The sequence below is a fragment of the Ursus arctos genome, unplaced genomic scaffold (assembly GCF_023065955.2).
Source record: "Ursus arctos isolate Adak ecotype North America unplaced genomic scaffold, UrsArc2.0 scaffold_19, whole genome shotgun sequence".
Classification (NCBI taxonomy): Eukaryota; Metazoa; Chordata; class Mammalia; order Carnivora; family Ursidae; genus Ursus; species Ursus arctos.
The window spans coordinates 57,039,159-57,176,010 of NW_026622863.1; the positions used below are offsets into that span (position 1 = coordinate 57,039,159).

At 50.6% G+C, this 136,852-nt stretch overlaps 12 protein-coding genes across 12 annotated transcripts in view; all 12 read left to right on the forward strand.

The window, feature by feature from the left end:
- Positions 1-815: 815 nt before the first annotated feature.
- On the forward strand, positions 816-5,922 carry KLK14 (kallikrein related peptidase 14). The gene is made up of 5 exons (XM_026488331.4): positions 816-855; positions 1,687-1,858; positions 3,731-3,984; positions 4,561-4,697; positions 5,298-5,922. The coding sequence occupies exons 1-5, from the start codon at positions 816-818 to the stop codon at positions 5,448-5,450; spliced, it is 756 nt and encodes a 251-aa protein (XP_026344116.2). The 3' UTR covers positions 5,451-5,922.
- An 8,875-nt stretch (positions 5,923-14,797) lies between these two features.
- KLK13 (kallikrein related peptidase 13) lies at positions 14,798-22,263 on the forward strand. The gene is made up of 6 exons (XM_057314575.1): positions 14,798-14,866; positions 15,366-15,452; positions 18,858-19,047; positions 19,252-19,520; positions 20,616-20,752; positions 22,075-22,263. Exons 2-6 carry the CDS (start codon positions 15,401-15,403, stop codon positions 22,261-22,263), a joined length of 837 nt encoding a protein of 278 aa, XP_057170558.1. The 5' UTR covers positions 14,798-14,866; positions 15,366-15,400.
- A 10,623-nt stretch (positions 22,264-32,886) lies between these two features.
- On the forward strand, positions 32,887-37,224 carry KLK12 (kallikrein related peptidase 12). Its single transcript, XM_026488316.4, has 6 exons — positions 32,887-33,044; positions 33,204-33,259; positions 33,724-33,883; positions 34,657-34,916; positions 35,835-35,968; positions 36,867-37,224. The coding sequence occupies exons 1-6, from the start codon at positions 33,016-33,018 to the stop codon at positions 37,020-37,022; spliced, it is 795 nt and encodes a 264-aa protein (XP_026344101.2). The 5' UTR covers positions 32,887-33,015; the 3' UTR covers positions 37,023-37,224.
- Positions 37,225-39,772: 2,548 nt separating this feature from the next.
- Positions 39,773-42,614, forward strand: KLK11 (kallikrein related peptidase 11). Its single transcript, XM_026488326.4, has 5 exons — positions 39,773-39,839; positions 40,300-40,456; positions 40,838-41,103; positions 41,648-41,784; positions 42,166-42,614. The coding sequence occupies exons 1-5, from the start codon at positions 39,800-39,802 to the stop codon at positions 42,316-42,318; spliced, it is 753 nt and encodes a 250-aa protein (XP_026344111.1). The 5' UTR covers positions 39,773-39,799; the 3' UTR covers positions 42,319-42,614.
- Positions 42,615-44,225: 1,611 nt separating this feature from the next.
- KLK10 (kallikrein related peptidase 10) lies at positions 44,226-48,001 on the forward strand. The gene is made up of 6 exons (XM_026488325.4): positions 44,226-44,324; positions 44,775-44,879; positions 45,552-45,735; positions 46,354-46,628; positions 46,769-46,902; positions 47,406-48,001. The coding sequence occupies exons 2-6, from the start codon at positions 44,789-44,791 to the stop codon at positions 47,556-47,558; spliced, it is 837 nt and encodes a 278-aa protein (XP_026344110.1). The 5' UTR covers positions 44,226-44,324; positions 44,775-44,788; the 3' UTR covers positions 47,559-48,001.
- A 3,672-nt stretch (positions 48,002-51,673) lies between these two features.
- KLK9 (kallikrein related peptidase 9) lies at positions 51,674-57,321 on the forward strand. Its single transcript, XM_026488292.2, has 5 exons — positions 51,674-51,716; positions 51,888-52,044; positions 55,178-55,443; positions 56,583-56,719; positions 57,169-57,321. The coding sequence occupies exons 1-5, from the start codon at positions 51,674-51,676 to the stop codon at positions 57,319-57,321; spliced, it is 756 nt and encodes a 251-aa protein (XP_026344077.2).
- Positions 57,322-59,409: 2,088 nt separating this feature from the next.
- Positions 59,410-65,495, forward strand: KLK8 (kallikrein related peptidase 8). The gene is made up of 5 exons (XM_026488330.3): positions 59,410-59,489; positions 59,990-60,149; positions 60,305-60,564; positions 63,939-64,072; positions 65,309-65,495. The coding sequence occupies exons 1-5, from the start codon at positions 59,420-59,422 to the stop codon at positions 65,462-65,464; spliced, it is 780 nt and encodes a 259-aa protein (XP_026344115.1). The 5' UTR covers positions 59,410-59,419; the 3' UTR covers positions 65,465-65,495.
- An 8,461-nt stretch (positions 65,496-73,956) lies between these two features.
- On the forward strand, positions 73,957-78,129 carry KLK7 (kallikrein related peptidase 7). Its single transcript, XM_044380053.2, has 6 exons — positions 73,957-74,001; positions 74,375-74,508; positions 74,984-75,137; positions 75,231-75,478; positions 75,684-75,820; positions 77,342-78,129. Exons 2-6 carry the CDS (start codon positions 74,436-74,438, stop codon positions 77,495-77,497), a joined length of 768 nt encoding a protein of 255 aa, XP_044235988.1. The 5' UTR covers positions 73,957-74,001; positions 74,375-74,435; the 3' UTR covers positions 77,498-78,129.
- A 5,581-nt stretch (positions 78,130-83,710) lies between these two features.
- KLK6 (kallikrein related peptidase 6) lies at positions 83,711-91,699 on the forward strand. The gene is made up of 6 exons (XM_026488293.3): positions 83,711-83,954; positions 84,340-84,387; positions 84,712-84,868; positions 87,826-88,073; positions 89,201-89,337; positions 91,040-91,699. Exons 2-6 carry the CDS (start codon positions 84,342-84,344, stop codon positions 91,190-91,192), a joined length of 741 nt encoding a protein of 246 aa, XP_026344078.1. The 5' UTR covers positions 83,711-83,954; positions 84,340-84,341; the 3' UTR covers positions 91,193-91,699.
- Positions 91,700-96,636: 4,937 nt separating this feature from the next.
- Positions 96,637-104,257, forward strand: KLK5 (kallikrein related peptidase 5). The gene is made up of 6 exons (XM_026488274.4): positions 96,637-96,732; positions 96,998-97,082; positions 98,900-99,164; positions 99,957-100,213; positions 100,340-100,473; positions 103,644-104,257. Exons 2-6 carry the CDS (start codon positions 97,010-97,012, stop codon positions 103,797-103,799), a joined length of 885 nt encoding a protein of 294 aa, XP_026344059.1. The 5' UTR covers positions 96,637-96,732; positions 96,998-97,009; the 3' UTR covers positions 103,800-104,257.
- A 26,424-nt stretch (positions 104,258-130,681) lies between these two features.
- On the forward strand, positions 130,682-131,176 carry LOC113247306 (40S ribosomal protein S27-like). Its single transcript, XM_026488314.4, has one exon. It carries the CDS (start codon positions 130,745-130,747, stop codon positions 130,997-130,999), a length of 255 nt encoding a protein of 84 aa, XP_026344099.1. The 5' UTR covers positions 130,682-130,744; the 3' UTR covers positions 131,000-131,176.
- Positions 131,177-136,125: 4,949 nt separating this feature from the next.
- The window catches only part of KLK4 (kallikrein related peptidase 4), a 2,991-nt gene continuing 2,264 nt past the window's right edge, over positions 136,126-136,852 (forward strand). Inside the window, exon 1 of the mRNA XM_026488291.2 lies at positions 136,126-136,186. Coding sequence (XP_026344076.1) covers positions 136,126-136,186 — 61 coding nt within the window. The remainder of the gene's footprint in view (positions 136,187-136,852) is intronic.

Here is a 136,852-nt window from a genome sequence, read left to right on the forward strand (position 1 = left end):
TGTCTCCCCCTCCTCTGCCTTGTCCTGCCTCTTCCTCCTCTCCAGTGTATCAGCGCTTCCTCTGTACCTTCCCTGTCCGCCCCCCCACCCCTGCCTCTTCCCTCCGTTCCCCCCACACGCTTGGCTTTCCTACTCTGCCCTCTCCAGAAATCTCTGTCTCTGGGCTTCCCCAGTTCCCTGGTCTTTCCCCATCTGCCTCCTCTGTCCCTGTGTCCACATTCGTCTTCCTTCCCCTTCCCCATCTTTCCCTGGTCTCTCTGTCTCTGACTCTTGTCTCTCTGGCCTGTGTTTCTCTGACCCTATCTCCAGCTTCCACCTTCATAGTGACTTCTCTTTCATTTCCCAGCCTTCTCTGTGTCTCTGCCCCCCCACCCCTCCCAGCACCTTCCCCTGAGCCCCCCACCCTGTCCACCCTGCCCTGGGGTCCCCCCTCCCTGGGTTCCTCCCAAATTAAACACCTTCACTGGGCGGGTTCTCATTAATGTGGCGCTGCTTCTCTGGCCAGAGAGGGGAGGGAGGAGATAGGACCAGGGAGCCCTGGAATGGGACCTGGGCTATAAAAAAAAAAGGCAGGAGAAGGGCGGGGGGCAGGGCCAGTTGCCCAGAACAGGGATAAAAGGCCTCCATGGAATGACAGGGAGGCAAGACACGAGCCCCACATCCTCCACACCCAGAGGCACATCCATGTCTCTAAGGGCCTTGGTCTCTGTGTAAGGCCCTCTCTGTCTCTGTCCCTCAAATTCTGGGTCTCTTGCAGCCTGCTTCTCTCTCACTTTCTCTCTGCATTTGCCAGAACCTGACCCCCAGCCCCCAGAATGTTCCTCCTGCTGATAGCACTCAAGATCATGGCTCTAGGTAAGACAGCAGTGGGGTCCGGGGTATGGACAGTCCCCTGGAGATGCTGAGAAGAGATGGGGAGGGTTTCCAGGGACCCAGTGTGCTCATGGGTGACCTGGTGAGAAGGATGGGTGTGGTTTTGGGGGTCGTGGCTGAGGAGCCCTTAGGAGGGGGCCTGGGTCCTGAGTTGTGGAGGTATCAGGAGATATCAGGGTACAGGAGTTGAAGGAGATGGGGAGGACTGAATGAGGAATTGTGGAGAAGTGTCCAGTCCTGTCTGGGTTTTATTTAAAAGGAGGGCTGCAGAAGTAACGGAAAGACAGCATGTTGTTGGCGATGATGGGGGGCAGGGGTGATGGTAGGGGGGTAGGGGTGGGCTCACGGGGAGGGGTGTGGATTGGCAGATGGAGTGGGTGTGGGGTGAGATAGTGGGTCCTGGGGGGCTGTATGAGTGGGAAGGTTGGAAAAAGGACAGGGAGCTCCTTGAATGTGTTGGAGAAGGATTAATGGGGGGAACTGTGGTGTGTTGTGAGAAGTGATGATAGAAACTATTCATGGGAGAGTAAAGTCCAGGGTAGTAGCTATGTCAGAGCCCCGGATGAAGTGGCCGTGGGATCAAGTGATACACTATGGAGGTGATGGAGAGGTTGTCAGAAAACTCCCTGTTGTGTTGGGGCAATAATAGGGGCAACACTGGGCATGTCTCATACTATGTGGGGCAGATAGAGGTGGGTGGTTTAGGGGTTAGGTAAAGAAAGGGGATTTGTGGGTCCCAGACGTCCTAGAGAGTTGAGGGGTGGAGGGCATTTGTTCATCTGCTTTCCCCACCCCACCTCTGCCTGTTCCTAGCCATGGCACAGAGCCAAGGGGATGAGAACAAGATAATTGGTGGTTACACATGCATCCAGAACTCCCAGCCATGGCAGGCGGCCCTACTGGCAGGTCCCTTTCGTCGTTTCCTCTGCGGAGGGGCCCTGCTGTCAGGCCGGTGGGCCATCACTGCCGCTCACTGCGCACGCCCGTGAGTAACCTCTTCCCCGACTCTTGCGCCAAGCGAATTCCAGAGTCTAGAGCTCCAGAGCTCAGCTAAGAACCTGAAGCCTTGTGTTGAACCTAATGTGGTAGCTGGTCCTGGTTTGGGGTCTAGATAAGAGCCTAGAATCACCGACGCAGCTTGGAATATGGAATCCAGCCATAAACCTTGAACTCAGTTTAGATTCTTTTTTTTTTTAAGATTTTATTTATTTATTTAGAAAGCAAGCTTGAGCAGGGGGAGGGGCCGAGGGAGAGACCATCTACAGCAGACTCCGAGCTGAGAGCAGAGCCCAACGCGGGGCTCGATCCCACGACCCTGAGATCACAACCCCAGGCAAAATCAAGAGTCTGACGCGCAACCAAAAGAGCCACCCAGGCGCCCCTCAGTTTAGATTCTGAAAGCAGATTGACAGCTTAGAACCCATATGCCAGCTTAGAGTCCCACACAAAACCTAGAACCTAACACAATCTGGAGATCTATCTAGAGGCCAAGCTCTACAAAGAGACTAAGATTAGGAGCCCATTCCAGATTGGTGATTCAGTTTAGGCCATAGTCTACATTCAGAAATTCAGGACTCCTTTCAGAACTTAAATTCAAAGTCTAGTTCAGACCTGCAGTCCAGCCATAAATCCAGAACCCTACTTACAGCCAGAACGTACAGCTCAGAGCATAGGATAGACAGAACCAGAACCTATTCTCGATGCAATGTTTAATTCAGAGTCTAGTCTATAGCTCCTTTTTTAGCAGCCTGGAACCCAGTGTCTAAATCCCAGAATGCAGACCATAATCTGAAACCCCATACAGAACTCAGAGCCCCTCCAAGAGTCTAGACCTCAACCTAGAACCCAGATCCAAGACCAGAGCCCACCCAGTGCTTATAAACCAGATCTAATCTCATAAACTAAAGTTCGATATAGAACCGAGAGCCCAAAACTCAGCCCAGGGTCTAGAATGCAAAGCTCAGAATGCAAAACATCTAGAAACTTGGATCCAAGCCAGAACCTGAAGCTCCATCTAGAACTCAGAGCTCAACCTAAGGTCAAGGGCTTGGACCAGAGTCCAGCAACAAGAGCCCAGACCATAACTGCAATTCAATTTGAAACAGAGCCTAGCCAAGAATCAAGAACTCAGACCGACATTTAGGACCCTAAGCTCAAACACAGAGCTCAAACCATTGTCTAAAACCCGGGTCATAAACCAGAACTTAAGCAAGAACCCAGAACTCAGTGTAGAAACTGAAGCTCGTATCAATGTCCAGAATCCATTGCGCCACATAGAATTGCGACTACCCGAAGACTAAAAGCTCAAATCAACATCTAGAGCCCAGACTCAAACCCTAATGCAGAGCCTAGAACCCCCAGCCTATCCTAACACAGAAGCTCGCACCCATATCTAGAAAGTATGCCACGATCCAGACTCATCTAGAGAGCCCGGATCCTAGCTTAGACTCAAAAGTTCAAAATATCTAGAACCCAGGGGCCAGGCTGGAACCAGAATGGAGCCTCCCTGGAGCCTACTCTGGGATATCAATTCTTATTTAGAGCCTAGAACCATAGCCCAAATTCCCGCTTGGAATGCAGAGCCTAGAACCCAGCACTGAGCCAAGAGCTCCCAACTATCATCTTACACCCAAGCCAGAGACCAGAGCACAGCTCAAGAGAGGAAGGGTGGATGGTGGGATTGGCCTAAGAGAGAATGCCCAGGCCGTGGGAAGGAGCGCAGGGGTCCATCGAATACTCCATAAGCAGTTCAGGCTTGTGGACAATTCAGCACCAGGGAAGGCAACAGGGCCAGAGGGTGCGGAGGGGTCTCCAGGGCAGACCCTGAGCAGTGCTACTTTTGGGGGTCATGGGCCAGGGTCCTTCACGTAGCCCTGGGCAAGCACAACCTGAGGAACTGGGAGGCCACCCAGCAGGTGCTGCGCGTGGTTCGCCAGGTGCCACACCCCCAGTACAGCCCCCGGACCCACGATAATGACCTGATGCTGCTGCAGCTGGAGCGGCCCGCTCGCCTGGGGGGGGCAGTGAGGCCCATCGCCATAGCCAGTTCCTGTGCCAGCCCAGGGACTCCCTGCCGCGTGTCGGGCTGGGGCACCACATCGAGCCCCATTGGTGAGTACTGGGAAGGAAGGGCTGAGGGTCTAGACTCCTGGGTCTGAGGGAGGAGGGGCTGGGGGCCTGGACTCCTGGGTGTGAGGGAGGAGAGACTGGGGGCCTGGACTCCTGGGTCTGAGGGAGGAGGGGCTGGGGGCCTGGACTCCTGGGTGTGAGGGAGGAGGGGCTGGGGGCCTGGACTCCTGGGTCTGAGGGAGGAGGGGGCTGGGGGCTGGGACTCCTGGGTCTGAGGGAGGAGGGGCTGGGGGCCTGGACTCCTGGGTCTGAGGGAGGAGGGGGCTGGGGGCTGGGACTCCTGGGTCTGAGGGAGGAGGGGGCTGGGGGCTGGGACTCCTAGGTCTGAGGGAGGAGGGGGCTGGGGGCTGGGACTCCTGGGTCTGAGGGAGGAGGGGGCTGGGGGCTGGGACTCCTGGGTCTGAGGGAGGAGGGGGCTGGGGGCTGGGACTCCTGGGTCTGAGGGAGGAGGGGCTGGGGGCCTGGACTCCTGGGTCTAAGGGAGGAGGAGGTGGGTCCCCAGACTCCTGATCCTGCTGGAAGGTAGACCCCCGCTTGTACCCCTTCTGTGCCCCCCAGTCAGGTACCCCAACTCCCTGCAATGTGTGAACATCAACATCTCCTCGGATCAGGAGTGTCGGCAGGCTTATTCCCAAGCCATCACCGCTGGCATGGTCTGTGCCGGTGTCCCCCAAGGTGGGAAGGACTCCTGTCAGGTGAGGCCCAGGGACAGCCAGAGGAGGGGGGCTGTTTGCGGCTGGGACTGGGGTATCAAAGAATCTCAGGAGCAGGAAAATCTGCAGAGACTGAGAGAGATTGTAACAGCGGGGCTGCCTTCTAGCTGTCCACCCTCGGATAACGGACCTAATCCCTCTGTGGCTAAGTGGACTCACGTGTCAGGTGGGGCAGCCCCTCTTAGGGCAGGTGGTGGAACGAGACAGTAGTCCACGGAAAGAGTGCAGAGCGGTGCCTGCACTTAGCTCTCATCGCTGCTCTAGCTGCTGTTACCACATATGGGCGCTGGGAAATCTGTGCTCAGGGGCTCCAGAGACCTCACTCCATCCCTGAGAGGTGACTCCAGAGACGGGGAGATAAAGAGGCATACGCAGGGGGGGCGCAGTGAGCCGCAAGAGGCAGAGACAGCAGGAACCAGGGAAGAGGGAAGTCACTGACCCCAACTCTTCGGGCTGATATCTTCGGAGCCCTGCCGGGGGTCTCAGCCCACCTCCTTCCCCATTTCTGCCTCTTGGGTTTTCCACACCCATGACTCTGACCATCTGTTCATGGGTATCTCTATCTCGGCCTCTCCCCTTCAGGGTGACTCCGGGGGACCCTTGGTGTGCAAAGGACAGCTCCAGGGACTTGTGTCCTGGGGGATGGAGCGCTGTGCCCTGCCCGGCTATCCCGGAGTCTACACCAACCTGTGCAAGTACCAAACATGGATCCAGAAAACCATACAGAGCAAGTGATTGCTGGTTTAACTGAACACCAGCTGCCCCCTTGCTTGCCCAGACCTTGCTCTCTGCGCTCAAGACCCAGGAGTCCCAGCCCCCAGCCCCCTCCTCCCTCAGACCCAGGAGTCCTGGGCCCCAGCCTCTTGATCCAGACCCCTGGCCCAGGACTCTTCCTTTCCCAGAGACGTTCTTTCAGGATTTCTCTCCACAACCCCACAACATCATTATTCAGGGCCCCTTAGGTACAGGAACAGGAGCAAGAAAGCACAAAACTGGCACCAAACCCCAAAGAAGACATTTTTCGAAACTCTTAGTGTCTCTAAAAACCAGATAAATGGGGGGGGCCTGGGTGGCTCAGTCAGTTAAGCGTCTGCCTTTGGCTCAGGTCATGATCCCAGGGTCCTGGGTTGGAGCCCCACATGGGGCTCCCTGCTCAGCAGGGAGTCTGCTTCTCCCTCCCTCTGCCGCTCCCCCTGCTTGTGCTCTCTCTCCCTGTCAAAGAACTAAAATCTTTAAAAATAAATAAATCAAATAAAAATAAAAACCAGATAAATAGTAATAAAAATCGAAGAATCCTAAATTTCATTCGTCTGTCATTGAATTCATCGCAGGGATATGCCAAGAGCGGCTTCATCGTGCCCGTTCAGGAACCGCACTCTTGACAAGTGGCAGAACGAGGTGCCTGTTGCTCCCCGGGGGCACTCCCCAGCCACGGGCGTGCGGTGTGGTGGAAGGAAACACCCAGCCTTGGAGCCTGACCCCGAGCAAGACTGCCCTCCCTGAGCCTCGGCTCCGGCTCCGGTCCTGTGAGCAGGGACTGCCGAGGTCCGGGCAGGGAGGGCAAAGACTCCCTTTGTTTCCTGGAAAACTCTATGCAAATGAAAAGGTCCTCTTTTTCCTAATCTGATCTCAGGTGAGGAGAGTTGAGTTAATCACCCTCTGGCGTTCAAGTCCTGGCAGAGACCTGCTCTCATTTTATTTCTTTATTCCATCTGTCATCCCTGGCTCCAGTCCCCTCCCTCCCCACAGGCACCAACCCAAGCGGCCTTGAATACGGTGCATCCTTGCAAAACATGCCTCGTCATAAGCTGTTGCTTCTCATTTACATGAAGCCATTGTGTTCCGAATCTCGAATCTCGAATCTCGTTCTCTTTCTTACTTTCATTCCTCAAAGACTGTTTACTGGGCACTTAAAGTGCAGTGGGCACTGTTCTAGGTGATGCAAGTTGAGCTGTGAACAAGCCAGATAAATCTAAATGCTTCCCCTCACAGAGCTTAGACTCCAGCAAGAGGTGACAGACAAGAAACAACAAACATAATTTAAGAGTAAAGTAGAGGGGCGCCTGGCTGGCTCGGTGGGTGGAGCGTGCAACTCTTGATCTGGGGGTGTAGGTTCAAGTCCCATACTGGGTGTAGAGACTACTTAAAAATAAAACTTTATGGGGGCGCCTGGGTGGCTCAGTCGTTAAGCGTCTGCCTTCAGCTCAGGGTGTGATCCCAGCGTCGTGGGATCGAGTCCTGCATCGGGCTCCCTGCTCCGCTGGGAGCCTGCTTTTTCCTCTCCCACTCCCCCTACTTGTGTTCCGTCTCTCGCTGGCTGTCTCTCTCTCTGTCAAATAAATAAATAAAATCTTTAAAAAATAAATAAATAAAAATAAAAATAAAACTTTAAAAAAAATAAAAAGTAAAGTAGAGACCCCCTAAGAGTAAAAGGTCAATAAACTTGAGTCAGGTCACAAGACCAGTGTGTGTTAGAACCAGCTCGTACCAGCCCGTAAGAGCCAGCTGGCCAATTTTTAGGAATTTGGAAAGCCAGGTGGCAGACACAACCATTATTAAAAATTAAATTACATAAACTTATAATTAAATAATGAATATTAAAAAGAAGGTCAATATATACTCGACATTCCTTAATTCCTAATTATTTTCACTAATAGTTATGCTTCGAAGTTATGTTTGTTTGTTGCATTATGTCTATAACTGTGAGCTTTTTTTTTTTTAAAGATTTTTATTTATTTGGCAGAGAGAGACACAGTGAGAGGGAACACAAGCAGGGGGAGTGGGAGAGGGAGAAGCAGGCTTCCTGCTGAGCAGGGAGCCCGATGCATGGCTCGATGCGGGGCTCGATCCCAAGACCCTGAGATCATGACTTGAGCCTAAGGCAGATGCTTAATGACTGAGCCACCCAGGCGCCCCTATAACTGTGAGCTCTTCCAACCCTGTGCCCACTGACATCGCACTGGGAGGTTGATATCAGCCCAAGCAGGAGTATTTCCACACAGAAATTGGCAAAAGTTTTTTTTTGTTAAATCCTTACCAGCACGGCACAGGACTGGCCTGCCTAGGAATGACCCGATGATCCTAGCATCTGTCTCCCCGTGGTTCTGTGCCGCGATCCTACAGAGCTCAGCTGGAGGAGAAGGCAGTGTGGTCTCACCAGGGTTCACTTGCTCTCTTGCGGGGGGCAGCACGGGACCCGAGAGTTCTCAGATGGTGGGTCTGGGATCCTCGTGGTTACGGCAGTTCCAAAGAGCTGTTGAGACATGGAGTCTGCCCCTTCCGTCCAGGTGATGCAGACACACCTTGGCTCTCCCACGTAGCAGCCATACAAGCTCTGTGGAGGAAAGGGGACAAGAGTAGCTATGTCCTGGGGTAGATTCGGGCCCCCAGTGAGATGGAGATACAGCCCATGCTGTGATTCTTAGCCTGTGTCCTATAAAGCGAAATAAATATAAAGCAAAATAAAAGCCGTTTCGATCAAAGATTACTTTAACCTGATTTCCCAACTATACTCCCCACTGTGATGGTTGAGCACCCCTTTTATTGCTTCTCAGATGCACATTCCTTCGCACTTTTCACAATTCTGAAATCAGGACACATCTTACAACCAACGGTGTCTTAGCATTATATCATCATTTAATGGACAGCTTCTTTCTCTGTCTCTGAGATATGCAACTTAATAGTGCAAATACAATCACCAGCATCTTAAGTGTGATGACACAAGGTACGTAGAAGGTGGGTGTCGGTGAGCAGTCAGGTTGAGGTATTTTTTTTAAGTTGGCTCAACACCCACCATGGGGCTTGAACTCACAACCCCAAGATCAAGAGTCACATGCTTGGGGCGCCTGGGGGGCTCAGTCGGTTAAGCGTCTACCTTCGGCTCAGGTCATGATCCCAGGGTCCTGGGATCGAGCCCCACATCGGGCTCCCTGCTCTGCAGGGAGCCTACTTCTCCCTCTGTCTCTGTCTGCCACTCTGCCTACTTGTGCTCTCTGTCAAATAAATAAATAAAATCTTAAAAAAAAGAGTCACATGCTCGACCGACTGAGTCAGCCAGGAGCCGCAAGGTCGTGGTATAAAATAAATGATCTTATTCCACCAAACACTGTGTTAGCAATCTCTCCATGTTGCTGTTTGCTCATTTAGTTTATTGCTTCTCCCTGCTACAGAGTGTTGTCCATCTGTGCTGTCCAATATGGTAGCCACTAGCCACACGTGGTCCTTTAATTTTTAAATTAAAATTAGATAATTAAAGACATGTTGAGATTCCATTCCTTAGCTGCTCTCGCCACATTCCCAGAGCTCAATAACTGTATGTGGCTAGTGGCTGCCATTTTGGACAGTGTAGATGAATGGAATATTTCCACCATCGTCCAAAGTTCAATTGGCAAGCACTACTCTGGTCTACACCCTTGGTTCTCAAAGTGTGGTCTAGGGAACAGCGGCATTGGAAGTACCTGGAACTTAGTAGACGTCAGAGTCTTGGGCCCCACCCCCCCAGGCCAAACCAACCAGAATCTGCATTTTAATAGGATCCTCAGGGACACAATGCATATCAAAGTTTGAGAAGCACCACCTCACCTCACCTCACATCCACCACATTTAACGACCCAGTTCTTTTTTTTTAAAGATTTTTTTTTTAATTTATTTAGTTGACAGAGAGAAAGCACAAGCAGGGGGAGCAGCAGGCAGAGGGAGAGGGAGAAACAGGCTCCCCGCTGAGCAGGAAGCCAGACGCGGGGCTCGATCCCAGGACGCGGGGCTCGATCCCAGGACCCTGGGATCATGACCTGAGCTGAAGGCAGACGCTTAACCGATTGAGCCACCCAGGTGCCCCTAACGACCCAGTTCTTTAATGATGGACAACTAGGTTCCCTCCACTACCCAAGCCATAGTGTAATGATTATTTGGTGGCATGCCCCTTACGTGCCTATAGGAGACTTCTCTGGAATATTCACAGAAGTGGGACCATTGGACCAAAAGGCCTACTCTTAATCAATTGCACCAAGAACTGGCAGGTTTTTGTCTAGATAAGGATTCCTATCTTCCCACACCCTCAGCAACGCTTACCGTTCATTCTGGAAATGTAAGTCAGATCTGCATGTGACAAATGTGAATATTCACTGAATTTTATTGACTATTCATCTTTATTCAATATTTTTTGAATATTCATCCAGTCACTGGATTTTATTGTACACTGAGTACTGTTATAGAACAAAACAGACAAGCATCTCTGCCCCCAGGGAACTCACCGTGAAACGAGAGGCAGACACGCAGAGAAGCTTCTCTGGGTTCTGTGAGTCCTTCTAGCGATCCGCTGAACCTGTCCTGGGAATTCCCAACTCTAGTGGTCAAGGAAATCTCCAGAGAGAGGAGGACAAGTAGAGAAGAAATGACGCAGACATCTGGCTTGGACGAGGCTCTGAGAGTGAGCCTGGCATGAGAAGGGGGGCAAGAGGACACGGTCGATGATGTCCAGAGCCTTGTAGGCCACCATCGGGAAATGGGACATTCATTCCGAGTGATATGGGAGGCACTGTGGGGTTTTGAGAGGAGGACTGACCTGCCCTGACTCACATTCTCTTAAAAGGTCACTCTGACTGCTGTGTCAAAAGTAGGGTATAGGTGGACAGGCCAGAAACGGGAAGGCCAGATAGGAAATTTGCAAGAATCCAGGTGGGAGATGACGGTGGCTGGGAGGGGCCAGGTGGCAAAGATGGAGGGTGTTGAGAAATGGTCAGATTTGGGATCTATTTTGCAGGCAGAGCTGATAGGGTTTGGTAATAAGACGGAGGAGTGATGTGAGAGAAGGAATCCAAAGGAGAGACGAAGGTTTTCACTTCTGAGGACTGCAAGGATGGAGAGACCGCCGATGGAGAAGGTCAAGATTGCAAGAGGAGCCCGCTTGGCTTTGGACGTGCAGATGGGAAGCAAGCAGTTGTACGTCAGGCTGAGAGTTCCGGAGCAAGGTCTGGCTGGAGACTTAAATTTGGGAGTCATCGGAATGTAGATGGTATTTAAAACCATGAGATCACCGAGGGAGTGAGTGTAGACGGAGGAGAGGACCAAGTGTCGAGCCCTGCGGTGCTCCGCCATGTAGAGACAGGACAGGAGAAAGCAGCACCCGACGTGGGTGAGGAACAGCCACTGAGCTATGAGGAAGACCAGGAGGGTGAAGAGTCCCAGAAGCCGAGGAAAAACCTCTCTGAAGGAACAGGGAGTGATCCACTTGTTAAACGCTCCTGATAACTCAAGTAAGATGGATTCAGCAACATGGATGTTACTGGTCCCCTCGACAGGGGTCCGGCTGGTAGTGGGGGAGAAAGCATGGAGAGGGCTCAAAAGAGAACAGGACAGGAGCTGCAGACAGTGAGTGTTGCCAACTTTTTAGAGAAGAATTGTAGTCATGGGGAAAAAGAATGGAGCCAAAAAAAAAAAAAAAGGGCTGAAGGAGAGCCTGAAGGTTGAGAGGTTTCATTTTTTGTTTTTGCTTTTTTTTAAGATTTTATTTGACAGAGAGAGAGACTAAGCATGAGTTGGGAGCAGAGGGAGAGGGAGAAGCAGACGCCCCGCTGAGCAGGGAGCCCGATGCGGGACTCGATCCCAGGACCTTGGGATCATGACCTGAGCCAAAGGCAGACAGACGCCTAACCGACTGAGCCCCCCAGGTGCCCCTTGTTTTTGTTTTAATTCCTTTAATGGAACATGGGAGTCGTTGCAGCACATTCGTATTGTAATGGGACTGTTCACTGGGGAAGAACAAAAATGGATGCAGACAAGCGAGCGCAGAGTGCTGGCTGGAACAGTGTCCCCAAGGAGGTGACAGGGGACGGGAGAGCAGGCACAAGTGGAGGGGTCTGTCTTAGACAGAGGCACAGACTGTTCATCTATAGAAATAGGAGAGGAGGCAAAGGATGTGGGCATAGACGCAGGTAGGTGGCAAGACTGACCTTTCTAGTCCTTGCTATTCTGATGGGTGAAATGTGGTTTGCTGTTGCTGCACGGGAAAGATGGTGACTGGGGTGACATCCTTCCCAACATGGACCCAGCTCTAGAGAAGAATTCATGGGTCTCCACTCCGTGTGCCTCTTTCTCTCCAAGAGCACAAGCCGGTTTCTCCCCAGGCTTCTCCATCTCTCCATCTCCATGTCTTCGTGCCTCGCTCTCCCTCTGCCTTCCTTCTGCCCTCTCCCACCCACCCTGTCTTTCTATCTCTGTGTATTTATCCCTTCGTATCTTTCTGTCTCCCCCTCCCTTCACGTTTGCATCGGGGCCTCTCCTCTGAGCCTGGGTGTGGGGCCAACTTTCTCATCCCAGCCAGCACTTCCAACCAGAACTTCCAGTCCTTGCTTGACAAAGAACCCCATTTTGAAGCCAAGCTAGGGTGGGGCCTCCGGAAACCTCAGGCTACCTCCATCTCCTGCTTTACTTATTTAACAAGCACATTTGTGGCCCTTGGTGTGTGTCAGGCTGTCATCCAAGCACCTTGAAAATTAACTCATTTAACCATCCTGGATCAGACAGAGAGATCCTATGCTATTGATAGCACCATTTTGCAAATGGGGACACTGAGGCACAGAGTGGCCATGTCACTTGAATAGTCTAGCTCCACAGTCTCAGCTCTGAACCACTAGGGGCACTGCCTCTTTTTCTAGTCCTTTCTCCAGCTCTGCCCTCCGTGGGGGGAAAGACCCCGATCTATGAGACAGTACACCTGGATCTGGTCTAGCTGCGTGATTTTGGGGGCTCACCGCCCTTCCTGAGCTCCAGTTGCCTTACTGATCAGGTGAGGGGTTGGAATGCACCCAGCTCTCGGTGGGCCCATGACCTCACTTCAACGTGAGTCAGCCAACCTAAGTCCAGGCCAGTCATAAACGCTAATATCAGCACTGACCTGGTACTCCTCTGGAAGCAAACACCAAAGCCAGCCACCCCCACTCCAGGTTCCAGCCCTTCCCAAGCAAGAAAGGTTTTTCCGGAAGTGTGGACCCGGGCCACAAGAGGGCACAGGTACCCTGACTTCCCACACAAGCTTGTCAGTCACCTCACTTAACCTGCATCCTCCCTCCTCCTGCATCTTCCCTCCACCCAACCTGAACCCAACACTTCTCAAAAAGAGCGAATTCAGTGCCCACCCTGGGGCCACCAGCCTTGTGGGGTGGGGGGAATTTCAAGGTGGGGAAAGACAATGCTCTGTCACCTTGAGAGGAGCCCACAGCTATGAACCAGCCCACTTCCACCAAAACCCTACCCCAACACAGACACTCAACCTCACATCTCGTCCTCGTTATTACCATCAACCCCCAACACCAGCTCAGCTATATTTCAATCCCTCCCATCCAAATCCTCATTCTTGGCTCCCTCTCCAACCCCAACCCAATAGGACTCCATCAACATTCTTATCCTCAGATCCTTCCCATCCGGAACGCAATCCTATCCTCAAAACCAACTCCTCACCCCATCCTCACCCGTGTCTCTTCTCCTCCCCGAGCTCACTTGCATTCCAAATGCTATCATCAGACCCATCCTAAACCTCTCCACAAACTTTTGTTTCTAATGTAGGGAAAAGATGTGAAAGACTTTCAGATGGACCCAACAGATGTCTCTGATGGAAAATTAAACGGGCTATCTGATTTTATGGGGTCTCTGCTTCTAGTATTGTCTTTGAGCTACTTTACAACTCTGTAAATCATAGACAGCTGATAGCAACGCAAATCTGTCTTGCCCATAACTGTGCAAATGAGTTTTGTCAGGTGGAAGTACAATCAAGGCCCCTCCCCCCCCATGTAGAATAAACCCGTTTTGTATCTATTTATAAATTCATTTCAGCATTCCTTATTGCCTCTACCTGTGTGGTTCTTTGTAATGTCTTACTAGCTCCACCATTTATTAATAAATCAAAATAAAATCTTTGACATATATATATATATATGAGAGTCATGGTTAGATCCTTTTTAAAAACTTACCTTAAAAAAAAAAAACAACCTTTTGACACTAGATTTGATCCCTGTATCCAAACTTAAACTCCTCCAATATGGACTACGCCAATTTTGATGTGAACCCTCACTCTGCCCATCTTAAGCCCCGTCCTTATTATGATACCATTTCTCTCTCTCCAAACTTCATCTGATCTCCATCCCTGGCTTTCTTCCAAATTCTGACCCCACCTCTGTCCTCCTTAATCCTTAATCCTACCCCCTCCACCCCCTAGGATTAATTCACGGCCCCACCCAGTCACAGTTCCAGGAGGCACCTACCCATTCCCAAACACCACCTCTTCCTCCTTCCTCTTCCCCATCGTCCTGGCCCCCCAGAGCTTTCCGAGTCCTGCTTCTCCCTAGCCACCTACATCCGCATGGACTCCCTCACCCCAGCTTGGCCCTGTTCCTAAAAGACCATTTATCCAAAATATTGCTTTCCGCGGGCCACGTCCAAGTCCAAGTCCAGTTGACTTTCTATCCGCCTATCTGAAGATTCCCTTCTCGCACCTGAGGGCTGTGGCGGTGGGGTAGGGGAAGGGGAATGGTGGGAGTGAATTTAGGCATGCCTGTGTTTTTCAGAAGGGCTGGAGATGGGGTTGGTGCTGGAGATGAAGCTGGGAACTGGAATTTGAATGTGTTGGGTTTGATGTTTGGATAAATTTGAGATAAGGCTGTTGATGGGATTGGGTTTGCGGAATAAACCGACCGTAAGGAGAGAAGGAAGAAGGTAGAAAATGGCCATCTGGGGGCTGATGGATATAAGGACGCGCACAGGGCTGGAGAGATTACAAAGTGGGATGAAAAATGGGCTGACGTTAGGGAGAGTCATGGGAATTTCGGGTGGGTTTGCGGAAGGAAACAGCTTTCCCCTTTCCTCTAGGTGGGTTCTGCTGCCCCAAACCTTGCAGTGGGTTCAACTGGGGCCTGGGCGGGGCCAGATCTGGGTCCCAGCTTGTCCTGGAAGCTCCGCCCCAAGCGGAAGGGCCAAGCCCAGGCTTGGGGGGTGCCTGGCAGCAGCCTGCTGAGCTATTGGGGGTGGAGAGGGGGAGGCCAGCAACAGGGAAATGCTGAGGGCGCTGGGGGAGGGAATTCAGGGGTTAAAAGCCATGGGTCCGGGCTGAAGTTGGAGGCAGCCGGCTGCGAAGCTCTGCACCCGGGCCTCTCACCAAGGTAGGGTCCGCCTGGCGCAGGGGCGGGAGCGTCAGAGGGGAGGAGTGGGGAGAGGAAGGAGAGGTGAGGAAGGAAAGGAAAAGAGGGAGAAGAGCTGAGTCAGGGAGATGGAGAGGGAAGCCAGAGGTTCAGTTATAGAGAGAGAAATCTGCAGAGCTGGAGAGGGGTCAAGCGCGCTAAGAGATGAGCTGCTTGAGGCCAGGTGCGCGGAACGACCCTGAGAGGGTAGGAGGGGGCGGAGCGCGCGGGAGAGGGTACTGAGGCGCCCGCTCGCTGGAGGGCACGGGTGGACGCAGGTGCACGCTGCCCCAGCCCCTCCTACCTCCTTACTTGGGCTCCCCACTGAGGATGGAAATTAGGGAGGGGGTGCAGATTCCAGGGTCAAGGTTCTTAGTGAAGGAGAGGACATTCAAGATTGGGAAGTGCAGAGATGGGGAGGAGGGGCGGCCAGAGATGGGGATTCAGCCAGCCCTTAACAACCCCCCCCCCAACTTCTCAGGCCCCGCCCGCCTTGCTCCCCACCCCGGAGCCGCCATGTGGCCCCTGGCCGCTGTGATCGCCTTCCTGACGGTGGCCTTGTCAGGCGGTAAGAATGCGCGGGGGTGGGGGCGGAGTGGCCACCGGAACAATGGTAGGAGGGGTCAGGCCAGGAGGAGGGGGCGTGGGAGCCCGGAGCTCCGCCCACCGCCCACTCGGGACCGGCTCCCGCAGGGACAGCCCTGAGCTTCCTGCTTGTCCCTGCATGACCTGGTTTCTCCGATGGGGTGAGCCCACTCTCCCCGCCGACCCCAGGCTCCTCCCTGGGGCGTCCCAGTTCTGCGGAGGCCCGCTCTATTTTTAAGGCTTCTGGATCTTCCGCGCCAGCCCCTTCCCTGATTGCCTGCTTTTCGCACTGGGAAGCCCACTCCCACCCGCATCCCCTGCCCCCGCAGCAGCCCCTCTCACATTCAAGGCCTTCTGAGAGAGAGAGAGAGAGAGAGAGAGAGAGAGAGAGAGGAGTGAGACTCGGGTTCAAATCTTGATGCCGCCACTTTGAGCAAGTAACTTAGCTTCTCTTGAGTTTTTTGCATCTGTGAAATGAGAACATAGAAGTCCCTACTACAAAAGGTTGTTGTGAATATGAAAATAAGCTAGTGCACAGCAGATAGAAGGGGCTGGCAAGTTCGTCGTTACTACTTTATTAGAAGTATTTGCTCTTCATTCTCAGCCCCTTCCAGAAACTTCTAGTTTGTTCTTCCTTTAATCCGGGGGGTGACCCCACACCTGATTCCACCCTGAGTCAGTCCCAAAGATTTCTCCTCACGTTTAAGCGCCTTTTCACAGGCAAATTCTCTGGAAACCCCATTCAGGCATCATCATCCATCCATCCATCCATCCATCCATCCGTCCATCCGTCCATCCATCCGTCTGTCCATCCAACCGACCAGCCATTTCACCAACAGCTGTTGAGCACCAGGCACTGTGCTGGGTGCTGTACAAGCGTAGACAGTTCCTGCTTTTGACACCCAGAGCCTAGCGGGGAAGGACACACATGATTCAAACAATTACCCAAATAATTAGTTAATAATTAGTTACAACTGTGACAGGAGGTGATGGCTTCAAGGAGCCAAGCCAGCAGCCTAGAGATGTAATGGAAGCTCCTGGTCTGGAAGCCCCCCACACCCCACCCCAAAGGACTAGACCCCTGAGCTGAGACCTGAAGGAGGGAGGAGTCCTCAGGCATCTGGTACGGGACACAGGCACCACCCTTGGCCCGAAGGTGGGGTGGTTTCTCTCCTTTGGCACCACTCCCAGGACTCGTGCAGTGTCCCAAGCCCCTCCTGGGTACCACGCCCTGGGCTAGGAGCTTCGCATGCGTCTTGTGGAGCCCTCAACAGCCTTAGGAGGTAGGAGTACTGTAATGACTCCAGTTTCACAGCTAGAAACCTGGGACTCGGAGACAGCAGGTTCGGCCCCAAAGACACTGGTGGCACTTGAGTCAGGATGCTGATCCATGTTGCCCGCCCCGTCTCCAGCATCCTAGACTTTACATCCTGGCAACCGTCTTCATTATTTTAGATCTAATGGTCTGCTTAGAATCAACTCTTTATATTTTTTAAACTTATAGTATATTAAAGATTTTATTTATTTGAGAGAGCGAGAACGAGCAGTGGGGAGGGGCAGAGGGAGAGAGAGAGAGAGAAGCAGACTCCCTGCTGAGCAGAGAGCCTGATGTGGGACTCAATCCCAGGACCCTGGGATCTTGACCTGAGCCGAAGGCTGACGCTTAACTGACGGAGCCACCTAGGCGCCCCGAGAGACGTTGTCCTACTTTACAGCTGAGGAAGCTAAAGCTGGCGATTGGTACAGGATCACCCAGACAGAAAATGGTACCTTTACGATTGGACTTTCTCTCTGGTTGTCGACGGCTGCGTCTCCAGTGCCAGCCACAGTGCCTGGCACACACAGCACTTACTGACTGAACACCTACTGTGTGCCAGATGCTGTGCTTGGTCCTGGGGATATAGCTCTGAGTAAAGCAGTGAAGGCACCTGTTGTTGATGGAGCCCACAGTCAAGTTGGGGAGATTTAAAAAAAAAAATAGCCACACAAATGTAAATGAATAGTGATCCTGGCTCTGATGCAAATCAACTGGGGGGATGTAATAGGACGTTACTAGGGGGCTGGGAGGGGCAATGTTAGACCAAGTGGCAAGGAATCTGGGATGGCTTCTGAGGAGGTGATATTTGAGCTGAACTGAGCTCTCAGAGTCAAGAAGGACACAGACACGTAACCTACCTGTAGATTCTGAGTGCCCTCAAGGGGAGTATTTCCTGTATATGATGTCCTATGTCTGCCCTGTCCAATATGGTAGCTGCTGGCCAAGTGGGACTCTTGAGCATGTCAGACGTAACTGGTGTGGTTGAAGAACTGAATTTATTTCATTTTAATTTAAATTTAAGTATCCACATGTAGCTAGTGGCTACCATATTGAACAACACAGAACTAGAGAAAGAACTGTCCAGAAAGAGGTGCAGCAAGTACGAAGGGTCTGGTGTGTCTGGAGAATGGGTCCATGAGTCTGGAACAGAGTGTGTGAAGAAGAAAGGTGGGAGATGGGGCCAAAGGGGCTTGCAAGAGTCAGATGATACAGAGTGCTACAAACTTTGAACTTGAGAGTGGTTAGGTTATGGGTTGTATTTAAAGCTCTAGAGGCACCCAGTAAACTTGTGTTGAAAGGATGGATGGATGGATGGATGGATGGATGGATGGATGGATGGATAGATGGATGGATAGGTGGATGGATGGGTGGATGGATGGATGGATGGATGGATGGATGGATGGATGGATAGATGGATGGATAGATGGATGGATAGATGGGTGGATGGGTGGGTGGATGGATGGATGGATGGATGGATGGATGGATGGGTAGATGGATAGATGGATGGGTGGATGGATGGGTAGATGGATGGATAGGTGGGTGGATGGGTAGATGGATGGATGGATGGGTGGATGGATGGGTAGATGGATGGATAGATGGATGGATAGATGGATAGATGGATAGATGGGTGGATGGATGGGTAGATGGGTGGATGGGTGGATGGATGGGTAGATGGATGGATGGATGGGTGGATGGATGGATGGATGGGTGGATGGATGGATGGATGGATACACACTGCCTAGGTCGATGTGTAGGTCAGTCTCATTCCTATCTCCTGAAATCCGTCCCCATGGTGGGATGAGGAAATGCAGGTGGGGAGAAAGTCAGGCTTCTGCTTACCCATCAGAAGCTTCCTTGTTCCATGAACTCTGAACCCCCAATGGAGTAAAGGACATCATCACCTCTTTGCCCTGACTCATCTCTACTATATGGAAGATGGCAACTCCCAGAGGCCCACAAATGAATCACCAGTTCCTGGTCTTCCAGAGCAAAATTCTGACCCTCTTCCCAAGCCCAGCACCCCTTCCCCCGCTGGGCCCCAATTCCCTAACATTTTCTCTTCTTCACCAGGCATCTCTCAGGAATATCCCAAGATTCTCAACGGCACCAATGGAACCAGCGGGTTTCTCCCGGGTGGCTACACCTGCCGCCCCCACTCTCAGCCCTGGCAGGCAGCCCTGCTAGTGCAAGGGCGGCTACTCTGTGGGGGAGTCCTGGTCCACCCCAAATGGGTCCTCACTGCAGCACACTGTCTGAAGGAGTATGTGGGGGTCAGGGCAGCATGAGGGTAGGGACGAGAACAGGATTGGGGTGGTGGGGGAGTGGAGCGGGATTGGGGATGAGGTCAGAGTTAGGGTTGGGGTTGGGAATGGGACCGGAGTCGAGGTGTGGAAGATGTTTGGAGAGGAGGAAGGTGGTGGAGACGGGCTTATGCTCTCTAATCATCCCCTTCCTGCACCCACAGCGAGTACAGAGTTTACCTGGGCAAGCATGCCCTGGGGCGCGCGGAGGCCGGAGAGCAGGTGAGGGAGGTAGTGCGCTCTGTCCCCCACCCTCAATACCAGATCAGCCCCACCCACCTGAACCATGACCACGACATCATGCTTCTGGAGCTGCAGTCCCCCGTCCAGCCCACGAACCACATCCGTGTCCTGCCTCTCTCCCACAACGACGGTCTCCCTGCTGGCACCTGCTGTCGGGTGTCTGGCTGGGGCACCACCACCAGCCCCCAGGGTAGGCACCCTCACAGGTGGCCTGATGTCTGTGACTGGGAAAACTGGGGCAGAAACGGGAGGGAAGGTGGGAGGAGGATTCCTTTATATATATAAATAACATATGTATAGTTATATATTATATATCGCATAAATGTGTTATATCCTTCATATATATATATAAATTTATAAATATATAAAATTATATGTTACATAGGTCCTTTATACAAATGTTTATTTATAAGTATAGTTATATGTCATAGATTATGTAGTTATATAACCTTTATAAATATATATGAATTTTTAAATATGTAAAGTTGTTATCTATCCCTTATATAAATGTACATAGAGTTGTAAATTTATATATTATATATAATGTTATAGGCCAAATACCATAGAAACTTATATATCCTTTATATAAATATATAAAAAAACAAATATTATAATATATGCTATATATCACATGTATATTTATATAAATATACATCACTATAATTTGTATATGCAGATTATATAGATTGATTTTTCTAAATCCTAAGTTTTATGTTTATGTATTTATTTAAATATGTTTGTATATAAATTATGTATTATATAAATTATACATAAATATATTTAAATAAATATGTAACTTATAAATGTGATATATTGGCAGGTATGTGTTTGTTAAACACATCGAAAATGTAGGTGTATCCTTCGTGTATAAATTACACATACAAGAATAGAAAGTTGATCCTCGAGGGTCCTTTGGATCTCCTTACTGGTGCCCGGGCTTCCTCCCATCTCATTCCTGCTTCCTCCCTGACTTGCCGTCTCTCTCCCTTGTTTTCCCCACGCCCAGTCCTCTGTCTCTCACAATCTCCCACCATCCCTCCCCTGGGCTCCCTCCCTTTTACGGCTCTTCCTTCCCAATCTCCTGCATTCTTTTCTTCTTCCCCCCCACTCCCCTCCTCTTGTCTCTCTCCACACCTGCCTCCTCCATCACTTTCCCCAGATACATGTCCCATCTCTTCCCCATCTTCCCCTTTCCATCCATTTCCTACCGAATGTCCCGTTTCACTCCCACCCCATAGCCTGTCCTAGACAGACGTCCTTAGACCCTCCTCTCTCTCCTCCCCAGTGAGTTACCCCCAAACCTTACAATGTGCCAACATCCAGCTACGCTCAGACGAGGAGTGTCGTCAAGTCTACCCGGGGAAGATCACACCCAACATGCTTTGCGCCGGCACAAAGGAGGGCGGCAAGGACTCCTGCGAGGTGAGAACAAGGGGGTGATGGGTTGTCATGGGTCAGGATGGGAAGCCAGGATGGAGGTGGGGCCAAATGCTGTGGGGAAAGGACTTGCTTCTAGCCTTGGGGGAAGCAATCCTTTAAAATGACCTGTCCCCTAGCATAGAGGGTCAAGACAAAAAGAGAGCACCCGTGGACGGAGAATATAATTCAGCTTTGACGGACAGTGGCTGCAGATCTCCGAGTTGAGATTCATAAAGGTTGGCGTTCTTTCAGTTACAAGTGACAGAATCCCAACTCCAGCCAGCTTAAGCAAGACACACTGGCTTCTGTAACTGAAAAGTCCGGGGGTGTCTTGCTTCAGGCACAGTTGGATCCGGGTGCACACGTAATGTGGTTAGGACTCTGTCTCCTTTCAACTCTGTTCTTCCCTCTTCTGTTTTTGTCTTCATTCTCAGTGAAGCTTTTCCCATTCAACAGCAAGATGGCCCCAGCAGCCTTGGGCTTACATCTCACCCTCCTAAGCAACTCGACTAGAAAGAATTTTCCAGTTGTTTACATGAACATCCTGAGTGTGCGTCTCACTGGGCTGACTTCGGTCATGTGTCCTGGACCGTCACTCTGGCCCAAGCTGTGGGCTCCTCTGAGGGACCAAGTCTGACACGGCAAGGACTCTGTGGCCCAGGAAGGGGCAGGGACAAGCAAGGATTGAGGGAGAGGGAGGGGCCTTTCCCCAAAACAGCAAATGAGGAGGGCAGTTCCCAGAAGAAGGAGAAATGATCCTACACGGGCAAAACACTCCCCCAAAAAAGAAACAAAACCTATGTCCAAAAAAAGGCTTCTGAGATTTCAGAAGGGAATGAGCGGGAATGGGAAATTCAGTGGGAAAGAGCGAGGAATGAATTCGGGATGTGTGCCTCGACTAGCCAGTGACGTCTGTCTTGGGTCCCAGGGGAGACGTGGAAGCACACGTGTTCCGCACCAGATGTGGATGAGTTTACTCAATAGCGAGGTGGCCCCAGGGGACCCTAAAGCCACAGCAGGGGGGGAGGGGTGCCAGAGAACCAGGAGTGGGTGTTGAGGTAAGATGTCACCACTCTAAGGCGACCGAGGAGCCGAGAATCCCATGGAGATGTCTCTTACGCTCGGTCTCTGTGTGCGTCCAGCTCCCATCTTTCTGTGTCTCTTTTGTCTTCGTCTGTTCCTCTCTCATGCTCTCTGTGCACCTGTCTTTCTTTTCTCTGCCTCTGAGTGTGTCTCTCTCCGTCTTTCACTCTCTCCACCATGTCCCCCGCCTGTGCCTTTTTGGCTTCACCAAGGACCCCACCTCTGTCTCTTCCCCCACTCAGGGCGACTCCGGGGGCCCCCTGATCTGTAACGGAACACTCCATGGCATCATCTCCTGGGGAGACTTCCCATGCGGGCAGCCCAACCGGCCTGGCGTCTACACTCGAGTCTCTCGATATGTTCTATGGATCCGAGACACAATTCGAAAACACAAAACCCAGGAGCAGAAATGGACAAAGGGCCCACAATAAAAGCCGGGTTGGCTCACGTGCCTCCTTCCTCCCTCCACGCCCTCCTCAGTCCGTTTGCCTGGTCAGCCCAGCCCTTCTCGGGCCCTCCCAAAGCTCCCCTCAACCAGTGATCCATGTTCTCAGTATGTCTGATCCCAGCTGACATTTTGTGTTTCAAAAGCATTCAGTCACTTCGAACATCATGGTCTCCCAGGTACTGCGTCCTGAAACACCTCGGTAGCCTCAACAATCCAACCCGGACGACGTTCCAGGACTCCCACTGTTGCAACATAATCCCAGATAGCCATCTGAATGTTCTGTGGGACACCCTTAATACATCAACAATATTCTAGGTCCCGTGAATGCAACTTCCTCTACCCCTTCAAATACTTATTTATTGCCAACATTCTCGACACTTCTGTGTTTGGTGCTCAAGAAGGTTCTAGACTTCTGTGATATTTCACCCTGAAAATATTCTCTTGTACCCGGAATCGGCCCCCACAATATTCTAGGCACATCTGAATGATTAATCACATCACAGCTAATACTGAATCCTCATAAGAGTTCATTCTCACATAGTCTGGGGTCCCCCAAGGGTCCCATCTCTACCTACATCCCACATTTTGCCAGTATTCCCTGTCTCTGAATCCCCATGCCCACTAAAGGTCAAGAGCACACAAGATTAGCATTTTGGGGTTCAGTACCCGGAGGGGTCTCCATGCCTAGACCCTGTTATCGGCCAAGTATTCTGTCCTTTTAACTCCCCCACAAGCATCTTTGTTCAGTGACCCCACATGCGGTGGTTAAATGCTCAAGCCACTGAGTCCCTGCTTTGAACAAAACATACAACTCACTGCCCCTCTGTTTTCATCTGTAAATGGGGCTTATCATGTCTCCTCATAGCACCGTTATGATTAATGTCAAGCACTTCCACGAGTGGTATTATTTGCACAGGTCTCTATAGACTGTCACCTTAGGGTGTTAACAACCTCTCAAATTTGCAGTGTCCAAAAAGTGTTGCATTTGGGGCGCCTGGCTGGCTCAGTCGGTAGAGCATGCGACTCTTGATCTCAGGGTGCTGAGTTCACACTTCACGCTGGGTGTAGAGCTGACTTCAAACCAAACCAAACCAAACCAAACAAAAAAAGAAGTTCCTTTTTTCAGCATTTATTCAATGCTGGCCACCTGCCTGCACCCTCCTGGGTGTTGGTAAATACAATTTTATTTAGCAAATACTGGCACTCATCACAAGCCAGGCACTGTTGCAGGCACAGCTGATAAACAGTGAATTAGATACAACTTTGCCCTGGGAGAGCTTGCGTTCTTTGAAGAGAGACACAATTAAAATAAGGAGATGGGCTGAAGTGGCAATGTGAACCATGGCAAAAAAAAAAGCAGAGATAAAGGATAAGGAATGTTGGGTTGGGGGAGTGAGTGGAGTTTCTATTGTATTTTATTTTTTATGTAAGTTCTATGCCCATCGTGATGCTTGCACTCATGACCCTGAGATCAAGTCCATGCTCTCCCGACTGAATCAGCCAGGTGGCCCAGTGCTGCTATTTTAATTAGGACGGTCTGGGGAAGAGACCTGAGGTGGTGACATTAAAAACAAACAAACAGGGTGCCTGGGTGACTCAGGTGGTTAAGCATCTGCCTTCGGCTCAGGTCATAATTCCAGGGTCCTGGGATGGAATCCCATGTGGGCTCCCTGCTCTGCAGGGGAGTCTGCTTCTCCCTCTCCCTCTGCCTGGCGCTCCCCCTGCTTGTGCTCTCTCAAATAAATAAAAATCTTTAAAACAAATAAACACTGAAAGGATGGAGGGAGAGAACCAAGTGCACATCTGGGAAGCAGCACCCGATGCAGAGAATACAAGTGCAAAGGCCCTGAGGCAGGAGCCAGCAGGGTGCATCTGAAGATTGGGAAGATGGTGAAGAGGTTGGTGTGGAGTTTCTGAGGCCAGGCTGCCTGGGTATGAATTCCAGCTCTGCCACTTATTTAACCCCATGACTTAACCTTCTTTATGCCTCAGTTTTCCTATCACTCAAATGGGTATAACCCTGGTACTTAACGCCAAATTGCATAAAGACCTAAAAGCTAAGGGTCAAACCATAAAGCTAATGGGAGATAATGGCAGAGAAAATTTTTGTGACTCAGGGGTGAGGAAAGACTTTAAAACTTCAGATGGACTACCATAAGGCAAAAACTGGTTAATTTGAGTAAAGATTGTCTGTTCAACAAAAGACAAGAACAAAATTAATCAATGCATGGAGATACTGACAAAGTGTAATATTGACCCGAGGTTGGTATCTAAAATGTGCAAGGAGGGGTGCCTGGGTGGCTCAGTCGTTAAGCGTCTGCCTTCAGCTCAGGGCGTGATCCCGGCATTCCGGGATCGAGCCCCACATCAGGCTCCTCCGCTGGGAGCCTGCTTCTTCCTCTCCCACTCCCCTGCTTGTGATTCCTCTCTCTCTGGCTGTCTCTGTCTGTCAAATAAATAAATAAAATCTTTAAAATAAATAAATAAAATAAAATGTGCAAGGAAATCCTGCACGTAAACAAGAATAATACTCGAGGCTGTGAATGGATTTGCAGAGGAGGAAACAAACAGGAAGGTAAGATGAAAGGTGTAGAGGCTCATTAGTCATCTAAGAAACACAAATACAAACAACAATCCCATTATGTTTATTAGATGGATTAGAAATCTTTAAAGTGCGGGACGCCTGGGTGGCACAGCGGTTAAGCGTCTGCCTTCGGCTCAGGGCGTGATCCCAGCGTTATGGGATCGAGCCCCACATCAGGCTCCTCCACTATGAGCCTGCTTCTTCCTCTCCTACTCCCCTGCTTGTGTTCCCTCTCTCGCTAGCTGTCTCTATCTCTGTCAAATAAATAAATAAAATCTTTAAAAAAAAAAAGAAGTCTTTAAAGTGAAATAACGCATGTATTGGCAGGGATGCAGAGACAGTACTCTGGGGCACAGCTGGTACGAATGGACACTGTCCAGTTATTTTGGCAAGGAATTTGGCACTCCTTGGCTGAATTAAGTATAGACACTGCCTAGGACCCAGGAGTTCCACTCCTGAGGGCAATAATCATGCAAATCACAAAGAGGCAAGAATGAAGTGTCAGTCACTCACTCATCTCTTTGCTGTGCTGGGAATCAGAGGAAAACTGAGCACCCACTAATGAGGGTGGGGGTGGATGTCAGGACAAGGTGGCGAGTGCCGTGGAGGGCTACGCGGCACTTACCAGCCACAGACTAGATGCACACGTGATCGGAGTCTTAAAGGTAGAGTGCTACCGACTTCCATGGTGAAAGTTAAAAAGATGGACAATATTAAGTGTTGGCAAAGATACGGGGCACTGGAATGCTTATGTGCTGCTGGTGGCAATGCCAAGTGGGACAACCACTCTAGAAAACATTGGGCAATTTCTTATAGAGTTAAACATACACATCATATGATCCCGCCAGGCCACTCCTAGGTGTCTGGCTAAGAGAAATGAAAACATAGGCCCACACAGTGATGTGTACATGAATGTTTACAGCAAGAATAACCTGGAAACCGGAAGCAACCCAGATAGTCAACAACTGGTGAACTGTGGACAAAGGCTGTTGTATATCCATACTGGGCGATACTGCACGGAGGTCGAAAGGAATGGACTATTGACAGAAAAATGCAAAAACATGGGTGATTCTGAAATGCATTATGTCAGTGAGAGAAGCCAAACATTTATACGATCTAAAAAAGACAAAATGATAGTGGCAGAACGGGGATCAGTGGTAGCATGGGCCAGAGGAGGGAGGGAAAGCTTTTGCAGGAGTACAGGGCAGCTTAAGGATGGGGAGGAAGGTGAGAGGTACCCATTCTGTGTTTTGATTATAGTGGAGGTTGCCCGATAGTATCGTTTCCAAAATTCATCAACTCGAACACCTAAAATAAATGGATTTTAATTTATGTAAATAATACCTTCTTTAAAAATGAAAAAAACCCCACATAGTTCTGAGCTTAAAAAAGAAAAGCTGTTGGGACACCTGGGCGGCACAGCGGTTAAGCGTCTGCCTTCGGCTCAGGGCGTGATCCCGGCGTTCTGGGATCGAGCCCCACATCGGGCTCCTCTGCTGGGAGCCTGCTTCTTCCTCTCCCACTCCCCCTGCTGTGTTCCCTCTCTCGCTGGCTGTCTCTATCTCTGTCAAATAAATAAATAAACTCTTTAAAAAAAAAAAAAGAAAAGCTGTATACCATAATACTGTTGACATAAATTCAAACTGCACAGCGCTTTGCACATAAAACAATATACAGTTTGTAAGAACATATGCTAATAAAAAAATACGCAACACTGTGAATTTACAAATACAATAGCAGAGGATACACATTAATAAACAGAGGATACCTAGTGACAAAGATAACAGCAAGGATACACGGTATAACAAAGATAAGAGCAAAGATCCACAATGGTGAGGACGATAGCAGAAGGGGAGGGAGACAAAGGGTGTAAATAAGGGAATAAGGAAAACAAAAGAGGGACTTGTACATTTCACTCACAATAATTTGCCACCAGCGAATTCCTCTCTCCACACCTGAGGCTTTAGAACTGTCTAAATAATCAAAAACTAATGACGTACTCTACGTTGGCTAACTGAACATAATAAAAAGAAAGAAAAAAAAAGATCTAAATATATTAATACATTAAAAAAGAAAAAGCCTATGTGGTGAGAGGGGTTTGGGAGGATTCATTGCATTCATATTTGCAAAGCATTCGGGAGAACACCTGGCACTGGGTGAATGCTTACTGAGGCGCTCTCGTTAGTAGGGTCATTGTTCTTCTTGACAAAATTGTTATGACGATTTGTCTCCAAGGCCCCAGAGCCAGAGCAGCCAGCTGGGGATTTGGGAGAATGGGAGGCGGCCGCCCAAATCCTTCCTGTGGAACAAAAAATAATGACATATCTGAGTTGGAGATTCTTCCTGCCAACAACACCTTAATTCAGGAAGGCTGGCCAGGTGGCCAGGCTTCTCAGGCAGCCCTCTGCCCGCCCTCCCTCTCCTGGGATTTTGCAGCCACTTGCCCTCCTCTTCCTGTTTTTGGCTCAGGGGAATTTTAATAACAATGGGATCCTGTGCTGGAGGGATTTGGAAAGCTGGCGGTTGTGAGGGAGGGGCTGGAAAAGCCTTCTGGAAAAGACTGGAGGACAGACGGAAAGCCTTCAGAAGGGGAGTGTGTCAGGGGGGTAACCATGCTTCCCAGCATTGGCCTGGCACGTCAAGCCCTTGCTTTTTATTCTCCCAAGGCCCCGGGTGGGGAGATGTCAGCTTCTAGACTAGACTTAGGCTAAGGAGATCTCCCCTCTAGTCTGAAGGCTCCAGGCCAACCTCAGCCACTTCCCCTCCTGGGAGGCCTTGTACGAGGGACTGGGCTGGACTTCCCAGCCTCACAGGGGTCTTGGTCTCGTACCTGATCCCAGTGTGTGGGGGTGGGGTTCTCCAACACCATCAAGCAATCGTCCAGAAGGTAGTGTCAGATGGCATAGGTCAAGGGCTCAGACCAGAGAGACTGCCCGCCCCCCTTGCCTTCAGATGCCCATCTCAAATCCAAGTTCTTTACCTGTACTTCTGGCCAAGTGCTATCCAGACTGGAGGGTTCCATGACCTCCTCCTTGGCTTTGATTAACTTGCCAGAGCGGCTCCCAGGACTCAGAGAAGCATTTTACTTACTTGATTACCGGTTTACTGTAAAAGAATAAAACTCAGAACAGCCGGGTGGAAGAGACGCCTAGGGCAAGATTTGCGGGAAGGGGTACGGAGCTTCCTTGCCCTGTCTGGGTGCGCCGTTCTCTCCGCACACGTTCACCAACCTGAAAACTCTCCGAGCCCCGTCCTTTCCGCTGTTTGCGGAGGCCTCGCTGCGTAGACGCAATTGATTAACTCATTGTCCCTTGGTGATTGATTCCACCCGCAGCCCCAGTCCCCTCCCATTCTTTGGTGCTTTCCTAAAGTCGCACATTCACATAACAAAAGACCCCCTTTTTCTTTTTTCTTTCTTTCTTTCTTTCTTTTTTTTTTTTTGCTTTCTTAGGAAATTCCAAGAGTTTTAGGAGCTCTGTGCTAGGAATGGGGACTAAGACCATAAAACGTACTTTTTATCCTAAATCCCAATATCACGGAGGCAATGGGCATATAAGCCCAAGCTTCCATTCTAATGAGTTCAATAGCAAGACAAAAGAAGCAGACAGGTTGTGGGAGGGTAGAGGGGGTGGGAGGCCCAGGTCAGGATTTTTGGAGTAGAGATAATGAAGGATAATGTCATAGCCACCCCCACAGAAACGGGATGGAGCCCTCCATCTGAAAGTTGGCCCACGCGTCAAGACTGTCACACGCACGCCACAGGGTCCCTCCTGCCTCGGTGGGGTGACCACAATTGGCGCTGTGAACAGGAGTCTAGATCACCACCACCACGGTCTTTCTCACAGCGCGGTCCCGCTTGCTGGCCTTGCTGTCTGCTGGTGAACATTTGGGGCTCTGCTGCTTGGCACTCATTGCTGAGATCTGTGTCTGCTGTTGTAGACTTTAACCGACCCAAGTCAGAAGCTTCCATAGTTGGTCTTCTGGAACAGAGGTCTGGGGCTGGGGGCTTCCATCAAGTGGCCCTGGGTAGCATGTCTGCGCTGAGACGTATCTGTGTGCCTTCGCAAGCCCAGGAGTTCTGGGCCTGGGCCGGGCCCAGGGGGTGGGGGTTGGGGGGGACAGGACCTGAAAGTTCCAACCCTCTAATCATGCGTCGGTTCTCCTGGGAATCAGACTGTGTTTTCCTCCAAGAGTCACCTCAGCAGCATAAATGTCTGGTAGGGTTACAAGCAGATTTCGGCTCAGGTCATGAACTCAGGGTCTTGCGATTGAGCCTGGGACAGGCTCCGGGCTCAGTGCGGGGTCTGCTTGTCTCTCTCCCTCCCTTAGCTGCGCAAGACAGCAATGGCTGCAGAGGGCCAGGCTCTGGAGCAGATTTTGGGGCCAGGAGTCAGGGAGCAGTCTTGGGACGGGATGTCTCAGAAGAAGGAAGGGACACTGGGTCCTAGGGAGAATCAGTGTTCCAAGGGTCCGGACCAGAGGACCGGTTGGATGGTGGGGACAGGAGATGGAGCAAGTAGGGTCTGAGAACAGGTTGGTGGGACAGTAAGGGTTTGGGTGATCCAGGAAGCTGTGGGATGCACAGACCTGAAGCCAGGGAGAGACTAAGAGCCATCCTAACCCAGGTGACAGGTGAAACTGTCCCGTATATGCAGTCAGTACAGAGAACAAGGCTTAGGACCGGCCCTGGGAACGCCCTTGTTTGTAAAGGCACCGGGGGAGGAAAAAAGGCCTATTCATAACTGAGAGGCAGAAAGTGGGAGGGAACCCAGAAATGCATGAAGGAGGAAGGGGCAGGCCACGTGGAAGGCTGCCTGAAGGCTGAGTAAGGTGAGGACCAGGAGACCACGGGATTGCTCAACATGGAAGTCTCTGGAGACCCAAAAAGACCACGGCTGTGGAGGGCAAGCTGTGAGTAGATCCCCATGGATAAGTTTAGCTAGGAAGGATGAAAGGGGAACAAGGTAGGCTCTGAGAGCAGTGGGGGCCACTGGTTCTGACGCAACTCTGTGGTCCCAGTGTCACCCGGCAGAAGGTCAGGCACACAGGGCATCTTGAAAGTTTGTTGAATGAATGCATGAGTGAATGAAGGGGACAGAGAAATAGAAGGGGAGGGAGAGAGAGAGAGAGACAGAAGACAAAGAACAGCACCATAACTGATAGTCCTTTGCAGCTGAGAAAAAAAGATTCTGTCATCTAAGTCAGCTTTGGAAATTCCTTCTTCAGAAGGAAACTGGGAAGGGCAATTTTGAGAGTGTCTGCACTTAATGTACCTGATATCCTCACCCATCTTTTTTTTTTTTTTAAAGATTTTATTTATTTATTCGACAGAGATAGAGACAGCCAGCGAGAGAGGGAACACAAGCAGGGGGAGTGGGAGAGGAAGAAGCAGGCTCATAGCAGAGGAGCCTGATGTGGGGCTCGATCCCAGATCGCCGGGATCACGCCCTGAGCCGAAGGCAGACGCTTAACCGCTGTGCCACCCAGGCGCCTCCCTCACCCATCTTTTGTTGCCTTATTTGATGATCCCTAGAGGAAGTGGTGTGTGGACAGGGAGCTGCCTCCCAGCCCCATCTTTCAGATGAGCAAACTGAGGTCGAGCCAAAGCCTGATGACCCCCCGTGAGTCATGGCATGAACTGAGGTTTAAGCCCAGTCTGTAGGATTCCAGAAGCTATCCCACTTTGAAACCTGTGGGAACATTCATGTTCCTCTGTTCACCCCTGTGCTCATTCAGTTAGCCATTCATCTGTTCATCTGTATCTTTGGACAATGATTAATGAGACAGGCTCTGGAGCCAGCCTGCTTGGGTTCAAACTGTGGTCCTGGCACTTGCCAGCTGCGTGCTGTGGGTGTGCGACTTTGTCTCGTCCTGCCTCAGTTTCCACATCTGTGATGGTCTCCATGCTGTGGGCCCTCGCCCCAGGTGTCGGCATAGCTGAGTTCTCTCTAGGGAACAGGTGGCATGTTGAGCTTACAATGGAGCTCGGGACTTGTGAGCTCGTGGGGGGGGTGGGGGGTCCCCAGGGGAGGTGGCAAAGGTGCTCAGAGCTTTCCCTGATCGCGGGAGGTGTGAGCATGAAGCTGTGAGCCAGTCCATGCCCTCTTGAAGCCTCCAGCTACAAAAGAAGGGACTGGCTTTTTCCAGAAGCCGCAAGCTGCAAGACTGTGTGTCAAAAGAGAACCACTAGGTAGTCACTCCCCACTCCCTGCAGCCCCGGCGCCACCAATCTGCTTTTTGTCCCTGTGGATGTGCCTGTTCTGGACGTTTCACAAACGTGGGATCATACAATATGTGGCCTTTGTGACTGCCTCCTTTCACTTAGCATACTGTTTTCAAAGTTCATCCACATTGTGGCGGGTGACAGTGCGACACTCCTTTTTCCGGCTGAATAATACTCCGTGGTATGGATAGACCACGTTTTATTTACCATTCATCAAGGGATGGACATCAGCCTCATGGATACAGTGTCTCCTTTGGGGGTGAAGAAAATGTCCTGGAATTACATTGTGGTGATGGTTGCCCAGTGTGTCAAGTGTGGTGGAAGTCACGGAATTGTGGACTTGATAATGGTTCAGGTGCTAAGTTTTATGTTATGTGAGTTTTACTTTAAAAAAGTAGAGGCAGGGGGCGCCTGGGTGGCGCAGTCATTAAGCGTCTGCCTTCGGCTCAGGGCGTGATCCCAGCGTTCTGGGATCGAGCCCCATATCAGGCTCCTCCACTAGGAGCCTGCTTCTTCCTCTCCCACTCCCCCTGCTTGTGTTCCCTCTCTCGCTGGCTGTCTCTGTTAAATAAATAAATAAAATCTTTAAAAAAAAAAAAGTAGAGGCAGAAAGAGAAGATGATAGAGTGAGTGGGAGAGAGAGAGAAAGAGAGAAATCTGTGTGGGAATCATAGGTGTTTGGGGTTTTTTGCCAATATTTTATTTTATTTTAAAGATTTCTTATGATTTTTAAGTAATTTCTACACCCAACGTGGGGTTTGAACTCAACAACCCCGAGATCAAGGGTCGCACGCTCTACTGACTGAGGCGGTCAGGAGCCCCGCCAGTCTTTTAACATCAGGACATGTTCTACCATAAATTTAAATTTCCAGGTTCTCTTGAAGAGCCATGTGGACCGGCAGTGCTGGTGTGTGGTCCAGAGGGCAGCTCCCGACTGGAGCAGAGGGTGAATTTTATGACATGTAAATCACATCTTGGTAAAAGCGGAGCCCCCCAGAAATCCAGAAACAGAGAGGGGTTGAGTTAGGTGGTGTCTCAAAACAAATCAAAAGTTGAAGACAGCACAGACTGTCTTGTTCCTGGTTCTCTCTCGGTCCCCTGTCCCTTTCTTTCTCCGTGGAAGCCCTCATGCAGAAAAAACCCCACAAACTTTCATGGAATTAGATAAATCGGCCACATGCATATAGGAAGAGTGGGCTTCTTCGAAGGAAACCAGGTGCACTGCACTCTTAGAAAATTCAGTTAGAATCAACTCCAGACCTCTTCAGTCTCTTCCTGATCACTTGTTTCGAAATCTCTTCCTTCTCGTCTCTGTCTGGGCTTTCTCTGTTCTTGCTTTCCCTGCCTCTCCCTTCCACTGTCCTGAGCTCTTAGCTACCCACCCTCCTGCCTATTCCCTGCGCAGGGCAGGGAGGGTCCCGGGTGTTGGCACCCCACCCTCCCCAGCCTTCCTCACCAGGAATCGGGATTAGAACTCAGCTCCCAGATCACCTTGAGTCATGGGTCTCGGGCGCTGGCTTGGAGAGAAATGGAGAAGGAGCGAGGTCGGCTCTTTCCCCCACAACCGTCCTGGGCCCTTCCCCCAACCTCTCCCCCCCATTTAGTTGTAAAGCTCAATTAGGTGCCATTAGCTGAGGAGAGTTTCTACAGGATTAAAGGGTGCCCCACCCCATGTCTTCCTGGTCCCCTTCCCTCTACCCGGAAATTGCATGGGCTGGGACAAAGAGAGTTAAAAGCTGTGTCAGCTGCCGGTCTGGGGCAGACAGACAGAAGGAGGGGGACTGGTGGGGCAGCATGACAGGTGGTTGAGAAGCCAGGTGGACAGTGGGAGAGTTGACTGGCAGGGTGGCAGGTGGATGACTGACAGGACAGGCAGGTAGTGGACAGACAGATAGCAGAGACAGAGAGGCCGAAACTGTGACAGCCACATGGAGGACCCAGCAGGCAGAGGGATAAGGTGAGGAGGGGGCAGGTGGTCACCAATGGGGTGACACCCAAGACAGAGGGGGATGGGCCAGCATCCTGTCCTCTTGGGAGTCGCTGGTGGGAGGGTGAGCAAAGCAAGGGTGGGCTGACAGGGAAAGGGCCATCTCTGAGATTCCCCCACATTTCCCAGGACCTGGAGGCGGGCCACCCTGGGTTCCAGCATCCTGTTCCTCCTCTCCGTTACTGGTGAGTTCCCCAGGGGGACTGGGGCCTCATCTCCCCTTCCAGGTCTGGTCCCCAGCTTGGCACTGAGGAGGGCAGGGGGATGCCTCTGTGCCTCTGCTCACCTCCAGCTCTCGGGGCCCTGGCACCTCTGTCCCCCTGTATTTTTCAGTCCATCTGTCCTCTGTGTCTTCCTGTCACTATGCCTCTGTCCTTCCCCTCTCTCTCTCTGGATCTCTGTCTCTGTCTCCGTCTTATCTTTAAGTATCTCTTTTTTTCTCTTTCTCTTTCTCTTTGTGTCTCTGGGCTTTGCCGGGTCTTTTCATATTTGTCACTTGGTCTGTGTCTGCCTGTTCCCAACTCTCTCTCAGGGCCTCTGCCCTTCTCTTGCCTCTCTGTGTCTTCATCTCTGCATCTCTCTTCCTATCTCTGACTCCCAATCTCTAGATCTCTGACCCCATGTCTCCGGCCCACACCCCTGTCCTCAGGGCTCAGTCAACCGGCCACAGAGAAGATTGTCAAAGGCAAGGAATGTGCCCGTCACTCACAGCCTTGGCAGGTGGGGCTGTTTGAGGGTACCAACCTGCGCTGTGGGGGGGTCCTCATTGACCGCAGGTGGGTCCTCACAGCTGCTCACTGCAGTGGCAGGTAAGCCCCTGTCTGGGTGGTCCCTTCCAGGGGTAGGCAAAGGAAAGGTGGTGGGAAAGGGAGCCCTCAGTGTAGGGGCTCAGGAGAGGGGAGTATCAAGGATTAAGGAGATGGTCCTGCAACGAGAAGGTCTGAGGTTAGACCAAGAGTAGGACTTCCTCAACAATGGGCCTGGGGTGGGGCTAGGTGGGGTGGTAGGGTTGGAGGGCAGGAAGGGTCCTGGAACTTGCCCACCTACTTGTTCCCATTCCTTTGTGTTGCCCTTCCTTCCCATATGACCTCTGTCACCATCCCAGCCTTTCTCTGACCCAGTCTGGGCAACCTCTCTGGGCCCCAGCAATCCCATCTGTAAAATGAGGGGATTGAGCTTTCTAGGTCTGAAACGCCGAAGTTTTTTCAAAAGGGAAGTTTCAGACATGAAGAGGCGGATTGATTCGGGCACAGAACAGAGAGAATCCACGCATTACTCACTCGTTCCTTGAGCTGAGGGTGCTGACAGCCTAGGCAGCCTCTAGGTGCTGGGAACAGAGCAGTGAGCATGACAGTTGGATGTCTCTGCCTCAGCTAAGAGAACCAGAAAGGGACAGAGAAGCAGGGGCTTGGGGAGGAGAAGTAGGCAAACGGGAAATGGAAAAATGGTGACAGAGGGGAGAGACAGAGCAAGCTTGCCAGGGAGTTGAGGACAGATGGAGGTGCAGAGCAGCAGAGAGAGGATGGAGGGCCTGGGAGCCAGGGCCCCCCACCCACCCCTGCTGAGCCGCCTTGACCCCCAGCAGGTACTGGGTGCGCCTGGGGGAGCACAGCCTCAGTAAGCTGGACTGGACGGAGCAGATCCGGCGCAGCGGCTTCTCCGTGACCCACCCCGGCTACCAGGGAGCCCGGCACAACCATGACAATGACCTCCGGCTCCTGCGACTGGGCACCCCCGTCCCCTTGACTCGCAGCGTCCAGCCCCTGCCCCTGCCCACCACCTGTGCGGCGGCCGGCACCAAGTGCCAGATCTCGGGCTGGGGCATCACGAATCAACCATGGAGTAAGGGGACATCAGGGTCAGGGTCAGGATGGGCAGAGTCTGGAGTGTAGGGTGAGAGAGCAGGAGGCATGCCATTTCAGCAGATGGATGGATCAAGGTCAAACGTGAGGACTGTGGTTGGGGTCGAAGATCATGGAGGACCAGGCGTCTTGGGAGTCAAAGTGGTGCAGGGGTTAGGTATAGAGTCAGAAGTCATGGATCGGGATATGGTTAGAGGCCAGAGTGATGGCAGGGTTCATCAGACTGGAGTAAAAGGCATATATAAATAGGATCTTGGGGTCATGGGTCATGGACTCTAGTGTTAGAGGTCATTGTAGAGTTGAGGATGTGGGATCCAGATGTTGTGCAAGCTGGCCATAATCTGAGGGTGGAAACTGGGATTCGATTGGGGACCAATGATCTGGGATTAGACGCCCTAGAGGTTAGGGGTCATGAAGCCTGGGGTCAAATAAACAGGGATCATAAGTCACTTTGGAGTTGGGACCAATGGTTTATTGCTGACTTTGGAAATTTAAGAGAAGACAAGGAATGTGGGGTCTGGAGACAGACAGGGAACCTGAGGTCAAGTTGGGATCTAAGTATAGTAAGATTGGAGGTCAAAGGCCACAGCATCCAGAATTTAAGGAGAAAAGTGGGTCTGGATTCATTGCTTCTGAGGTTGGAGGGATAGAGGGTATCTTGAGTAATGGCACTCAGAGTCATACGTTAAAGGTCCGGGGACTGGGCCAATGAACTGGGGCAAAGGTCACTATGAAAAAAAGTCATAAATTTGAAATTCAGAAGTTTGTGGATTGTAGTGGGGAGGGTCACAGGAAAAGGGCAGGGTACAGACTTAGATTTGGCTTCCTTGAGTAGAGGAAGGTGGCCCCCAAGTGGGGAGCTTTGGGAAACCCTGTGGCTTCTATCTTCCACCTCCAGACCCATTCCCGGACCTGCTCCAATGCCTCAATGTCTCCATCGTTTCCAGTGCGACCTGCCAGGCTGTGTTCCCCGGGAGAATCACGGACAACATGGTGTGTGCCAGTGGCAAGGAAGGGGCGGATGCCTGCCAGGTGAGTGATTGAGGGCAATGCATGGTCACCCGGGGTAGGAAGTTGGGGACAGAGCAGGGGGGATGGGGGAGAGACAGATGTGGTCAGAAAGAAGGGGAGGCGCAGGATAAGGCAGGGAGAGCCAGGTGATGGAAGACAGAGAGGGGGGCGTGGGTGGAGAATAGAGAGGGGTAGGGAACAGAGAAGGAAAGATGGGAGGGGCCCAGGAGAAGGAGTGTAAGAGAGGAAGGTAGGGGAAGGCAAAGAGCTGGCAGGGATTTGGAACTGAGATGTGTAACCGGTTGTCTCTCCCCATACCATCCCCCAGGCGAGAGTGAGAAAATCTAGGATGGAGGCAGGAAAAGAGACTGCTGGCCTCTCCTGCCCTCGAATTCGGCTACCTCGTTTTTTTGGGTCCTCCAGGTTGGAGGCAGCCCCACCCTACTGGCTAAGGCTACAGCCTTTGTGCCTAAGACAACGTTTATAGATCCCGCCTTCCTTTGCTGGGACTGGTCACTGATGGCAGTGCTCTTTCCCTCATTGGCCAGGACCCCAGCCAATCGTCCTCTATAGAACTCCCATTGTTCCCCACCTCCTTTGCTGGGATTGGCCCTTGAAGATACTCTCTTCACTCATTGGTCAGAGCTCTAGCTATTGTCCTAGAGAGAATACCCTCCCCCACCTTTTATGAAGTCCTGCCTGCCCTGGGATTGGAGCCTTAGGGACAGTGTGTTCTTCCCTGTTGGTCAGTCCCTGCCGTGGAGGGAATTCAGGGAACGCAGCAATGCTCTTCTCTGATAACCAGGCTTGGAGCCTCTGTCTTCAAGACCTGGGAATGGGTTTGGGAGTCGGGGAAAGGTCAATGGGAACAGGATTTCTCCCTTACTCATTTGGTGCTGCTTCTCCTTCTGTATTCCAGGGTGACTCTGGGGGCCCCCTGGTATGCGGAGGAGTCCTTCAGGGTCTGGTGTCCTGGGGGACCGTGGAGCCTTGTGGGCAAAAAGGCATCCCAGGGGTCTACACCAATATTTGCAAATACGTGGACTGGATCCGGATGGTCATGAGGAAGAACTAACCTGCTCCCCCCAGGTCCACCCCTCAGCTTGGGGGCTACACTGACTGACCCTCGGAGCACCAACGCCTCCTCCGTTATCACCCCTGGCTCCCCCTCTTCTTGGGCTGGGGATCTTCTTCGCAGAACTCCAACTCCAGCCAGCCCTTCTAAGTCCCATGGTTGGGGGAGGAAGGAAGGTGTGTCTTCCTGGAATAAATGTAACTGGAGCTATGTCTGTCTATTTGATATCCCGGTGCTGGCTGACGCAGGAGGGAGGCCCCTCCATTCCCCTACCCACACATGTAGGAGTAGAGACCACAGAGCCGAGAGTTTTCCCTTAGGGGTCACGCAGGAACGGAGGAGAAAACGTTACTTATAACAATAAAAATGAGGGCCATTTTTTTTCTCCATCCAGCACTTTCGGAACAGTGCCCATGAAGGACCTGAGGGGGGAAAATTAGTGGCCCCAAAATACCAAATGAAAATTGCAAAATCAAAATTCACGACCATTTAATTAAATGTCTATAAAATGTAACATTCTTCCACCTAGCCCATTCCAGCCTGGCTTTGCTGGAGCTGTTAGGCACCCTTTACATTTAATGTGGGATGTGGGTTCGTTTTGATATGTCTATGATGATGGAGCACGGGGTGTAGCCTTAGGAAGCTAGAGGACCCAGCCTAGGTCTTAAAATAGTCCTGCCCACCCCCTGGGTTCTGTCTTCACTGCTGGCCAAAAGGTGCAAAGGGAGCTTCTCCCCAGTGAATGGAAGGGGAATTTGGAGTGGGAGAGTGAGGGGTGATGGTGACAGCGTGGGAATACTAGCTGGGTGCCTGCTGTGCTCGGCTCTCCTGGAGTCTTCCTCCCAACCACCCCAAGGCAGGGCTGTCCCCCCATCTTGCAGATGAAGAAACTGAGCCTCACCGGGGTGGAGTTCCTTGGCTCACGTCACTGTGGTAGGAAGAGGCAGAGCCGGGGTTTGAGGCCAGGGCTGGCTGCCTTAGGAACCCATACCCAGTCGTCTTGCCCCACTTCTGGTTAGGGGAGAAAGGAGGGCAAGACAGAGAGGCAGGAGATCTCACTGATAACAAGCAGGCCCGGAGATAGAGGGATCGGCAGACAGGAAATTGAGGTGCTCAGATTCGGAAGTCATCGGACCTAAGTCTCGCAGCGAGTAAGTGCTACAGCTGGATATGGGGGCCCCAGGGTTCCCGGGAGGCAGAAGCAGGAGAGGGGAGCGGAGGGAGGGGGGGCCAGAAGTGAAAGCCCAGAGGAGCCCTAGGGGCTGGGGCCTTGCAGAGGGCTGACTCCCTTTCCTGGGCCTTGACTCCCACAGGCCCCAACCTGCCTCCCCCACCCTTCTGTCCTGCCCCTTCGGCTGGCAGCAGCCCCACCTCTGTGACGCCCCAGTTCCCCCCCTCCTTGGAGTGGAGAAGGGAGGGCCCAGAGGAAGCCAGGGGCCCACCTGGGCTTGGGCTCTGGGGACGGAAGGGAAGGGACAGGAGGAGAGACACAGAGCCTGGGAGAACGAGGTGGAGGGAGGCAGAGACAGAGAGAGACACAAAGAAAGATAAAGAATTAAAGGAGTCCTGCAGAGAGAGACTGAGAGAGACACAGAGATAGAGAGACAAAAAGACAGAAAGGCACAGGCACAGAGAGGCAAAGAGAAATATGGCCACAGAGTTACAAGAAGGCAGCAACCGGCAGAGATGAAGAGAGACAGACAGACCCGGAAGGATGTGAGAGAGGGGAGAAACTGCTAGAAGAGGGGCTTGGAGAGGTGACAGGGGCGGGCAGGCAGGCACACACACCCCACCCCCAGGGCAGTAAGGCAGGGCTAGGAGGCCCAGTCATCGGGCCACCCCGCACCTGCCTTCCGCCCCGATGCTCTGACCCAATCTGCCTCTCACCCAAACCACCGCAGCCGCCACGGCCACCGCCACCACCTGGCACCCAGAGCCCCAGTCCCAGAGCCCGTGAGTCAGGGAGGGAAGGGAAGACCCTCTCACCGGTTCCTGCGCTCCTGGAGCGAGCCAGGCTGCCTCTGCCTCCACACCATTTCTCCCTCTGCTCTGTCCTTCTGGGTTTGGGCCGGTGCTCTCTGCCTCTCTGTCTCTCCAGCTGCTGCCCTGCCCCCAACTTCAGGTCCCACTTTGATAGCTGAATCCAGCCCTCCACCCCACCCCCCTGCAGGCCAGGGCAGCTGAGGGCACTGGCCCTTGCCCTGACCTGCCCCACCTAGTTCCACCTGTCTGTCCTTCGAAGGGGCAGTGTTTCAGAAGGACGGGGCCTGAACCCTGTCTCAGGCTGGGCCCCCTACTGCACCCCGGGCAGCCCTCAAAGGGCCCATATCACCCTGGGGTGGATGCAGAATGGCACTGGTGGGGCCTGGCCACCTCTCAGGTGGGCAAGAAGGAAAACATTCTCCCAGATGCATCTCACAGGTACCATGGCTGACTTAACACAGGGCCAGCCAATCCCTTGCCCCCGCCAAAGCCCCTCCCAGCATCTGCCACATCTTCCTTGGCTATGGCTCTGAGAAGTTTCTAGTTGAGATTAGGCTCCTCCAAGGCCACCTTGACTCCAAAGATTTATTTTAAAGGTTTGGAGGCTGGGACGTTGTGGGAACTCGGGGGGTCCTCCAACCCTGTTGTTTCTCCCTGGGGGGAGCCAGAGCAGGCAGGGGAGGGAGGAGAGGGCATGAAAGAGTCCCTCCCGAGTCTCCCCATGAAGTGATTGGGCCCCTTGTCCCTTCTTGTTCCCAGAAGAACCTGGGGCCTGCCCTTCCCCTCTCCAGGCCATGATGATTCTTCAATTAATCATGCTTGCTCTGTTGACAGGTATGGTGGGGGATGGGGGAGGGCAGGGGCCTCCCACTCCAATCGCAAGGATCCCTCAACCCTCTATGTCTGGATATTGACTGAGCCAATGCTGAAAACACAGAATAACCCATAGGGCATCTAAATGGATATAGGAGCCATAATAAGGTCCCGAATGCCCCTTGCTGGGCCAAGAATAATCCCTTTAGATGCAGGAATGGGGAGAGGTCAAGGAGCGTCCCGGGGGGAGGGGGGGCAGGGCAGCTGCAGTGGGGCCAGAGACACTCAGTGTAGAACAGTAGCTACTGACCACCCCATATGGAAGGATTTCAATCATTTAATACCTGGCTCACCCAGACAGTGCATCCTCGCGGGGTGCCAGGCTGGCACCCAGACCACCCACCCCTTCTGTTCTCCCCACCCCCACTTCTGGGACTTGTCTCACGTCTGAGCCCCCTCTTTTGCCCTCACTCCCCTCCAGGGCATGTAGGGGGAGAGACCAGGATCATCAAGGGGTACGAGTGCTCTCCTCATTCCCAGCCCTGGCAGGTGGCTCTGTTCCAGAAGACAAGGCTGCTCTGTGGGGCAACCCTCATCGCTCCCAAATGGCTCCTGACAGCCGCTCACTGCCGCAAGCCGTGGGTGCGGGGGCTGGGGTGGGCCGGCAGGGGGCTGGAGACGGAGAGATGGATGGAGAGGGGCTTGAGGGTGGGGGAGGATATGATGGGGTCCAAGATGGGTGTGGGTAGGGTAGCATGGACAATGGACACTGAGATCGGAGGGAAAGATGGAAGGCGTCGGACCTGGGATGGGGCTGGGAAGGGCGTTGGGTGCTGGAATGGGGATAGGGTTGGGAAGGAGACTTGGGTGGGAAGTGCAGATGAGGTCAGAAGTGGGGCTATGTTCCTTTGTTCTCTCAGGTGCTCTTATCCCTTCTCCCTCCTCCACGTCTCTCCCGACCTGCCCTCTCCTGCCTCTCCCCGACCTTCCATCTCTGACCGCCATCTCTCCCACCTCAGCCGATACATAGTTCACTTGGGGGAGCACAATCTCCAGCGGCGGGATGGCTGTGAACAGACCCGAATGGCCATGGAGTCCTTCCCCCACCCAGACTTCAACAACAGCCTCCCCAACAAAGACCATCGCAATGACATCATGCTGGTCAAGATGGAGACAGCAGCCTTCATCACCAGGGCTGTGCGACCGCTCACCCTGTCATCACGCTGTGTCACTCCTGGCACCCGCTGCCTCATCTCCGGCTGGGGCACCACGTCCAGCCCCCAGTGTAGGGGCTCCAGAGGGGGACACGGAGGAGGGGCGGGTGATCCCGATTGTGGAAGAACAGAGGGAACCAGAGGAACCTTCAGAAGGGAGGGTCCCAGAGTACGAGAGTACGAGAGGGGGCTCCCTGGGGGTGTCAGTAGTGGGATAAGTAAAAAAAAAAAAGAGGGGAAATGTAAGAGCAGGGGAGGGTGGAGACTAAAGTCTGGGCCTTGGGGTCAGACAGACATGATGTGTGAGTCCAGATCCTCGCTGTAGGACCTCAGCACGTGGCTTTACCTCTCTGAACCTTGGTTTTCTTCTCTATAAAATGAGGATAATCACGCACACCTACCAGGGCTGGATTAGAGATAGTGCGGACAGAACGAATGCCATAATACATTTACTCGCTCGCATTACCAGTGCTGTTGCTACAAGCACAGAGATGAGCTGGCTGCAAGCAAGAAGAACAGGGACTGGCTGTGGTGTGGGTGCAGAGCGGGCACAGTAGTGTGGGGAAGGGGACCTGGGGCCCTCGTTTTCCACACCCCTTCATGCCGTTTCCACAGTGCACCTGCCCCATACCTTGCGATGCGCCAACATCACCATCATCAAGCACGAGGAGTGTGAGACGGCCTACCCAGGCAACATCACAGACACCATGGTGTGTGCCAGTGTTCGGGAAGAGGGCAAGGACTCCTGCCAGGTCAGGGGGCAGGGCCTGGGTTTCCAACCACATCCCCATTCCCGTCTCCTACCTCTATGTCTCTTCGTCTACACCTGCAATCTCATTCCCAACCCTGACTCCGTCTCCCCCTGCGACCCCAACTCCACATCCACCCCTAGTTCCCATTCCTAACTTCCACGGGACCCCGGCTCCACCCCTATTTCCAGCCCCAATCGTCCCCTGATAGCTCCAGCCTCGTCCCCAATCATCTCGCCAACCCCATCCTTAATCTCTACCCCACTCCTAACACCATCCCTACAACATCTCAGCACCACCTCCTCCCTAACACAGTGCCCAACTCTGCCCCCCTCCCATGGCCACTCCTCCTTTCTGACTGGTTATCTCTCTCTCCATACCCAGGGTGACTCTGGGGGCCCTCTGGTCTGTGACGGGTCTCTTCAAGGCATTATCTCCTGGGGCCAGGATCCATGTGCTGTCACCAAAAAGCCTGGTGTCTATACAAAAGTCTGCAAATATGTAGACTGGATCCAGAAGACTATGGAGAACAACTAGCCAGGACCAGCCCAACACCCCGATCCCTACTTGGAGACATGGCTCTTGCTCATTTCTGTTAATCGTCAAGCCTGAGCGAGGACACCTTTATGTATTTTCAGCCTCCTTGATGATGAGAGATGTTGTAGCTTAATAATCAACTTGGGGTTTGGAATCAGTGAGGCCCGGGTTCAAATCTTGACTTGTACTAATTTGTGATTCTGGGAGACAGAATAGTTGTTTGGTTCTCTGTTGTATCCCCAAGCCCCAAAGACAGTTTCTGGCTCTCACCAAGGTTTCAATAAATACTGAATGAATGAATGAATGAATGAATGAATCTTTGGATTGCTTACTATATGCCAGACCCCGGTCCAAGGGCTTTTAAACATATCAACCAACTGAATCTTCACAAAGATTAAGTGCCATTATTATGCCCATTTCGCAGATGAGGAAACTGGGCACAGAGAAACAAGTCACGTGCTCAGAGTCCCACAGCCAGTAAGGAGACGAGCAAGGAATCTAAAGCAAGGTCTTGTCTTTCCTTTTCCCTTCCTTGCTTTTCTTTCTTTCTTTCTTTCTTTCTTTTTTTTTTTTTAAGCAAGGTGATTTCTTAATTACCAAGCGAAACTGCCGTGATTGAGGCTCGGTTTTCTTATCTGTAAAATAAGCCACCTTGCACATAATTAAGACCTAAGACAAGGAGCTCTCACTGTTTTCCTTTCCAACCTCCAGGCGCGGTAGTTCCTCCAGGACCTGTGCTGGCCGGTGCCATAGCCACTAACCACATGGGGCCGTTTAAATGAAAATGACCAAAAATCAGAAAAGGAATTCTTTGGTCATGCTCCCCACCCAGCGCATGCTCTGTAGCCACATCTGGCTGCTGTCCTGAGTGGCTCATACAGGGCACTTCCACCGTTGTAGAGAGTTCCACCGGGTAGTGCAGAGCCCAACAGCCTCTGGAGTTAACTCAGTTCCCACTGGAGAGGATACCCCACAGCTGGTCCAGAACTCAGGATCTTTTTTGACGTCCTGCTCGCCTTTCAGGGGAGGTTGCTGGCAGGAGGAGTCAGAGCCCAGAGCTGGAACTGGGACCTCCCGTTTGTTGGGTAGACTTGCTGTGTGACCTTCTGTGAGTCACTGCCTTCTCTGAGCCTCGGTTCCTCACCTGAAAGGAGGGAGTTGGTCCAGGTGATACTGACCCTCCTCTGTGGCCTTGGCCTCCCATGATTCATGGGCCCGTGTGTCACCTGAAGGCACACTGATGGCAGGGAGGACGCGATGTGAGCACACTTGGGTGTGATGTGCAGCGCCCCCCCCCCCAGCAGGAGGAAGAGGGGTGCTCGTCACTGGGACACACAGTGAGCCCACGGCTCGGGCTATGGGAATGGGCTCAGCACAGAGCTTCGCGCTGTCTCTGGGGCTCTGTCTCGTTCTCTCTCTGCCCCCTTTCTATCGCTGTGATTTCTTCTTTTCCTTGTCTGGGTGCCTCTGTGCGACTTTGACTCTTTCCTTCCATCTGTCTTATCTCTCTGCCTCCCTCTCTCCTGGCCAGCATTCTGGCTTTTCTCAGTCCCTAAGTATGCATTTCCCTGTTTATTTTCCTCACTCTTGGTCATCATCGCCTCTCTCCAACATTATCTCTGAGCCCCTGAGGCTACCTGGGAACATGGCATCCTCTCTCCCCCCACCTGAGAAGACTTTTTGAAACAGGAGACCTGGGGAATCCCCATGGAGTCCAGCTCCAAAAAGGGTGTTTGGGGCTCTAGAAGAAGCCTGTATTCCCGGGGCCGCTCCCAGGGCAGGAATCTGGGGCCCAGGTTGGGTGCCAGTCCCACCCACAGCATAATTAGGGAGAGGGAAAGGGAGGGAGTGAGTCCCCGGGGGGGAGGGTGGGGAAATTTCCGGGCTCTTCGAGGTTAAAAGGGAAGGCCAAGCCAGGGGTCCCAGGGCTGAGGATTCCAGCGGCCCACTCGGCGGGGTAGACGCACTTCTGGGTCTCCTCCCTCCTTCCCAGCAGCGACTCCCAGGTGAGGAGGGATGCACCTCCCCCTAGTAGGGGCGGGTCGCGAGAGCATGGGTGGGTACCTTCGGGTCTCGGGCAGCCCTGTTTGAGCCTCAGTTTCCCTATCGATGGCGCGCGCCTCTGAGCTTCGGACCCCCGCCCACCTGTGCAGGAGGGCGAACCCCAAACGCTGCTTGACGGGCAGTCCAGGAAAGCTCGGGCTGGGACCTCGCTCCCCCTTCGGGCATTGGTAGGTCAGGAGGACGCCACGAGGGGCGTCATTAGGGTCATTGTGCCCATATCGCGTGTTCCGGCCCGAATCTCCCATCCGTCCGTCCGCCCCCGAGGCTGTGGGCCGAAGGTTAAGCGGGTCTCCGCGGGCTGGGTTGGCCCAGGCCGGGCGGACCGGCGCGGTGGGGTGGGTGTGCGGGTGTCTCTGACAGGGCATCTGTTTTAACTCGTCCTCGCCCCCCAGCCTCGGTCCTGGCTATGGGACCCCCGCACCTCCACCTGTGTACCGCCTCTGGCACCCGGGCCCTGGCGAGGCTGCTGCTGCCGCTGCTCGTGACGCAACTCTGGGGTGAGGCGGGGGACAGGGCTTGGCGGGAGGTTCCTGGTAGAGTGTGCTTTCATCACCAAGCCCGCGCACCACTCCTCCTCTGGGGACCCCAGCACCCACCCGCCGATCCGGAGCAGGCTCGCCCCTAAGTCAGCCCCGCCCCTCTCCGAGCTCCGCTCCAGGGGGTCCCGCCCCCCGCACTCCGCCTGCATCCCTACGCCTTTCTCCGGGGTTCCTTTCCCAGCCCCTTACTCACCCCGGCCCCTCTCTCGGTCTCATGCTGTCCCCGCCCCTTCTTGCTCCGCCCATTTCTCCCCAGTCTTGCCTCGGTGCTTTGGCCCTCGCCCCTCTCCACCCGCTGCGCTGTCCCCGCCCCTTCTCCTCAAGCTCCGCCACGTTCTATCCTCGCCCCCTGGTGGCCCCGTCGCCTTCCATTCCCGCTCTGCTCCGAGCGCGGCGCTCTGTCCCTGTCCCTCCAGACGCACCCAGTTCGCTCTCCTCACTCCAGTCCGCTCGATTCCTTCCTCCTTCTTTCCCGCCGTCCCTCTCCTCCCACTTTCATTCGGTTCCTGCAGGACACCCAATTTCCACCCCCTCCAGCTTCCCTGGTTCTGGCTGTGGGCCCCCCAGCTCCGGCCCTAAACTCAGCCCTTGTCTTGCCTGCTCTGATCTCCACCCCTTTTCTTTTTCCAGCCGCGGAGGCGGTGCTGCTCCCCAGAAACGACACGGGCTTGGACCTCGTGGCCTCGGGCGCTCCATGCGCACGCGGTTCGCAGCCCTGGCAGGTCTCTCTCTTCAATGGCCTCTCGTTCCACTGCGCGGGCGTCCTGGTGGACAAGAGCTGGGTGCTCACAGCTGCGCACTGCGGGAACAGCAAGTAGGGGTAGCTCCTCGGGGCAGCCACGGAGGGGCTGTGGAGGCAGGCCCCGGGGTGGGGGCGGGAAGGGCTGCCGCACTTGAGTCCATGTGGGAGTCAGTTCTGGAGGGCTTCCTGTAGGAGGAGGGGGGGGGGTGTGCTGTGGCCGCCAGGGGGCGGTGTGGTCCTTCTAAGCGTTTCTGGGCCCGTCCACCACCCCGTCTTGTTGATACTCCTTGGGTTCCATTGAGGGGTAGATAGTTGTATGCAACTGGGAAGTCAGGGTCTGGTGTGGTCAGGAATTTAGAACTAAGGAAATTGTTCACCTCATGAGTCTCCACTGAGGGAGGAAGGAAGAGGGCTTACCCAGGTGGACCCCCAGCCCTCAATTCTTGCAGAACTCAGGCACCCAAACACCCGATCGTTCTTACCTGTGTCCCAAAAACGTAGGTCCCCAGCTCCCTTCTTCGCCTGCCACCTCCTCCCTCAGACCAGAAGTCCTCACCCTCAGACCCCTCCTCCCTCAGACCCAGGAGTCCAGGCTCCTACCCTGCTACCAGTATCCTCCTTCCCAGGGACTCAGAGTCTGGTCCCAGTCCCTAAGAAGCCTTTGCCCCCATATATCTCTTCCCTCCCTAGTCCTCTGTGGGCTCGCATCGGGGACGACCACCTGCTCCTGCTCCAGGGCGAGCAGCTCCGGCGGACCACTCGCCACGTTATCCACCCCAAGTACCACCAGGGCTCGGGCCCCATCCTGCCAAGGCGGACAGATGAGCATGACCTCATGCTGCTGAAGCTGGCCAGGCCCGCTGTGCTGGGGCCTCGCATCCAGACCCTGCGTCTGCCCTACCGCTGTGCCCAGCCTGGAGACGAGTGTCAGGTTGCTGGCTGGGGCACCACGGCTACCCGAAGAGGCAAGAGCTGGGGGTCCCTGGGAAATACCTTGAGGTCCAGGACTTTGGGTCTGAGGGAGGAAGGGGTTGAGGGCATAGACTCCTGGGTCCTGGAGGATTAGGGGCTGGCCCCGGGTTTACCTTCTGTTTTCTCCCATCAGTGAAGTACAACAAGGGCCTGAGTTGCTCCAAGGTCACTGTCCTGAGCCCTAAAGAGTGCGAGGTCTTCTACCCTGGTGTCATCACCAACAACATGATGTGTGCGGGACTGGACCAGGGTCAGGACCCCTGCCAGGTAGGGACTGACCGGTTTGGGTCTCTGACTCATGGGAGCTAGCTTAGGGAAGGTATGAGAAATCAGAAGGCCCCGGGCCCGTCCCCAACCCCAGCCCAGTGTCATCCCCGTGTCTGACTATCTCCTCGGCTCCCCCTTATTCGTTCCCAGCTCGACCCACTTCCCACCCCATCCTCAACTGCATTCCCATCTTCAGGCCATTCCTAAACCCCGACCCCATCCCTACCTCTCCACCCGCCTTCATCCCCTTGCCTGCCACAAGCTACAATCCCAGCACCATCATGTTTCCATTCTCATCCCTCCACCTGCTGTCCACAACCCCCAGTCCAGCCCCATCCCAACCCAAGCTCATGCTTAATTCCAGCCCCACCCCAAGCTCATCTTTACCCAAACGTAACTCCAGCCCTGCCCAAACCCCTCCCTTCCCCATCACTCTCCCAGACCCCCAAGGGGCAGCCCTTGGGTCCGTGTATTTATTTGATCTCTCCTCCTCCCACCCCCAGAGTGACTCTGGTGGCCCTCTGGTCTGTGATGAGACCCTGCAGGGCATCCTTTCATGGGGCGTTTACCCCTGCGGCTCCGCTCAGCATCCAGCTGTCTACACTCAGATCTGCAAATACAGCTCCTGGATCGAGAAAACCATGCGCTCCAACTGACCCAGAGGCCCTGCCACTCCACCAGCCGCCCCTTGCTCCTTCCTCCGCATTTGCAGGGGCTGGACTCTCCCCCTGCCCCGTTCGAACCGCCGTCGCCCATCCACACCTGCTAACATCTCTCCTCTTCCTTCACCTCCCCCCACCCACTGCCACTGTCTGCGCACTTTGAAGCCAAAGGCCCAAAAATGGTGGCAAAATTTAATTCAAGAGAAGTGAGGAAGCTGGTGGTCACGCAGTGTCTGAGAGAAGCTGTCACACGCTCACCCTGCCTCCCTCTGCTTCTCCCTGCTCTGTGAACTCGGGCAAGCTAAGTATCCTCTCTGGGCCTCTATCCCCTCCTGTGGAAAACCAGGACAATGAAGTGCCTACCTCACAGATGCATTGTGAAGAGACATCACATCACCCGTGTGCATAGGTTGCTATGGTAATTATCAGTAAAGCATTAACGCAGGGGGTAGTGAGCCCTGATAAATGCTACCTGTTGTCATGATCTGTGAACGGGTCCTGGTGAGAATGACTCCATGTCCTGGAGAGAAAAGCACAGGGGTAGCCCCCAGTCCCAAGCCCCCTCGCCCCATCCTCAGCATCGCCATCCCTCAGGGCTGATGGGAGAATCACATTCCCCACCTTCCTCTCAAGTTCCGTGAAGCGCCCCTTAACCACTTCCTTCCTCCCTCCCACTGTTCCCCATGTCTGGGTCCACCCAACACCAGTTCCTCCTGTCCCAGCAGGAGCTGGGCCACCTCTGAGTCATCTGGTCCCTTCTGTGCCCTCCTGGGGCCACTGGAACCCAAGGGACCTCACCCCGGATTCATCTCAGCCTCTAAGACCAGAGGAACCCTCCCCGCCTTAGGTGCTAAGTTCGTGTAAAGAAGTCCTCTGAGATCTAGCCCCTCACCAACCGCAAGCTGCAGTCCCGCTCCACTGTATCCCCGTTCTCCTCTGATCCAACGCCCATAAGCCCCAGCCCACCGCCATCCCCACCCTAGCCCAAATTGGCTTGGAAATTTCACCCTGAAAATTCAGAAGGAGAAAGGTTCTCTTCCTCTCCCTGGAAGTGTCTCCATGTAAATATTCCTACTCTGGGGGGTGCTCTACACGGCACCCAGGCGGGGCTAACGGATGTCTGGGCACCTCCATTTAGCCCGGACTGGGGAGACGTAACCTCAGCTGAACATACACAACAGAAATGTCCCATCCAGCACCGGTTGCCCTTGTTGCGCTTTCAAACGCCAATTTACCGAGCACCTGTTATATGGCAGGCCGAATGCTGGGCACACAACCACAAGGTCCTTGCCCTCGCAGAGCCCGCAGAAGGCTGGCACACAGTCTCCGGCTCCCTTCCTCTGTCCCCATTAGCACACCCAGGAAACGCCACTCAGGCATATCAGCTGAGTTTGTCATGCAAGACTCAGAAGAGAAGGAGGTGGGAACTCGATTCATTTTTTAAGGCACAACGCCGGTTCCTTTAGTCATCACGGTACAAGTGTTTACTGAGCTGTGTCCTACTCTAGGTCCTGGAGATGAATCAGCCCAAGCTCTACCCTCAAGGAGCTGCTAGTCAGGTCAGGGAGACAGGCAAGACTTCCATTCTTGTCATTCAGGTTTCTATTCAAAAGTCACCTCCTTAGAGAAGCCCTCCAGGATTGCCTCAGTGAAAGGGGTCCCCTGCCCTCATCAAGACAATGATCCATTGCTCGGTTTATATCTTTTGCAGCACTTGTTAGAGCTGAAATGACCTCATTTACTTGTCTACTGCATAACGGTCTGTCCCCTCTCTCTCCCGATTCAGTCCGTGAAAGCAGGGACTCTGATTTATTCACTGTGAGTTTTCTTAAGTACCTGGTACAGTGCCTGGCACGCAGAAGCTGCTCAATACATCATTGGATTAACAGAAATTGATCAGTGCTGCACCAGATGGAGGCACAGGGTGCCCACAGGCCATGGACTCTTTCCGAAGGAGTCAGGGAAGTCTTCTCAGATCAGGGGACATTTGCTTGGGGTTTAAAAGGATAAGTAGGAGTGTACCAGGTAGAGAAGGAAATGGATTTCTGTCACTTACTTTGTGACCTTGAGAAATTACTGAATGCTTTCTCGACCTCAGTTTTCCCCTCTGTGGAATAGAGATCGGATAGACTCTTGTGAGAATTAAATGAGATGATACAATATAATATGAAATGCTTACCTGCCAGGCACAGAGTATGGTCAGTAAAGGTAGTTATCAAGGGGCGCCTGGGTGACTCAGTCAGCTGGGCATCTGAGTCCTGGTCTCCGCTCAGGTCTTGATCTCAGAGTCCTGAGTTTGAGCTCTGCGTTGGGCTCCATGCTGGTCGTGGAGCCTGCTTAAAAAAAAAAAAAAAGTAAATAATATTTTTTAAAAAGGTAGCTATGGAGATGTTATCAGAAGCAGTTAGTATGGCACATAACCCATAGTGTCTCTGGTCTTCCATCCCTGTCTGGAGAGAAAGACACCCTACAACCAAGAGCGAGGTGTATTATAATGGGGGCGGTGCAGGGTTCTGTAGGAGACGGACAGACTTTCTGCCTTTGTCGAATGCCTCCCGTGTGCCGGGTACTGTTGTGTTTCCTATGGATTCACTCAATCGCCCCCCAACCTGGATTATTATTACTTCTTAATAGATGGGCCAACTGAGAGGGGTCCAGTGACTTGCCCAAGGTCACACACCTAATAATTGCCCGCATTGAGAGTTGGACCCAGGTGGTCCATTTCCAGAGTCCATGCTCTAAGCCACTACACCAAGTGACACACTCAAGGGGAGCCCAGACTCAGAGTGATAATCAGGCTTATAGCAACAGAAAGTGGAGGAGTCTCTGAGTGTCCAGGGGAGGAAAAGATGCGTTCTTCCTTGAGAAATCAGGGGAGACTTCCTGGAGGAGGGGGCATTTAGGTTGAATCTTGAAGGATGAGTAGGAGTTTACCAGGAAAAGAATATGGAGAAAGACATTCACTCATTTAATTAACATCTCCTGAGGCCTCCTGAGAGCTCAGCCCCGAATGGGTGATTCTGGGGACACAGAGATGAATCAGAGCTGGGCTTGGCCCTGCAGGGGCTGCCCATCTGATGAGGAGGAGGGATGGGGAGAGAGGCAGGTAGGATGGCCTGATGGGAAGGACAATGGTGGGGAGATGAAAAAAACAGGGCAATGTTCTCAGGACTTGGCCCAGATCTGGTGGTATTAAGAGAAAAGGAAAGTGCTTTATTCCAGGCAGGCTGGGCATGTGGGTCTTGGGTGGTAGGGATATGAAGAAGGGGGTAGAGTAGCTTATGACAAGAGTGAGTCAATCCAGTTGGAACCATATTTCCTCAACCTTCTAGGAGAGGCTTTTGTCCTTGCAGGAAGGGACCCACGTGCCCGGGGCAGGGAGGGCTCTGTAGGGGGTTTACACGTGTGTGGCTCTTGTGGTCTCTGCCTTGCTCAGTCTCTGTCTCTCCCTCTCTCTCCTTCCCTCACCCTGGATCCTTCTGTACCTCTGTTCCTCTCTCCTTTTTTAAATTTTCTCTCTCTTTCCCTGCCTTGCCGCATCTGGCCTGCCTTCTTCCTATTGAGTCTCTGTTCTTTCTCCCAATCCTCACCTGCTTTTTTTTGGGGGGGGGGGTGTCTTCCTGCGTATCCCTCCAGCCTGCCCCAGACAGAGGTCCTAGCTCACCACAGCTTCATTCAAGATAAACCTAGGACCCAGCCTTAGGGATCGTCTTTCCCTCTTCCTCCTCCAGACCAGCCTTAGGGATTGTCTTTCCCTCTTCCTCCTCCAGACCACAGAACATCCTGTATCCAGGTCCTGCATCCTGAGATCATGGGAATGAGTGTTCCCCTCTCTGGAGATCCCAGGAGGACTCCGCATCCCAGGGCTCCTCCCCCATTCAGTCCAGCCCTGGCCCAGCTCATCCGGCTCAGGGGGGGTCCCCCTGCATTGCCTCCATTTCCAAGGCCCCCAGTCAAGGCCCCAGGGCTTCCCCCTCCCCCTGGGACGTTTCCCAACCCAGATTAATCACAGGGGCGGCCCCAGAGAGGAGGAAGGAGATGGCATGGCTTACCTTCAAGAAGCACAGGGCAGCCTGAACGCGTGCTCAAGACCCAGGCACCCCGAGGTCATGAGGCTGGGATTCGTCTGTTCTCTGCTTTCTCTCCTGGCAGGTGAGGCTCCAGCCCTCGGTCCCGCTGCCCTTCCGCGGTCCCGGGAGCCCCACCAGGCAGCTCGCCCTTGACCTCCCAGGCTTCCGCTCTTTCCTGCTAGGCGTCTAGCCCGTCTCCCCCAGCCCTCCCACCGTGCCTGTCAATGACCCCTCTGCCTCCACCTCACCCCAGGGCATGGCTGGGCAGACACCCGAGCCATCGGGGCTGAGGAGTGCCGCCCCAACTCGCAGCCCTGGCAGGCCGGGCTCTTCTACCTCACCCACCTCTTCTGCGGGGCTTCGCTCATCAGTGACCGCTGGCTGCTCACAGCTGCCCACTGCCACAAGCCGTGAGTGACCCGGGCGCCACTGGGGCGGGGGGGGGGGGGGTTAGGAGGTAAGGGAGGGGTGAGGGGGGCAAGGGGCCTTCGGTAGAGGAGGGAGGGAGCTGTGGTTGGGAGGGATTTCGCCTTCTTTTCTGTGCCCAAAAGTTCACCTCTTAGAATCAGAGTTGACCCTCCAAATTCTAGAGTCCCGAAGAATCTAATTATAAGGGTCTAAAATTCAAAACTCTTGGAAACCTAGACTCTGACCCAGAAAAATCCGGAGTCACAGACTCCTAAAATCTCAGATCCACGAAATTCCACATTAGTTTCGGTGAATTCTAGAATTGAGACTCAGACTGGTAGAATCTTAGGAGCCTAGAGCAGCGCGGCCCTGTGGGTAAAAACTCCAGCCACATAGTTAAGTTTAAATTTTCTTTTCTTTTCTTTTCTTTTTTTTTTTTTGTAAGGTTTTATTTATTTGAGCGAGAGAGAGCAGAGCGAGGGAGAGAGAGAGAGTGTGTGTGCACAGGTGGGGGAGGGGCAGAGGGAGAAGCAGACTCCCTGCTGAGCAGGGAGTCCCTCTGATCCCAGGACCCTGGGATCATGACCTGAGCCAAAGGCAGACACTTAACCAAGTGAGCCACCCAGGTGCCCCAAGTTTAAATTTTCTTTCTTTCTTTCTTTCTTTTTTTTAAGATTTTATTTATTCATTCGACAGAGATAGAGACAGCCAGCGAGAGAGGGAACACAAGCAGGGGGAGTGGGAGAGGAAGAAGCAGGCTCATAGCAGAAGAGCCCGACGTGGGGCTCGATCCCAGGACCCCGGGATCACGCCCTGAGCCGAAGGCAGACGCTTAACCGCTGTGCCACCCAGGCGCCCCCCAAGTTTAAATTTTCTAGTAGACATATTACAATAGTAAAAAAGAAAGGATTAACATTAATTTTAATAATAGATTTAACTTGACACCCTCAAACCATTATTTTATTTTATTTTATTTTATTTTATTTTATTTTTTAAACTTAAATTCGATTAGCCAACATATAGTACATCAGTAGTTTTTGATGTGGTGTTCAATGATTCGTTAGTTGCGTATGACACCCAGTGCTTATGAGATCACGTGCCCTCCTTACTGCCCATCACCCAGTTACCCCATCCACCCACCCCCTCCCTTCTGCAACCCTCAGTTTGTTTCCCCGGAGTCAAGAGTCTCTCATGGTCAAACAAATATTTTAATATGCAATCCCTTTTTAAATACTTATGAATGATATAGTTTAGTCTTTTTTAATACCACGCTTTTGAAATCAGAAGTGTATTTTACACATAGGACATGTCTCAATTTGGACCAGCCACGTTTCAAGTGCTCAATAGTTGTATTGGCCAGCACAACCCTAGAATCTTAGGTTCAGTATTCTAACTAGGTTCATTGAATATAGAAGCTCATGGTCCTAGAATCTTTGATTCACAGTATCCCAGAATCCTGTGACTTGCAGAATTCTAGAATCTTGAATCGATCGAATTCTAGACGTTTATGAATATAAACGTCTAGAATCTGGTGAATTAAACATCTTAGAATGCTATCCTTCCAGAGTCTTAAAATCCCCAAAGTTTTAATTGAGAGAATTCTAGAGTCTCAAACTATTTGAACTCTAGATTCTTAAATTTCTAAAATCATAGAATTACAGAATTCTAGGGACGCCTGGGTGGCTCAGTTGGCTGAGCGTCTGCTTTCGGCTCAGGTCATGATCCCGGGGTCCTGGGATCAAGTCCTGTGTCTGGCTCCTTACTCAGCAGGGAGCCTGCTTCTCCCTCTGCCTGCTACTCCCCCTGCTTGTGCTCTCCCTCCCTCTCTTTCTGGCAAATAAATAAATAATAAAATCTTTTTAAAATACATAAAAAAATAATTACAGAATTCTAGATTGATGAAATTCATTTTATAAACCCAGAATACTAGAATTCTAGGCTCTTTAAATCCTTGATTTCATTCAGATAATCTTAAAACCCCAGACTTTTGACCTAGAGAAATATAGAATGTTAGAATATTGGATTCATAGCATTCTAGAACATAGAATTCTAGAATCGTGGATTCCTAGGGTGTTAGAATCTTGGAATTCTAGAATTCCAACAGAATCTTAGCATCTACCTGATGCAGAAATCCAGAATTTCTATATTACCTCTGGAAAGGGGTAGCCCATCTTGTTCTGATAGTCTTCTCTCCAGGAATGAAAGACAGGTGCTGAATGAAGCACAGAATGCTGTGTGGGAATTTCCCATCATGCATTGCTCCACAATAGGGCCTCTTTCAGCTCAGGTCTGTACTTAAGACCAGAAGAAGAATGTTCAGATTTCAGTTCCGAAGACTAAGGAGAGAAGCAGAGATATGGAGGTAGGAAAGATTCAGGCTTGAGGACGAGTTGGGGGAAATTGGTTTCCCAGACACGGAGCCCAGGCAACGAGGTGACAGAGATAGAAATAATGTCTCATACTCTTTCCAATCCTGAATTCTCAGTCATAAGCCTGGTCCTTAAGGTCAGAGATCAGAGGCCAAGGAATAGACATGCACATCCCCAGAGAGTCCCCAGTTGTCCAGGGCAGGGGCCCAGAGCAGAACAAGTGAACTGAGAGCTTGAGGTCAGGCCTCAGAGAGACACGCATTGAGGGTGAGGGATATGGCTGACAGGAGAAGCCTAAGGCCATGCATGACCCCAGCTTGGGGATTTTCCATTTCCCATCCCCGTCCATGCACACACACATACACACACACACACCACACACACACAGAGCCACTCCCCACAGAAGCCACCAGACCTGTGGGGGCAGGGGGTGGGGCTGTTGTGTGGTAGGTGGAGCCCCCATGTGCCTACACAGTTCCAGGGGACCCAGGTCACCACCAAGGCTCCAGGTGGGGCAGGAAGGAAGGTGGCTCACTTGGTATGGCACTAGGAAGGGGTGTGAGCTTTTAGGGGAGAGCTACAAAGGTAGAGGCAGACGAAGGGATGGAGTGAGAAGGTGGGGCCCAGAGAGGGTGTGTGCCTTGCTTTAAGTCACACAGCACTCTGGGTCATACAGAAACGATGGGGCCCAGAGAGAGTGTAGGGCTTGTGGAGCCGTATCATCCTGGTGGACACCCAGCCTGACCTCTGAAGCCTGTCCCAACAGGTATCTGTGGGTCCGCCTTGGGGAGCACCACCTCTGGCAATGGGAGGGCCCAGAGCAACTGTTCCGGGCCACCGACTTCTTCCCCCACCCTGGGTTCAACAAAGACCTCAGGGCGCATGACCACAGTGATGACATCATGCTGATCCGTCTGCCCAGGAAGGCATACCTGGGACCTGCCGTGCAGCCCCTCAACCTCAGCCAGACCTGCGTCTCCCCAGGCACCCAGTGTCTCATCTCGGGCTGGGGGGCCGTGTCCAGTCCTAAGGGTATAGCCTTGCCCACAACCCAATCCCTTCTGTCTCATGCTGAGGGTCTGAATCCCCCCTATTTCTCTATCTCTGCCTTTTCTTCTCTTGATAGATAGATAAGGAAAAAATCCAAGATGCTGTAAATTACTAGATGTATCATTATTTACAACCACTAAAAACAGGGCAAAAAAGTTCCCCTGATCCTTGTATGACACCATTTGCTGGAAGACGCACCTGATTTCAGAGATGTTTAAATATGAAAATATACACTTCATAGAATTGAAATAAGGCCTACGTCTCTCAGAGTCATAAATCAGCAACCCATTAACCACATTTAGCCTCCCACATCAGTCTTTGTTTTCAAAATGCCTTGAAAAAAGAGTCTGAGCTTGGGAGATTTTACGTAAAAGCCAAATTTCTGCAGTTGCTGAGAAAACTCAAAGAACTGGCAACGTGGGACCCACATTCCCCAAATAGTGACAATTGGGCGGCATCAATGGACCAGATGCTGTTCTCTGGGCCACTCTAGTGCCCCCTACTGGCTGCTGTGTCCGCACAGTCCCCTCCACCCACTTCTATTTGCCTGTCAAGCCCATCTGAATCCATGCCCCTAGATTATATATGTGGATATATGCATATCTCTATCCATCTCTATATTATACACGCTGTATCTCCCTTTCTGTGTCTAGAATCTCTTAAGTCTTTATCTTTGTCTCTGTCAATGACCATAAATGTCTCCTCCTTTTCTCATTACCTTCTCCCTTGGCATCTCTGGGACTGTTTCTTGCTCTTTTCTCTTTCTTCGTTGCTTCCTCTGAGAATCTCTTTCCCCTTAAGAGGTCTAACTCCTGCCGTGGTCTCTATTTTTCTCTGTGGGTCGTGTATGTATCTCTTCTTGGCTCTTGGCTCTCCCATCTTTCTGTTTCTCTGGCTCTCTCTCTGGCTCTCTCCCTCTCCTCAAACGTCTGTTTCTCTTTTATGTTATGATTCTCTTTGTCACCATCTCTTGTTTCTATCTTTGAGATAGAGAGAGTCTATCTTTGAGAGTCTTTCTATCTTTGAGAGTGGTTCCTTAGGGAAGGGTCTGGGGGGAGGGGCTGCTGAGTGTGATGGGCACAGCTGCTGATACTCTATGGGTGGCTGTCTTTTGCCAACAGTGCAGTACCCTCTCACACTACAATGTGCCAACATCAGCATCCTGGATCATGAACTCTGCCGTCGGGCATATCCGGGCCACATCTCAGACAGTATGCTCTGTGCTGGCCTCTGGGAGGGCGGCCGGGGCTCCTGCCAGGTAAGACCTACTCTGGGGAAGAGGGGAATGGGTATCCTGCCAGATTTCTGGATCCTAGGGAATTAGAGAGTTGGGGGCCCCAGAATTCCTGGATGAAAGCAAGGAGGGATCCGGGACACTTGAGTGCTGGGAGAGGATGGGGCCAAGGCCAGGATTCCTGGATTTAAAGGGGACTGGAGGCCGGGACTTCAGGATCTAAAGGAGGAGAGACTGGGAGGACAGACTTTAAGTCCTGGGGGAAGAGAGGACTAGGATCCCAGAGTCCTAAGTGCAGGGGTGAGGTGAGGGCTATAAGCTCTTACTCCTGGGTCTGAGGGAGGAGGGACTGGCCGCCTGGATGCTAAGGTGTTGGGAGAGGAGGAAACTGGGGGCTTCCTGAGAGGAAGTGGCCAGTGTAATATCATGAATACACCTGCTTAAACGTTTCTTTGCTCTTCTGCCGCGCACAGGGTGACTCTGGGGGTCCCCTGGTTTGCGATGGGACCCTGGCGGGTGTGGTGTCCGGGGGTGCTGAGCCCTGCTCCAAACCCCGGCGCCCCGCTGTGTACACCAGCGTGTGCCACTACGTGGACTGGATCCGAAAGACCATGGAAGACAACTGAGCCCTCGTGCCGTGGGCGACAAGAGAGGAGGGTAGCGGGGAACTGCAGAGCTCTGGCCTCAGAGGTCTCGGAGCGTGGCCTCACCTGCCCCGAGACGCCTTCTGGATCTTCAGGCTTGGCGCCCTCAGGGCCGGCCGGGTCGGAAAGCAGCGGGGATACACCTCCGCCCCTGTAGCCCCGCCGCCGTGACGTCACCAGAGCTGGCACCACCCGCGTGGAACAGCTTCACCTGTGGCTACGGTCCAGGAGCACCTCCCTCAGACAGCTCCTCCCCTCGGAACTTTGCCCAATGAGACTTCCCCTCCGGGCCCCGCCCCCTGTAATCCCGCCCCCTCAGTGGGAGAGCCCGCCCCCGTGACGTCAGGGGCCCTGTAGCTTCCCCTACTAGCCACCTATGCACGGTCGGGCTCCGCCTCTCCGCCCGCGCCCCTGGGTATTTGAATCCTGGCGGGGACCCGACTGAGAGAAGTTGGGGGAGGGTCTCGATTCATTCAGATTCAATGGAAGATTTTACAATAAACGCGGGGAGCCGCGCCTTCCCTTTGCCTGCGTTGTAGGATGAAGGAAGGGCAACGGGTGGGCGGCGATGGGTACACACGGAACAGCCACCGTACAGCAATTCCCCCTTAAGCCCCTAGTAACTGGTCCTCCCTAAAGTCTGTCTCCATCAGCCCTATTGCAGCAAGGCCGCTGGGCTCTGCTTGGGCTGGTCCCGTCGCCCCCAGGGGAAGGGGAAACCAGGTCACGCTACCTCCCAAACCTGCCTTCCCAGATCCTGGACCTCTCAGGGGGCAGCGGGCGCGGCCTGCTCCGCCCTCAGAAGACTCATCTTTCTTCCATTTCCAGTTAGTGGCAGCAGCCCCCTGCTACCACAAGAACCCAGGCTCCAAGTCACTCCTAAAAAGACTTAAGAATTCAGCCCCTAACCCCCTTCTCCCTCAGACCAAAACTTCAGCCTATTCCCCCCATCCCCGACCCAAAAGTTCGGGTCCCCAGCCCCCTCCACCGTCAGACTCAGGAATCCAGAACCCCATTCCTTCCCCTCCCAGGTCCAGGAGTCCAGACCTCACCTCCCTTCCCTCAGTTCGGGGTCTGGGCCCCCAGTCCCTATTCTCTCAGACCTACAGTCTGGATCCCAGCCCCTCCTCCAGCACCAGAGTCTAGATTCCCAGCGCCCTCCTCTTTCAGACCCAGGATTCTGGGTTCCAGCTCCCTCTTCCCTCAGACCAGGAGTTCAGACCCCCAACCCCTACCTCCCCTGGACCCTGAGTCCAGATCCCCAGCCCCCTCCTCCCTCGGAGTCAGTTGTCCGGGTCCCTGCCCCTTTCTGTTTCAGACCCAGAAGTCACAGCACTGACGTCCTTCTGTCCTTCTCTCCCAAGCCTGGGGAGGTCCAGATCCTAGCCACCACAACCCGCACCCCTCAAAGTTTCCCTTTCAGGCCCTTAGCCCCTCAGCCCCTCCTCACTCATACACAGGGTTCCAGTTCCCAGATGCTCTGCGGGCTCCCGAGCGGGAGGAGGCGGAGCGGGAGGCGGAGCGGGAGGCGGGGATTCCCAGTTAAAAGCCTCCAGAACCTAGTACCAGGCAGACAGAGCTGAAGTATTGGGGCCTCTTACTCTGGGTCTGAATCAGTCGGTGACCCCGCCCCCTGGATTCTGCAAGGTGAGATGCCACAGTTCTCAGACACGGGCATCAGGCCTCGGGCCCCTGCTCTCCCAGGACCCAGGACCCCAATCTCAGACTCCTTCCTCCTTCAAGATTTAGGAATCTGGACCCCGGCCCCCTCCTCCCCAAGACTTAGGAATCTTAATGCCAAGTCCCCTCTTCCTTCAGATCCAGGGGTCTGGGACTCTAACTCTCCCATTCCTGGGAATGTAGGAATCCAGCTCCCACCTCCTCTCCTCAGACTCAGAAATCTGGGGTCTGCCCCCTTCTTCCTCAGACGTAAGAAGCGGGGGTCCCCACGCCCCTCCTCCTGCAGGACCCAGAAGAAGGGCTCCAGATGCTCTGCTTTCTTATTTCAAGTTTCTTCTGGACGTAGGGCTCCTCCCTCCTCATTTCTCAGCCCTGCCTTCTCCCTCTCCCAGACCCCACCATGGGACATCCCTCACCTGCTGCGGTCTGGACCTGGATGTTCCTGCTCTTGCTGTTGGAAGCCTGGGCAGGTGAGGGGGCCTGGCGGGAGCCTGCAGGAATGCGTGGCAGGTGCTTGTGATGGTGGCCGGGGGGGGGGGGGGCGGGGGGGACGTGCGATCACAGTTGGGAACGTCTTCGGGCTTTCCTGAGGGTGGACGGAGGCACGCACACACGGCAGTGGGTAAGAGTGTGTCTGGTTGTGTGGAATACTGCGCGAGCATGCTAAGCCGGCAAGGTTGCTTGCTGAGGGGTGCAGACATGCCCAGTAGACATGGCTTGCAGACGCATGTGGGAGCATGTGGAAGCATGCTCGGGTGTGCGACTCGGTGTGACTCATGGGCTTCAATGAGTGGACATGCACATCTGTGTGGCAGCCCGTGCATGTTGGGGGGCCTCACCTTCCCGGTGTGGGCATGAGAGGAGGCAGGCAGAGAACTCGCTGTAGGTCCTTTTGAACCCACAGTGGTTTTTCCTGGCCTCTGCGCTGCCCCAGGGGGTGACGATCCAAACCCTGTCCCTCCTGCTGCAGGACGCTTGAGGGCACAGGAGTCCAAGGTGCTGGGCGGCCAGGAGTGTGAGGCCCATTCGCAGCCTTGGCAGACAGCCTTGTTCCAGGGCATCCGGCTGCTATGCGGGGGTGTCCTCATCGATGACAACTGGGTCCTTACAGCAGCCCACTGTAAAAAACAGTGAGTGGATACCTGGGGCAGAGGTGGGCTGGGGCCTGGGGAAAGGGGGGAAGAAGAGAGCTGGAGACCGAGCATCTGAAAGAGGAGGGCTGAGGGAGGAGGGGACGGGGTCCCAGACTCCTGCCTGGGTCCCCAATTACTCTCCACCATTACAGGAAGTACACAGTACGCCTGGGGGATCACAGCCTGAAGAATAAAGACAGTTCAGAGCAAGAAATAGCTGTGGCTCAATCCATCCCGCACCCCTGCTACAACGGCAGCAATGAGGACCACAGCCACGATCTCATGCTCATCCAACTACGCCGTCGGGCATCCCTAGGGCCCAAAGTGAAGCCCATCAACCTGGCGGATCACTGCCCTGAAGTTGGCCAGAAGTGCACCATCTCGGGCTGGGGCACCGTCACCAGCCCCCGAGGTAGTAGGAGGGAGAGGAGGAGCTGGCTGGCCCAGTGGACCTCAAGCCATTGGCAAAGCTTTGCCTCCAGAAGGAGATAGGGAAGGGACAGTGATTGTGAGGTTGAGATTCATAGGTGGCCTATGTTGGAAACCCAGAAGGCCAAAATATTAACGGAGTGGTGGGAGAAAGAAAGCAAAATAGCAGATTGTTAAACCAGGTTCCCCAAAAAATGGATGGGTGAATGAGTGGATAAAGGATGTATGCCTCCTCGGGGCGCCTGGGGGCTCCATCAGTTGAGAGTCCGAATCTTGATCTCGGTTCAGGTCTTGATCTCAGGGTCCTGAGTTCAGGCCTTGACTTGGGCTGCACACCCAGCTTCAAAAGGAAGGAAGGAAGGAAGGAAGGAAGGAAGGAAGGAAGGAAGGAAGGAAGGAAGGAAAGAAGGAAAGGAAAAGAAAAGAAAAGAAAAGAAAAGAAAAGAAAAGAAAAGAAAAGAAAAGAAAAGAAAAGAAGAAAGAAAGTCTCCTTCCCGGTGGAGAGTACCATGGTTTGTTTTTGTTTTTGTTTTTTTTGTTTTTTGTTTTTTTTGGTTTTTGTTTGTTTGTTTTGTTTTAATGTTCTTTATGTTAACACAACGGGTTTATTTATTTATTTTTAAATTTTTATTTATTCATGAGAGACATAGAGAGAGAGAGGCAGAGGGAGAAGCAGGCTCCCCGCAGAGCAGGGAGCCTGATGGGGGACTTGATCCCAGGACTCTGGGATCATGACCTGAGCCAAAGGCAGACACTTAACCGATTGAGCCACCAGGTGCCTTGGTTTTTTTGTTTTGTTTTGTTTTTTTAAGATTTTATTTATTTGAGAGAGAATGAGAGAGAGAGAGCATGAAGGGGGTAGAAGCAAAGGGAGAGAGAAGGAGACTCCCTGCTGAGCAGGGATTCCCAAGTCGGGGCTCAATCCCAGGACCCTGGGATCATGACCTGAGCCGAAGGCAGATGCTTAACCAACCGAGCCACCCAGGTATTCCATGGAGAGCACCATGTTATGAAATTTTCCATTGCACAGGATTTTCTATAATCTTCTTAACAGGCTTGGGGTATATGGGCTCCGCAGGGGCCCCAGAAAACAAGCTCCTAATCATCTTCTCCCTTTTGAACCCATGATTCCTGGTGCCAGAGACTCTCGTCCTTCACACCCAGGAGTCCAGTCCCTTCCTCTCCCAAGACCCACAGTCTAGGTCTCCAGCTCCCTCCTCACTCTGGACCCAAAGTCTGGACCTCTGTTGAAGTCCTCCTTTTGGGACTTCAGAGTCCAGGCAGCCCTCACCCTGCTTCACAGTGAGAGAATTGAGGCTCAGCTCAGAGAGGCATGTGATTCACCAGGAAAGCCAGGATTTGCCAAGCAAAGACAGGATTCTGATCCCTGCCCGTCTGACTTCTACTTCTAAGGGGACAATGGGATGCTGTGGAAACCTACCTGCTCGTAAATCAGTCAGGTCAGTTCAAACCATGGCTCTGCCCTTTCCTCTGGGCAAACCCCTTCCCATCTCTGGCCTCATTTTCCTCATCTGTAAAATTATAGATTTTGACGATTAGATAATAGATTTTAGGTAATAGATAGATAATAGATTTTTTTTTTAAAGATTTTATTTATTTATTTAACAGAGAGACAGCCAGCGAGAGAGGGAACACAGCAGGGGGAGTGGGAGAGGAAGAAGCAGGCTCATAGCGGAGGAGCCCGATGTGGGACTCGATCCCGGTACGCCGGGATCACGCCCTGAGCCGAAGGCAGACGCTTTAACGACTGCGCTACCCAGGCGCCCCTGATAGATAATAGATTTTTAAGCTCCATGAGGCCTCAGGTTAAATCTATTTTCTTCATTGTGTATTCCTGGTGCTCAGGAGGGCTCCTGGTACACAGTAGGTGCTTGATAAATATTTGTTGAATGAATGTGTGGATAAATGAATGATGGAACAAATGCACATATCCCTCTTCCTTTTTTTAAAAAAGATTTATCTATTTATTTGCGAGAGAGAGCGAGCGAGCAGGGGGAGGGGCAGAGAGAGAGGGAGAGAGAGAATCTCAAGCAGGCTCCACACTCAGCTCAGAGCCCAATGTGGGGCTCGATCCCATGACCCTGAGACCATAACCTGAGCCAAAACTAACAGTCAGGTGCTTAACCGACTGAACCACCCAGGTATCCCTGTATCTGTCTTTCAAAAAGCTATTGTGAGTTCAGACTTCTCACAATCAATGAGCTTGTGAGTATGTATACAGCTTCTGGATCATAGAGGTGCCACGTAGAAGTTTCCCCCCCTCGGGGCGCCTGGGTGGCACAGCGGTTAAGCATCTGCCTTCGGCTCAGGGCATGATCCTGGCCTTATGGGATCGAGCCCCACATCGGGCTCCTCCGCTATGAGCCTGCTTCTTCCTCTCCCACTCCCCCTGCTTGTGTTCCCTCTCTTGCTGGCTGTCTCTATCTCTGTCGAATAAATAAATAAAATCTTTTAAAAATTTTTTAAAAAAAGAAGTTCCCCCCCAAGTCTATTGCTCAAAGGTTAATAAGGAAGATTAATTCCATTTTCTTTCTTTTTTAATTGAAGTGTAGTTGGCCACAACATTCTATTAGTTTTGTGTGTAAATATAATGATTGGACATTTGTATACACAGCAAAATGATCACAACAATAAGTCTAGTTACCATCTGTCGCCATACAAAGTTGTAACAAAATTATTGACTATATTCCCCGTGGTGTACATTACCTGATTAATTTCACTTTTAGTCATTAATTCAACATTTATTTGTGAGTATCAGGTATGCCCCAGCCGCTTTACTGTGTGAAGTCTCTATCCTATGGAGTTGCATGCTAGGTGGGGAAACAGACAATAAACAAATACATATAAAATGAATTATTAGGGAGGGGTAAGTGCTATAAAGAAATATCATGGAGAGTTAGAAGATAGGGAGTGATGGAGGGGTGGTGTCTTCATTAGAATGGTCAGGGAAGGTTTCTAAGATGAGGTGACTTTTGGAAGAAGTAGGATTTAGCTGACATTGGGGACCTGGTGGTCTGGGGTTGGGAAGATTAGAGAGACAAGGTTAGAGGTGTCACAAGGGGACACCTCTATGTCTTCCAGTTGCCCGGTCCCTAATTTGGAAATGACTGGACAAGAAACAGAAGGTAGAGTCCAACAGCCCTTCTCTAGATGATGGAAAGCAAACAGCAGGGGCCATGGCTTTGTTTAATGTGGCGAGAAGTGATGTCCCCTGTGAAATATGTCAGAAAACTCTCCCGTGCAGCCATGGAGGTACAGAAGGGAGATTAGATCCAAACAGGGATTGAGGGAAAAATGGTTGCTCTCTCTGGGAACTTACAACCTCTGCCCCCTCAGAGAATTTTCCTGACACCCTCAACTGCGCAGAAGTAGAAATCTTTCCCCAGAAGAAGTGTCAGGATGTCTACCCCGGGAAAGTCACAGATGCTATGATTTGTGCAGGCGACAGCAATGGGGCCGACTCATGCCAGGTGAGTGACTTCTGAAACCCCCTTCTTCCCTTGTCCCTCACCCCCCATAGAAGCTCGAGGCTTGGCAGGAGGGTGACCTCAAGGAGTTAATGACCAGAGAGGTTACCCCTATTTCTAGAGTGGGAAGCAGGTTCAGGGAAGGCCACATTCTTCTTGCAGGTCACACTGCACAGGGTTCAGGAACGTTGAATTGTTGCTATAATTTTCCTGGGAACCCTTGTCTTCAGGATGGGGTTTAGAGGGGGGAGGAGATAAGGGGGTAAGAGGAGATGTCCATGAGGGAAAGACTCTGAGGCTAGAGGGTACGCAAGATCCCTGCTCCCTTCCTCAGCATTAGTTTTGGGATTTTGTGCTCACTCTATCACTGACCAATTAGTCAGCCACTTTTTGGGGGGACCTGACTGGGTTCCCTAGCACCGCTGCCTTCTCCTATGATTGGTCCCTCGGGGAGCAAATCTTTCTTGCCAACTGGCTAGGGAATGGAGCCATTGACTTTAATGGTCCCTCGACGGGGTCCCCATACCCAAGATAACAAATCTTGGGATTTGCCATAAATAAAACACACTCCTTCTTATTGACTGCAATTTGGGTCCTCAGGGCTCCCCCAGGTTTGCATCCCTCATGGAAGCCCCACCCCCTTTGCTAATGATTGGTCCCTGAAGACAATACTTCAATGCTTTCTTTCCTATTGGCCAGGAATGAAGTCATTTCACGTTGTCCCATGAAATCTCATCTCTTGGATGGTTTCGGTTCCATAGAGACAATGATCTCTTCCCCAAAGACTCCCGCCATTGTCCCTTCTCCCCAAAGACTCCCGCCATTGTCCCTTCTGTGTGTGTGTGTGTGTGTGTGTGTGTGTCCACAAGAACTCTGCTCCTTCCTCCTATGTTTGGTAACTGGATTCAAAGATCTTTTCACCATTGACCAGGAATGGAGACATCAGCTCAGTTCCCTCCACGTAATCCTCACTGTCTTCTTTCTGAATTGGACCTTTGAGACACCATTCTCTTACCTCCTTGGTCAGGATTTCCCCCAGGGGAAATCCTAGGGCAATCCTAGGACATCCAGTCTGTGTCCCTGTACATGAAGCCCCACCCCTGTGTCTCACCACTGGTCCCAGGGTACAATGCTCTTACCCCTATTGGCTAGAGGGATCCAATCATGCTACAGAACTAGTACTAACTGCTGGGTACCACAGGACATCTTAGGTAAAAGTATTCTACTCTCCCCATCCAGGGAGATTCCGGGGGTCCGCTGGTGTGTGGTGGTGTTCTCCAGGGCATCACATCCTGGGGATCAGACCCCTGTGGGCGGCCTGAGAGACCTGGTGTCTACACCAACATTTGCCGCTACTTGGACTGGATCAAGAAGACCATAGGCAGCAGGGGTTGATGCTAGAACAAGCTTTGGACCCTTCAATAAAACTCACAACTCAGCCTGGCTCCTTGCCTGTCCGTGCTTTGGCCCTATGGGGAGGGATGGAAGGACGGGGGTCTGCGCCTTGCTGGGAGGCTCGCTGCAAGGTCTATAGAGACCAGGACCCCCATGGCCACTCTGGCTATCACCACTGCCTGGAGTGATCCCCCTTATTCTAGAAGGGCTTGGAGGAATGGGAGGTTAATTTCAGGGGAGAAGACACACAAGAATTTCCAAGTACTCAATGGACTGGCCTGCAAAAGACAGATTTGAAAGAACTTCTGTTTCGTTTTTCTGAGTAGCTAGTGTTTCTAAGCTTTGAGGGGAGAGTTCCCCTCCCCCATTATAAAATAGAGTAGGGTGCAGGAAATACATGAGCAGCTTAACCACAGAACCACCACCCAGATGGAGAAATAGAGCATTGACAGCCTGCAAAACTCTTAGCGACAAATTCTCTTTCCTTAGGAGAAAGAGAAATCTTTCTCACAGCTTAGAGCTTTTCTGCTGTGGTAGAAGGAAATGAGTCACTTCATTGCAGGTGTCCAAACTGAAGTGTGGAGAAAAAGAGATTTGCTGGAGTTTTCATCAGAGCAGAGGCTTAATGTATGTTGTTTTGGGAAAGATGTGTGTGGAGGGGGTATTATTGTAAGGATATAAATAAATTGCAACAGCTTGGGCACTGGCTCCCCTCTATCTCATCTCTCTTCACCTCTGTTTCATTCCTTTCTTTCTACCAACCTTCTGACTCATTTATTTGACTCTCTGGCGCCTTTCTCTCCTTCATGCTTCTGCATTTTCACAGTGTTGGCTCCCTCATGTGCTATTCCAGTCTCTTTCCTTACTTCCCAACCTCTGAATTTCACCTTCACCTACCACCAACACCTTCACTGTCCCAGGATTTCCCAGATTATATTGTCACGTACTAGAATCCCATTGGTCCAGGTCAACTTTCGTCCTTCAGCCGGCCACATGATAGGTTACTGAATGGCCAATGGTTTGACTGTCTTCTGGTCAGGTGACAGTCCCAACCAATCAGTGGTTATTTAGAGTCACGTGACAAGAGACGTCTCTCGGTCCTGGGCTGTGGGTGGGGCAGTTCTCCACAAGCGGTGTGGGTGAGCAAGAGGCATCTCGTGCATCAACCTCTGTGCTCTGTGGAAGTTCCCGAATACCAGAAATCCTGAGGAAGTCTTTCATGTCTGATAGTTATCTCCTGGAACCGGGGATGCATTTCTGGAGGTGATACTCAAGGGTCATCTCTGTCTACAGAATTGTTTTAGAATTTTTATTATGAACAGTCTGAAACATACATAAAATAGTATAGGAACCCTCGTATACCACCATCCCACTCAATCAAAACCAATCCTTTCACCTATATTACACACTTCCCTAATGCTGGAACGTTCTGAAACGAATGTTAATCATCCTATTGTTCTTAAATATTTTGTTACATGTTTCTAAAACAGGGTATGGCCAACTAAAGCCAATGGGCCAAATCCCAAGGGCTAAAAATAGCTTTTATTACTTGATTTGATGACAGGGAGCATTAATTTTGAACTCTAATTGAGCAAGATGTTATCTCCCGAAAATAATTCCATTTTGCTCATTAATACACCTGTATGACAAAAATTGGTAACAAATGATTTACTGTGTTTTTGGATTTCATCAATTAAAATTGGAAATTTGTTTTCCAGTTTTCTCTCTTGTTGTAAATGTCTACATAATATCCTCAATTTTATCTCATGGTTTGCAAAGCCTAAAATATACACTTTTTGGCTCTTTTCTGAGAAACGTTTGCCAACTCCAGCTCTAAAATGTAGATTATTTTAAAACATAAACACCTTACACTATCAATGCCTTACAGAGTTAGTAATAATTCTTTATATCACCCAATATCCAGGTGATATTTCAATGTCCCCAATGGAAAAAAAACAAAAACAAAACAAAACAGAGAGCCCTTGAAGATTGATTTATAGTATTAAGGAGGGGCATGGCTGAGGTCAAGGGAAGGAAGAGACTGGTCCAAAGTCAACCAGAAATTCAGGAATAGGATCGTGGACTGTGGAATCTGGGAGGAAATCAGAATACTAGGCATGGACAAAAGCTGGAAGGATCCACTTAGTCGGGGAGTTTTGGATAGCAGTGTCAGAGCCCCGGTTAGAACTGGCTTATATGCAAGAGGGGATGGTTGGCTTAGGTGCCTAAGAAGGTTATGGGGATGGTTCGTGATGTCAGAATGTGACACGGGTACCAGAGTCTCAAGTACTTGAAGTGGTGACTTAAGCCAATCAGCTCTCTCACACATGCTCTTGCTCTCTCTCTCTCTGTGACACTTTCTGTCACTCTGCCTACTTCTCTCCCTCTGTTTTTCTTTTTGGCGTGTGTGAATTGTTTCTCATTTCTGCTTGTCTCTTTCCTTCTGTGGATCTCATTCTAGTCTCTGTAGACAGACTTTTTAGATGGAGGGAACATAGCAGCTACTGACACACCCAATTAAGCAAACACAGCAGAAACAAAGATCTCCCTTCTTTTGGCATCTTGATATTGCTCCCAGGGAAGAACTCTGATTGGCTCTGAATGAGCCCACCCCTTGGATCAATCTTTGTTGTCAGGGAGGAAGCAATGCTCTTATTGGCTTGACCTGGGTCATTCAGCAATCTCAGTGCTTGGGTGGGCAGATGGGAGGGATTAGAGAACTGTGTTTGATATTTTCACCAGAGTTATGCGAAATGAAAGAGCAGATTCCCAGAAGAAGTGGGGAGCTGTTCTTGAAAGAAGAGGGAAGGGAATCCAGGAAGTCAGAAACAATGGGCCTTCAGAACCCAAGGGGCTGAGTCAGGAGGTTCCAGGGTCACAGTGTCCAGGATCCCTCAGGGCAAGGCACAGCTGGCAGGATAAGCAGATGCCAGTTCTCAGGTGTAATCATGAGCTGGAGGATGAGTCATCAGGCAATGGTTCAAGGACACGAGTTTGAGGGTGAGGGAAGTATGAGGCTGGGTATCTGTGTGGGACTTCAGAACAGGTGTTGGTGCTAAACCCAAAGGGCACAGGAGGGCTGGGGTTTGGCAGTCTCACCAACGTGGGGGTATGCATCATTAATAGGCCCGTAGGGTTCCAAGTCCATTCTGAGCCATATGCAACTTCAAAGGTGTGTGACGGTGTCCCTGGAAAATTCTCTTCTCAGAGTGTAGGTCTGTACAACCGTGATACCATGGGCAATCCTCAGCATTTGAATTCTGCCTCTTCTGACTCCTTAGCAATAGACTTTGCTCAAGTGATCTCACCTCTTTCAAAACTCCATTTTCTCATCTGTATAATGGGGAAGACAGTCCTCACTTGGACCCATGTGAGGAATAGAGATGAGTTCTGAGAAATGCCTGACACATCACACAGCAGGCATATAAGAAATGGAAGCTGCTTCATTCTGGATAATGGGGTAAGGGAGCTAATATTAACTCAGTGTGTGCTATGTGTACATCCACTTTCTTTTCATAATTTTATTTTATCCTCCCATTTACCTTGAGAAGTAAATTTTTCTCCCCCCTACTTTATTTTTTTTCAAGATTTTATTTATTTATTTATGTATTTATTTATTTATTTATTTATTCGAGAGAGAGAGAGAGAGAGCATGAGTTGAGTGGATTGGCAGAGGGAGAGCAAGAAGCAGACTTCCCACTGAGCAGGGAGGCCTGCTCCCAGGACCCCTGAGATCACAACCTGAGCCAAAGCCAGACAGCCCAACTAACTGAGCCACCCAGGTGCCCCACTCCCCACTTTAAAGAGAGGCAAAGTGAAGTTCAGAAAAATTAAGTCACTGGGGCGTTTGGGTGGCTCAGTCGTTAAGCGTCTGCCCTCGGCTCAGGGCATGATCCCAGGGTCCTCGGATTGAGCCCCACATCGGGCTCCATGCTCCGCTGGGAGCCTGCTTCTTCCTCTTCCACTCCCCCTGCTTGTGTTCCCTCTCTCTCTGGCTGTCTGTCTCTCTGTAAAATAAATAAATAAAATCTTCAAAAAAAAAAAAAAAGAAAGAAAAATTAAGTCACTTACCTGAGATCACAGGGCAAGCAATTAGGATTCACACCTGGGTTGGTCTGACTTGTGAGGCCGAGTTCTTTTGCTCACACCCCATGGCTGATTGACGTAGGGATCAAGGAAAGACTGAGTCTAAGATTGGCGAATCTGCGGATGACAGTGGTTTGCAAGCTAGTATTTATTTAAGTATTTCCTACGTTCCCTGGTCTGGGCTGGGTGTTAAAGAAAACACCAGTGAACACCAGATGCGTTCCTTCTGCTCATGAAGATGTGTTCAGCAACAAAATCAGATTAAATAGTTAAGAACACAGAAAGACAGATATGCAGAGCACAGCAGAGGAGAAGTTCTGGGTTTGTAAGAATGAACAATAGGGCTCCAGAGAAGTGTAGCTCCCTTTCTATTTCTGACAGAATGCTGATGAAGCAGGGGCCTGAAGAGAGAATCCAGGAATAGAGATTTGGGCAGTAGATAACAAATTGGAAGTCTTACTAAAGTTCCTCTCCTTGGGAAGCTTAGAGGGGACGATACAGATTACTGACTCATGGGGCTATGAAGTCAAGTGGCCTGGGGTCTACCTCTACTGGATTTGGGAGCCCAAGTCAGGAAGGTTGATGCCCCTCAAGGCCAGGGTCCTGCTGTGGAATTGGTGGGGTCAGGAGTCTGCATTCTGGGGTCTCATTTTGGATATGATGAGTGTAAGTGTCTCAGAAAGTTTGGGGACTTGCTTGAATTTAGTCAGTATGGGGTCATTGTTAGTATGGTGTCAGTTGGTAGACTTTATTTTAGAGTTTGTGTGAAATAAAGGGTCAAGGTGGTATGTGGAGTTGGGAAAATGAAGACTGGATGGGGAAAGAGTCGGACGTGAAAGTAAATATGAAATTTTAGATAGAAATTGGGTTGGAGATGGGATAGAGCTGGAACAGGAGTGAGAATGTTAGGAGTGGGGTGAGTTGGGGATGAGCTCATAGGGAGATGTCAGTGTGGGCTTCCTGGAATATTATTATAGCTTGGGATGGACACTATGGTTTGAGTTGTGCATGGGTCAGGCTTGGAACTGAGGCTATGGTGATATTCAGTTTGGGGTCAAGATTGAGTTTGGTTTATGTTTAGGGAATCAGGGTTTTGGTCAAAGTTTAAGGTTGGTTGAGGTGTGAGTTGTAGCTCGAGCTGACATTTGGAGTCAGGGACTTGGTCAGGAATGAGGTCCCAAGTTGAGGTATAAGTTAGAATTGGACACGGATAAAGGAGAGTTAAGGGTTAGTTGGGTATATGAGTGGAGGTTTCAGGTTGACTCTGGCTTGTGTCAAGACTGGTGTTGGGAACTGTGTCACAGTAAGAATTGGAGTTAGAATTATGCTTGAAGCCAGAGACTGAGATCTCTCTCACCCTCTCACATGCATTTGATCATATCTGAACACGACTTCTCAATGAATGGCACCACCATCCATCGAGCAAGAGACCTTGAAGTCTTAACATCTGACTCCTTCACCACATCCTACGTTTAATCCACCCCCAAGACCTGTTGATTCTTTCCTAAGCACATATGGAATCCATCCTCTTACTGTTATCTCCACCTCTTAAATGGCCTTAACTAAGTCACCGTCATCTCTCATCTGGACTACAACGATGGTCTTCTTATGGGTCTGCATCCCCTTAAAACCCATCCTTCATATAGCAGGGAGAGTGATATTTTGCAGATACAAATCTTGTTATGTCACTCTTCTGACTAGAATCCAAGTGGTTCACCATCTTCCACAGGATAAAGTCAAACTCGTTATGACATACATTCTTCATTGTCTGGTTCCAGCCAACCTTCAGTCTCTGAGCTCCATCCATAACCCCCATTTCAGGACCTCTGCACATGCTAATTCCTCTAAATGATATACTCTCTGGTTTCCTCCCATTTTATTCTAGTTAATGTTTACTGCTCTTTCAACTCTCAGCCTATTGTCAATTCCTGGGTCCAAGTCTCTAGGAAGGGCTTTCATAATACCCTGTGCCTTTCCTTAACAGCACAGATTATACTTGTAATTTTACATTTGTTTGTGAATTATGTATCTTTCTTTTACTCTAGACTGTCAGCCTCTTGAGAGAAGGGACTGTCTGGGTTTGTGTGCCATTGTATCCTCAGCATCTAGCCCAGCCTGGTATATAGTTGGTGCTCAATATGTATTCCTTAAGTGAATAAAGGATTGGATCTGAAGACCGTGTGGGAGGAGGGCTGGGGAGAGTGGTTCTCTAGTTGGACTGGAGGCAGGAGTGGTTTGTTGGTTACTGTGGCTTCAAGAGACAGATTCAAGTTAGAATTGGGTTTGGATTCATGGTTTAGGATCAGATTTGAATTTAACTGTTGAGGTCTTAGTAAGGAAGATTTTGGCTCCAGGAACCAAAAACTCCAAATCTGATAGGAAACCCAAAGAAGTCACAAAATGAAGAGGCTCCATAGTTTAATTCACTAGCTCAGAGATCTCACCAAAAACCCCAATTATCTCCATCTCTCAGTTTGGCCACCTTCACTGTTCCGGCTTGGTCTGCCAGCCACTTTGCTCCATGGTTCCTGGAGGGCTGCCACAGTTCCATAATTTACATCAGGGACATCATCTGGCAGAAAAAATGGGAACTCTTAAGGTGTGTCTTTTGAAAACTTTCCCAGAAGTGCCCCCAGTGATCTTCCTTTCACTCCTTATTGACCAGGATACCCTCTAATGGACATTTCTAAACCAGTCACTGGCAAGCAGAATATAGGTTTCACGTTTGATGCAGTAAAGCTTATTGTCATGATAAGGACAAAAGGTTATCCAAGCAAAATCAGGGTGTTCACAGAAGGAGTGAATGCCTGGGTAAGCAACATTAATGCCTATTATGGGTCAGATTATGGAACAAAGGTAGAATTGGGTTTGGGTCAGCATTGAGGTAAGATTTGGGCTGATAGCTGAGGAACCAATTACATTTTGGAGATCTGATTTAGAAGTTGGGGTCAATTCCACTTTTAGGAATTTGCCTTCAAGTAATAATCAGACAATGTCCCATCTTACTCAAAGTGAAAGCTAAAGTCCTACAAAATGGTCTTCAAGACTATGTCATTGAGTCCTGTGAGGACCCTTCAAGAGTCCTGTTAGGTCTCTGATCTCATGGCCTGCCCTTGTCTCCCTTGCTCGTTCTGCTCCACTCAAAATGTCTTCCCTGTTAGAGCATTCTAGTCACACCCCTTGCCTAGGTCACCTGCCAGTTTGCTCTGCCTGGAACTCACTGCCCACAAGTGGTTACATAGATCCATTCACCACCTCCTTCAAGATTTTGCTCAAATGTTACCTTCACATGGAGTCTTTCCAATCATTGTTCCAAATATTACAACCCCAGGGATCTCTGAGAGTGGAGGGAACCAATAACTCCCTATCCCTCTTCCCGCTTTTCTTTTTCTCCATGGCGCTTCCCACCATCTAACAAACAATATATTTTATGTATTTATTTTTGTATTCATGGTCTCCACCCAGTAGGAGAGGCTCTGTGAAGGAATTTTTGTCTGCTTTGTTGACTGCTTGCTGTGTCCTCAGGAACAGAACAGTTTCTGGCAGAGTAGATGCTCAGCGAATCCTTGAACGAACGCCGGAGCAAAGACGAATGTACAAAGAAGTTCATTCCATCCTTATTATAGTGGTAACTATCCAAAGTACATCAATTTGAAACACACATTACATAAATCGTGTTTCAACCATAGAGTGGAATACTATCCAATCCTTAGGAAGGAAAAGGAAATATCTAAATGCACTAAGAGGGAAAATTGTTCAAGGTATTTTACAGAGAAAAAGAGTTCTATTACACAAGGCTTAAGTATGGAGTTCTTTGTTATAAATACATAATACAATAGCAATCTGTGTATAATATGAGAACACAGACTAAATTGGTAACAGCGAGCATTTAGTAAGGTGGGGTTAAGGAAAGCTCCCTCTTTTTAATTCGTATCCCTACATCAGGGCTGGAAGTGGGTTGGGGCTCAAAGACACCATCGGGATCCAGCCTGCACAAATTGCCACAGGCTGGTCTGAATTAGGGTACGGGGTGTAGGCCACCCCTTAGAGGGAATGACAAGCAAATGGCCCCAGAGGAGGCCATTCCCTGAGCTCTGCTGTTCCTTGACTCCTGCTGCAGCGGCCCCCTCTCAGATCCTACACCTGCAGCAGCCGCCAGGGACATAGGGGCAGAATGGGCGGGGCGAACTGGCTGGGTACCGCCCGCCCCTGGCCTGGAGAGGGAGGGTGGAGAAAGAATTGAGTGCTGCCAATTGCTTTCGCTGCCTCAGGGCTTCGAGATAACTGCGAACGCAAGATGGGGGAGTCTCACAGCCGGCTCCGCCTGCACCCCAGGGCGCTGGGGGCGGGCGTGGGGGCGGGGGTGGTATAAGAGGGCCGCCCTGCACAGGGCTGGGCACGCTTGGCTCCCAACCGAGACTGGAGCCGAGATCACATCAGACCCTCCGGAGGTGAGAAGGGGCCTCATTTGGGGTGGGGGATGAGGCTGGCTGGAAGGCTGGCTCCTTTTTCTGAGCGGAGGGGGGGTGGCTGGAATCCCGGTAGTGAGAGATGAGGGACTGGAGGTCCGGAATTTGGGGTCTGTTAGGAAAAAAGGAACTGAGGATCTAGACCTGCGGATGAAGAGGGATGGGAACCCAGATTCCTGAGTCCCAAGGGGAAGGGAGGTCTGGAGGCCTGGCCTCCTGGGTCTGAGTAGGGGAGAAACTGGGGATATGGACTTCTAGGTCCGACATAGGAGGGGCTGGGGCGCAGACTCCTGGGTCTGCTGGAGGAGGGCTGGGGGCTTGGACTCCTGCTTCCTGAACTCTTTGTCCTTCCCAGCCCCAGCAGAAGAGACCCTTGCTCTGCCTGGCAGCCCCCGGAGAGGCTGAGAGAGGCCACCATGGCAGGATCCCTTCTCTTGCCCCTGCAGATCCTACTACTGACCTTAGTCCTGGGGTCTGCTGGCCAAGAAGGTGAGGGCTGGACTGGGAGGTCTGACTTCACCCCTGGGGCCTTCCATTGTCCCCACTGACCCTTGTCAGGGCCCCCTCTCCCCGAGGACTTCCTGGGTCAGGACCCTCTCTCTGCAGCAGCTTCCTCCCACAGGAGACAAGACTCTTCTACCTCCTGCCCCCTTTCTTCCTGCTTCCTTCTGACTCCTGGGGTCTCTGTGCCTTCCGGGCCATCTCCTGCACTCAGTGTCCATCCCATCAGCCTCTGGTTGCCTCCAGACAAGACGTTCCTCCTGGATTTATGAGCGGGCTCCCTTTGCATCATCGCTCTCCGTCTCCACATCCTGCTTTCTCTGCACTGTTCCCGTTCACTGCCTCTGCATTTCTCATGCCTCTCTGTCTTTTTCCATCTTTCTCTCCAAATCCGTCAGCTGCTGCTTCAGCCCCCTTGAAGCTTGCTACCCACGTTTTCTTCCTTGTCTCCATCCAACCCAAGGTGACAAGAGTGGGGAGAAGATTATTGATGGAGTGCCATGTACAAGAGGCTCGCACCCCTGGCAGGTGGCCCTGCTCAGGGGCGATCAGCTCCACTGCGGTGGTGTCCTGCTCAATGAACAGTGGGTCCTCACGGCCGCCCACTGCATGATGAGGTATGTGGCGGGGACACTGCAGCCCTCTCTCAGGGTTCCTGTCCCTCCTCCCAATCACAGTGTTTCTCTCTGGATGTCACTCTGTTCTCTCAGCAACTACAACGTGCACATGGGCAGTGATCAGCTGGGTGATAAGAGATCGCAGAAGATCCGGGCCACGAGGTCCTTCCGCCACCCCGGCTACTCCACTCAGACCCACGTGAATGACCTCATGCTTGTGAAGCTAAGTAGACGAGCCAGGCTCTCATCGAGTGTGAGGAAGGTCAACCTGCCCTCCCGCTGTGAACCCCCTGGGACCACGTGCACCGTTTCCGGCTGGGGCACCACCACCAGCCCTGATGGTGAGGCTGCCTCTGAGACCCGCTGGCTCCCGACTCCTCCCTCAGACCCCGGAGACCCGGAGTCAGGCCCCATCTCATGACTCATGACTCGAGTGTTGAGCCTCCAGTCCCCTCCTCCTTCAAGGTCCAAGGCTCTTCCTCTCTCCATCAGCACTCAGGGGGCTGCAGACCCAGACCTCTAACTGACCTCCCCTCTCTCCACCAGTGACCTTTCCATCAGAGCTCATGTGCACGGATGTCAAGCTCATCTCCTCCCAGGATTGCAAGAAGGTTTACAAGGACCTACTGGGAAAATCCATGCTGTGTGCTGGCATCCCCAACTCCAAGACTAATGCTTGCAACGTGAGACTCCACCTGTCCCCAGCCCCGGATCCCCTGTCTTTCCCTCCATCCAGAAATCTGTGCATCTGATCTTGGTGCTGAGCAAGTCTCTTGTACCCCCAACTCACCCCAAGCCCTGTTTTCCTAGCTCTCTCTCCCCTGCTCTCTGTCTGGGGTGGGAGTGGGAGACCAGGAGGCTGGCATGACTCTAGGGATGGGGCAGAATGGCTGGAAAAGATAAGGTTGGGACAGGCACTGTCTTCAAGGCCAAACTTCAAGTGGGTGCCAAGATAAATTATATTCTACTAATGTAACATTTTTAAAAATTAAAATCCATGCAAAAAGTCCACGATGAACAAAATATCAGAATTTTCAATGAAGAGCCATCTGTCCTACTGAACGGTTCATTTGCCTCGGGCTACGGTGACGGGGCAGGACATCACTGTCCCGACGCGGTCTTTATCTAAAGTTGGGATACTGTGCTCATTATGGACTTTTGCATACTAAATTTTTTTTCAAGAATTGCATTAATATGTTATTTATTGCAATTATTGAGACTTTGTGCCTGGAGCTAATGTCTCCACCTCATCCCAGTCCTGGTTTTAGGGAAGGAACTATCTCTCCCCCTCCTCCTTGTTCCCCCTTCTTCCTCTTTTTAACCTCCTCTCTGTATCTGAATGACATTGTCTTCCTCTCTTTGTGTGGGATTCCTCTCTCTCTCTGCCCCCCCCCCCCCCCGCCTGTGCCCATCTCTGCTCCTTCCCCACTCCCTACATTTCTGCTTCTCTGTCCCCCTCCTCCTTCTGCCCTCTCCTCTCCACCCTTCTTCCAGTACCCCACTCTCTTTGCTCACATCTGCACCCTCAGTTTTCAGGGGAGGTGGGATGGTGTGTGTTAGAAATGGGGGGGAGGGACAGGGATGTATGTTCTAGAGAATGCGTGGCGGGGGTCCCCTTCTTTCCTAGAGAGGGCCGGCTCCATGAATATGCGAGCTGTTCAGTAGCCCAGGGCTTCATAATCGGGAGAATCCCACACAAATGATTTCATGCACTTCCATTGCTGTCTTGAATCTCTTTAATAGTTTTTGAGCAAGGGGGCCGCATATTCATTTTGCACTGTGGTTTTTGAATTATGTCACCCGTCCTGCCCCTGCTTGCCAGGGCCACTCTGTCCCCCTTTCATGCGCAAGGGTCATGTACCCATTCTCTGGAGATAATGCTCCTTCTCCCACTGGCTTGGCGCAGAGTCCTTAAAGGCGGAAAGTAAATGGGGCTCTGACGCCCTGGAAGCTCCACCCCCTTCCCAGTGATTGGTCCCATTGGCCAGGGCTCAAGCCAATGTGTTCAGAGAGCCGGTTTGTTCTCTCCATGACAACACTGACTCCTGTTCTCCTATTGGTGCCCAGGGACCATGAGTCTCTCCCATTGGCCAGGGTGGAAGTCCACGGTCTGACAGCACAAAGACGTGATAACGCAGACCGTGGACACGTGGGTCTGTGGTGGTTGTTCTGAAACCGAGGCTAATCTGCTCTTTCTTCTCTAGGGTGACTCAGGGGGACCACTGATGTGCAAAGGTACCCTGCAAGGCCTGGTGTCCTGGGGAACTTTCCCTTGTGGCCAACCCAATGACCCAGGTGTCTATACCCAAGTCTGCAAGTACGTCAAATGGATAAATGAGACCATGAGAAAGCATCGCTAATCTCTGCATACCTCCCACCTCTCCATCCATGCGCCCTCAGCAAGAAATTCACAGAAATAAGGACGTGATGAACTGTAGTCATATTTGACTTTACCTTTCCTCAAAGACATATTAAAACCTGAACAATAGGCCACGTGTGTAAACCAATCAAGTTAGCAAAGACCTAACACCAGCATGAAACACAAAAACTTCAGTGCTGGTAAAGACGCAGCGAGACCAGCACTTTCAACCGGTGGAATTGTAAATCGTGCCATTTTTGTGGAAGGCAGTGTGGCAAGGTGGTTTGAGACCCTTATTTACCGGGTCGTGGACCCTGTGATTCTAGCTGAGGAAGATACTACTTAAAAAAAAAAAAAAATCCAAAGTGTGGAACAAGGTTTGAATTCATCACACTATTTATCATAGCAAAACAGTGGAAACATTGAACATGTCCCAAATTAGTGGTTTATGTAAACAATAGGCCTGTTTGGGACAGGGATATGAGGAAGCTGCTAAGGGTAATAACTTGGCAGAATTGCTAGTGTTATGCAAGAATGTTTGTGTTATATGATGGAACATGAAAAAAGAAAGATACAAGCGTGTGTGTGACTCTAGTCGTGTAAAATGAAATGTTTACAGAATAAAATCTGGAAAGACACATACTAACCCTCCTTCCCCTTTTGTAACTTGAAAACAAAGGTGGGAAAGCTCTGAAGATCTAAGGCTGGGGAGGAGGAACCCTTAAGAGAGGGAGAGACATCTGATTTTGAGCCCTCGCCCTGCCTCCTGCCTGGTGATCTGTCTCTACCCATCTCCCAGATTTCAGTTTTCTTCATCTGTAAAATGGGTTGGAGAGAGGAAGAGAAGGTCAATGGGGAAGAAGGAAGGGCAGAGGGAGGAGAGAATAAGCCTGCTTCATTGGGTGGAAAGGGATATGAAAGTGTTCCTGAGTATTTCACGGGTGGCAAACCAGGAGAGAGGGATGTTTTCAAGCAGGATAGGGTTGGCAGGTGGGTGGGACGCCAGGGTCCCACAGGAACCCACCCAGAGTGAGAAAACAGCATCCTCGGTTCCAGAGGAAGAGGGAGGTGGGAATCTGGGTTGGTGGGCTTCTATTCTCAAAGAAAGCAGGGAAGGGACTTCTGGAAGGGAGGAGGGTGGAGTCCCCTGTGACTCAGAGCCTGGCCACGCTCTTGGCTTCCCGCCATCAAAGGCTCCCTGGGCAGTCACACCTCAGACGCTGCTGACAGAAGGATCCTCTCCGGCCCAGGGCTCACCCTCCTGCCTGTCTTTCCAGTTGCTCCCCCAGAATTCTCAGCCAATGTCCTCCGGATCCTTCCTCTCCTCGTCTCATCTCCCTAGCAAGTCTCTCCTAGCCCCCCGCTCCTCCACCCCTCCCCATATTGCAGAAATCCTGCAGGCACCAACTCCCAGCACACAAAAGGCTAAGCCCGTTCCTGGCACAAAACACAGGAGTCTAGACCACCAGCCCTTCCTTCCTCAGACCTAATGTCCCCACCTCCAGCACTTCCTCCCTCAGGCTCAGGCATCCAGACCTCTGGCCCTTCCCGCCTCAAGATCAGTGTCAAGTTTAAGGACTGTCAAACGGGGCGCCTGGGTGGCTCAGTCAGTTAATCGTCTGCCTTCAGCTCAGGTCATGATCTCAGGGTCCTGGGATCGGGTCCTGGGATCGGGTCCCACATTGGGCTCCTTGCTTAGTAGGGAGCCTGCTTCTCCCTCTCCCACTGCCCCTCCCCCTGCTGTGCTCTCTCTGTCAAATAAATAAATAAAAACATTTAAAAAAAATAAGGACTGTCAAGGGTTTTGGCCACCCATCACCACAAAGATTCAACAACTTCCCTTCCCCCCAGCCAGCACCCTCAAATCAATATTCACCTGAAGTTTGAAAACGTAATGAAATGTCGCAGTCATACTAAGTCCTCCTGGAGACACCTGGCCCTTCCTCTTGGCAACCACTGTGTATATAAGTCTGGAGGTGGGGGGCACCTGGGTGGCTCAGTTGTTAAGCGTCTGCCTTCAGCTCAGGGCCTGATCTCAGGGTCCTGGGATCGAGCCCCTCATCGGGCTCCCTGCTCCGCAGGGAGCCTGCTTCTTCCTCTCCCACTCCCCCTGCTTCTTCCTCTCCCACTCCCCTTGCTTGTGTTCCCTCTCTCGCTGGCTGTCTCTCTCTCTGTCAAATAAAGAAATAAAATCTTAAAAAAAAAAAAGTCTGGAGGTGCGTTGGTTTGCAATGACTTGGGATAGAACTTTTGTTGGATTTTAAAAAATAACTTCTTTTCTCTTTGGGCAGACAATACAACATAGTAGTCAAGGGTGCTGACTCCAGAACTAGGTTTCTTGGACTCCAGCCCCAGTTCAGGTATCTACCAGCTACTTGCACGTTACTGCTCCGTCCCCCTTCCTTCATCCCTGAAGTGAGAGAAGTAACACCTATTTCCCAGGTCTTTTATGAAGGTTAAATAAATTTAACTGACACAGAATAAGCTTTCAGTGAGTTTTGGTTCTTTTCTTTTCTTTTCTTTCATTCTTTCTTTTTTTTTTTTTTAACTTTAGATTAGAAGGTGAGGAAGAGGGGCGCCTGGGTGGCACAGCGGTTAAGCGTCTGCCTTTTGCTCAGGGCGTGATCCTGGCGTTCTGGGATCGAGCCCCACATCGAGCCCCACATCGGGCTCCTCCGCTGGGAGCCTGCTTCTCCCTCTCCCACTCCCCCTGGTTGTGTTCCCTCTCTTGCTGGCTGTCTCTCTCTCTGTCAAATAAATAAATAAAATCTTAAAAAAAAAAAGAAGGTGAGGAAGACTCTACTTATTTATTTATTTTGTATTATGTTACGCTAGTCACGATGCAGGACATCGGTAGTTTTTGCTGTGGAGTTCCATGCTGCCTTGTTTGCGTATGATAGTGATTTCTGGCACTTTTTCCTGCTTACACTCTCACAAAGTGCTCTTATACCACGTTTTCTTTATTGAAGGCATTTGTGGAGCATATCAATGTTGGGAAAAATATCCCGTAAATCCTGACGTGTGGCACGTGGCAAGGGCAAACCATAAAGGTCACTGGCAAAGGCCGGCAGTTGGGGACTTCATTCTCTCTCTTAGAGGTTCTTAGAGGCGGAGTCCCTCCCCACCTATCACCTCCCTCCTTCCCCATGAGGCTCTCAACAACTCCTCCCGAACCCTCCCATCCCCCATTGTGCTAAGGGACACCCAAAGATGGGCCACGTCCGCCTCCGTGTTGGAAGTTGAGTTCCAGTCCAAAAGGCCCCACCGTTTCCTGGCTGTTGGATGTGGAGCAAGTAACTTCCTTCTCTGAGTCTCAGTTTTCTTTTTTTGTAAAATGGGAGTGGGTGTAATGAAGACATTTAGTCATTTGGTCAACATTTCCTAAGCCTTCCTCTGGTCCCGTGAGGGCACTTGGGACACGGAGCGGGGGTGAGTCAGCCTCAGCGCCTGCCCTCAAGGAGCTCACGGTGCAGTGGGGGGAGACGGACACGGATCCAGATGCTCACGGTGCAATGCGTCTTGAAGGACGCACCTGCTGTGGGAACTCGGGTGAGAGAGTGACTAACCCAACCGCAGGGGGTGGAAGTTGGGTGGTGTTCAAGCGAAGGCTTCCCGAAGGAGACGATGGCTAAGCAAAGACTTGAAGGACAAGTTGTGGTCAGGAGAAGGTGAGGAGAGCATTTGGAGAGGGGGAATAGCATGCACGAGGCCCAGAGGTGAGAGAGCAATCTTCATGGCTGGGGCATGAGACCCGTGGGCAGAGCAGGGCTGTGCAATGTGGCAGCTGCTCGCCGCGGTGGCTCCTGACTTGTGGAATGTGGCAAGTTTCAACTGACACGTGTTGTGAGTGGAAATCACACCGGAGTCCAAACATTTATGACGTGCAAAATAAGATGACAAACTATCTCTAAAATGTTCTTATTTTGATTTCACATTGCGATTTTGGATGTATTGGGTTAAAGGAAATACTAAAATGAACTTCTGTCTCTCTCTCTCTCTTTTTATTTTTACTGTTTTTTAATTATTATTTTTTAAGTAGGCTCCATGCCCAGTATGGAGCTCAACACGGGGCTTGAACTCATGACCATGCGATTGAGATCTGAGCTGAGATCATGAGTCAGCAGCTTAACTGACTGAGCCACCCAGGAATCCCACTCTTTTACTATTTAAAAAAAGCGTGGCTACTAGAAATTTTAAAAGTGCATGTGTACTTGGCAATGTATTTCTGTTGACCAGGGCTGCTGTGGATGCCAAAGGTCTTCCAACACCGGCTGAGGGGCTGGGACTTTGCCCCGGAGTGATGGGGGAGCCAGGGCAGGGCTATGAGCAGGAGAGGGGCAGGGTCAGCTCTGGGTGCAGGAAGCCCCCTCTGGGGTCAGGTGAAGGATACAGAGAAGGGGCAAGAGCCCAGGGTGATGGTCCAGGTGGGAGAAGATCAGGTCTGAGCTGGGGCTAGGGTCATGGGGACGGAGAGGAGATGGTGGGCCGGGCTGTAAGCAAGGCAGCCTGGTGTCCGGGAGGATGGTGGGTTCTGAGAAGATGCTGAGTTCAGTGGGAACGTGAATGTGAAGGGCCTGGGGGAGGTTGGAGGCAGGGGAACAGCCCTAGAGTATGTCGAATGCCAAATATTGATGTTCATCCCCCAGTGCCGGGCCCGAGCTGCTACTGAGATGGACATTACTGATATGGGTTGTCCTTATCTCCCGTGACTTCCTTGCATGCTCCTTCTCATGCCCGGTGCTCACCACGTCCATCCTCATCTCCTTCCCCGCGGCCGCCACACGCCAGGCCTTCTCACCTCGCTTCTGACCAACACCCAACACTAGGCGCAGCTTTTGGGGTCCAACTTTGCAGGCACCTCCTCAAATCCTGCTGGATCCCTCCATAACTGCCAGGGCCCCCATCTCACACTCCCACATTGCTCTCAAGTGTTCTTGCGTTCCTGCTTGTTTCCAAGTCTCTTCCTAAGTGTTGCATCTCATGGGAAACCCTCCCGTGTCCCACTGGCTTCCCCACTGCTCCCCACACCATCCCTCTGGCTCCCCAGGGGCCTAACTCGCTTCTGGGCAGAAGCGTATGCTTCTCCTGGAAATGCAGGGGAAGTCAGGGGAGGATAAGCACACGGAGACGTAGAGAATGTCAACAGAGAGTCGGAGAATTGGGAGGAAGACAGAGAGAGATGGGGAAAAGGGCAGAGGGACAGAGACACAAGTAGAGCCTGAGATGAGCACAGGAAAACATGAGAGAGAGAGACAGAGAGAGAGAGAGAGGTGTGCAGACACCCCCACCACGGCCAGGGACAGAGGTGGACAGTGAGACCTCACAGGTGGGCAGGCTTGGAGCAGGGGGACCAGGACTGTCAAATGTTCTGATATCCGGCAGAAGTGGGTAGACAATGAAAGGACAGCCACAGGACTGTCAGAAAGGGACAAAGGGAAGCTGTTGACACAGCCGCCCGCCTGCCCGGAAAAGAGATTGAGAAACGGAGCTGCTGGGAGCATGGCACTGGGTGCTGGGGGTGGACAAAGCCCGATTGTTTGAGGCCCCTTTCCCCACAGCGCTGGGCCGCACCCCAGCCCAGGGCAGGGGCGAGTGCCAGCTTGGTGACACATGCTTTCTCACTGGCTTGCTGGCTACGGTGGGGACACGGAGGTCGTCAGCACCCACAGAGGGACTTACGGGCAGGTGCGTGAATCACCCCAACCCCACTGACCCATGTGGCCTGGTTTTCAGTGCCCGAAGGCAGCAGACCCAGGAGTCTGCAGGCCTAGAATGCTCACAGACAGAGGTGAGGGGATTCCTGCATGCCAGGGGACACTGTTCGCTTGCCTGGGTGTTGGTCCTCAGATCCCTTCTTGCTCAAGGACCTAGAAGTCTAGGGACTGAGAACAAGCACCCATCTTTCCTCCTTCAGACTCCAAAGTTCAGGTGCCCAGGTCCTTCTCCTGAAGGTCTAGAATTCTAGGCCCCCTCCCCTCCTCCCTCAGACCCAGGAGTCCAGGCCCCCAGTGCACTCAGGGACTGGCGCTCCCCTCCCTGGAAGGCCGGTCAGGGGTCACCAGGAGCAGAGCCACGGGGATATGGGGATGCAAGGAATGTGTGTGGGAGGTCTGGGTGAGGAGGAAAGGGTGGGGCGGCCTCCTGGGGAGACAGGGGTTAAAAGGAAGCACCAGGAGTGTCTGTGGACAGGAACAGCCTCTTCCAGGGAGGCCAGGAAGCCCAGGTGTCTGTCTAGCCTGGGCCCCACAGCCCGTACATCCTCTGCGGTCTGTCTCTCCGGCTCTGGCTCCTGGGCATCCTCTCTGCTTTCAGGGTCCTGTCTCTCCCCACAACTCCCTGCATTCCTGACTCTCTCTGCTCCTGTGTCTGTCTGCCTGTGACACGTGCTGTCCCCATCCCAACCCAAGAACCCCTCGGCCAGGAGTCCTCTGGACCCCCAGGCAGCCAGCCCCCAGCAGGTAAGATCACACTGCACCCCAGAACCTCCAGGTGCGGGGGTGAGTGACACGGTGAGCACAGAAGAAAAATCCCATGGGGAGGGAAGAAGGTCCGGACCCCTCCTGGGCCATCCCCTCCTGTCAGCAGGTAGGCACGCTGGAGCCCAGAGAAGTAAGAGACGCAGAATGTGAACCACAGACCACATGCGTGGTTCTGGGTTCTTACTCAACCTGCCTTCATGGGGCCTTCATGGGAACGGAAGACATGGTTAGCATGACAAGAGGCCAGGGGAAGGATGGAGGTCAAGGGTCAGGAGAGCGGTGGAGGCTGGGGAAGGGGAGGATAAGGATGGGCCTTGAGGGGGTCAGAGAGAGGAACTGAAGAGCACTTGGTTTCCCTTCTCAGGAATGGGCATGAAGAAGCTGATCGTAGCCCTGATCCTTATGGCTGCAGGTGGGAAGAAAGGGGATGGGGTGGGGCAGTGGGGGGGGGCAGGTAGGGGCTGCTGATGGGAAAGTTTGGAATTGGGGAGGGGGATTCACACAGGTATGGAGGTGGGGTAGGCTTGGAGTGAGGAGGAAGCAGGTGGGGGGCTAGGTTAGGGATGGGGGTGCAGACAGGAAAAGGGTGGGAGGTGGTCTGGAAGGTGGGGAAGAATTTGAGGATGGGGGTGGGGAGGAGATGACCTGGAACAATGGGACGGCATTGGGGTTTACACTGGGGGATTCGCCTGGTGTCTCCAGACCTCCTCCCTGACTCAGACCCTTCCTCTCTCAGCCTGGGCAGAGGAGCAGAATAAGGTGCTGCACGGTGGACCCTGTGAGCAGACGTCTCACCCCTACCAAGCTGCCCTCTACACGTCAGGTCACTTGCTCTGCGGAGGGGTCCTCATTCACCCGCTGTGGGTCCTCACCGCCGCCCACTGCAAAAAACCGTGAGTCTCCATGCCATGAGTGAGGCATGGTTGCCATGGGACCCCGGGGGTGTCTTACAGATTTCAGGCATAAAGTGACACACACATCCCCCTGTCCCAGCATGAGGCCATCTGATAACCAGGTTCATCTGGCCAGTACTTAACTGAGCATTAAATATCCATCAGGCACGGTTTGAGGCCCCGGAGATAGCAGTGAAGAAAACAAGCAAAACTGCTACTTTTATGAGCTGACCTTCTAATTGGGGAATCAGACAGTGCAGAGCCCTGTAGACAGCGATGGAGTGAAGGATTTCAATCTAAGTGAGGTGGGAAACCACTGGAAAAATTCAGTCAGGGAAGCAGCAGCATCTGATTTACATTTTTAAAAACCATTTCATTTATTTATTTATTTACTTGTCAGAGACAGAGAGAGAGAGAGAGAGAGACAGAGCACAAGCAGGGGGAGTGGTCGGCAGCGGGAGAAGCAGGATCCCAGCTGAGCAAGGAAAGTGGGCTGGGCAAGGGGAGATGAAGGGATGCATGCACGTAGAATGACCTAGGACGTTGGCTTGGACCAGGGGATGAAGGATAGTTGAAAACTTTGGGAGGTGTTTTGAGACCAGCAGGACTCGGTGATGTGGGATGGAAGCAGCAGGGCTGACCGCCAGGGATTTGACTCAAACGAGTGAATGTTCTGCTGTGTCTCTGTGAGCCAGGGGAGAGGGAAATAGAACCAGTTTGGATATGGGCAAAGGAGTGTCAGCATTTGCTCTAGCCAAGGTGAGTCTGAGATACCAGGGAGATGTCCAAGAAACATGAGGGTAGGTTCCTGGTGCCCAGAGGAGAGGTCAGACCTGGAGGTAAACATCAAGGGGTCATCCACAAATAAGTGGTATTTAAACACAGGACGGGATGAGATCATTCAAAAAGCGGGCATAGGTAGAAAAGCAGAGGGACCAGGTCTAATCCTCAGGGCACTAATGATCACTAGTTAGGTTAACAGTTGCCATTTTGTTCAACGCTAACTATCAGCCCGGCGCTGAGGTAAGCAGTTTATATACATTTCCTGGAATCTCCACAAAAGGGACTCCTGGCCCCATTTTGCAGATGAGAATACTGCTCAGAGAAGTAGTAAGTGGCAACTCAAGTGTTTGGAAATCAACATGTGCCACTTCCTAGTGTGGGGGGAGGGGTCTAATCATGCAAGGTTATGGACTCCAGGACCTCATGATGGTCCCCCCCCCCACCCCCGTGCTTGGGGAAACTCGGCTTCACTCCCACTATTCTCATTCATCCATTTGGTGCACATTGATCAAAGCATCTGCTAAGTGCCAGAGCTGGGCAGTGGGGATTCAACAGTGGATGAGAGAAATACACAGTCTCTGCCCTTAGGAACACAGGAGCAGAAAGGCACAGAACGATAGTCATTTAACAAACGAGCCCTCAAAAAATCATATAATTACAAATCACCCTAAGTCCAGTGAAGGAAAAGAACAGGGATGGCTTCCTGAGCGAAAAGAACAGAGTACCTGCTAATTTAGATGGAGGAGGTGTTAGGAAGGACCTTCTGGTGAGATGAAGTCCAGGCTGAGGCATGGAAAACGGGAAAGGGTAGACATAGGAAGAAGGGGGAATGAGCATTCGGAGCAGAAGAAATGCAGAGACAACGTCCCTGAGGTTGAAACGGTCTGGAGTGTTCAAAGAAAGTTACCAGTTCGCAGCAGGGCAGAGGATGGTGGAATGAGTTTTATTCCAAGGGCAATGGGGAGCCACGGGAGAATTTTGAGCAAGGGAGTGACTCTTTGATCCATTTCACAAATATTTGTTGGATGTCTATCATAAATATGATGGACACAGGTCTAGACCCTGAGGATGAACAAGACCAAAATCCCATCTCGATATTCTAGAGCTGTGCTGCCTGATGCTGTAGCCAAAAATGGGCAATTGGCCAATTAAATTTACATTAAGAAAAATGCGATGAGATGACAAATCCAGGAGCCATGCGTCAAGTGCTCAGGAGCAGCCTGTGTCTAGTGGCCACCATATCAAACAGCTGCCTGATTGAGGAAGTTCTATTGGACAGTGTTGCTATGGTAGGAGGAGAGACAATAAAATAAGTAAATATTTAACAACACAAAGATAGTATATCAGATGGTGATGGTAGATTCTTGGATGACAAAGAAAACAGGGAGAAAGGACTTGCCTGGTAGGGTAGATATTTGCATTTTAATTGGATCATCTGGGAAGGCCTCACGCAGAAGGTGATATCTGAAGGAGGTGAGGGAGGAAGCCATGCAGGTATGTGGGGGAAAGAGTTACTGACAGAGGGAAGAGCCAGTGCAAAGGCCCTGGGGTGAGAGGATGACTCATGCAAGGTGGGAAGCCGGTGTGCCTGGAGCAAAAGGAGAGAGGAAGAGAGTGGGAGGATATCTGAGAGGTGATGGGGGCAGGATGTGCAGGACCTTGTGGGCCAGGGTGAAAACTTCAGCCTTTACTCTGAGTGAGATGGGAGTCATGGAAGGGTTCGGAGCAGAGGAGGGACAAGAGGAGGTGGGATATTTTATGTTGTTAAAATTTCTCTGGTTGTTTTGTGGAGGATAGACTGTGGAGGGGCAAACACAGAAACAAGGAGTCCAGTGAGGTGCTTACTGCCATAGTCCCAGTAAGACATGATGGCTCCAGACCAAAATGGTAGCAGTGGGGGAGGTGAGAAGTGGTCACATCCTGGATATACTTTGGAGAGCCAAAAGAACTTCTGGGCAGCTTGGATGTGAGGCATGAAACAAAGAGAGTCAAGAATAGTCTCCAAGGTTATTCTGGAAGGATGAAGTTGTCCTTTTCTGAGCTGGGAAGATTGTGAGAACAGGCCAGATGGTTCATGGTACACCAGGCCACCCCCATCTCCCTTCGCAGCCCTTTCTGGAGTCTCAGCTGCAGCCCAAGGGCTCCAGGTAAGACCCAGCCCTCCTCTTTCCCAGGAATCTTCAGGTTTACCTGGGGAAGCACAACCTTCAGCAAAGGGAGAGTTTCCAGGAGCAGAGTTCTGTTCTCAGGGCTGTGGCCCACCCTGGCTACAATGCTGCCACTCACGACCAGGATATCATGCTGTTGCGCCTGGCTCGACCGGCCAAATTCTCTGAACGCATCCAGCCCCTCTCCCTGGAGGAGGACTGCTCAGCCAACCACAGCAGCTGCCACATCCTAGGCTGGGGCAAGACAGCAGATGGTCAGTAGGGGGAGGGTTATGGGGAAGCAGATCAGTGGGGGGCAAGCTATGGAGGAGGTGGGCTAATAGTGAGGACCAATAGGGCAGTGTGTCAGTGGGGAGGATTGGCAAATATGGGAGTTGAGGGAACGAATGAACAGCCGGTGGAGAAAGTAGACCCATGGGTGAATGGTATGGAGAGATAGGCCGTAAGATGAAGGATCAATGAAGAGGGAGGGTCAGTGGGGAGATTCAAATCAAGAAGGAGGCCAATGATGGAAAGGGACCAATCAGGATGCACAGATGATCAAGAAGAGATAATGGAGGAGGGACTAATGGAAGAAGAGAGATTAATAAGGCAGGGCAGCAACTGAAAGATATGAATTGAGAGTGCAAATGGGGTGGAGAGAGATAATGGGGAGGAACCAACTGAGGAAGGGTCAGTGGTCAAGAGGAGTCACTAGAGGAGGGACTGGTGTAGGAACAAGTCCAGTAGGTCAACAGGAACCATGGAAGGTAGTTGGGTCACTGAGTGAAGGGCCAAAAAAGGAAGATGGACCATTGGAAGAAGGGCGAATAGGAAGGGAGAACCTATGGGGGAGGACGGGCTCATTGAGGAAAGGACCAATGAGGGGGGTGGACCTCTGGATTAAGGCCCAATAAGAAGGGAGAACCAATGGAAGAAAATGGGACCAGTTACGAAAGGACCAATGGTCAAGTGTTGGCCAATCAGGATGAATCAACAGGAAAGAAGGGTCCAATGAAGGATGAAAGGGTGGAGGAGAGACTAATAGAAGAGAATCTAGAGGTGAGCTGGAACTACTGAAGAAGGTGGGACCAGTGAAAGAGACAAGTAGAGGCAGGACCTGAGAGAAAGGGAAAACCAATAAGGAATGAGGACTAGTAGAGGAGGGGCAATTAATGAGGAAGACAGGCCAATGGGAGGAAAGAATGATGTAAAGAGGGACCAATCAGGAGTCAGGGCCAAAGGAAATGGGCTTTTATGAATGAAAGACAAATAGGAAGAAGGAAACCAGTGGGAAATAGGGACCAGTAGGGAAGAGAGAACTTAAAGAGGTTGGAAGATCACTGGGGAGGACGTGGGAAGGACAGGCTGCGAAGTTAGCCTGGCCCATCTCTCTCTGCAGGTGGTTTCCCTAACACCATCCAGTGTGCATACATCCACCTGGTGTCCCGTGAGGAGTGTGAGCGTGCCTACCCCAGCCAGATCACCCAGAACATGGTGTGTGCCGGAGATGAGAAGTACGGGAAGGATTCCTGCCAGGTGAGGCCACCAGGACCTTCCCGTTACATAGCCAAGAACAGAGACAGGAAGAGAGAAACACACAGACCCAAACAGAGCTTTACAGAGACATGCTGGGCGAGAATCCCAGGGAGAGAGTCTCAGTTGGACATTCAGAGACACAGCGAGGAGCAGGCAGAGATATAAAGACAGCCGGCAGAGACAGGAAAGGCAGAGACAAGCGTAGAGATAGAGAGATCAAGAACCAGAGAGACACAGCAAGGAGGCAGATGGTGTGAGGGAACTGTCCTTCCTCACACAGGGGACTGTCCTGTTGGACATGACCAAGCTCTGGAGGCGGGCGGACCACAGCTGGGGAGAGACAGGGCTCCATCCCCACTCCCAAATGCTTCCTTTAAGTTGGGTTTTTTTGATTCCCCATCATCCACTGGGTCTCTCCTGTTTATGCCAAAATTTACTCCAGTGCATTGACGGACCTGAAGAGACCAATCAAGAGGGAGAAAGAGACAGAGCTAAGAACAGTGATACATAGCAACTTTTCTCTCCCCAGTTTTGTTGAGAATCCATCAGCATCCATACATCAGTGTAGAAGTTTCAGGTGTATAGCGTGATGTTGGACTTCCGTTTGTGCGGAACGATTCCCGCAGTCAGTTTAGTTAACACCCAACATCCCGTGTAGACTCAATAAGAAGAGAAAGCAAAGCAAAGAAACAGAAAAGAAAAATTTTCGTTCCTTGTGATGAGAGCTCTTAGGATGTATTATCTTAACAACCTTCGTAGATGCCACACAGCGGTGTTGACTACAGTTACCATGCTACACATTACATCCCCGGTACTTACCTTGTAACTGGAGGTTCATTCTCTTTCTTAGGTCTCTTTCTCTCTCCTTCTGTCTCTTTACATGTACATTGGCATATATAAACATAGCTATGATATGAATAGATTTATATAAATATAATGCTTATGTAATACAAATGTAATACCATGCACTCAATGTTTTATTATATATATTTATAAATATATATAAAAATAAATATTATATATAAATATATATAAATATATTATATTATATATAAATATATAATATATAAATATATATTACGTATATGTATATTTTTTTCTCTCTCTCTCTCTGTCTCCACCTCACTCTGGACTTCTGCCTCTCTCCACACCTCTCAGTCTCTGTTCTTCTTCCTTTAAAAAAAATGTTTTTTTAATTTATTTGACACAGAGAGAGCACAAGCAGGGGGAGCAGCAGAGGGAGAGGGAGAGGGAGAAGCAGGCTCCCCCCTGAGAAGGGGGCCCAACACAAGGCTCTCAGTCTCTGCTCCTAGCGTTATTCTTTTTCTTTTCTTCTCTCCACACCTCTCTGGATCTTGGTGTTCTCTATTTCTCTGTGTTTCTGAGTCTCCCTCCCTCAGACTCTCTATTTCCCTATCTGTGACTGTGTGTGTGTCTGTCTCTCTGTCCCCAAGTCTATCCATCTCTGAGTGTCTCTCCCTCTCTACATGACTCTATGTGTCCTTCTGTCTCCCTGTCTGTCTTTCTTTTTTAAAGATTTTATTCCTAAGTAATCTCTACACCCAATGCAGGGCTTGAACTCACAACCCTGAGATCAAGAGTCACATGCTGTACTGACTGAGCCAGCTAGGCGGCCCTGTCACTCTGTCTTTCTTTTCTCTCTGTGTGTTCCTGTAACTGATTCTCTCCCTCTTTCCCACAGGGCGATTCTGGGGGTCCACTGGTGTGTGGAGACCGTCTCCGAGGCCTTGTGTCATGGGGGAATGTTCCCTGTGGATCCAAGGAGAAGCCAGGAGTCTACACCGACGTCTGCAGATACGGCCACTGGATCCGGAAGACCATTCAGGCGAACTAACCCTGACATGTGACATCTGACTCTTGACCTCTGGCCCCCACTTGTTGGCTCCAGAATATCTCTGACCAAGACTTTGCCTTCCCCCCACCTGCATAGATCCAACCCTTAATGCTTAATAAAAGCAGTGACGTGACCGTACAGATTCACCCTGGTTTTACCCCAGTCCCATCCTTGCATCACGGGGGGCAAGTGGGTACGTGGGCTAAGGTCTTACCCCATCACTAAGAAAATACAGGAACACCCCTTCCAAGCATCTCTCCGTCCCTGGTTATTCCATGGGCTCTACTTCGTCCTACAGGGGAGTGGTCACGAGTCCGGCAAAACCTGGATTGGAATCTCAGCTCTGCCCCTCGCTGGTTGTGCACCCTTGGGAAGGGCCTCCCCTCACTGTGTAGATGTTCTCATCTGTAAAATGAAGATAATAATAGTAGGTTCCTCATAGGGCGGTAGTTGTCATTGGGAGGATTCAAGATTTCCAACGTGTGAACACATACAACAGTGCCTGGCACACTCGCTTGAGCAATAAAGAGCGGATTTTATTCTTAGCGGTGCTTTTGCTTTTATCCCACGTCTGTCTCTTTCAAGTCTAGATATTCTTAGTTCCCTTTGACTCCTCAATTTCATTTCTCCTCCCCTCCAGGAAGACATCCGTAAGCACTCCACCTTGTGCTAGCCTTCACGGTGGCTCTCTCCCCTAAACCCCTTTTGTAGAGGTGAAAGACGTAGGGGGAGAGGGCTGGGAGACCACACTGTGTGGGTAGGGGGTGGAAGAGAAGGTGGGAGAGCAGAGCAGGGCCTAGATCCCAAAGGACGTCAGACCCCAGGTTGAGAGGATGAAACTTTCTCCTGAGGGCAGTGGGGAGCCATGGAAGGCTTGTGAGCAAGAGCAGCGCTGGGACCTTGTACGGGATGGACCAAAGGGGAGAGACTGGAGGCCAGGGAGGAGGTTGAAGTGACAGTGTAGGGAAAGAAGGGGGCTGAGCTGGGACCAGGTGGTCTGGAGAAGGCGGCTGCCTATGAGGTCACGGTATGGAGAGGGTTGGGTTGATGACGTTCATGGTCATAGAGGGGACAACCTGTAGAAAGTCCTGGGGATGTGAGAACACCTGGTGTGCCCCAGAGATGGCAAATCAGCCAGGATGGTGGAGCCGGGGTTTGAGGTGGGAGAAGGGGGTGGGATGGCTGGAAGCGTAGGTCAGTGGACGATGGTGCCGACCTTGAGTGCCAGGAAGAAGCACTTGGCCTTGAGAAAACAACAGGGTCCGATCTGCATACTAGAAAGATCTTGCTGCAGTCCATTCGAGGGGACAGCAATGGGCAGGGAGGAGAAGAGGCTGGAGTTCCCCAGAGAAATGAGGGGAGCAGACAGGCCCAAATGGGCAAGGCCCTACGGCTGCTCCCACAGACATGCACCACGCACGGTCCCTAACTGATGTACGTGCCTCTACCCCCAAGGCCCAGGGCTGTCCCTGTCCTCAGAGAAGGGACACTGCATCATCTGTGAGGAAGGCACAATATCTTCTAAGCCAGGGGTCCTCCCAGGAAGGAAGGCAAGGGGGACAGTTAGGGGCTTCCAGATAGAGAGAGAGAGAGAGGGAAAAGACAGCCTTACATAGGGGCTGGATTTAGGAGCAAAGAAATATTTGGGAACAGAGGGAGGATCGGAGACAACAATTCATTAGTTTCGATATTTATTGCAACCATATTTTTGCCCAGGGCAGCGTAGAAAGAAATCAGACTTTATGAAACAGAGCAAACACATCCTAGATGTTTAGGGTCAATCGTGTGTCATTCTGAGACGGGAGAGTTATGTGGTCTGAAGACAGAGGGAGTATTTTAAAAGAACGGAGTCCCTCAGTTGCAAAGATCTCCGGATTTGGAGGAAAAGCACATGTCTTAAGAACTGAAGTAAGGTGAAAGTTGATCAAGCCATGGGATGGAAGGGAGTGGCTGATTTTTATGTGTGTGTGGAAATACTAAGTCATGTGAAGAGCCTGGGCCCGCCTTCACCAATCCCTTCTAAAGGTTTTAGATGGTAAACAGGGCCACGAAATGCACCAGAGTCACCAGGAGGAACCAGTCAACCCCTGTCCAGAGCAAAATCAACTTCAGTTAATGAAGAAAGAATTATCTTCTTTAAGGGATACGACGAATAACAAACACTTACTTAGTACATGCCAGGCACTGGTCTGAGGGCTTTATATATTAACGCATTTAATCTTCACAGCACAACTAAGAACTAAGTACCACTAAGTACTGTTCCAATGTTCCAGATAGGGAAACTGAGGCACAGAGGCTCCATGATTTGCCCAAAGTTTCACAGAGAGTAGTTGGCCAAGCCGGCATTTTTTTTTTCTTGAAGATTTTATCCATTCATTTGATGGAGAGAGGGAGAGAGAGAGAAAGCACAGCAGGGGGAGAGGCAGGGGGAGAGCGAGAAGCAGGCTCCCTGGTGAGCAATGAGCAATGAGCCCAAGGCGGGGCTCGATCCCAGGACCTTGGGACCATGACCTGAGCCTAAGGCAGTCGCTTAACCAACGGAGCCACCCAGGTGCCCCCCCGCCCCAAGCGGCGTTTGAATGCCAAGGGCTTGGTGCCAGAGTTTCAGGTCCTGACTGCTCGGCTGTAGGGCAGTCCTCTTTCAATTCTGGTACTTTCTCAAGTTAAGCATAGTCATGTTTCAAGGCTTAACATGAATCTTGTTTTTGAAGCAGACTCTCTGCATGCTCGAATGTCTAGGAGAATTTCACCTGCTACAGAGACAATCTCCTGACGTCAGCTTGAAATGCGTCATCGGGCTGTGATTTTTCAGTTGAAGTCACACCAAATTTGTAGCCAGTGCTGGAATACTTGGAAGAATATTACATTGGTCATATTTACACGTGTCATATGCATAGATGTATAAATTCACCTTAATGTTCTGGAAGGTTTGTCTAAAAACTGAAGGGCTTCCAGAAGATCGAATGTGTTGGTTTTAGACATGTAGTTTAGGGGCTCCTGGGTGGCTCAGTCGGTTAAGCATCTACCTTTGGCTCAGGTCATTTTCTCGGGGTCCTGGGATCGAGCCCTGAGCTGGCCTGCTTCTCCCTCTGCCCCTCACCCTGCTTGCTCTCTCTCTCTCTCAAATAAATCAAATCTTTAAAAAAATAGAAATGTAGGTTACAATGTTTGAAGAGACTTAATTAACTGAGTTTGTAAATGAGACCAAACATTACTGTAAAGATCTAGAATAAAGAGGCATATTAGAATTAAAAGGGTTGCAAGCCAACCTTGAAAGATTAAGGAAGGAGTGGGTTGCTGGATTTGTCACTTCCCTGTGTGCTCTATGAACCCCGATAATCAAAATACACCTCAGAACAGTTTTCTCCCCCCTGTACCCTGAAATCAGCCTAAGGGCTCTGGTTCAGCAGGTGCCCGCTTACAGAAATGAGCAATTCGGCTTGGTTCTGCCCTCAAGGAATGCGAGTTCCACGAGGACAGCAGCATCTCCAGGAGTCCCTGTCCACTTTGTTCACGGGGCCGGGGGGGACCTCAGTCTGGCACACAGGACTGCTCAGGAGAGAGGTGCTGAGTAAATGCTTGGCTCCTACGTCCCAGCGGGTCAGAAACTTGGAGATAGAGTTAGAGAAGGATTCAGAGAGAAAGAAGAGCCCGAATGGAGAAGAAGTCGGGAGAGGCAGCTGCAGATGGCCCAGGACGGGTAAGACAGAAGCCACCTTTTGGGATCCCCACCCAGTGCCCCATTTCCCAAAGGGCCAGGAGCCACCCACCCCCTATCCTGGCCTCTTGGCCTCTTTCCCCATCTACAGGTGGCCCTGCCCAACCCTCTCACCCACGCCCGGCTGCACCAGCCCAGCCAAGTCCTCTGCAGGGGGCCCCCAGACTGAACCCCTACCCCGTTCTGCCCTGTGGCACCAGTCCCAGGGTGAGGGGCAGGAGGAGGGAGGAGGGATCCCTTTGCCAAAGTGGCCTGAGTCTTCTCCACCCCAAATGCAACGCAAGGGAGACAGAAGGACACAAAGATACAGAGATACAGATACTTGCAGCCAGTGACAGGGGGTGGGGGGAGGGACAGAGGGACAGAATGGTGCAGATGCAGAGACAGAAACAGAGGGAGACTGAGAAGGATAGAGTCACAGAGGAAAGAGAGGTAAACAGAGAAGGAAAGGTACAAGAGAGACTCTGAGGTATAGAGACAGAGACTGAGAATCCCAGACACAGAAAGGGAGTGATGGATATGCTCGCTGTCGGTGGTGATGTGTGTCAGAACGCATCAAAACCTGGGGCGCCCAGGTGGCTCAGTCGTTAAGCGTCTGCCTTCGGCTCAGGTCATGATCCCAGGGTTCTGGGATCAAGTCCCGCATCGGGCTCCCTGCTCAGCAGGAAGCCTGCTTCACCCTCTCCCACTCCCCCTGCTTGTGTTCCCTCTCTCGCTGTGTCTCTCACTGTCAAATAAATAAAATCTTAAAAAAAAAATCTCATCAAATCCTACACATTAAACATGCACAGTTTATCGTACCCCAATTCTACCTCAAAGTGGTTAAAAAAAAAAAAAAAGCAGAGGAGAAGTAAAGGAAAATAAGACCAGAATTCTTTTTTTTTTTTTAAGACCAGAATTCTAAGGTATGTTTGATGTATGCACCACTCAGAAGCATTAAAAAGAGGGGGGGGGGTGCCTGGTTAGCGCAGTGGTTAAGCGTCTGCCTTCGGCTCAGGGCGTGAACCCGGCATTCAGGGGATCGAGTCCCACATCGGGCTCCTCCTCTGAGAGCCTGCTTCTTCCTCTCCCACTCCCCCTGCTTGTGTTCCCTCTCTCGCTGGCTGTCTCTCTGTTACATAAATAAATAAAATCTTAAAAAGAGAGAGAGAGAGAGAATCAAGAGACACAGATAATGGGTGAGGGTTAGAGACACAGAGAAACAGAGAGGGAGGGACAGAGAGAGAGACACGTGGAGACACAGGGAGAGAGACAGGGATTCCCAAGACAAAAGGTGGAGAGAGAGATCCGAAGGAGACACTTGGTGGGCACGTCTCACGTTGAGATAGACTCAGAGAGATTCAGAGGGAAGCAAACACAGAGATGCAAGCCTGCAAGAGTTTGAGAACAGACAAAGATGGGAAGATGACAAAGTGGGATGGAGAGAGGCAGAGTGAGTGAAGAACACGGAAAATAAAGAAAAATCCAGGCACCAAGAAGAGCGCCCAGAGCTGGTGAGAAGCGTGAGCTCGAGGCTGGATAGAAGGGAGTCCAGGGCAGGGTGGGCCAGCCCCGCGGAGACCCTTCCCCATCCCCCCCCACCCAGGGAAGTAGGGAGTGGCCTTCGGGACTGGGTGGGGGGTGCTCTGGGGGCGGAGGTGGGGGGAAGCAGGAGGAGTGATTGCTGAGGCCTGGCAGGGCGCCTCACTCCCTGGGAATGCGCCCCGGGGATCAGTGGGTGGTTATAACTCAGGAGGAGGTGGCTGCAGGACGGCACAGGCCTGAGAAGTCTGTGGCTGAGCGGGGAGCGGGTTCCCCACCCCCTACCTGGGGGACTCGGCAGGTGAGGCCTGGGGAAGGGGACAGGGAGGGAGAGGGGTCTGCGTCTGGCTCTGGTCTCCGGTGCACCCCTGCTCTCTCTTGATCCTCTCTCTTTGCCCGACTGGAGGGCGCCGGATATCTGCTCCTCTGAAATCTGTAGTCTCTGGGTTGGGGGCAGTGTCCTTGCGGTTCCTTTCTGCCCTGGGAAATGGGGCAGGGAAGGAAGGGAGGTGGGGTAAGGGCCCCCAGAATCACCCGGGCTTCCCTGCCCTCTGTCCTCCCCACAGGGTGCAGTGGCCATGGTTCCAGCAGGACACCCCTGGACGTGGATGGTCGGCGCCCTGATCACAGCCCTGATTCTGGGGGTGACAGGTAACCAGAACCCCTGTTGTGTGCCTGCCGACTAACTGTGGGTGGGGCTGTGGGTGACTGTCTGAGGGACATTGGAGTGTTTGTCCCAGGGAGACTCTGTGATAGGGTACGGCTCCAGGACAGGGTGACTGTGAGTCTGTGTCCGTATTCGTGTCCGGGCGACTGTGTGTGGCTGTGTGCCTATCACTGTGTGTGTGTGGGGGGGGTGCCTGTCCCCACATCAAGTGACTGTCTGTAACAGGTGCACTACCTTGGAGGCTGTGTGTGTGATTGTGGGACTGGGTGTGTGTGCACTTAGGATCGTGTGTGTCTGTGCAGGTCATTGTATGCACGTCATGTGCGTGACCGTGCGTGACCGAAGGTATCTGGAGTTCTTGTCCCTGTGTCACCAGATTGCATGCAACACAAGTGCTTGTTATGGTGCAAACATGCCACTGTGTTTGCAGGTAACGGTTGGGGCTGCGTGACTGCGGCCGAGGGCAGGGCTATGCGTGGCTCTATCTGGGCTGTGCGACAGCTGGAGGTTTTCTATGTCCGCGTGACAGTGACTGCGTGTTTATAGGGGACTGTCTGTGTGATGGGGCAGCGGTGTGGGTGGAGTTTCCGTCCCTGCCTTAAGGGATTGGGCGTGCTGAGGTGGCTGTCACTCAGACGGTGGCTGTGCGAAGACGGATGATGCCAGGTCACATGCGCTGTGCTCTCCCGGGCTTACTGAGCATAATACTGTCACCGTGCCCACGTGCCTGTGTGCAGAGGAGCGGTGCTGGTCTCTGCAGACGCGTACACGTCCCTGAGACACTGCGTGCGTGCCTTAGAGCTCGGGACTGTGCGTGTGTGCTTATCGGTGACGGCAGTTGCGTCCGTGTTTCCAGGAGCGTGTGCGCCAGGGCTTGGCATCTGTGGGTCATCAGCAAGAATAGGAACGAGTACACGGACTATGGGGGACTGGCGATGGAGTGGGGTGTCTGCGTCTGTGTGTAGGGGGGAAGGTATTGCCAGGAGGATTCAGGAGGTACCTTCGTGTTTGAGAATTCAAAAAATCAGTTCTGCTCTGTGGACACCGCCACCGGGCCCCTCTAGCTGAGCACTTTCCTGGTTCTGTTCCCCCAACTCTCCCTCCGCCCTGGGGCTCTGACTCTGCCCGCCTTTTCTCAACCACACTGCTACTCCAGACTTTATCCACAGTCAGGGTCCCCTTGGGCAGTGCACCCCCCACCCCCGCAAGCCAGGCCCCACCTCGATGGCTCTCCCCATTTGGGCCACGGTCCACTTCCGGTCCTGTCTACCCCTCCTAAAACCCGGTCCCTACCTCCTGGCCCTAAGGCAGGGCTCTTTATAGACTCGATCTCTCCACGTGACCCTGGCCTCTCAAACTGCCCCCTCCGGCCCCGACCTCACTCGCTGAGGCCTGACCCCACTTCTTGAGCCGAGGTCCCACCACTAAAGCCCTGGTCACGGGCCCATTCCTAGGCTCCAGCCCCTGAACCTTGGCTCCGCCCCTGGGATGGTCCAACTTTACCTTCCTTGGCCCCGCCCACTGAGCTCTAGCCCCTCCCAGGAACCCTGAAGTGCATCAGAGTTCCGTAAACCCCTGATCCCGGACTCTTTCCTTGAGCTCTAAGCCTTGCCCCTCTTCACAGGTCTTACCCTTAGACTCCAGACTCCGCCCCTAAAGCCCTGGGCCCGACCCCTCCTCGTTATAAGAGTCTTTACGGGGTCCGATGACCTCTGGAGGGTCCCACCTCTTGGATCTAAGACCCACCCCCTGAGCCCAAGCTCCGCCCCGATCCCAAGCCCCGCCCGTTTTCTGCCCCCAGAGCCTGTTCTTGCAAATGATGTTACCTCCTGTGAGAACCCCTCCGACCCTGGGCCCTCTGGAAGCACCCGGGACGCTGGAGCTGGGGCCGAGGAGGACACCAGGGCAGAGGAGGGCAGCAGCAGCCGCATCGTGAATGGGACCGACTGCGAACTGCACGCCCAGCCGTGGCAGGGGGCACTGTTGCTGCAGCCCAACCAGCTCTACTGCGGGGCCGTGCTGGTGAACCCGCAGTGGCTGCTCACAGCGGCCCACTGCTGGAAGCCGTGAGTGGGGCTCCAAGAGCAGGGCTGGACAGGGCAGGGGCGGGGTGCAGGGGCGTGGAGGTGAGTGTGGGGCGCGGATGAGAAAGGGGTGCAGTTGGGATGAGATCAAGGATGGAGTTGGGGTGGAGAGTGGGGTTAGACTGGGGAGAAGGTTGTGGTAGCGGGGTGGGAGTTAGAGATGCGGTGGATTTGGGGTGAGGAGTGTGTATGTCGAGTGGTTGGGAATGGAGATGTGATTCAGAGTGGCTTTCGAGTTTGGGGTGAGGTAGGGCAAGATGAAGGTGGTGTTAGGATTGGAAATAGCTGTGGGGTTGAAGATGGCGTTGGGATTAGCTTTACGAATGGTACTGGAGATGGCTGGATTTGGAGTTGGGGATGCATGTGTTGATGGGTTGGGGGTGGGTGAAGAATCAGGGCGAGGGTCAGGGATGGGAATGGGTTGGCTGTGGGGCTGGGCAGGCCTATGCTGATGGTCTGGAACGGAGATGCCATCAGGAGAATTGGAGATGGGTGGAGATCCACGGGGATGGGTTAGGTCTGGGGGCAGAAATGGATGTAGGATTGAGGATGGGGTTGGGATGAGAGTTATGGGGGGGTTGGAGGTGGTTGGATTTCAGGTTGGGGTGGTTAGATCAGGGCTGGGAATGCAGATGTGGTTTCTGTGTGGCGAAAGGATTCGGGTTGGGGATGGGATGGGGTGGAGTCCGGGTTGGGACTGGATTTGGGGTATGCTCGGCACTGCATATGGGCACAGGGGTCGGGGTGGCTGGTAATCTGCACCATCTTCTATAGATTTTACAGAATTCGTCTCGGCCACCATTCCCTGTCGCCCATTTATGAAGCTGGACAGCAGTTGTTCAAGGGGATCAAATCCATCCCCCATCCTGGCTATTCCCATCCCGGCCACTCCAATGACCTCATGCTCATCAAACTGAACAGAAAAATCCGTGAGACCCAGGCCGTTAAGCCCATCAACATCTCCCCCCACTGTCCCACGGCTGGGACCAGATGCCTGGTTTCTGGCTGGGGAACTACCAGCAGCCCGCATGGTGAGCGTCCGGGTCCCTCTTGATGCCCACCCGTGTCTGCCTTCTCCCCCTTCTCTGCCTCCGAGCACTACCCCTCCCCATCCTTCTCCGTTGCTCACGGTGGCCCCCTCTGTGTGTTTCTGACAGTTAAATTCCCCAAGGTCCTCCAGTGCTTGAACATCACCGTGCTAAGTACCAGCAGGTGCAGGAAAGCCTATCCAGGACAGATAGATTCCACTATGTTCTGCGCCGGCGACAAGGCGGGCAGAGATTCCTGCCAGGTAAGACTCAGGACTTCGGCATTCATGCTGCGAATACACCCCAAGTGCCAACTGTGTAAGCTGAAAGCTTGCTAAGGGCTGGGAACACAGCCCTGGCCAGGAGAATTATAATGTGAGTCATACATGTCATTTTAAATTTTCCAGTAGCTACATTTTAAAAAGTGAAAAAGAAGCAGGTAAAGTTAGCCATTTCAATAATAAGTTCTATTTAACCCCATGTATTCCAAGTAGCATGATTTCAAAATGTAGTTAATATAAAACAATTATAAATGAGATATGTTACATTCTTTTTTTTTTTTAATAGTAAGTCTGTGAAAGCCAGTGTGCACCACATGACAGCATATCTCAATTTGGGCTAGCCATGTTTCAAGCACTCAAGAGCCCCATGTGACTACTGGCTATCATATTAGACAGCACTGGTCTAGAGGGAGAGACCGAGTCTGCTTTATATGGTTGGGCAGGTTGTGCACTGCATACAGATATCACAGCTAAGGGGGCAATCTTCATGTAATAGATATCACAGTGTTGTCTATTTATTTTAGCAAATTTCAAGCAGATGGCAGGTAAATATCTTGTCCCAACAAAATCTATAGTATAAAAGTGTTCTGACAAATGCTAGTAAACTGTCTTGAGGAAGGAAAACAAAAACCTTTGCCAAGTATTTGAAAAAAGAGAATATTAAAAAAGAGGCTTGATTGCAAGCTTGTTGGAAAGGCTGGAGGGGCAAAAAGGTAAAAAACCCCAATGGTCAGGGCGCCTGGCTGGCTCAGTCAGAAGAGCGTGCCATTCTTGATCTCAGGGTTGTGAGTTCAAGCCCCACATTGGGTGTAGAGATTACTTAAAATAAAATAAAAAATAAAAAAAAATTTTAGGGGCGCCTGGGTGGCACAGTTGTTAAGCGTCTGCCTTCGGCTCAGGGCGTGATCCCAGAAACCTGGGATCGAGCCCCACGTCAGCCTCCTCTGCTGGGAGCCTGCTTCTTCCTCTCCCACTCACTCTCCCTGCTTGTGTTCCCTCTCTCACTGGCTGTCTCTCTCTGTCAAATAAATAAATAAAATCTTTAAAAATAATTTTTTTAAAGCCCTAATGGTCAAGAAAATGCATAAACGGGGTAATTTCAGGGAATGATAAAAAGCATGCAGAAAATAAAACATAGTTTTATGATAGTGAGTGACGAGGGGCAATATTCAAAAGGGACTGAAGACTGAATGATGCAAGGGAGCCAGCCTTGCAAAGGTTAAAGGAAAGAAAAGCATGTGCAAAGGCCCTGAGGCAGGGAGGAGTTTGGCTGGCTCAATGGACAGAAAAAAACAGAACGTTTGGGGGACTGAGTGGGGGGAGTGGATGCAGTTAGAGTTGAGCCTGGAGAGATGGGTGGGGGCCAGTGTTCAACAAATATTCCTTGATTCCCAATACAGAGCTTCTCTATGTCCTCATGGAAGCTCTATCTGTTAAGGATGACAGAAATTAAAATTAAACTGTTGCAGGGATCAGGATCCTTCCCTGTATTCAGGCCCTCAAGCGTTCTAGAAGGATGTAAACTAAGGCTCTCTCTGCTGGCAGGACGAACACTTCAGTGCTAAGTAAGCTATGGCCTCAGACAGCACTCCTGTCCCATTCTGATGGCTGGGAAAAGGTCCCTCCCCCCAAATTTTACAAACCTGAGGATTATAGCAACTTCCTGACATCATCCCTGTCCCCATGCAATAAGGAAACACACACATCCGGATAGAGGTGTGGGCGGAGGGATTTTTATCAGAAGAAAGCACATCTCATTCAAATGTCAGCATTTGTCAAAAAGATTTTTATTTTTAAGTAATCTCTACCCTCCCCCCCACATGGGGCTCAAACTCGACCTCGAGTTCAAGAGTCGGGCGGTCCACCAACGGAACCAGCAGGTGCCCCTCAAATGTCAGCATTTAAAACCATTTAGCTTTTCGGGAGCCAGGCTTAGCCCTTGTTTTTCATTTTGCAGACCTCAGTTAGCTTTTCATACCAGCCTGTGGTCAGGGTGTGGCCACTCAGAGCAAAAAGTAATAACACTAATACTATAATAATAATAACGCGGGACCCTGCTTTCTGTGGTTCACATCCATCGGCTCATTAACTCACTTCATCATTATTATTATTTTTAAAGATTTTATATATTTATTTGACAGAGAGAGACACAAGCAGGGAGAGTGGGAGAGGAAGAAGCAGGCTCTTAGTGGAGGAGCCCGATGCGGGGCTCGATCCCAGAACGCTGGGATCACGCCCTGAGCCGAAGGTAGACGCTTAACGACTGAGCCACCCAGGCGCCCCTCACTTAGTCATTATTATTAGCTCTATTTTACAGACGAGGAACCAAGCTCGGGGCAGTTAACCAACTGCCTCTCAAAGGAAACTCTGCCAGGATATTAAACAAAATATAATGAGAAAAATCAAATGGCAAGAAGGTTGAAATTTAGAGGTGCGGGCAGGCAGGCTCTTTTGCCTTGAAACTGCTAACAGGGAAAGAAGTCGGGCTCTGGATTTCTTTATAACTGATACTAGTATCTTGCATAAACATACGTAAGAAATGACGGTAAAGACTGATGAGTGTTATTATAAAAGGGTAGCTGCAGGAGTTTGGGGAGATAAGGACGGGCACCCCAAGGAAGCAGTCCTCAACCTGCCCGCCCCCGGGGGACACAGGACAGTGCCTGGCGATAGTTTGGGTTGTCCCGGCCGTGCCTGGGGGAGGAAGGGGGTGCCGGGCATCTAATGCATAGAGGTCAAGGATGTTGGTGAACGGCTTGCAATGCACAGGACGGCCGCCACAGCAAACAGTGATCTAGACCCAGTGTCAGTCGTGCCCAGGGTGAGAAAGCCTCACCCTTCAGGGGCCAAGAGCTGCCTCTCTGCAAAGGTGAGGTGTTAGGCACAAGACGGATTGATGGCAAGGGTGGGCGAAGAATGAGGAAGGGAAAGGAAGCCATGGCAGGTGTGGTCAGCAGAAGAAATACGGTGTTCAAAGGCTGGATGAGAGAAAGACAAATAGGGACACAGAGACCTAGTGAGGGAGACACACAGAAGAGGTGGCATTGCGGGGAGAGGACCAACGGAACTCCTGCCGCCCTGGCCCTTCTTCACCTGTGTGTCTCCCTCCCTCCCCACATCTCTGCCTCTCTGAGCTCCTTTCTCCTCCACAGGGTGATTCCGGGGGGCCTGTGGTCTGCAATGGCTCCCTACAGGGCCTCGTGTCCTGGGGAGACTTTCCCTGCGCCCAGCCCAACAGACCCGGCGTCTACACCAACCTCTGCCAATTCACTAAGTGGATCAAGGACACCATCCAGTCGAACTCATGAGGCATCCCAGGACCCCACATTCTGGTGTGCCCCACCCTCCGCCGTCCTCACTCCTGCAAGGACCATGACACTCTCTCCAGCGTCTCCCCAAGACTCCTGGAATCAGGGCCCCCCCTTCCCCAGCCCTGGGCTGACCCTGTCTTTCCAGTCAGGTCCTAGAGGCAGTTTCCCAGAAGAACCAAGGTGTGGGCCGCCCCTCAGTTTCCCCCACGCTTCCTTCCACAGCCCCAGAGGCTACCCTTGTTCTGCAGCTTTGACCCAAATTTGGTCCCAGAAATAAAGCATCTGAGGAGAAGCGGGCTGTGTATGTGGTGTTCCCCACCCCCTGAATGACCAGGCAGCCAGGAACAAGTCGCTTCTCCCCTCTGCACTGCCGCGTGTGCTCTTTGGGGGTCTTTCACTTGCAAGAAACAGAGATCCACGCAAGCTGCTTTGCATTTTCTTCACAAATATTGATCGAGTGAGTATTTTGTGAAAGGAAGTTTAACAATTTCCTGCCTCACAGAGCTCCTGTTCTCCTAGGGGAAGGCCGACAGTAAAGAGGCAGATGAATGGGTTACATACGATATGAATAAAATGAGCACAGAGCAGGAGGCAAGGGGACTGTTGGGGCCTATTTATACTGGATGGTCAGGGAGGGTGTGGGAGGGCTGTATAATGCCTCACCCGCGCCCCCACGATGTCCACAGCCAAATCCCTGGAACCTGGGAATATGTGGCTTTATACGGCAGTGAGATTTCACAGGTGTGATTAAGGATCTCGAGATGGAGAGATGATCCTGGATTTTAAGGGTTCTTATAAGAAGGAGTTGGGGTGTGGGGCGCCTGGGTGGCTCAGTCCCCAAAGTGTCTGCCTTCAGCTCAGGTCATGGTCCCAGGGTGCTGGGATCGAGCCCCGTATTGCGCTCCCTGCTCAGTGGGGAGTCTGCTTCTCCCTCTTCTCCCCACTCATGGTCTCTGTCGCTATGTCTGTCTGTCTCTCTCTCAAATAAATAAAATATTTTTTTTAAAAAAAAGGAGTTGTGGGAGGGACAGTGAGAATGAGAGAGATATTGGAAGATGCCGCTGAGCCGGTTCTGAAGGTGAGGGAAGGGGCCATGAACGTAGGAATGTAGGTGGTCTCCAGGAGCTGGAGAAGGCACAGGAATGGATTCTCCCTCGGAGCCTCCGGAAGGAATTCAGCCCTTCCTGTCCATGTCTTTATTTTAGCCCGGTGTGGCAACATTTGGGACTTCCCTCCTCCAGAACAATAAGAGGGTAAATTGATGTTATTTTAAGACACCAAGTGTGATAATTTGTTTCAGCAGAAACTAACATCAAGGACCTCTGGGAGGAGGTGGCATTTGAGCTGAGACCTACAGAATGACAAGTGGCCAGCCCAGTGAACTTCTGGGGGCTCAGTGTTCCAGACAGAAGTACAAGGCAAAGGCTCTGATATGGGGAAAGGCTGGGCCTTTTCCAGGAACCGAAAGACCTATGTACCTGGAACCTCTTGGTTTTCCCTAAGAGATTGGAAAGCCATTGGAGGTTTTTAAGCCAGATGGCAACATGATCTGATTGCTGTGTAAGATCATTTGCCTGTTGGCGGAGGACACAGCGGAGCTGCTTATTGGCCAGAGGAGAAAAGGGAGGTCGGTTATCAAAAGAATATCCAAGACTTGGGGCAGTCAGATGTCAGCCCAGAAGCAGCTAGCTGCCTGTGGGATCTCTCACTTGCTTTCCTGCAGTGATCTTTCTTTCATGTCTCCCTCTTCTCATTTTCTCCAAGGGACATCCTCTATTTCTTCCTCAGATTTGGGGGGCATGTGGCCTACAACAGCACCCCCCCCCCCCCGATAACTAGCTCCAATTCCTGGCAGTTCTTCAGTCCTGATTGGCTGCCTGTGGGTTAAGGGCTGACTCTGGGTCTAATCAGCTTGGCCAAGGAGGGCAGGGCCACATAGTACACTGTGAATCCTTCCCCCCACTCATCACCCCTTCACCAGCAGCAGTGGGAAGGGCAGTGGCCCTAAGAAGGCTGTGGCACGGGAGTCAATGAAACAGGACTCAGGTACCTCTTAAACACTCATCCTCTTCCTGGACCTCAGTTTTTCCATCCATAAAATGGGAGGATTGCAATGTAATGATCTTCACATGTGGACTCAACCCCTGAGATCATGTACTCCTGGTGGTCAGGAGTGGACACAGAAATTCACTCCAGAGAATATCTTGGAAATGGAACATTTGCTTTTTAAGTAAGCTCTAGGCCCAAGGTGCGGTTTGAAGTGACAACCCTGAGATCAAGAGTCGCATGCTCTACTAACTGAGCCAGCCAGATGCCCCAGAGATGGAACATTCTAGAAAAGGAATTACATTAGGGAATATTATCAGCAACAAAACACCAAATTAAAAGTGACTTGCATAATGAGGACGTTTAGTATTTCACATAACAAGAAACTTAGAGTGAGGACAGTTACATGGTCAGTGTAATGTCTTAAATGATGTCACTGGAGGTCCAGGTTCTTTCCATCTTTCTTCTCTAGCATCCTCTGCAATCATTCATGCACTCTATGAAGATATACTAAGTCAGATAATATTCTAGTCACTTGGGATAGAGTAATTAACATAACAGATTTTAAAATCTCTGCCTTACTTTAGCTTACATTTTAGCAAGGGGAAGAAAATATGTCCGATTTTTTTCTTCAGGCTTCTAACCTCTTGGATATAAAATGGCTGCCACAGTTCCAGCCATCACAGCCTCACACAACCATGACAAAAGGCAGGAATGACAGCTTCTCCTAGCAGAGCTCTCTTCACAAGGAGACATAGCTCTTCTCTAGAATTCCCCCCCCCAACTCCCATCTCCCTCTCTCTCTCTCTTTCACACACACACACACACACACACACACCACACACACCCGCCTCTGCAGACTTCTCTTTGGGTCTCAATGGGAGAGAGTCCTAATGCCCATTGCTGCAAGAGAAGTTGGAAAAAATTGTTTTTCTGGCTTTTTCAGTCTCTATTGTGAGGTGCAGTCTCTGTCCAGAAGGAAGGGGGGTGAGAACCGGCTGTTGAGTAGACAGTCAATGGTGTGAAGGAAGAAGATACTAATTATATTGATATAATGATACTCATCATAATTATCTCCCTTGTGCTCAGGCATTTACAACTCCTCACAACAATTTGGGGGGACATTCTACAAAGATTGGGGTGCTGGGGTTGGGGCCATTGACCTTGCCAATGATTCATCTCTTATTCTTAGTAGTCACCAATCTAAGATTAATATCCAGTGTGCTGTGACAGACGTGGACTTAGCCCAGCTTCAACCACTCTCTGTAAGCAAGTACAAGATGCGTGGTGTGGTGCAAAACAGGGGCAAATAATACTGACATGATGGCAGGTGACAGAGATGGTTCAAAGTCAGAATAGTAGGGGGAACGTCTAGAATAGAGCAGAATGCTAGCTAAGGGGCGATCTTGAATATATTTTCCAAAATGATGCTGTTAGTCGGTCTGCTTTTGGCAACAAGAGAAAATTCATACTGTCTTAAATGCATACCAAGAAATATAGGTAAGGACAGGCCCAGGCAAGGGATGTCAGGTCTCCAGTTCCACTTCTCTTTGCTTCTCTTGGTTCTCCTTCGTGTGGGTTCATCATCCTTGAGATCAACGACTGTAGTGAGTATCTTTTAGACAAAGATGACACTTTTCCAGAAATGGCCCCGGCAGAATTCCCTTCATTCTTATTGGTCAGAATTTGGGTCACATGTCCTTTCCTAAACCAATCACGGGCCAGGGGAAATGGATTAACATGGCTGATTTGCACCAATCAGAGTTCATTTTCCGAGACTGAGATCAGAAAGTCCCCTGAGTAGTGTTGGCTTGAGGAAAGGGGCTGCTCCCTGAATAAAATGAAGATTCTCTTATGGAAGAAGAGGAGAAAAATGGGTGGTGGGTGAACAGCCAAGGGTGTCTGTGATAGGCATCCTTTTAGCAACATTTTAAATTAACTTTTCTGTGAAGAATAATGTACAAACAGAAATGTGCCCTTATCCTAAGTATTATAAACTCAATGAATTTTCACTAAGCAGAAGACACTCTTGTAACCAGCACCCAAATGGGGCAGCAGGATATGACAAGCTCCCCAGAAGATCTTCTAGGGGGACCCCCTGCAGTCACCACTGCCCCCTGCCAAGTGTAGTGACTTTCCAGACTTTTATCACCATCCTTTGGTTTTGCCCACTTATAAACTCTGTATGAATAAATGTAAATTTATTTATATAGATTTATGGAAACATAATAAACGTGTATAAATAAAATCACATGGTGCATTACCTTGTGTTTGACTTGCTTTGCTCAGTCTTTTGTTTGTGTACTTCCTCCAGATTTTTGTCTGTAGTTGTAAACGTCCCCTTCTCATTACTGCACTGTATACTTTTGTGTAATGTACTCCAATTTATTTACCCATTTTTACCAAAAATGGGCATTTGGGAATTTCTAGTTTCTTCAACAGTTTTAAAGGCAATATGCCGATCTAATATCTCCCAGAGCTATGGTGAAAATTTAGGAGAAGCAGTGTGCTTGACACTGCCCTTCCCCCAATCCCCCCAATCCCCATGCTTCTTCCTCCTGTTGTCAGAGCCTGGAAGTATCCTGGGTCAGGTTTAGGCTCAAGGGTGAGCAGGAGATCAGAAGGGAGGTGTGTGGGCCAGGGGCAGAGATAGATGTGTTGACGTGTTGTGATCTTGTCTGACTCAGCACAGGGCAGCCTGGGCAAAATTGAGATGTAGTTGTTGATTACCACACAAACCCAACTATTGCTCAGGGTGGCACGTAACCTGGATAAAGATGTTCACCCTCCTTGTGGGTGGCCATGTGATCCAGCTCTAACCATAAGATGTAAGCTGAAACCTAGTGGCTGGGTTTCCCTGGGAAGTTTCTGTTTTGCCGATAAAAGGGTGGGCGTTGTGTTTGGACCTTCCTCTCTTCCCACCTGGAATGGGGGTGCCTGGAAGTGAACCAGCCGCTTTGCACTATAAGGATAAAAGCCACAGGATAAGGATGGGTCTGCAAGAAGCAAAAAGAAGCCCACACGCTTGGTGACTTGCTGAAGTCCCTGCTCCGGGCACACACTCCGAACATCCGGGCATGAAACACAACAAAACCTCCAGCATCTGGGCTACTCTAGTTGGTTTTAGGGATGCTGATACGGAGAAATGAAGTTTCTAGGAACGACAACCGAGCTAAAACACTGTGCAGATTTTACTGGGCAGGTTTGGCTTTCTCTTCTTGGATGAAGATGTGCTTTTTTCAGTATGAAGGCTGGCTCGAGAACCAGGAGGAAACAGATGTCGGCAAATGGCTCCTGGTAAGGGTGGAGAGGACCAGTGTATTTCCTGCATGCTGATGTAAGTGGTGAGGAGAACAGGCCGGTGGTGATGCAAGAAATAAGCTTCTCGCCCCACCAGATATTAAGACAGGCTGCAACACAAAATAATGTATTTTTTAAAAGTGTAGTATTAGCGCAAGAACAGATGAATGGCTCAGTGAGACAGAAGAGCGAGTTCAGAACTCAATATAATATTATTTAATATATGGGGAGTTATAAAATATGGTATAATAGCAACCCAAATTAATGGGAGGAAGACGGTAAACTTAGTAAATGGTGTCAGGAAAACTGACTCCCTGTGTGGACAAAAATATACCTAGATTTCTATCTAACACCATACACAAAGGTGGACTCCAGATGCGAAAGATACACTTATGAAGCCAACAGAAGAAAACCAAAGAGATTATCTTCAAATCTCCAAGACAGAGAACAACTTCTTAAGACTTCAAAAGCACAGATCATAGAACAGAACATTCATTAGTTTGATTGTCAAAATTAAAAGGAGAGTAAAATGGATCGTTAAGACATTTATCAGCATAGGAGAAGTTATTTGTAATATTCATAATGTACAAAGGACTTAGACCTATAATATGGAGGAAGCACCTGCAAATTAATAAGAAAAAGGATGGGTACCCTTACAGGAAAATGGGTAAAGGGTATGAACAGGCAATTTGCAGAAGCAGAATCCAAAAACTGACATGCATATGAGGGGATGTTCAAACTCGGTTCATTGTCAGAGAAACGTAAATTTCAACAACAGTGAGATACCACTTTACACTAATTAGGCTGAAGAAAATGAGGATGGGTAATGTCTAGTGCTGTCAGGGAGGTACTGGCATCCCTGAATGTTCAAGTACTACTGGGGTTAGTGTGGGGCCTCCAGTTCTGAGGAATGATTTGGCACTATTTCATTAAATTAAATACATATACACCCAATTTCTCTCCTGGGTACATATCCCAAAGAAATTCTTCCACACGCACAAGGGGACACGTACAGGGATGTGCCTTGCAGTGTTCTTTGTGGTAGCTGGGAGTTGGCAGCCACCATGTGTCCATCCTTAGGGGGACTGTTGACTAAATATGTGGATGCCCATCATGGAGTTCAATGCAATGGGGCAGATGTGTGAACACAGCTTGGGTCCTTCTCTTGGGAACACTGGTTGGGTCTTCAAAACAGTGCTGTTTGAAAAGTGAATTAGAATAGAATGAGATATATAATCCAACCCCAATTACATAAATTAAAATTACAGGCTGTAAGAACCACACAATGCATTTTGTAAGACTGAAGGAGGGTGGGGAGAGGGAAGAGAAGGAAGAAAGGAAGGAAGGGAGGGACAGAGGGAGGAAAGGAGTGGGGAGGGAGAAAAGGAAGATTTTGTACAAACTGGTGATGATAATGATGCATTTGACATTGAACCTCTGCACCTAAGGTCTAAAGGGAGTAAAAAATAAGCTTGTTAAATTGTCAAGCCACACCTTGTATAGACAGTGTCTAGAGGCTGAGCCGCTCTGCGGGGGTAGGAAAGCCGTGTCTGTTTTGTGTGTCCCAGCTCACTGTGGCCACCTTCTGATATTATTCTCTATCCCTGAATTGTTAAATCAGACATTTAATCTAACCCAACTATGACTGATTCTTGCTTGATTCCATGCTCCCCTGCAATGCACAGAATTGGCTCAGGACCTCAGAGAGGCTGTGACTCTGTCCCAAACTGTCATCAGGTGTGTCTTGGAAAGTTGGTGTGTCCTCCACCCGGTGCCCTCGCTCTTGGGGTGGTTGATCCTGGCTAAAAACCGAGGTCAGGGAGTGGCCCCAGTTTTGTCAGTGGGAGGCTCTTCCCCATGCATTCCACACACCAGATAAGCATCTAATTGTTGGCTACAAAGAGGCTGGCTGTGGGTTACCTTTTATTAGTAATCATAATAATGATAATGATGACAACAGCAACCATTTATTGAGTGCCTGACACCTCACTGCATTCATTGCATGTCTCATCTCTCCCAGTTATGACAGCAACCTCAGGAGGGAGGCCCTCAACAAATCAGGAAGCTGAGGGGCTGCCAGGTTGGGGGAATTTGGCTCAATTTCTGCAGCTGGTACATGTGGGAGCCGGGATATGAACCAAGGGAGTAGGAGGCCTGAGCCTGTGCCCGAAACCATACTGCGCTCCAGCCAACAGAAGCAAACACAGGGGCACTGGGCCAAAGCCGGGGAGCCTTGACTATGGCAGTGGTGAGAGAGGGAGGGGCTGAGGAGAGGGAAGAAAGGAGTGGGTGGGGAAGGGGAAGAGGAGAGACTGAACTTTACAGAAAGAGAGCAAAAGAGATTTAAAGATAAGTTCAGATGTACAGAGACTCGGAAACAGAGGGAGGTTTGGGGAGCTTTAGAAAGAGGGAGAGTAAGAGAGAACCATAGAGAAAGGTTCTGAAGGAAGACCTAAGGGAGATGGAGAGAGGGACTCAGTAAGACAGACAGGAAGAGAGGGACAGACAGACAGACAGAAAGGAAGGAAGATTCCCGCCCTGGCAGTTTTAAGGGAACAGTTGGGAAATCCCAAGTTTCCTTATTGACCCTCAATCTCACTCTCCCCCAACTTCCAGATGCCTAAGTGCCCCCAACCCACGCCTGGGCTTTGCAGCTAGACCTCTAGAGCCCCCAGCTCCCTTCCCTCAGGCCCTGGTCTGAGGTCCATCCCCCCAACCCCACCCCAGAGAATGTCCCTCCTGTACTAAAGAACAGACAGGCTGGGTTCAAATCTGTGTGTGTTTCCAATTCTGAGCATTAAAGGGGAGAATGCACGTAAAACCAAGGGCAAAGAGCCTGGCACAGAATGGGCCTGTAAAAATAGTAGCTTCTGTGATTATTAGGACGCTTATTACTCTTGTCCTGGAGTTCCTTGAGCAGCCCGGACAGGTGCAGAGAGAGCCATTGTGCTTGTTAGAAAGTGTAAATTCTTGCTCCCACCCCACCCCCGGACCAACCGAATCAGGAGTTGCATCTTAACAAGATCCGCTGGTGATTCATGTGCACTTTTGAGTTTGAGGTGCGCCCCTAAGCACCCAGGAAGAAGGAATTTTAAACCCGAGGTGGGAGAATCCACCACTTGCTCTAGGGCGCCACCTTGAGGCCTGTTGAACACCCGATCCTGGAAAGCTGTGGCCCTGGAGTCCCACAACCCTGGGTGCCTGTTCCCAGGCAGCTTAATTTTGGAACTTTGGGCAAATGACTGGATCTGTCTGAGCCATGGACAGGTCACACTTCTCACCTGTCACACTGAGGTCACAAGTGCACCTCACGCATAGTGCCTGCTGCAGAGTTGGGGCTGAAAGAAACGTTCTACTGCTTTCAGAAGGCACCTCCGTTTCCGAGGTGGATCCTGGGCATAAATCAGAGGGCAGACTACTGAATCCATAGTGTTCTGGGTTAAATTGTGCCCCCCAAAAAGGTATGCTGAGGTTCTGATCTCTGGGACTTCGGAGTGTAACCTTATTTGGGAAATAGGGTCATTGCCGATGTAATTAGTTAACATGAGGTCATACTGGAGTAGGGTGGACTCTTAAAACAATGTGACCGGTGTCTTTATAAGAAGAGGGAAGACGACGTGAAGACCTACGCACAGGGGAGAAGGTCATGTGAAGACAGAGGCAGAGATTGGGGTGATGCAGCTGCAAGCCAAGGAATACCAAGGACTGACAGCCATTGTCAGAAGCTGGAAGAGGCGAGGAAAGACCCTACCCAGAGTCCCAGAGGGAGCACGGCTCTGCCAACCCCTTGATCTTGGACTTCTGGTCTCCAGAACTGTAAGAGAATACATTTCTGCTGTTTTAAGCCCCACGGTCTGGGGAACATTGTCACAGCAGCCCTAGGAAACTACAACACATGGGAAGGTTGATCTTCTGTGTAAGTCGGATAAAGGTATTAGAATATCTCAAGAACCCTTTTCTTGAGAGGAAGAAATTAAACACAGATCTACTACTTTATAACCGAAGATATACAAACGGCCAACGAGCACATGAAAAGATGCTCAACGTCTTTGGTCACAAGAGACATGCAACTTCAAACTGCAATGAGACACTTGTACACACCCATCAGATTGGATAAAACAATTTTTTTAAAAGATTTTATTTATTTTTTTGACATTGAGTCAGCCAGTGAGAGAGGGAACACAGCAGGGGGAGTGGGAGAGGAAGACGCAGGCTCCTAGCAGAGGAGCCTGATGTGGGGCTCGATCCCAGAACGCCGGGATCATGCCCTGAACCAAAGGCAGACACTTATGACTGCGCCACCCAGGCGCCCCGGATAAAACAATTTTTTAAATCCCCCCCACCCTGAACTCCTGAATGTAGCGGATGAGACGTAGAGCAACCTGAACTTCCACACGTTGTTGGTGGTGGTGTAAAATGGTATAAGCACTTTGGAGAAAGCTCAGGAGGCTTCTTACAATACATGATCTACCCTGTGCCTACCAGACCCCCTGGTAGGTACCCCTCCAGGAGAAAAGAAAGCATGTGCCCACACAAAGACTTTTACACAAATGTTCACAGCGGCTTTATTTGTAATAGCCCCAAACTGGAAGCAGTCCAGGTGTCACACCATCAACAGGAGAAAGGATAAACCGTGGCGTACTCAAACAGTGGGATATGCCCCAGCAATCACTAGGAACGAATTGCTGCTATATGAGGGAATGCAAGATGAAAGGAGTCTTACACAAAGAGTACACACTTACACCTCCATTTATGGGAAATTCCAGAACAAGCAAAGCTACTCTATGGTGGAGAGAAATCAGAACCCTGCTTGCCACTTGGGGTGGAGGATGGACAGAACTGATATGAAGAAACTTGCTCAGTGATAGTGGATGTTCTGCGCTCAGTGAGGGGTTTGGTGTGTGTGTGTGTGTGTGTGTGTGTGTGTGTGTGTGTGTTGGTCAAAACTCACTGAAAAGTACCGCTTACATTTTGTGCATTTCAGTGTATGTGAATTTTACCTTAGAAAAGAAATATTGAGTTGTAGTACATGACACATGTGTTTGAGAGTTTAGGATGAAGTGTCTGATGTCTGTGACCTACTATGAAATGCATCAAAAATAAGATGGATAGATGGATGGGCAGATGGATGGATGGATGGATGGATGGATGGATGGATGGACAGAAGGATGGATGGATAGATGAATGGATGGATGGATGGATGGATGGATGGATGGATGGATGGACGGATGGACGGATGGACGGACGGATGGATGGACGGATGGACAGATGGATGGATGGACGGACGGACGGATGGATGGATGGATGGATGGATGGACAAAAGGATGGATGGATAGATGAATGGATGGATGGAGGGATGGATGGATGGATGGATGGATGGATGGATGGATGGACGGATGGACGGACGGATGGATGGATGGATGAATGGATGGACAAAAGGATGGATGGATAGATGAATGGATGGATGGACGGATGGACGGATGGACGGACGGACGGACGGACGGACGGATGGACGGATGGATGGATGGACAGATGGATGGACAGATGGATGGATGGATGGATGGATGGATGAATGGAAGATCAACAGACATGTGATAAAGCAAATATAGCAAATTGTGAATGGTGGAATGTAAGTATGAGGTATATGGGTATGCTGCAAATCTCTTCTGACTTTGCTATGTGTTTGAAAATGTTCATAATACAAGTGTTGAGGGGACGCCAGACATGCGTCTAGTTGAATCGCAGTAGCTGATTTCTTCTCCATCTTAATTGCCACCACCTTACCTGGAGCTGCTCTCCTTTCTCCCCTGGACATTCATTCATTCCTTCAACAAACACTGAGCACCTACTCTGTTCTGAGCACTGTTGTAGGTTTCCAGATCATAGCACTGAATAAGTCAGAGAAAGTCTGTTTTTTGTAGCTGTTTTTTCCTGAAGGAGGAGAAAGACAACCACAGATAAGTACGTAATATTGGGGACATAAAATACTATGAGGGTGAATAAAGCAAGCTGGGTAAGAGGATAGAGGGTGCTGGTGGTGGGGGCAGGGATGTTATTTCCGACTGGCTGGTCAGGAGAGGCTTCTCTAGGAGGTAACTGAGACCACAGACCAGAAGCAGCAAGGGAGGGAGGGAGTCGTGAGGGTGACAGGGGACGCTCCAGGATATACGGCTGACGGCTGACGTAGGTACACTGGACTGTTGCCAACACTCTCTCCACTTCCCTGCACTGGTCTCTGCATTTACTTTGCCCTGCTCTGCCCCTTGTCTGTTCCCCCACAGAAAGCAGAGGAGGGTTAGCGCTGTTTACAGGGACGGAGGTGCCTTCTGTTCTGCAGGTCGGGGGCAGGGACTATCAGGCTGAGTAGGGCTTGTGATGGAGTTTGGTGGTGGAGTTGGAAGAAGCCGGATCACTCGGCTTAGTAGTGAGAAGAACTGAGGGTCCCTGGGTGGGTGTCTAGGAGGTAAAGGTGGAGGAGGAGAGGTGTGTCAAGGAAGAGGAAAGAGGAGCAAGCAGTGTAGCCAGAAGGGGGAAGGGAGACCTGGAGGGGCTTTCAGGAACCAGCATGCCGAAAGTTCAAGGCTGAAGTCCTTACTTGGAAAATGACCCTTTGTGGCAAACCTACCACCCATAAGCTTCCTACACTTGGGACTGTCTGGGCCAGCATTTTGTGTGGAAAGCGAAAAGTGTGTCCCTTCAGGCGACAGGAGGATTCTGAGGTGGTGTAGATGGATGATGGATGGATGGATGGATGGATGGATGGATGGATGGATGGATGGACAGGACTAGATCGACTCGTGGGGACCAGGGGAGGACTTGGCTGAAGTCCCTTTTCTGCTTAAACACCAGTGAGGGCTTCCCACTACTTTAAGGACAAAGCCCAAACTTGTCACCAAGAACCTTCAGAGGATGACATGGTCTGGCCCCTGTTCGTGTCCCACTTTCCAGCCCCGAGGAGGCCTGAGTTAGAGGAACCCCTTGGGGAACTTAAAAAGAGAGTGTTTGCTTTTTTTTTTTTTAATAAATTTTCTATAATCGCTTTTTGTTTCACTTGCAAAGAAGAAGAAGGGGAAGGAGGAGGAGAAAGAGGAGGAGAGGGAGGGGGAGAAGGAGAAAGAAAAAATTTGCAAAAATGATAATGAACACCTCCTAGCCACACACATTGATTGAGTGAATCAAGTGGGTTACATTCTCTTGGATTGTAGAGCGAACTCTTTCTATCAACTCTATCAAATATGGTTTATTATTTGCTTTTAATTTAGACCAAAGATAAAAGAGGTTGTGTGACATCTTTGCTGACACATCATTATCAAGGCCTCTTTCTAGTTTTCTTATATTATCTTATTATCTAATTTTTCAATCCATTTTCCCCCCTTCCCCTGTTCTTAGTCCCTTCCTCCTCTGGGCCAAAACTAGAGGCAAATGAGGTATTTCGCCTCGGGAGCAACATTTAACGAGTAGCAGAAACCTCAGAAATCAAGACAAACAATATTTTAAAAAGTCAAAATGGTCACAAACAAGTCCACACAGGGATCCGACTCTGCCTGGCGTGATTCACATGCCTTGCCCTAATCCCGGTCCTGCTGGATGCTGTCTTTATTTCAAATCTTGGTGTTTAGTTCATCATAGATTGTTGCGTTAATTTTGAGTTTCTGAAACATGGCACTAACATAGTATTTATTCTTGATTACTGAGGTTTTTGGTAATGCTTACGTTTATGCCCAAGACTCTCCTTCCCCCCAACTCCCCGTCTTATGCGCTTTCCCGCAGGTAAGCATCCTCTCATGTTTCATTCATATCTTTGGGTTTTTCGTGTTTCTTCATTCCGTGAGTGGGCCGAACTGAATCTGAGGGCACAGTTCTTCACAAGATTGCCCTTATTTCAAACACCAGCTGCAATTTTGGGGGTGCACAGGGTCACCCCCCTTGAGCCCAGCTAGCTACAAATTTGGAGTCCCCACAGACGCCCTCAAGTTTAACAAATCACAGCCACAGAACTCAGGAAAGGACCATGCTTACAAGTGTAGTTTTATTATAGTGAAAAGACAGAAATTAGAAGATATGCATAGAGTGAAGAGGGGGATTGTTCCAAATGTGAGGTTTTCCTCATCCTCAAGGATGCGTTGGCTTTCCAGCATTGGAGTGTGACAGTTTCCAAAGAGTGTTGCCAACCAGAGATACTCGCTCAAGCTTTGGCATCCAGAATTTTTATTGGGCTACATTATATAGGCATGATCAAGGGGCCAGCTGGCTACAGATTTGGGGGTTCCCGCTACACCTCGAGGTTCAATATTTTGTTAGACCTACTCACCGAACTCAGGAAAGTGCTATGATTACAGTTCTATTATAAGGAATACAAATCAGACCGAATGAAAGGTTGCACTGAGTAAGGTCTAGGAAGGTCCCAAACATCTCTGTGTCTGTCCTCAGGACTCGTCACCCTTCCAGTACATCAGTGTGTGGGGACAATCAGGGAGGTCATCAGAGTTTTGGAGTCCAGAGTTTTTATTGGGGTTTCATAACAGATACATGGTTGATCGAATCATTGGCCATGCCATTGAACTCAGTCCAGTCTTCTTTCTTCCCTAGGCTGATATCAAGTGGCCCAAAACCCCAACCTTCTAATCACACGATTGGTCTTTCTAGTGTGGCCCTGGAGGCCTGCCATATAGAACAAAGACACTTCTGTCCCTCCAAAGGTTTAGAGCTTACTTCCCAAGAACAGGGAACAGATACCAGCCAAATTCTATTTATTACACATTTACAAAATGTGTAAGGATTTTTGGGTTGTGCATATGCTTTTTTTTTTAAAGATTTTTTTATTTAAGTAATCTCTACACCCACTGTGGGACTCAAACTCACAACCCCAAGATCAGGAGTCACACGCTCCACCGACTGGGCCAGCCTGGTGCCTCTTGTGCATATGTTTTGTTTTGTTTTAAGATTTTATTTATTTTTTTGAGAGACAGAGAGAGCACAAGCAGGGGGAGCGGGAGAGGGAGAAGCAGGCTCCCCACTGAGCAGGGAGCCCGATGCGGGGCTCGATCCCAGGACCCCGGGATTATGACCTGAGCCGAAGGCAGCCGCTTAACCAACTGAGTCACCCAGGAACCATCCATGATTGAGATACACACCCACTCTCCTGTTTCTAACTGGCGCACAGTCCCTGCGGGGGGCGGGGGGTGCACCCACCACACCCTATCAGCCGCTACCCCAGGGATGGGTACAGAGGCTGCCTCCAGCTCCTCACTTCCATGAACAGTGCTTTGTGTGTGTCCCCTTAGAATCCATGTGAGAATTTCTTTGGGATCTGTGGAGATTCAAAATATATCCACAACTTCTCTACAGTCCTCTCTTCAAAAGTTGGAACTCAATTCCACTCTCTTTGAGTGTAGGTTGGACTTACTGACTCACTTCTCATGAACAGAATGTGGCAGAAGTGATGGCGTGTTTTCGTAGGTTATAAAAGGCACTGCCTCTCTCCCTCCTCCCTCCCTCCCTCCCTCTCTCTCTCACCTTCTCTTCCCCTCCTGCCCTCCTTCCCTCTCTGTCTCTCTCACCCTCTCTTCGCCTCCCTCCCAGCTCACTTGCTCTGGGGGAAGCTAACTGCCATGTTGTGAGGACACTCCACGGCCTGCATGGTGAAGAACCGAGGCCTCCAGCCAACAGCCACTGGAGTGACCCGTCCAGGAAGTAGACCGTCCAGCACCACTGGAACCTTCAGGTGACCGCAGCCCTGGTTGACATCTTGACTACAATCTAGTGAGAGACTCTGGGCTAGAACCATCCAGGTAGCTGCTCTTAGATTCCTGATCCTCAGAAATTGTGTGAAACTTTTTTTTTTTTAGGTTTGTTGTGTTAAGCTGATAAATTTGGGGTGAATTGCTACGTAGCAAGAGGCGACTGAGACAGTGTCTAATCCCAGGAGAGGATCTGCTGGGTGTTAGTGTGGGCATATGGTCACTCTCTTGAGCGGTTTGTCCTCCACATTCCATGATCAGACCCCAAGGATTCCTGGAGTTCCGGTTACTGCTGCTTCTTAACGTGACCCAGCTTCCCCTGCAATCTAATCGGTATAAAATAATACGCTGCATATTAAACTTGGGTTTCTCGAACTGTTGACGATTTTGAGCCTCTCCTCGCTTGCTTACTACTTGAAAACATAGCTCTTTTTTTTTAAAGATTTTATTTATTTATTCGACAGAGATAGAGACAGCCAGAGAGAGAGGGAACACAAGCAGGGGGAGTGGGAGAGGAAGAAGCAGGCTCCCAGCAGAGGAGCCTGACGTGGGGCTCGATCCCATAATGCTGGGATCACGCCCTGAGCCGAAGGCAGACGCTTAACCGCTGTGCCACCCAGGCGCCCCTGAAAACATAGCTCTTAACTTTCAGAAAACACAAAATATTCTAAAACAGTCACTCTAACAGCTCTAATTTATCTAGAACAAACACGTCAACGAAGTTGACATAACATCATCTTCTCTAAAGATTCCCATTTTGTAGATGATCATAAGAAACCTTTGGTCACCACGGAGGCTCAAGTAAGTAAACCATCCAGGAGTTAATCTGCAAGGACAAGCTCTTGCATAGGAATACACTCAGCTTGGGGATCCTGGGCTGCGCAGTCGTGAAGCGTCTGCCTTCAGCTCAGGGCGTGATCCCAGCGTTCTGGGATCGAGCCCCACATCAGGCTTCTCTGCTGAGCCTGCTTCTTCCTCTCCCACTCCCCCTACTTGTGTTCCCTCTCTTGCTGGCTGTCTCTCTCTGTCAAATAAATAAATAAAATCTTAAAAAAAGAAAAAAAAAAAAGGAATACACTCAGCTTAACCAGGAACTTGTCCCGCCAGGCAAAATTATTGTCGTTGTTGTGCTGCTGCTGCTGTTTTTCTTCAAACCTTCATAGCTAATTGGAATATATATTTTTTAAATTTTTTTAATTAAGTAAACTCTGCTCCCAACGTGGGGCTTGAATTCACGACCCTGAGATCGAGAGTGGCATGCTCTGCCGACTGAGCCAGCCAGATGCTCCGGACTATATTTTTTAACTGTTTACTTCATCTTTTCCACAAAGGAGAACGCCCACACTAGTGTTCTGTGTTCTCAAAGGCACTTGTGCCCCTTTTTTTTTCCTACGTGTTCTCACTACGTGCCATTGTGCACGTAAGCACATGGCTTTAGGTTTTCTTTCCTTGCTGCTTAGGCTGGATAAGACCTTTTGGAGCTTATCACGTTCTCTTTTGTTGGGAGCAAAAGGAAAGAGAACATTCAGTTCAGGTGCCATCCCAGAGACCTCTGGAAATGGTACAGAAGCAAGAAGTGGGTTCCTTCTGATCTTGGCCCTGAGAGCTGTGTGTCTCCGTGTGTGCGGATTATGTGAGTGGAAGAGACTGACCCGTTACTCTGAGGAACACTGAGATGTACGAATGAAGGAAATAAAACCCCGTGATCTCACCAGCCAGAGAAGCCCCGTGATCTCACCAGCCAGAGAAAACCAATGTTGACATTCCCCCCCCCCCCCCACTGTGAGGCAAGGTAGCAGAACGGTAAGCACACAGCCGACAAGAGCCAAAGCGCGGGGTCCTAACCTTAGCTCTGCCATGTATCGGACGTGTGTGAAATGGCAAGAAGAACAGTACAATCTCAAGGGGGTTGTTTCAAGGATAATTTTTTTTAAGATTTTTATTTATTTATTGGACAGAGAGAGACAATTGTGGGAGAGGGAACACAAGCAGGGGGAGCAGGAGAGGGAGAAGCAGGCTTCCCGCTGAGCAGGGAGCCCGATGCGGGGCTCCATCCCAGGACCCTGGGATCATGATCTGAGCTGAAGGCAGATGCTTAATGCTGAGCCACCCAGGCGCCCCTGTTTCAAGGATAATTGAACATAATACCCAACAAAGCTTAGTGTTTGGGCTTGAGTTTCAAGAAAAAATTGTCAGGAAATCGCTCAACCAAACACTTCTCCAGGGCAGTGGACACAGAAGAGTGAAACTGTTCGTCTCCACAATTAGGAGTCTGTGGTGAGTTTTAATAGCTTTTTAAACCAATGTACCTTAGGAAATAAGCCGGGACTGTATCATTTACCTCCAATGATAACAATTAAGAGAGTCATTACTAATTTTCACACTTAGTCATTGTTTTATAACTTATGCAGTTGACTAAATGGTATGTCACAAACTTTGCAACCAACTCAAGCATCAGGGGAGTCTTTTTTAACATTTTATTTTTAATTATTTTAAATTAAATTAACTTTTAATTTTAATTATTTTTAATTTAATTAATTTAATTTAAGAATACAGACCATGAAATTTACCCTCTTATCTGTTTTTTTCCATCTTATCCATTTTTAAGAGTAGAGTTCAATAGTGTTACGTCCATTCACATTTTTGCACATTCACATCGTCTCCAGAACTTTTTCATCTTGCAAAACTGAAATTCTGTACCCATTATACATTTTAAATCCCCACTGTCCCTCTCCTTCCCTGCCGCCCAAAAACCACTGTTCTATTTTGTTTGTTTGAATTTAACTATTTTGGATACCTTGTATTAAGAAGTATCACACAATACTTGTCTTTTTGTGACTGGCTTATCTCACTTCACATCATGTCCTTAAGGTTCATCTGTGTTGTAGTGTATGAGAGGATATCCTTTTTTTTTTTAAGATTTTATTTATTTATTTCACAGAGAGAGACAGCCAGCGAGAGAAGGAACACATGCAAGGGGAACGGGAGAGGAAGAAGCAGGCTCCCAGCGGAGGAGCCTGATACGGGGCTTGATCCCAGGACTCTGGAATCACGCCCTGAGCCAAAGGCAGATGCTTAAAGACTGAGCCATCCAGGCGCCCCAAGAGGATATCCTTTTTTAAAGCTGAATAATATTCCATTTTATGGCTCCATCCCATTTTGTTTATCTGTTCATCCATCAATGGTTGTTTTCACCTTCTGGCTGTTGTCCATAATGCCGCTACAAACAGGAACGTGCAAATATCTTTTCCAGGTCCTGCTCTCAATTCTTTTGAATATACATCCGTAAGTGGGGTTAGGGGGTCTTTGATTATATTAAAAAAGCAAAGAAGGTATCAAGTTTCATTAGTACTAAGTGTGTGGGGGGGTGTTTTGTTTTGTTCCTATGAGTGTCACTGGAGTCAGGCTGCCTGGGTTCAAATCTCAGCTCTACCGCTTACGTGCTATGTGCCCTTAGACAAGTGACTTCGCTTCTCTGCCCTCAGTTTCTCCATCTGCAAATAGGACTATTAACAGAAACTACAACCTTCAGGCTTCTGTGGAGGTAAGTGGTTAGATAGACACAAAGTATTTTTGTAAGTGCTCATGAAAGGAACAAACAATTGGTACTTGTTAACAACCTGGATGGCTTTCCAGGGCGTCAAGATGTGTGGGGAAAAGCCCAGTTACAGAGCGTGCATACTGTATGATCCCGTTTATATAACATTCTCTAAGTCGCAGAATTCTAGTGACAGAGAACAGACCAGTGATTGTCAGGGCTTGAGGATGGGGGAAGGGTGTGGTCCCTAAGGGATAGCACAGGACGCTTTTCTTCCCGGTGATGAAACGGCTTTGTGTCCAGATGGTGGTGATGGGAGCGTCAGAGACAGATGTTTTTTGTTTGTTTGTTTGTTTGTTGTTGTTTTTTCTTTTTTTTTTCCTTTTAAGATTTTATTTTGACAGAGAGAGAGACAGCCAGCGAGAGAGGGAACACAAACAGGGGGAGTGGGAGAGGAAGAAGCAGGCTCCCAGCAGAAGAGCCCGATGTGGGACTCAATCCCAGAACTCCGGGATCGCGCCCTCAGCCGAAGGCAGATGCTTAACGACTGAGCCACTCAGGCGCCCCGAGAGAGACAGATGTTAAAAATGATGACATTCAAGGAAGATCTGTGCCCCTTTTGCTATTGTAGCAAAGTCAGCTTTCTGGTTTCGACAAAGTACTATGGTTATGACAGATGTGATTGAGGGAAACTGGCTGAGGGTTCCGTGAAAATTCTCTGCACTTCTTTGCGGCTCCTTGCAACTCTCGAACTACTTCAAAATAAAACGTTATACTAAAAACTGCATCCGGCACCCTGGAAGCACTCAACGACATTAGTCATCACGGTCCTCGGTCTCCCTATGTGCACCCTTCATCTGGTCTTATTTGCCCTCTTTTCAGTTCCTTTTCTGGCCAGCTTTAAGCTGGCCAAAATGAATAACAAGGTCCCTTGGGGAGAGGGAAAAAAAAATGCCTCCCACTAAATTCTCCCAGACTGAAAGACTTCCCAACAGAAAGCTTTATAGCCACAGATATAATTATGATTCATCTGTCAATTTCACACCAGTCATTGTTTTATAACTTATGTAATTATCTAAACAGTATTTCACAAACCTTGAAACTACCCAAGCATTGCAGGTCCTCCGTGCTTATAACAGGAAAAAGAATTAACCAAGTGTTCTGAACACCAGGAGACGCCTTACTTTGCTGGGAGCCCAGCCCGGTCGCTGAGAACAAGAGAAAAATAAGAACACAACTTCGCACTTGCGTGTTTACGTGCAACGAAACCTTTGAAAATGACCCAAGTAACGTATTTTAGCTGAAGAAGGGGTGAGGACAGAACAGAAGGGGGACATGGTCATGATTTATCATTCTATACCTTTTTAATAAGCATACTTTATGTGGAAATAGTACCTATTCAAAAATTAAGTAGAAATGGTGTTTTACTTACACACACACACACACACACACACACACACACACGGATTCTCATGCAAGTTTCTCTGAGTTCAAACCTGGCTGTTTCTTTTTCTTTTTAGAGAGAGAGGGAAGGGAGAGGCAGAGAGAGAGGGAGAGCAAGAATCCTAAGCAGACTCCACGCCCAGCATGAAGCCTGATGGTGAAGAGGGGGCCTCAGTCTCAGGACTCTAAGATCATGACCTAAGCCAAAATCAAGAGTCAGATCCTTAATGACTGAGCCACCCAGGTGCCCCCAACCCAGTTATTTCTTACTGTGTGGCCTTGGAAAATTATTTTAATGTCCCTTGGCCTCAGTTTCCCCAGTTTATAGTGAGGATAGCAACAGCAGCAAGATTCATTGCAATATAAAAAAGTTAATGTGGGCGCCTGGGTGGCTCAGTCGACTGGTTGAGCGTCCGACTCTTGACCTGGACTCAGGTCATGATCTCAGGATGGTGACATCGAGCCCCTGGCCAGGCTTCATGCTCAGCATAGAGTCTGCTTGAAATTCTTGCTCTCCCTCTCCCTCTGCCCCTCCCCCCCACTCCCACTCGTCCTCTCTCTCTCTTTCTGTCTCAAATAAATAAAGCTTTTAAAAATTTTTTTAAAATAAAAAATAAAAAAAGTGAATCCATGCAAAGCCCTTAAAGCAATTCTACAGAGCATGTGTCCAACATACGTTAGCCCATAGTCTTAACATTTCCCCCTTGAGTAAGTAAAAACAAAAGAGTACTCTCTTTTCACCTCCACTGCCATCTTAACAAACCTAGCCGGTGAGGTTTTTACTGAGAAAAAAAATTATTTCTTTATATAATGAGAAAGTCATGTTTCTTTATCTCTCTGGTTTTTTGAAAGACAGTTTCATGATTTAATCCCATGAGATTAAGTACAACAACACAAGTAAGACAGTGACTACAGTTGCTCAATGTATGTGAGCTGTTTATTATGTTATTACTATTATTCTTATCACGATCATTATTTGGGCATCCTGGTGCACAGAGGAGATGGACAACCAGGGTCACCATGACCCAAGCGTAGGTAGAGATGATGGTGATGTCTTCAACTTATTTTTTTTTTTAAGATTTATTTATTTGAGAGAGAGAGAGAAAGAGAGCAAGGGGAGGGGAGGGGAGAGGAAGAGGGAGAGAGAATCTCAAGCAAACTCCTCGCTGAGCGTGATCCCACCGCAGAGCTCGATCTCACAACCTGAGCCAAGAGCAAGAGTCCGATGCTTGGCCAACTGAGCCACCCAGGCTCCCCGATTTCTCCAGCTTACTAAATCATTACATTAGTGGAAATACTTGGAGGTAACAGTAGCTGAGCTCTGAGGCAGAAATACTCAGCCTCTTGCCCAGTGTCTCATGGGAGCAGGTCGGACCCCAGAGGCCACACTCCTGGCCCTTCCGTTTGGAACCTGAGAGACCCAAGATCGCTATCAGGACATGAGCTCACCAGGGGCAAAGCTCAGGTGGCCACCTCCTCCTGCTGCCACCTGGAATACACCTGCCCCTCTGTCCCCTGTCTAATACCAGAACTGGGTGCTGAGGCCCACAGTGACCCACCCCAGGGAACTTGGGGCCGCTCCTTTGTCCCTTACCCCCCCCCAACCTCTTATTCTCTCCCTGTGTGTGTCTCTGGCTCCACAAGGGGGCAGCGTTGGCTAATGGTTAGAAACACACAGTGGGGACGCTGTGGGGCTGGGGGTTCAGATTCCAGCTCTACCGCTTACCACCTTGGTCCGCCACAATCCGCTCTTAGCTTCTCTCTGCTTCCCTTTTTCATCTCTGCAGTAGGGGCGATCACAGCTCCTCTTTCAGCGGATGACGTTTGTGAGGAATCTAGAAGAGTGCCTGACACAAAGTAAGGGCTGTCTGTACCATCGATAAGTGGGTCGATCTACCAGGACATCAGTGTATGACCGTTACTGTTTTCTCTGGCTTCTCTGATCTCTTTCTGAGTCTTTCTGTATCCATGTGTCCTCTTTTTTTCCCTCCACTGGGGTCACGAACTCTGCGGCCTCCCAGGGCCAGGCAGGTCATGTAAAGGAGGGGAGCATCTGGGTGTGGGCCAGGAAACCCCGCAGGCTGCCCCCAGGGCAGTGGCCACTCAGAGCCTGCTGCTGATGGATAGTGTCCCTGGGAATGCAGACTCGATGCTGACTTTTCAAGAGAAGCTTGAAATCTCCTGATCCATCAATGGGGGTGGCCACTTAAAAAAAAAAAAAAAAGCTTTGGGGCGCCTGAGTGGTTCAGTTGGTTAAGCGTCTGCCTTCAGCTCAGGTCATGATCTCAGGGTCCTGGGATCAAGCCCCGCATCGGGCTCCCGGTTCAGCTGGAGAGTCTCCTTCTCCCTCTCTCTGCCTACTGCTCCCCTTGCTTCTGCTCTCTCCCTCTCTCGCTCCCTCTCTCTCTGTCAAATAAATAAATAAAATCTTAAAAAACAAAAAGATACAAGCTCCCTGCTCAGTGGGAAGCTTGCTTCTCCCTCTCCCTCTGATCCTCGTCCCTGCTTGTGCGTTCTCTTCCCTGTGTCTCAAATGAATAAAGAAAATCTTTTAAAAAATGGATTGAAGATTTAAACAGAAGACCTGAAACTGTCTGCCTCCTGGAAGAAAACAGGGGGGGGGGAAGAATCTTCATGACATTGACCTTGGCAATGATTTCTTGAATATGACACCAAAACAGAGGCAACGCAAGCAAAAAATAGACAGGTGAAATCACATCAAACTAAAATGTTTCCGCCCAGTAAAGGGAACCATCCCCAGTGACAGGTGACCTATGGAGTTTGAGCAAATATTGGCAGACCATACAACTGATAAGGGTTAATATCCAAACGATATGAGGAACTCCTTCAATTCAATAGCAAAAACAAACAAACTAAAAAAAAAAAAAAAGCAAATAACCTGATTTAAAAATGGGCAAAGGTAGGGGCACCCAGGTGGCTCAGTCGGTTAAGCATCTGCCTTTGGCTTAGGTCATGATCCTGGGGTCCTGGGATCGGGCCCCATGTCGGGCTCCCTGCTCAGTGGGGAGTCTGCTTCTCCCTCTCTCTGCCTGCTGCTCTCCCTGCTTCTGTTCTCTGCTCTGTCAAATAAATAAATAAAATCTTTAAAAAAAAAGATGATTATTGTAAAAACGCTTTGAAAAACGAAAATGCCCTTAAAATTCTCCAGTAAAAATGGGCAAAAGACTGAAATAGACATTTCTCCAAAGAAGACATAGAAATGACCACCAGGTATAAGAAACAACGATCAATGTCACTAATCATCAGAGAAATGGAGATCAAAACCACAGGGAGATACCACTTCACAACTGTTAGGATGGCGATTATTGAAACAAAGACACAAACAAAAGCAGAGATGAGAAGGGTTGGTGAGGACGTGGAGATACTGGAAGGCTTGTTCACTGCTCCTGGGAACATTAATGGTGCTACTGCTATGGGTAACAGTGATGAGGTCGTGCAATATCGGTGAGGTTCAGTGGGGTGGAGTCCGGAGCCGAAGACCAAGAAAGCATTCTTGAGACATCTTTGGTGCAAAACAGTGGTTTATGAAAGCACGGGGCAGAAAGAGCTGCCGCCCCAGCTTGTGAGGGGTGGCTGATTATATACTACGGGGTTGGGGAGGTAAGGAAAAAGGGAGGTTGAGAAAGTACTTTCATATGTTAAAGACGACTCCCAGGACACCCGAGGCCTTGCCATTGTCAAGTTAAAGTTGTTTACCCCTCTAGCAAGACATTAACATGAAGATAGTTGGGAACCTCCTGGAGGCTGCAGATTATAAGGACATTTAATTGTATTCACATTCCCTCTGGAAGCGAGGTTACTGATAGCTTTGTTTTTGTAAACTGCTAAACCATTCGTAAACTGAGGGAGACTCAAGTCTTGCAGGATTGTGGTCTCTATAGGTAACTATTTCTTTTTCCTTTAGGGCAGCCTGAGGAATGTCAAATACATCCCGTTGGGGGGGTTGCGGGGTGTCAGTTTCTGCTTTGTCAATTTCTGCTTTGTTCTCAGCTTTGTCAGTTTCTGCTTTGTCTTCAGCTTGCCTTCTGTCCCCTCGTCAACAGTGTGGTGGCTTCTCAAAAAATTAAAAGAATTACTGTGTGATCAGCAATCTCACTTCTGATTATTTATTCAAAGACATTGCAATCAGAGTCTCCAAGAGACATTTGTGTGTAAAAACAACCCAAGCGTCTATCAACAGATGAATGGATAAAGAAAATATAGCATATCTGCACAATAGAATATTATTCAGCTTTAAAAAAGGACATCCTGGGATGCCTGGGTGGCTCAGTCATTAAGCGTCTGCCTTTGGCTCAGGGCGTGATCTCAGGGTCCTGGGATCAAGACCCGCATCAGGCTCCTCCGCTACGAGCCTGCTTCTTCCTCTCCCGCTCCCCCTGCTTGTGTTCCCTCTCTCGCTGGCTGGCTGTCTCTCTGTCAAGTAAATAAATAAAATCTTTATAAATAAATAAATAAATAAATAAATAAATAAATAAATAAGGACATCCTGACATTTGTGACAATGTGGATGACCCTGAAGGATGTTGTGCTCAGTGAAATAAGCCAGTCTCGGAAATACTGCATGATTACACTTCTATGGGATATCTAACCACCAACACATACTTGAACAAGACTTTTTTGTTTAAGAGTGGATTTCATATGTTCCTGATAGGGAACAAATCAGCAGCTGAATTTGCTAAGCTAGGGGGTGAAGTCAAGATTCGGTTTTTGATTGAGTTCTGTGTAGTGTATTTTCTTACTTTGTGAGTTCCTGATGGCCGAGGTGAATATCATAAGAATCCTCCAAGGTGTTGCTGAATTTTTTTTTTTTTTTAAGATTTTATTTATTTGAGTGAGAGAGTGAAGAGAGAGAGTGCACACAAGTGGCCGGGGGCGGGGGGTGGCGCAGAGGAAGTGGGAGAAGCAGACTCCCTGCAGATCAGGGAGCCTTACGCCCGATCCCAGGATGCTGGGATCAGGACCCGAGCCCAAGGCAGACGCTTAACCCCTTGAATTTGTTCGCATCCATTTTGAACGACACAGAAACCTCTGATCTTTGGGTTAGCATCACGTTTTGTGAAACACTGTTTCGGATATTTGCAAAGGAATGTTAATATTAACAACAAAAGTGAACATTTGCGAAGTACTTCCCATGTGTACCAGGCTCGGTATTATTGATGAGGGAACAGAAAGCAGGCTGAGGACAAAGCAGAAACTGACACCCCACCCCCCACCCCTCCCGGGGATGTACAGGCCGTTCCTCGGGCACTCCTGGCTGCCCTAAAGGAAAAAGAAATAGTGAACCTATGGAGACCACAATCCTGCAAGACCTGAGTCTCCCTCAGTTTACAAATGTCTTAGCGATCTACAAGAATGAAACATTTCTATCAATAACCTAGCTTCCAGAAGGAAATGTAGATACAATTAAATGTCCTTATAATCTGCAGCCTCCAGGAAGTTCCCAACGATCTTCATGTTAATGCCTTACTGGAGGGGTAAACAACCTTAACCTGACAACGCAAGGCCTCCAGTATCCTGTAAGTCTTCTTTAACATATGAAAGTCCTTTCTCAACCTCCCTTTTTCCTTACCTCCCCCGACCCCACAGTATATAATCAGCCACCCCTCACAACCCCAGGCAGCAGCTCTTTCTGCCCACGGGTCCTGTCCTCGTGTTTTAATAAACTACCATTGTGCACCAAAGACGTCTCAAGAATTTTTTCTTGGTCGCTGGCTCCGGACTCCACCCCACTGACCCTCACCCCTAGTCTACAACCTCATCACTATCGCTTTATGTGTATTAACTCATTGAAACTTCCCAATGTTCTGTGAGACAAGTAATATAGTTATTCCCATTTCACAGATAAGAAACAGAGGCACGGAGAGACTTGGTAATGTGCCCAAGGTCACCGGGCTAGTGAATGGCAGAGCCTGGATTTGAACCCTGACAGTCTGGGTTCCAGAGTCTGTCTCTTAATCGGTGTAAAATCAGTTTGGAAATGGTTTCTGTTACTGTAAATCAGTTATTAGGAAGGGCATTAATCCTTCCCTCATTTGTTCACTCAGTGAATATTTACTGACTACCCACCACGCTCCAGGCGTTCATTGTGCTTGGCCCTGGCGATATAATGGCGACCTTGGCGGGGATGTTTTGTCCTCATGAAGGAGTTTGTGTTCTGGTGCAGGAGACAGACACCTTGAATAAGTGACTCACTAATGTGTCATGGGATTTTGCGGTAGATAAAATAATGCCCAGCAGCAAAGATGTCCTGTGAATATATGATCTTACTTGGGGACTTTGCAGATGTAATTAAAGATCTTGAGATGCGGTGATTAACCCGGATTACGCAAAGGCTCTTCTAAGAGCATCAGAGTTAGACGAGGCAATGTGACAATAGAAGCAGAGCTTAGAGTGATGCGGTTGCTGGCTCTGAGCGTGGGGGAAGAGACCCCCGGCCAAGGAATACAGGTCCATCTAGAAGCCACAAAAGGCAAGGAAGTGGATTCTCCCCTAGAGCTTCCAGAAGGAATCAGTCCAATGAGATTGTCTTTGGACTTCCAGCTTTCTGAACTATAAGAGAATAAATCTGTGCTGTTTTAAGCCAGCAAATTTGTGATACTTTCTTGCAGCAGCAAATTGGTATAGATTTATATGCTGAAAATAAGTTTTATACTGGTAATCAGGGTTTATATACTGATAATAAGGGTAAAGGAATGGAGCCACTCTAGACAGGGGGGCCGTCAGGGAAGGATCCTCCGGGGAGGAGACATTTAAGAAGAAACCTGAATAAGGACACAGACAGGTAAGATCGCGTGCTGTTCGCTCAGGGTGTCGCCTTAGAGATCCGGACTGGCTGGGATTGCGAAAGGGTCAACATGCCTTTGGCTAGAGATTTACTACACCCGTCCTTGGAAGAGGAAAAGAAAAAGCATAAAAAGAAACGGCTAGTTCAGAGCCCAAATTCCTATTTTATGGATGTAAAATGTCCAGGTTGCTACAAGATTACCACGCTTTTCAGCCATGCTCAGACGGTGGTTCTTTGTGTAGGCTGTTCAACAGTGTTGTGCCAGCCAACAGGAGGAAAGGCCAGGCTCACAGAGAGGTGTTCGTTTAGAAGAAAGCAGCACTAATGATCCACACAACCTCTTGAGTCTGTGTTATATCGCAGAAAGACTTATCAGTTCAGTAATTCCAGTTAATCTACCAAGATAATGTAATTATGTTTAATTTTGTAAGGTTTACAACAGTGATCTCCTATTTTGGTGTCAGTTTTTCAATAAAGTTTTGATTATGGGCAAAAAAAAAAAGGACACAGACAGGTAGATATGTGGGCAAAGAGCATTCTGGGTAGAAGCAGCAGCAAGTGCAAAGATCCTGTGGTGGGAACATGTTTTACATATCTGAGAAGCAGCAAGGAGGCAGGTACTGCTGGAGCGGGCAAGGGGGCAGAGGGAAGAAGATGAAGTCAAAGCAGGAGCAAAGGTGGAGAGATCATGGATGGGCCTTTGGGTCACAGTGAAAATTCTAGCTTCTACTCTGAATGCGATCAGAAGTTTTTCGGACCAAGTTTGTGTGTTAAATATTTTCTCCTACAGCTGAGGGCCATTGTAGGTCAGCCCAGCCAAGGATCTGCTGTTTCTAGAGGGTTTTTGGTTGTTTTTGTTTTGGGGGTTTTTTGGAGGTCAGTGACACTTCTGGGGACCAAGATAAACAGGAAAAAAAAAAAAAGGTGACTGCACCCTCTCCCCCACCTCTACAACCAGTTTATGAAGTGTTTCTGGCAGTTTCCATTTAAGATCACTTGATACCACTTACGCTTTGACCCCATTTGATTTGATTCCTATTTTCTCCAAATCAGCTCTATCCAATCAAAATATAACATTTAAGCCGAATATGTAATTTAAAATTTTCTAGTAGCCATATTTTTTTAAAAGGGTGGGAAACAAGCAAAATTTTAATTTTAGTACTATTTTTATTTTAACCCAACGTATCCAAATTCTGATCATTCCAACATATAATCAGTATAAAATTAATAGTAAGATAGCTTACATTCTTTTATACCACCTCTTCAAAACCTACGGCCACATCCCCATCCAAACACTAAATTTTCATCAGAAATAATTGATCTTTATGCAGCCTATAAAACATCAACTTGAAAAAGTCGATTCATGTACCCAGATGTTCCAAATGTACTTAAAACCTTTTCAGTAACGGAAGCGAGATTCAGTGTTGACATTTAAATTAGTTGAAATTGAATACAAGTTAAAAGCCAGTTCCTCTCCCACACCTGCTGTGTTTCAAGCGCTCGGGAGCCCCCCCGCCGGGTGGTCCGACAAAGCTGATCTAAATCCGACTGGCAGGAAACGTCTCAGTCACTTCTGGGGTTCCCTCTCCTCCTCTGCAAAGCGGTGACAGATAACCAGCTTGGCTGGGGCTGGAAAAACGGGGGAGAGTCCAGGCTTTTGGTGCATGGGGGTGTCATCTTCATTTCTGCTCCTTTGATGTTCAGAGGTCCCTCCCAAATCCTGTTGCTGCAGAACGGCCGGGAGATGCCCCCCATGGTGGTCCCCACAGGCACGGCCATCCTCCCATCGTACACGTGGTCAGGATACATTTTCTGTCGCTCCCCAGGCTCGAGGAACCTACAACTCTCTCTCTCCCCATTCTCCCCCATTCCAGGCAGACCCCAGAATTGGCCCGCTCAGTGCTGGCCTCTCTCTTGCCTGGGACAGGAACAGACAAGGGAGATGCCCACACGAGGCTTTGTGGGTTTTTTCCTACTGAATCCCCCATTTCTCGTTTTTGTTTTTTTTTTAAGATTTTATTTATTTATTTGACAGAGAGAGAGAGAGGGAGAGCACAAGCTGGGGGAGCGGCAGGCAGAGAGAGAGGGAGAGGGAGAAGCAGACACACTCCCCTCCCCTCGCTGAGCAAGCGTGAGGGCCTCTATCCCAGAATCATGACCTGAGCCGAAGGCAGAAGCTTAACCAACTGAGACACCCAGGCGCCCCTCCCCACTGCTCTTAATAAAGAAGGAAAACACTTCACTTCCCTTCGGGTCATATAATCTGCCCCAGTGTAGATTTAGTTATTAAGTGAGACCGGGTTGAGGCCATTTGGCGGGAGCCACATCCCTCTGGGAATAGACTGAAGCAGCCATGAGTGGGAGCGGACTGGGAGAGGGGAGCTGAGATGGGGGACCGCCTAGGTCTGAATTACATTTTGGAGGTGCCGCCCTGAGGGCCTGCAGGTGAGCGGACAACCAGAGGGGACTCGTGAATGGGGAGCCGCTTATGCAGAATGGGGCCTGGGCACTAGGGTGGGTCACACTGGGGGAGATTCACACTCCCTTTTGTCTATGTTTTTAAATGACTCCCAGGATGCACGATAATTTCTCCATCTCTGTCCTGATCTCTGTCTCTGTCTCAGTTTCAGTATCTGGCTTTCTTGTCTCTGTCTCTCTCTGCCTTTATCTCTTCCCCCTGTTCTCTCTCCCTGTCTCTGTTCCTCTCCATCCCATGGGCTCTGTGACTTTATTTCTCTCTCTGTCTCTCTCTGTCTCTGCCTCTGTCCATCCCCCACCCCAGCCTGGGTTCTGTGCCAGGGAGCCCCGTTCCTGGGTCCACACTCCAAACCATTCCCACCTGCCGGGCCAGAACCATCTCCGTGGCATAACTCTCCCATAGCTCTGTCCTGGACCCGTCCCCAAATAAGTGGGTCACTTCTGTCTGACCTCAGGCAGGACAGGGCATAGAAGAGGCCACAAAACAGGGACAGAGAGACGTGATGTCTACTTTCCTCTCTTTCCTTTCAGCCGCCCAGCCCTGGCCCCAGCATTGGCCCCAACCTGCCTCCTGCCACCGTCCAGACCTTAGTCACGTCTGGATGGCTGTGAGACCTGAGCCCACCCTGCACCCCCACCCCTCCTCCTTGCCTCCCTTGTCCTCGTGGTCAGAGCTGCTGGTCCCAGGACCAGGCAGGGCTGGGGGTCTGTGTGTCACCAGGAGACTGAACACAGGCAGATAACTGGAGACAGAACCAGAGAACCAGACAGGCGCTAAGAGAGAGCAACAGAGAGAGACAGGGTCAGAAAGACAGAGACGAGGCCACAGAGAGGCAGAGAGAAGCACAGATACAAATGCTTCATCATCACGGTCATCTGTCGCCCAACCCCTCATCAAAGCCGTCCACACCTGCTGCTTAGGTGACCTCATCCAACCCCATGGCTCTAAACACCACCTCTCCCCTATGACTCCCCACTGCTTCTCAGCAGCGCTGACCCCTGCCTGCCCGGGCATCCAACCGCTTGGCCCCTGGCAGGCGTCCCCAGCTCAGCTCTTCCCCCCACATCTCCTGCCCGCCTCCACAAAGGGTGACACAAATGGTCAGACCAAGCCTCGCAGGCACCATTCTTGCCTCCTTTCCCCTCCCTCCCCACTTGCCATCCCTTGGTGAGTATGTCGGCTCTATCTTCAAAGTGAAACTTGAGTCTGCTCATTCCTTGTCTCCCTGGACCACAGCATCGCCCACCTGCACTGCTGCCACCAACCCCCTCCGTACTGGTCTCTGCTCCCTTCTCACCCTGCAGTCATTCTCCACCCAGGATGTCTCTTAAAAGTAAATAAGATCATGTTACTCCCTCTACCCTTGTGCTTAAAATCCGTTGCGCTTAAAATAAACCCAAACTTCTTCCCCAGCACTGAAACAAACCCCTGCACAATCTGCCCCATTCCTTCTCCTTGGTCTGCCTTGCACACACCGAGTTCTCACTTTTTCCTGCAAGGCTCACATAGCATGGTGGGTGTCAGCCTAAATGTCCCCTCCTCTGACTCCCCAGCCACCGCCTTGTCTGCAGAAAGCCCGCTGCCCCAGTCATTCTACTATCACCCGCGTTCTCTCTGCACACAGGTGACTACCAGATATTTCTTTTCAGTTTTTCTGTTTGTCTGTTTCCCCTGCTGGGATGTGAGCTCCATGAGCACTGGAATTTGCTTGTTCCTTCCTGCATCTTGAGTGCGGACAGCAGAGCTCCGAGCATGTCATGTATGCACTGCTCTTTACTGAGCAAAGGCTTCATGGTGCTCCCGCTTCCTGGGCACCTGGCACTGTGCCAAGGCACTTTCCCTGCATTCTCTTTTTGGATAGATATTTGGGGAGTGAGGAACAATAGTTCCCCGATTTTACAGGTGGGAACATGGAGGCTCAGAGGGATGCAGTCATCCCAAGGTTCCGAAGGTAGACCACGATGCTGTCTGGATTTGAACCCAGGAAGGTTTGCTGGGGAAGCATAGTAGGGAGACAGAGGGAGGGAGAGAGAATGAGAGAGATTTAATAAGAGAGAAAATAAGAGAACATGAGAGAGAGAAAATGAAAGAACAGGAGAGAAAAAGAACACGAGGGAATGAGAAAGGGAGAACCCAGAAACAAGTGGGACCCTGGTCCCTGCTGGGTCACTGCTCCCGGCACCTCTGGCCCCCTGACGGGAGCCTGGCACCAGCGCTGAGCTGGAAACTGGCAGCACCTGACCCCAGGAATGTGTCCCCGGGGGCAGGCCGGCCCAGCTGGGGATGCTTATAAGTCGCACAGGGGCCCCTGCAGGAAGCAGCTGGTGGGAGCGCAGCCCAGCGCAGGAGCTCGGAGCCCGGAGGCAGCCAGGTGAGCGTCCTGTGGTCTCCGCCCCGCCCACCGCCCCTAAGAGCGCAGTCTCCCCACAGCTCCACGCCACTGTGAATCTCAGCCTCGGGACCCTGTGTCTCCATGTCTCCTCTCCAAAAAGGTCTCTCACTCTCTCCCTAGTTAGAAGTGTGTCTTCCTTTCTCTCTCTGGCTCCCCTAGTCTCTCCGTTTCTCTGAATGTCTCTGTCCATGACTTGGGGCTCTCCGTCTGTCTCTGATTATCTCTCGCAAGTGCTCTGTCTCAGTCCCCTCCGACCCGCGGCTCCCCATCTCCATGCTCCTACTCTCCCAGTTCAGAGATGGAAGGACATTTCCTCCATCCCTTCCTCTCCACCTAATTCTCTCTCTTTCCGCTTCTCTCTCTCTCCCTTTATCTCTCACTCTAAATCTCTGTAGGTTCTGGGGCTCTGGGCGAGGATCTCAGACCTACGATGTGTGTGTTGGGGGGCAGGGGTGGCTTAGGTCCTTGTCTGACCAATCATATCCTAGGGAGACAGAGACAGAGGGAGAGATTTGAGCTGTAGGTCCCCCCCACACACACACTCATCAGAAACTGACCCTCGTGCGCAGGTGCTGACGTCATGACCACAGCAGGAAAACCCTGGGGCTGTTTCCTGGGGTACCTCATCCTTGGTGTCACAGGTATCTGAGTGTGTGTGTGTGTGTGTCTGTGCCTAGGGACACAGTGTTTGTTCCTGTGCAGGTATGACTCAGTGTCCTCCTAGATATGACTAAAGCTGCCTGGGACCGTGCTCTCTGTTTACACACGTGCACGTGACCGAGCTCTCTGCTTACACACATGCGATTCCTGGTATCATAGTGTGTGCTGCTGGTGCATTGTGTGTGTGTGTGTGTGTGTGTGTGTGTGGCTCTGCACACCTCTGTGTGTGGTCAAACCGGTGAAAGGCGGTGCGTTTGAAGGACTCTGACGGTCTGTGCCTGTAAATATCCCTACTTCCTGAGTCTCTGATCCACGGACCCCCAGGGACCCACGGCACGGGGCGACGTGATGGGGTTTCTCGGCGAGCCGGCTTGCTGCTGGTGCGACTGTGGAGGAGGCTGAGCCGGGGGAGGCGGGACTGAGGGCCACAGGGAGCGACACTGCTTCCTTGAGCTTCTGGCTTTGTCACCTTGTGCCTATACCCTGTTTGAGGGTTTCTGCCTGTTCTGGAGGGTTGTGGCCCGGGTAATGCATGAGCCCGGCGTGGTGCTTCTGTGTGTGTGTGTTGAGGGGGGGTTGGGAGGGAGAGACAGACGGAGAGAAATAGTAAATGGGTCTTGGAGATAGGTGTGGCTGGCTCAAAGCTG

What these genes read in the sequence shown, in the direction of transcription:
- KLK14 (XM_026488331.4), top strand. Translation starts at nt 816, where the DNA reads ATGTTCCTCCTGCTGATAGCACTCAAGATCATGGCTCTAG. An exon ending in ACTCAAGATCATGGCTCTAG is followed by an intron (nt 856 to 1,686) that starts GTAAGACAGCAG and finishes GCCTGTTCCTAG; the next exon opens with CCATGGCACAGAGCCAAGGG. An exon ending in GTGGGAAGGACTCCTGTCAG is followed by an intron (nt 4,698 to 5,297) that starts GTGAGGCCCAGG and finishes TCTCCCCTTCAG; the next exon opens with GGTGACTCCGGGGGACCCTT.
- KLK13 (XM_057314575.1), top strand. Translation starts at nt 15,401, where the DNA reads ATGTGGCCCCTGGCCGCTGTGATCGCCTTCCTGACGGTGGCCTTGTCA. An exon ending in GACGGTGGCCTTGTCAGGCG is followed by an intron (nt 15,453 to 18,857) that starts GTAAGAATGCGC and finishes CTTCTTCACCAG; the next exon opens with GCATCTCTCAGGAATATCCC. An exon ending in CACCACCACCAGCCCCCAGG is followed by an intron (nt 19,521 to 20,615) that starts GTAGGCACCCTC and finishes TCTCCTCCCCAG; the next exon opens with TGAGTTACCCCCAAACCTTA.
- KLK12 (XM_026488316.4), top strand. Translation starts at nt 33,016, where the DNA reads ATGGAGGACCCAGCAGGCAGAGGGATAAG. An exon ending in CCAGCAGGCAGAGGGATAAG is followed by an intron (nt 33,045 to 33,203) that starts GTGAGGAGGGGG and finishes CACATTTCCCAG; the next exon opens with GACCTGGAGGCGGGCCACCC. An exon ending in GTTCCTCCTCTCCGTTACTG is followed by an intron (nt 33,260 to 33,723) that starts GTGAGTTCCCCA and finishes CCCTGTCCTCAG; the next exon opens with GGCTCAGTCAACCGGCCACA.
- KLK11 (XM_026488326.4), top strand. Translation starts at nt 39,800, where the DNA reads ATGATGATTCTTCAATTAATCATGCTTGCTCTGTTGACAG. An exon ending in CATGCTTGCTCTGTTGACAG is followed by an intron (nt 39,840 to 40,299) that starts GTATGGTGGGGG and finishes ACTCCCCTCCAG; the next exon opens with GGCATGTAGGGGGAGAGACC. An exon ending in GCCGCTCACTGCCGCAAGCC is followed by an intron (nt 40,457 to 40,837) that starts GTGGGTGCGGGG and finishes CTCCCACCTCAG; the next exon opens with CCGATACATAGTTCACTTGG.
- KLK10 (XM_026488325.4), top strand. Translation starts at nt 44,789, where the DNA reads ATGGGACCCCCGCACCTCCACCTGTGTACCGCCTCTGGCACCCGGGCC. An exon ending in GCTCGTGACGCAACTCTGGG is followed by an intron (nt 44,880 to 45,551) that starts GTGAGGCGGGGG and finishes TTCTTTTTCCAG; the next exon opens with CCGCGGAGGCGGTGCTGCTC. An exon ending in CACCACGGCTACCCGAAGAG is followed by an intron (nt 46,629 to 46,768) that starts GCAAGAGCTGGG and finishes TTCTCCCATCAG; the next exon opens with TGAAGTACAACAAGGGCCTG.
- KLK9 (XM_026488292.2), top strand. Translation starts at nt 51,674, where the DNA reads ATGAGGCTGGGATTCGTCTGTTCTCTGCTTTCTCTCCTGGCAG. An exon ending in TCTGCTTTCTCTCCTGGCAG is followed by an intron (nt 51,717 to 51,887) that starts GTGAGGCTCCAG and finishes ACCTCACCCCAG; the next exon opens with GGCATGGCTGGGCAGACACC. An exon ending in GGCCGTGTCCAGTCCTAAGG is followed by an intron (nt 55,444 to 56,582) that starts GTATAGCCTTGC and finishes TTTTGCCAACAG; the next exon opens with TGCAGTACCCTCTCACACTA.
- KLK8 (XM_026488330.3), top strand. Translation starts at nt 59,420, where the DNA reads ATGGGACATCCCTCACCTGCTGCGGTCTGGACCTGGATGTTCCTGCTC. An exon ending in GCTGTTGGAAGCCTGGGCAG is followed by an intron (nt 59,490 to 59,989) that starts GTGAGGGGGCCT and finishes CTCCTGCTGCAG; the next exon opens with GACGCTTGAGGGCACAGGAG. An exon ending in ATGGGGCCGACTCATGCCAG is followed by an intron (nt 64,073 to 65,308) that starts GTGAGTGACTTC and finishes CTCCCCATCCAG; the next exon opens with GGAGATTCCGGGGGTCCGCT.
- KLK7 (XM_044380053.2), top strand. Translation starts at nt 74,436, where the DNA reads ATGGCAGGATCCCTTCTCTTGCCCCTGCAGATCCTACTACTGACCTTA. An exon ending in GCCGCCCACTGCATGATGAG is followed by an intron (nt 75,138 to 75,230) that starts GTATGTGGCGGG and finishes CTGTTCTCTCAG; the next exon opens with CAACTACAACGTGCACATGG. An exon ending in CCAAGACTAATGCTTGCAAC is followed by an intron (nt 75,821 to 77,341) that starts GTGAGACTCCAC and finishes TTTCTTCTCTAG; the next exon opens with GGTGACTCAGGGGGACCACT.
- KLK6 (XM_026488293.3), top strand. Translation starts at nt 84,342, where the DNA reads ATGGGCATGAAGAAGCTGATCGTAGCCCTGATCCTTATGGCTGCAG. An exon ending in CCTGATCCTTATGGCTGCAG is followed by an intron (nt 84,388 to 84,711) that starts GTGGGAAGAAAG and finishes TTCCTCTCTCAG; the next exon opens with CCTGGGCAGAGGAGCAGAAT. An exon ending in GCCGCCCACTGCAAAAAACC is followed by an intron (nt 84,869 to 87,825) that starts GTGAGTCTCCAT and finishes CCTCTTTCCCAG; the next exon opens with GAATCTTCAGGTTTACCTGG.
- KLK5 (XM_026488274.4), top strand. Translation starts at nt 97,010, where the DNA reads ATGGTTCCAGCAGGACACCCCTGGACGTGGATGGTCGGCGCCCTGATC. An exon ending in CCTGATTCTGGGGGTGACAG is followed by an intron (nt 97,083 to 98,899) that starts GTAACCAGAACC and finishes TTCTGCCCCCAG; the next exon opens with AGCCTGTTCTTGCAAATGAT. An exon ending in CGGGCAGAGATTCCTGCCAG is followed by an intron (nt 100,474 to 103,643) that starts GTAAGACTCAGG and finishes TCTCCTCCACAG; the next exon opens with GGTGATTCCGGGGGGCCTGT.
- LOC113247306 (XM_026488314.4), top strand. Translation starts at nt 130,745, where the DNA reads ATGCCTTTGGCTAGAGATTTACTACACCCGTCCTTGGAAGAGGAAAAG.